Source organism: Somniosus microcephalus, chromosome 30, assembly GCF_052327205.1.
Source record: "Somniosus microcephalus isolate GS21.2 chromosome 30, FLI_Smic_1.0, whole genome shotgun sequence".
NCBI lineage: Eukaryota > Metazoa > Chordata > Chondrichthyes > Squaliformes > Somniosidae > Somniosus > Somniosus microcephalus.
Window position 1 is genome coordinate 29,378,844 of NC_141016.1, and position 144,179 is coordinate 29,523,022.

General features: G+C 50.1%; 2 protein-coding genes across 3 annotated transcripts; both read right to left on the minus strand.

Moving 5' to 3' along the window:
• Positions 1–3,490: 3,490 nt before the first annotated feature.
• LOC147098071 (inhibitor of nuclear factor kappa-B kinase subunit beta-like) lies at positions 3,491–43,739 on the minus strand. Of its 2 annotated transcripts, XM_085971305.1 has the most exons (14): positions 43,633–43,739; positions 38,941–39,070; positions 34,250–34,444; positions 33,731–33,845; positions 32,481–32,604; positions 30,856–31,007; positions 28,548–28,609; positions 27,633–27,742; positions 24,721–24,770; positions 23,994–24,093; positions 18,759–18,906; positions 14,884–15,014; positions 5,490–5,589; positions 3,491–4,204 (listed from the first exon to the last, which is right to left on the minus strand). In XM_085971305.1, the coding sequence occupies exons 1-14, from the start codon at positions 43,686–43,688 to the stop codon at positions 4,172–4,174; spliced, it is 1,506 nt and encodes a 501-aa protein (XP_085827431.1). In that variant the 5' UTR covers positions 43,689–43,739; the 3' UTR covers positions 3,491–4,171. The 2 variants fall into 2 exon arrangements, with proteins under 2 accessions (XP_085827431.1, XP_085827432.1); XM_085971306.1 differs by lacking the exon at positions 34,250–34,444.
• Positions 43,740–45,876: 2,137 nt separating this feature from the next.
• On the minus strand, positions 45,877–112,351 carry LOC147098072 (inhibitor of nuclear factor kappa-B kinase subunit beta-like). The gene is given in 9 exon segments (XM_085971307.1): positions 45,877–45,997; positions 46,575–46,664; positions 59,755–59,817; positions 59,820–59,843; positions 63,630–63,699; positions 66,671–66,788; positions 79,132–79,226; positions 86,739–86,855; positions 111,964–112,351. Coding segments are annotated over 7 exon segments (495 nt in total). The 5' UTR covers positions 86,844–86,855; positions 111,964–112,351; the 3' UTR covers positions 45,877–45,997; positions 46,575–46,644.
• Between the last annotated feature and the right edge of the window lie 31,828 nt (positions 112,352–144,179).

The window sequence follows — 144,179 nt, forward strand, 5'->3', positions numbered from 1 at the left end:
GATTTTCATTCAGCAGTCGGGAAGGAGGCGGGACTACAACTTTCGGGTTTTAGTCCCGCCTCCATCAAGGTCCGACCAATCCACGCGATTTTGCCTTGATTGACCTTGTTGAGCCCGCTGGGCAGGCTCAGCAGGCCAATTAAGGGCCACCCGGCAACAGGTGACGTCACAGACTGAAATTTCATCTGTCAAGATGTGCTGACAGATGAAATATCAGTGTTTCACAGTTGTTTGAAGCTGTCAAACACTGACAGTCTGACTTCTAACCTGAGTCCTTCTCCACAGACTCAGTTAGAACTCTCACCGGCACTGAAAGCTGAAGGCTGTCACTTTTGACAGATCGCAGCCGTTCTGCTTTCTGTGCCGGCTGAGTGATGGACTCCCGAAACCTAGAGGAAGGAAGGCTGTAAAGGTAAGTACAGGTAATTTAAACTTTTTTACACACTTTAGACACACCAAACACACTTACCTTTGCACTTATGCACCCATCACTCACCTGAACACCGACATCTCGACCCCTCCAAGTCCTTCAACCCGACGGCCCGCCTGCTCTAACCTGGCGTGGTTTGGAGCCGTCGGGAATCCCACACGACACCCCTCAAAATAGGGATTAGGCTAAAAACTGCCCGTTAACAGGCTGTTAATTGGCACTAATCCCTTCCCGCCTCGGGTCGGCGGGTCCCAGTGCAGGGCGGGTACCCGCCTCCTTTGAAACTTACATGGAGGCGGGTTTTGGGCGGGATGGTGTCGGGACCCCCGAATTCGGGATTTTTGCCCCCCGCACGCCTAAAAGCCCGCCTCACGGCACACTGAAAATCTAGGTCTAAGGCTTTAGATTGTGGTCACTGCAGCTTCAGTACTTGTACCAGTGTGAATTTTCCACAAACCAGCTATCCGTGTGGCCCCAAGTTGCAGTTTGGTGATGTGCTCATTTGATTTGAGTTGACTGCCCACATTCACACCATGTGGACCTGGCAACTGGTTGGCTGACCTAACCAGCTAATGGGGTATAAATCGAGATCGTGAGCTATTAACAACATTCAGTGCATTTTCCATGACAGTGTATCTTATTGTTTGCTTTGTATACTTGTATTAGAAAAAAAAATATCCCAATCCTTTTGCTGTAGGTGGTAGCGTAAAATGTCTGCTACATAATAACGGTCACTGCAACTCCTGGTATGATGAGCACACGGAGAAAGTGTCCGAGCTGTGATAAGCTGTCTATAAATGCAAGGCTTTCCACCTCTACCAGTACCACAGGGCACTTACTGTGAAATGGTGGTGAGCAGTGAAATCCTTGTCCAGGTAGACCCGGGCTCGGTTGTATTCTCTCATCTCTTTGCTGGAAAGAATATCGTCTACGAACGTGTCATTTTATGCAGTCTCAAGCTGTTCATGTTTAAAGAAGACCTACAGGGGGGAGGGGTCGCCAACCTTCCAAGATTGTCTTAGAGTCTGCAGGAATTGAAGATTAATCTCCCGGACACAGTTGGAGGAAAATCATAGGGGCATTAAAATAACAGGGTTTCTTTTTTCCATTTTCTTTGAACTCTTCTGTTTATTGTAAAAATATTGGAGATGGGAAAAAGGGCTGTTTGACTGACAGTCAAGCATCATCCTATTGGTTCTGAGGAAAAGTCATCGACCGAAACCGTTAACCCTTCCATCCCCTCGCCACAGAAGCTGCCTGACTGGCTCCAACAGTTGCCGTTTTCATTTCAGGATTCCAGCATCCGGAATATTTTGCTTGTGGTTTAACAAAGCGTTTGTTCACTTTCCAGTTGGAGCGGGAAGGCGAGGATGGGTGTGTCAGGTGACCAATGGAAGGACAGTAGGGCTGGGAGGTCATGTGATGAAACCTCCCGGAAACTGTCCATCCACAATGGACATGCAGTCCTGTCACCATACTAGGCAGGCGGGCACTGGGATTGTGGCTTTAGTTACTAAATTCACGTACTTGCTGATAGAAATTTCACTTCCAAATTTAATACTCTCAATAACCAATGCCCCCAAATTATGAGTCACATCAAGTAAGTGGGAAAAATTGTCTTTTAAAATTGACAGGTTTGATGTCTAATTTCTAGGCTCATCACATAAAAAGCAGACTGTGCCATCTAACACCAGGCAGGTAGCATTAAAGGAAGACCAATGCAACCTCTACATTGCCTGTTTGGATCCTGGGAACGTGAGCATTGAACAACAGCTGTGAGCTCTGGTCATTGCTAAACCCACTGTTACATTTTGAATTTTAATCTTTAATATGATTTTTTTCTTTGTTGACCATACCAATATGACTGGGTGGCAAATTCCTTATCTGATTATTGAGACTGAATTGGCTATGGGTGACTCCATAGTTCAGGCAACGGGACAGCATTAGCTGCAGAGGAACAGAATTGGTCTTGTACCATCTCAGGTCTCTCAAACTGATGGCCATCTCTTTAGCTCTACCAGTTACGAGTCTTAACTTACCCATGTTACATGGAGTTCAAAGAAAGAACTTGCATTTATTGTGTTTTAATGTCTTTAGTACATCCCAAAAGCACCAATGAAGTACTTTTGAAGCGTAGTCACTGTTGTAATGTAGGAAACAATTTGAACACAGCAAGCTCCCACAGACAGCAAGGTGATAATGAGAGCGTCTGTTTTTAGTGATGTTGGTTGAGGTATAAATGTTGGCCATGACACCAGGAGAACTCTCTTGCTCCTCTTCGGAATAGTGCCATGGGATCTTTTACATCCACCTGAGAGAGCAGATGGGGCCTCAGTTTAACGTCTCTTTCGAATTACGGCACCTCCAACAGTGCAGCGCTCCCTCAGTAACGCACTGGAGTGCCAGCCTGGATTTTGTGCTCAAGTCTCTGGAGTGGGACTTGACCATGACCTTCTGACTCAGAGATGAGAGTGCTACCCACTGAGCCACAGCTGACACCAATGAGGAAGCCATTGTAAATTTACCTGATGGATCAGTTAAGCATGGTCCCGAGCTGTACAGGTCAGGAAGCTTAAAGTGTGACACCCGATATTGCTGAGCTGGCTGATCTTAGTAGGGGCAACGATAGAGAATGGTTGTAAATTCCCGAGAGGGAGGAAAGAGAGAAAAGGAATCCAGCCACGGTTCCTGCTCCTGATCATTACTCGGTGATGGTAAGCGCACATTCGTGGATCACTAAGGAAAGGATTATGGTCAGCTGAGGTGCTTCCCCTTAGGTCCAAACACTCTGCCAGCATTCGCTGTCTGTGACCACGCAGAAAGAGCAGCCCCTTGGACAAGGTATCAGTAACCTGTGCCCCAGCAAGGTATCAGAGAGCTTTCAGTGTCCAGTAACCTGCACCTCAGCAAGGCATCAGCACCTTCAGGAGAGCTGGGGAACATTGGAAGTGGAACATTGGAAGGGGACTGCTTTTTAGAAAAAATATCACCTGGTTTCATTTGAACTTTGTTTTCCGTGACATCACACATGACAGCAAAACAACACACAGATAGACAGGATGGAGGCTGCACCAAATACAAGGCACTTTTATTTATTTTAAAAATAGCTTTTGCTGAGATCTCTGTGCAAATGATCTACATTGCTCTTTACATCCAGTTAGCCTGCGATTAGGATTTGCACTGCCAGGAACCAGCTCAAACAAAGCAGTTTTGTTTCTTATCTTGATACCTCCTAAGCAGTGAGAAATTAGCTTGAATCAGAAGTCTTCTCCCCTACCAGGAGCCCGAGTCCAGTGTAGCCCTCACCTCCCCCCACGCCCCTCCCCATCAGATGCAAGATGGAGCACTCCACAGCAGATGGTTCAACATCTCAGAGCAACAGGATCTGACCCACAGGTACATCCCCAGCCCTACCCGAGATGGCAAATTGGGAAGTGGGTAAGATTGTTCCTGAGAGCTGAACACTTTCATCCCATATGCATAGAGTCAGATAGAAATTTGAACCAGGGATTGTTGACCATGAAGAGGTTTGGTGGCAGGAGGCAACAATGGCCGATCTTTACCGGGTAAAAGTAGGCAAAGTGCTTTTTTTCCCCAAAAACAAGAGTCGCTGATGCAACCTGCATTCATACTTCCCTCTGCATCACCCAACTGACTTGAAGGTCCTTGTTTATGTAATAAGATATTCACAGCTGATTGAAGAGGAATTTCCACATCTATTATCCAATTCCAGCTGTTTCCTCATTGGCTGGAAAGCCAACTCCAATCCAGTGACTGAAACAAAGAACAAATAGGGATGAATGAGTTGATCTTGCTCATTTTTTTTTTTAGTAATTATTAGTAAATTTTGTGCTATTGAAGTGAGGGATGTCAGTGCTGGGCATGGAACAGCTTTCAATCCAGGCACCAAGTGTTGGCATCAAACAGTCGCAGTTCCAATGGACCTTGGGTTAAATACAAAGTAAAGCTCCCTCTACACTGTCCCATCAAACACTCCCAGGGCAGGTACAGCACGGGTTAGATACAGAGTAAAGTTCCCTCTACACTGTCCCATCAAACACTCCCAGGGTAGGCACAGCACGGGTTGGATACAGAGTAAAGCTCCCTCTACACTGTCCCATCAAACACTCCCAGGGTAGGTACAGCACGGGTTAGATACAGAGTAAAGCTCCCTCTACACTGTCCCCATCAAACACTCCCAGGGTAGGTACAGCACGGGTCAGATACAGAGTAAAGCTCCCTCAACACTGTCCCATCAAACACTCCCAGGGCAGGTACAGCATGGGTCAGATACAGAGTAAAGCTCCCTCTACACTGTCCCATCAAACAGTCCCAGGGCAGGTACAGCACGGGTCAGATACAGAGTAAAGCTCCCTCTACACTGTCCCATCAAACACTCACAGGGCAGGTACAGCACGGGTTAGATACAGAGTAAAGCTCCCTCCACATTGTCCCATCAAATACTCCCAGGGTAGGTACATCATGGGTTAGATACAGAGTAAAGTTCCCTCTACACTGTCCCATCAAACACTCCCAGGACAGGTACAACATGGGTTAGGTACAGAGTAAAGCTCCCTCTACACTGTCCCCATCAAACACTCCCAGGGCAGGTACAACATGGGTTAGGTACAGAGTAAAGCTCCCTCTACACTGTCCCATCAAACACTCCCAGGGCAGGTACAGCACAGGTTAGATACACAGTAAAGCTCCCTCTACACTGTCCCATCAAACAGTCCCAGGACAGGTACAGCACGGGTTAGATACAGAGTAAAGCTCCCTCTGCACTGTCCCATCAAACACTCCCAGGGCAGGTACAGCACTGGTTAGATACAGAGTAAAGCTCCCTCTACACTGTCCCATCAAACAGTCCCAGGGCAGGTACAGCACAGGTTAGATACAGAGTAAAGCTCCCTCTACACTGTCCCATCAAACACTCCCAGGGCAGGTACAGCATGGGTTAGATACAGAGTAAAGCTCCCTGAGAAGAGAAGAAAAATTGGCAAGTGTAAGTGTTGAAAGTAAATAGAAGCCGGGTAAGGTGCTGTAAACTCAACCTCACCTGCAAGGAGTTCTGATGATCCTGAATTGTCTCCTGCATGGCATTTAGAAGCTGGCTGCGGAAGTTCTGACTTTCTTCAATCACCACAAGTGACTCCTCACTGAAGGGAAAAGCAAGGAAACGCTCTTGAAAATCCTTGGATCCAACTCCCACCACCCATCAACCATTTGTCCTTCTCTACCCTTTACCAATAGACCTCCCGAACAAATGTACACGCACCACCCACTGTATACACTCATGCGCCATTCCCACCCACTGTGTGTAAGTCGTGGCTCAGCGAGTAGCATTCTTGCCTCTGAGTCAGAAGGTTGTGAGTTTAAGTTCCACTCCAGAGACTTGACGAATTGGCTGCGCAAATAGAGGTAAACGAATATGATTTGGTTGGGATTACGGAAACGTGGCTCAAGGATGGCCAAGACTGGGAACTCAACATCCAGGGGTATTCGATATTCAGGAAAGATAGGCAAAAAGGAAAGGGAGGTGGGGTAGCATTACTGGTTAAAGAAGGGATTAATACAATTGTAATGAAGGATATTAGCTCTGATGATGTGGAATCTGTATGGGTAGAATTGAGAAATACTAAGGGGAAAAAAACATTAGTGGGAGTGGTATATAGACCTCCAAACAGTAAGGCGGAGGTTGGGGATGGCATTAAAAGGGAAATTAAAGAAGCGTGCAATAAGGGCACAGCAGTCATCATGGGTGACTTTAATCTACATATAGATTGGGCCAACCAAATTAGTAACAATACTGTGGAGGAGGAAATCCTGGAGTGTTTACGGGATGGTTTCCTGGACCAATATGTCGAGGAACCAACCAGAGATCAGGCCATCTTAGACTGGGTATTATGTAACGACAAAGGATTAATTAGCAATCTTGTTGTACGAGGCCCCTTGGGTCTGAGCGATCATAATATGATCGAATTCTTCATTAAGATGGAGAATGAAGTAGTTGACTCAGAGACTAGGGTCCTCAATTTAAATAAAGGAAACTACGATGGTCTGAGGAGCGAGTTGGGTAGGATTGATTGGGGAATGGCACTCAAAGGGTTGATGGTGGATAGGCAATGGCAAACATTCAAAGACCGAATGGATGAGCTACAGAAATTGTTCATCCCAGTTTGGCATAAAAATAAAACAAAAAAGGTGACTCAACCGTGGCTAACAAGGGAAATTAGGGATAGCATAAGATCCAAGGAGACGACATATAAATTGGCCAGAAAAAGCAATAATCCTGAGGATTGGGAGCAGTTTAGGATTCAACAAAGGAGGACAAAGGGATTAATTAAGAAAGGGAAAATAGAATATGAGAGTAAGCTTGCAGGGAACATAAAAACTGACTGTAAAAGCTTTTATAGATATGTGAAGAGAAAAAGATTGGTGAAGTCAAGCGTAGGTCCCTTGCAGTCAGAATCAGGGGAATTTATAATGGGAAACAAAGAAATGGCAGACCAACTAAATTCATACTTTGGTTCTGTCTTCACAAAGGAGGACACAAATAACCTCCCAGAGATGCCGGGGAACATAGGGCCTGATGAAAGGGTGGAACTGAAATAAATCAGTATTTGTAGGGAAATGGTGTTAGGAAAATTGATGGGACTAAAGGCCGATAAATCCCCAGGGCCTGATAATCTACATCCCAGGGTACTTAAGGAAGTGGCCCTAGAGATAGTAGATGCATTGCTGGTCATCTTCCAGAACTCGATAGACTCTGGAACAGTACCCATGGATTGGAGGGTAGCTAAAGTTACCCCACTATTCAAAAAAGGTGGTCGAGAAAAAGCGGGGAATTATAAACCGGTAAGCCTGACATCGGTAGTGGGGAAAATGCTAGAATCTATTATAAAAGATGTAATAGCAGAGCACTTGGAAAGCAGTGACTGGATCGGACAAAGTCAACATGGATTTACAAAAGGTAAATCATGCTTGACTAATCTACTGGAATTTTTTGAGGATGTAACTGGTAAAATAGATAAGGGAGAACCAGTGGATGTGGTGTATTTGGACTTTCAGAAGGCTTTCGATAAGGTCCCACATAAGAGATTAGCGTGCAAAATTAAGGCACATGGGATTGGGGGCAAGGTATTGACTTGGATAGAGAACTGGTTGGCGGACAGAAAGCAAAGAGTTGGAATAAACGGGTCGTTTTCCGAGTGGCAGGCAGTGACTAGTGGGGTACCGCAAGGATCGGTCCTAGGACCCCAGCTGTTCACAATATATATTAATGATCTGGACGAGGGAATTGGATGTAATATCTCCAAGTTTGCAGACGACACAAAGCTGGGTGGGAGGGTAAGCTGTGAGGAGGATGTCGTGAAACTCCAGTACGATTTGGACAGATTGGGTGATTGGGCAGAAACATGGCAAATGCACTATAATGTGGATAAATGTGAGGTTATCCACTTTGGTGGCAAAAACAGGAAGGCAGATTATTATTTGAATGGCAATAGATTGGGAGAAGGGGAAGTGCAAAGAGACCTGGATGTTCTTGTGCACCAGTCGCTGAAGGTAAGCATGCAGGTGCAGCAGGCGGTTAAGGCGGCAAATGGTATGTTGGCCTTCGTAGCAAGAGGGTTCGAGTACAGGAACAAGGATGTCTTGCTACAGTTGTACAGGGCCTTGGTGAGACCGCACCTTGAGTATTGTGTGCAGTTTTGGTCGCCTTACCTAAGGAAGGACGTTCTTGCCATGGAAGGAGTGCAGCGAAGATTCACCAGACTGATACCTGGGATGGCAGGAATGATGTATGAGGAGAGATTGTGTCGATTGGGCTTATACTCACTGGAGTTTAGAAGATTGAGGGGGGATCTCATCGAAACTTATAAAATTCTGCCAGGCCTGGACAGACTAGATGCAGGAAGGATGTTTATGATGGCCGGGGAGTCCAGAACCAGGGGTCATAGTCTAAGGATAAGGGGTAAGCCATTTAGGACTGAAATGAGGAGGAATTTCTTCACCCAGAGAGTGGTGAACCTGTGGAATTCTCTGCCACAGAGGGCGGTGGAGGCCAGTTCATTAAATATATTCAAAAAAGAGTTGGATATATTTCTTAAGGCTAAAGGGATCAAGGGATATGGGGAGAAGGCAGGGACAGGGTCCTGAATTTGGATGATCAGCCATGATCTCATTGAATGGCGGAGCAGGCTCGAGGGGCCGAATGGCCTACTCCTGCTCCTATCTTCTATGTTTCAGCACAAAATTCCAGGCTGATGCTCCACTGCAGTACTGAGGGAGCACTGCACTGTCGGAGGGGCGGTACTGAGGGAGCACTGCACTGTCGGAGGGGCGGTACTGAGGGAGCACTGCACTGTCGGAGGTGCCGTCTTTTGGATGAGGCATTAAACCGAGGCCCTGTCTGCCCTCTCAGGTGGACATAAAAGATCCCATGGCATTATTCCTGGCCAATATTTATCCCTCAATCAACATCACTAAAAATCAGATGTGGTCATTATCACATTGCTGTGTATGTGCACAAATTGGCTGCCACGTTTCCTACATTACAACAATGACTACACTTCAAAACTACTTAACTGGCTATAAAGCGCTTTGGGACATCCTGAGGGTGTGAAAGGCGCTATATAAATGCAAGTCTTTCTTTCTTTCTTTCACTATTCAGACTCATCCTCCATTCCCACCCACTGTTCTCATTCAATCTCCATTCCTATCATCGTTCACACTCCTTCTACAGCAGTGGCTACAGTTTGGGAGGTGGGAGGCTGCTGAACATCCACCGAGGTCACTTCAGATGTCCATGGTGGGCGACTTCGAGGAGCTCTGGGCCTTGTGGGCCGGGGGCAGTCTGGCCCAGCTTGCTGTCTGGGCACCGGTTGAGAGACTGGCGGAGGAGCAAGTGAGCGGTCATTCGGAGAGGGGACAGCAGGTGCCTCTCTCATGGAGCCAGTGCCACTCAGGGGATCGAGTCTCAGCACTCCCGCAGCTCTGCATGAGAACAGCCCCGATCCAGCCTCTCCTTAAGCCTTGTAAACCAGAGAAGGATACAGGACCTCAGAGCCACGATGGCATTAGTCTGAGCTGTGACCAGAGGCTCCATCGAGAGTTGGCAATTGTGCGGAGAGTCGGCGACGGCGCGGAGAGTCGGCGAGAGCGCTCTCCAGAGAGAGTCAGGGTGCGAGCTGAACGCAGAACACTGAGAAAGGCATTCACTGATGTCACTGCAGCGGAGGGAGCGGATTGGTGGGTAACAGCTAATTCATTACATTGTTAGTTTTTTCACTGATGTTGCTAATTCACTTGATGGTAGTTTCCATCGTGTTTTAGATTGATATATCAATTCCAGTGTTTTTAGTTAACTTTTTTACTATTTTAGTATCTCAGTCTTTTAGAGGTCAGTCTCTTCGAGTTTCATAGGTCAATTTCTCAGTATCTTAGACATCAGTGTCTTAGGTTTTTAGAGTTCAGTGTCAAGTGCTTTAGTGGTCAGAGTCTCAGTGATTTGGAGGTCAGTGGATTGACTACCTTGGCAGGCCAGCAGGGTGCCGTTGCATGCGCATCCTGTTCTATGTGGGAACTCCAGGACACTTCATGCGTCCTGGATAACCACATGTGCAGGAAGTGCCGCCAGTTGCTCGTGCTCAAGCTCCAAGTTTCAGAGCTCGAGGAGCGGCTGGAGTCACTGTAGTGCATCTGGGAGTCTGAGAGCTTCCCGGATCGTACGTTCCAGGAGGTGGTCACCCCAATGCCACAGAAGGTGCAGGAGGTGAGGGAAGGGGTGACCCCCAGACAGGGTAGGAGTAAGACACAGGTACTGCAGGAATTCCCCAAGCCAGTGGCGCTCGCCAACCGTTTTTCAGTTTTGAATACCGGGGAGGGGGACGAATCCTTGGAGGAATGCAGTAAGAATCAAACCCCCGGCACCACGGGAGATTTGATTGTGCACAGGGGAAAAAGAAAGAGTAGAAATGCTGTAGTCATAGAGGATTCGACAGTTAGGGGCATAGACAGGCGTTGCTGTAACCGCAAACATGATTTCCCGAATGGTATGTTGCCTCCCTGGTACCAGGGTAAAGGAGATCACCGAGCGGGTGCAGGACATCCTGCGAGTGGAAGGGGAACTGCCAGAAGTCATGGTGCATGTTGGAACCAATGACATAGGTAGGAAAAGTGTTGAGGCCCTTCAGGATTTAAAAAGATTTAAAAATAGGACCTCAAAAGATAGTAATCTCCCAGTGCCATGTGCTAGTGAGTATAGAAACAGAAGATAGTGCAGGTAAATGCATGGCTGGAGAAGTGGTGCAGGAGGGAGGGTTTCTGATTCTTGGGGCACTGGGACTGGTTCTGGTGGAAGGGGCACCTGTACAAAATGGACGGGTTACACCTGAACAGAGCCGGAACCAACGTTCTTGCTGTAAGGTTGTTGGGGAGGGTTTAAACTAATCTTCCAGGGGGGAGGGGGAATCAGGAAATAGCAGAAAGGAGCAGCAATGAGATCAGAGGACAGAGATATAAACAGCAGTAAAATTAGAAATGCACCAAAAATTGCAGGGACCAGATCGAGGAAAACAGCAAAAGTGACGAAGTAGGTTTTGAATTGTATGTACATCAATGTCCACAGTGTAACTAATCAGGTTGGTGAGCTTCAGGCACAAACTACCACCTGGGATTATGATGTGGTTGCATTAACAAAGACATGGCTCAAACAAGGCCAGGAGTGGGTTCTTCTTATTCCTGGTTACCAAGTATTCAGGAATGATCGAGAAGGAAAAAGAGAAGGGGGTGTGGCAGTATTGATTAAGGATGATGTTACAGTTCTAAATAGAAAGGATATACTAGATGATTCTAGGACTGAATCTATTTAGCTTGAGTTGAGGAACAGAGGGTGACCGGTTACATTGTCGGGAGTTTTTTTTTTTTTTTTTAAAAAGAGAGCTCCAAACAGTGAGAAGGAGGTGGATGAGCAAATTTATAGGCAAATTTCAAAGGCGTGTAACAAAAAGTAGTAATATTAGGAGACTTTAATTACCCTAATCTAAGACTGGGAGAAACATAGTGCTGAGGGTAGGGAAGGAGAGGAATTTCTTATATATGTACAGGAGAACTTTCTTGATCAATATGTCGCCAGTCCAACAAGGAAGGAAGCAGTGTTGGATCTGCTTCTGGGAAATGAAGTAAGGCAAGTGGAGGGTGTTACAGTAGGAGATCATCTAGCTAACAGTGACCACAACATACAGGAAACTTTGTGATATCCGGCACCAACGGGACCGGCGTGTTGCCGATCTATCAAAACTGCCGGACATACAAAGTTAATGTTGAAGCATATGGAGGTTTTCATCTCCGTATCTGACAACAAACACTGTTGCTTAGCAACAGCTTCTAAAGAGTCGGCTGCAGCTGCAAGCGTCTCTAGCTGAAGCTGTTGCTATAGCTACAGACCTTGCAGTGCCTGACTGGGAAAAAAAAAGAACGAGAACTAAAAAAACTTATAGAAATCGGCTCCTGATTTTTGCCGTTAGATCGAGTATTCCGGACATACAACCTCCGGATAAACCAAAGTTTCCTGTAATTTGGTTTAGAGTAATTCTGGAAAGAGACCAGGAAATATCAGAGGTAAAAATGCTCACTGGGGAAGAGCTAATTTCAGTGGTTTAAGAAGGGACCTAGCACAGGTAGATTGGAAAAGGCGATCACAGAGTAAAGCAACAACGGAGCAATAGAGGGCGTTCAGGGAAGAGATCGTTCAGGTGCCAACTAGGCATTTTCCTTTGAAGGGAAAAGGTAGAGCATCCAAAGCTAGAGCTCCCTGGATGACAAAGGAGATAAAATTTAAAATAAAACAGAAGAAGGAGGCTTATGACAAATGTCAGGAGCAAGATTCAGTTAATAACCAGGAAGATTATGAAAATTACAGGAGGGAATTAAGGACATAAGAAATAGGAGCAGGAGTGGCCATACGGCCCCTCGAGCCTGCTCCACCATTCAATAAGATCATGGCTGAACTTCTACATCAACTCCACTTTCCCGCCCAATCCCCATAATCCCTTAGTGCCCAAAAATCTATCGATCTCAGTCTTGAATATCCTCATCGACTGAGCACCCACAGCCCTCTGGGGTAGAGAATTCCAAAATTTCACAACGCACGGTGAAAAGATTTCTCATCTCGGTCCTAAATGGCCGACCCCTTATCCTGAGAGTATGACCCCTAGTTCTAGACTCTCCAGCCAGGGGGAAACAACCTCTCAGCATCTACCCTGTCAATCCCTCTAAGACTTTTATACATTTCAATGAGATCACCTCTCATTCTTCTAAACTCCAGAGAGTATCGGCCCATTCTACACAATCTCTCCTCGTAGGACAGCCCTCTCATCCCAGAAATCAATCTAGTGAACCTTCGTTGCACCGCCTCCAAGGCAAGTATATCCTTCCTTAGATAAGGAGACCAAAACTCTGCACAGTACTCCAGGTGTGGTCTCACCAAAGCCCCATATAATTGTAGCAAGACTTCCTCACTCTTATACTGCAACCCCCTTGCAATAAAGGCCAACATACCAGTCCCCTTCCTAACCGCTTGCTGTGCCTGCATGTTAACTCTCTTGATTCGTGTACAAGAACACCTAAATCCCTCTGAATACCAACATTTACTAGTCTCTCACCTTTTAAAAAAATATTCTGCTTTTCCATTCTTCCTACCAAAATGAATAATTTCACACTTCCCCACATTGTACGCCATCTGCCACCTCATTGCCCACTCACCTAACCTGTCTATATCCGTTTGCAGCCTCTTTGTGTCCTCCTCACAGCTTACTTTCTCACCTAGCTTTGTATCATTAGCAATCTTGGATATATTACACTCGGTCCCTTCATCTAAGTCATTGATGTAGATTGTGAATAGCTGAGGCCCCAACACTGATCCTTGTGGCACCCCACTAGTTACAGCCTGCCATCCCGAAAATGTCCCGTTTATTCCTGCTTTGTGTTTTCTGTCCGTTAACCAAATCCTCAATCCATGCAAATATATTACCCCCAATCCCATGAGCCCCAATCTTGTGTAAAAACCTCTCGTGTGGCACCTTATCGAATGCCTTCTGAAAAACCAAATACACCACATCCACTGGTTCCAACTTAACTACCTTGCTAGTTACACCCTCAAAAAACTCTAACAGATTGGACAAACATGATAAAACCATGTTGACTCTGCCTAATCATATTGTGACTTTCCAAGTGCCCTGTTACCACGTCCTTAATAGTAGATTCGAGCATTTTCCCTACTACTGATGTCAGGCTAACTGGCCTGTAGTTCTCTGCTTTCTCTCTCCCTCCTTTATTAAATAGTGGGGTTACATTTGCTACCTTCAAATCCACGGTGACCGTTCTAGAATCTAGGGAATTCTGGAAGATCAAAACCAAGTTGGTTTAAAAAGTGTGTACCATCTACAAGATGCACGACAGTAATCCGCCAAGGCTTCTTCAACAGCACCTCCCAAACCCGCAACCTCTACCACCTAGAAGGACAAGTGCAGCGGGCGCATGGGAACACCACCACCATCTCCAAGTTCCCCTCCAAGTCACACACCATCCTGACTTGGAAATATATCGCCGATCCTTCATCGTCGCTGGGTCAAAATCCTGGAACTCCCTCCCTAACAGCACTGTGGGAGCACCTTCACCACACGGACTGCAGCGGTCCAAGAAGGAGGCTCACCACCACCTTCTCAAGGGCAATGAGGGATGGGCAATAAATGCTGGCCTTGCCAGCGACGCCCACATCCCAGGAACAAATTTTAAAAAAAGCATCTGGGTTACTTGGGATTATAAATAGAGGAATAGAATATAAAAGCAGAGAGATCAGGCTCGAACTTTATAAATCACAGTTAGGCCTCAGCTGGAGTATTGTGGGCAATTCTGGGCCCCACACTTCAGGAAAGATGTAAAGGCCTTAGAAATGGTACAGAGGAGGTTTACCAGGATGTTACCAGGGATGAGGGACTTCAGTTATGAGGAGAGGTTGGAAAAGTTCGGACTGTTCCCCTTGGAACAGAGAAGGTTAAGAGGTGACCGAATCAAGGTTTTCAAGATGATGAGAGGTTTTGATGGAGTAGATCGAGAAAAACTATTCCCTCTGGCGAGTGGGTCAATAACCAGAGGTCAGAGATTCAAAATCATTGGATAAAGATCTCGAGGGGAGAGGAGGAGAAATGTTTTCACCCAGAGTTGTGGGGATCAGGAACGCTCGACCTGAAAAGGTGGAGGAAGCTGATTCCATCAATAATTTTAAAAGGGAGTTGGACGGGTTCTTGAGGATGAGGAACTCACAGGGTTACGGACAGAAAACGGGGGTGTGGGACTAAACACGACTGATCTTTCAAAGAGCCAGCACGGGCCCGACGGGCCGAATGGCCTCCCTCTGTGCTGTAAGTTTCTATAATTCTATGATAACTTACGTATTTCTGGACTTCTCCGAGAGCAGCATGCTGGCCACGACACGGGGAGGAGAGATCGACTGGCTGGGGGCAGACAGGCGGTTGGCACTGACGTTCTCGGGACTTCCACTGACCGGCCCTCGCACTTTACTCTGAAAGGGGTAGAAAGAAAGATCAGCTTCGGCACAGATCCTGCTTTGCGGTGAGTGGACATGGTCATAAAACAGCCGTGAAGCAGTTCCGTATTACATAGGCTGCATGAATACAACGAATACTTCACAAAGCAGCCAGCCTGGAGCGACCCCACAATCAACTGATCAGATCAAAGCTCTGCAGTCCTGCCACATCCAGTCGTGAATGGTGGTGGACCGTTGAACAACTAACGGGAGGAGGAGGCTCCATGAATATCCTGATGCTCAATGATGGTGGAGCCCAGCACGTGAGTGCAAAAGACAAAGCTGAAGCATTTGCAACCATCTTCAGCCAGAAGTGCTGAGTGGATGATCCATATCAGCCTCCTCCTGAGGTCCCCACCACCACAGAAGCCAGTCTTCAGCCAATTCGATTCACTCCACGGCCTTCTGTTGCCTAGGCCCTAAGCTCTGGAATTCCCTGCCTAAACCTGTCCACCTCGCTACCTCTCTTTCCTCCTTTAAGACGCTCTTTAAAACCTACCTCTTCGACCAAGCTTTTGGTCACCTGCCCTAATTTATCCTTATGTGGATCAGTGTCAAATTTTTTGTCTTAAAATACTCCTGTGCAGCACCTTGGGACGTTTTACTACGTTAAAGGCGCTATATAAATACAAGTTGTTGTGATATCAAGAAACGGCTGAGCGCACTGTATACAGCAAAGGCTGTGGGCCCCGACAACATCCCGGCTGTCGTGCTGAAGACTTGTGCTCCAGAACGAGCCGTGCCTCTAGCCAAGCTGTTCCAGTACAGCTATAACACTGGCATCTATCCGACAATGTGGAAAACTGCCCAGGTATGCCCTGTCCACAAAAAGCAGGACAAATCCAACCTGGCCAATTACCGCCCCATCAGTCCACTCTCAATCATCAGCAAAGTGATGGAAGGTTTTGTCGACAGTGCTATAAAGCAGCACTTACTCGCCAATAACCTGCTCACTGATGCCCAGTTGGGGTTCCGCCGGGACCACTCGGCTCCAGACCTCATTACAGCCTTGGTCCAAACATGGACAAAGGAACTGAATTCCAGAGGTGAGTGAGAGTGACTGCCCTTGACATCAAGGCAGCATTTGACCGAGTCTGGCATCAAGGAGCCCCAGTAAAATTGAAGTCAATGGGAATCGGGGGGGAAACTCTGCACTGGCTGGAGTCATACCTAGCACAAAGGAAGATGGTTGTGGTGGTTGAAGGTCAATCATCACAGTCCCAGGACATCGTTGCAGGAGTTCCTCAGGGCAGTGTCGTAGGCCCAACCATCTTCAGTTGCTTCATTAATGACCGTCCCTCCAACATAAGATCAGAAATGGGGATGTTCGCTGATGACTGCACAGTGTTCAGCATCATTCACAACTCCTCAGATAATGAAGCAGTCCATGCCCGCATGCAACAAGACCTGGACGACATTCAGGTTTGGGCTGATAAGTGGCAGGTAACATTCGCGCCACAGAAGTGCCAGGCAATGACTATCTCCAACAAGCGAGCGTCTAACCATTGCCCCTTGACATTCAGTGGCATTACCATCACCAAATCCCCCACCATCAACATCCTGGGGGTCACCATTGACCAGAAACTTAACTGGGCCACCCACATAAATACTGTGGCAACAAGAGCAGGTCAGAGGCTGGATATACTGTGGCGAGTGTCTCACCCCCTGACTCCCCAAAGCCTTTCCACCATCTACAGGGCACAAGTCAGGAGTGTGATGGAATACTCTGCACTTGCCTGGATGAGTGCAGCTCCAACAACACTCAAGAAGCTCGACACCATCCAAGACAAAACAGCCCACTTGATTGGCACCCCATCCACCACCTTAAACATTCACTCCCTCCACCACCGGCGTACCGTGGCTGCAGTGTGTGCCATCTACAAGATGCACTGCAGCAACCTGCCAAGGCTTCTTCGGCAGCACCTCCCAAACCCGCGACCTGTACCACCTAGAAGGACAAGGGCAGCAGGCGCATGGGAACACCACCACCTCCACGTTCCCCTCCAAGTCACACACCATCCTGACTTGGAAGTATATCGCCGTTCCCTCACCATCGCTGGATCAAAATCCTGGAACTCCCTCCCTAACAGCACTGTGGGAGTACCTTCACCACGTGGACTGTAGCGGTTCAAGAAGGCGGCTCACCACCACCTTCTCAAGGGCAATTAGGGATGGGCAATAAATGCTGGCCATGCCAGCGATGACCACATTCCATGAACGAATTTTTAAAAAGAGCAGCCAGCCTGGAGTCTCTACAGGACACTTCAAAATACTCGTCCCGCTTTTATATATTCAAAAAATATTATCTTTAGTAAAGTACGTTTTCAGAGAATGATAAGCACAGGAGGCCATTCAGCCCATCGTGCCTGTGCCAGCTCTTTGAAAGAGCTATTCGATTAGTCCCACTCCTCTTTTCCCAACAGCCCTGAAAATTTTTCCTGTTCAAGTTTTTATCCAATTCCCTTTTGAAAGTTACTATTGAATCTGCTTCAGAAGTTTTGACTTGTGAAAAAACCTGCAGGTCCCGTGAGATTGGGTCCTCTCCCCAGCCCATTAATAATGTCACTAACAGGGAGCGCCCAAGAGCAGCTCCAGTCAATGAAATGCAGGCTGCATATGTGTCAGGGAGCAGGAGCTGGCTCAGAGTCACCCAACAGTGCAGAGACGCGGTGTTTAGAAAGAATCGTCCGTGGGACTTACATCCCGCTATGCCATTTTTATATCGCACCTCAGAACATCCCAAAGTGCTTTACAGCCAATGAAGTACTTTTGAAGTGTCGTCACTGTAGTAATGTAGGAAACGCGGCAGCAAATTTGAGCACTGCATGATCCCACAAACAGCAATGTGAAAATCAACGACCAGATGATCTGTTTTTTAGTGATGTTGGTTGAGAGATAAATATTAGTCAGGACACCAGGGAGAGCTCTCCTGCTCTTCTTCGAAATAGTGCCGTGGGATCTTTTACATCCACCTGAGCGGGCAGATGGGGCCTCGGTTTAACGTCTCATCCGAAAGATGGAACCTCCGACAGCGCAGCACTCCCTCAGTACTGCCCCTCCAAGTGTGGAGCGCTCCCTCAGTACAACCCCTCTGACAGGCAGTATAACTGAGGGCAGTACTCACACAGGCAGTATAACTGGGGGCCAGTACTCACACAGGCAGTATAACTGAGGGCAGTACTCGCACTGGCAGTAAACTGGGGGGAGTACTCACACAGGCAGTATAACTGAGGGCAGGTGCTCACACAGGCAGTATAATGGAGGGCAGTACTCACACAGGCAGTATAACTGGGGGCCAGTACTCACACAGGCAGTATAACTGGGGGCCAGTACTCACACAGGCAGTATAACTGGGGGCCGTACTCACACTGGCAGTATAACTGGGGGCTGTACTCACACTGGCAGTATAACCGGGGGCCAGTACTCACACAGGCAGTATAACTGGGGGGGGGGCAGTGCTCACACAGGCAGTATAACTGGGGGCCATACTCACACTGGCAGTATAACTGGGGGCTGTACTCACACTGGCAGTATAACCGGGGGCCAGTGCTCACACAGGCAGTATAACTGGGGGGGGGGGGGGGGGGCAGTGCTCACACAGGCAGTATAACTGGGGGCCAGTACTCACACAGGCAGTATAACTGGGGTCAGTACTCACACAGGCAGTATAACTGGGGGCCAGTACTCACACAGGCAGTATAACTGAGGGCCAGTACTCACACAGGCAATCTTCAGCAGGTGCCAGAGCTCCTTCTGCCGTTTCTCCTGCAGCTTCATCACCAGTTTCTCATCGTCGCCCATCTGTTGCAGCACCTGCTCCAGCTGTGGCAGCAGATCGATCACCTTCTGCTTACAGGCCAGGGTTTTACTGCACGAGAACACAACACGGCCAGAGATCAGGGGACAGCCCATTCCGTTTACAGCATCCATTCACAACATAATGTTACCATAGAATCATTGAAATTTACGGCACAGAAGGAGGCGGCCATTCGGCCCATCGTGTCCGTGCCGGCCGAGAAAGAGCTCTCCAGCCTAATCCCACTTTCCAGCTCTTGGTCCGTGGCCCTGTAGGTTACAGCACTTCAAGTGCATATCTAAGTACTTTTTAAATGTGATGAGGGTTTCTGCCTCTCCCACCCTTTCAGGCAGTGAGTTCCAGACCCCCACCGCCCTCTGGGTGAAAAAAGTTCTCCTCAACTCCCCTCTAATCCTTCTACCAATTACTTTAAATCTATGCCCCCTGGTTATTGACCTCTCCGTTAAGGGAAATAGGTCCTTCCTATCCACTCTATCCAGGCCCCTCATAATTTTATACACCTCAGTTAAATCTCCCCTCAGCCTCCTCTGTTCCAAAGAAAACAACCCCAGTCTGTCCCATCTCCAGCGCACAGCTGTCCTGTTCACCTATGTGGTCTACAGGTTTTACCAAATCACTACTACTTGACTCTGTTATTGCTGTCCCTTGTTGCCCTCGAGAAGGCGGCTCACCGCCATCGTCCCGAGGGCAACCAGGGAAAGGCAAGATGCCGGCCTTGCCGGCGACACCCACGTCCTGAGAATGAATATAAAAAACGCTCTTCTCATCCACGGTGCTGTCTCTCACTCTGTGCTTTGTTTCACTTCATTTCATTTTCCTAATGTCAGCGGTATTGAAGGTGAAGGATCACAGCATAAAATAGTAGAGAGCATGACGTCAGTGGAGACCAAGCCTGGGTTAGATACAGAGTAAAGCTCCCTCTACACTGTCCCATCAAACACTCCCAGGGCAGGTACAGCACGGATTAGATACAGAGTATAGCTCCCTCTACACTGTCCCATCAAACACTCCCAGGGCAGGTACAGCACGGGTTAGATACAGAGTAAAACTCCCTCTACACTGTCCCATCAAACACTCCCAGGGCAGGTACAGCATGGGTTAGATACAGAGTAAAGCTCCCTCTACACTGTCCCAGCAAACACTCCCAGGGCAGGTATAGCACGGGTTAGATACAGAGTAAAGCTCCTTCTGCACTGTCCCGTCAAACACTCTGGTGCAGGTACAGCATGGGTTAGATACAGAGTAAAGCTCCCTCTACACTGTCCCATCAAACGCTCCCAGGGCAGGTACTGCATGGGTCAGATACAGAGTAAAGCTCCCTCTGCACTGTCCCATCAAACACTGCCAGGGCAGGTACAGCACAGGTTAGATACAGAGTAAAGCTCCCTCTACACTGTCCCATCAAACACTCCCAGGGCAGGTACTGCATGGGTCAGATACAGAGTAAAGCTCCCTCTACACTGTCCCATCAAACACTCTGGTGCAGGTACAGCATGGGTTAGATACAGAGTAAAGCTCCCTCTACACTGTCCCATCAAACACTCTGGTGCAGGTACAGCATGGGTTAGATACAGAGTAAAGCTCCCTCTACACTGTCCCATCAAACACTCCCAGGGCAGGTACAGCATGGGTTAGATACAGAGTAAAGCTCCCTCTACACTGTCCCAGCAAACACTCCCAGGGCAGGTACAGCACGGGTTAGATACAGAGTAAAGCTCCCTCTGCACTGTCCCGTCAAACACTCTGGTGCAGGTACAGTACGGGTTAGATACAGAGTAAAGCTCCCTCTACACTGTCCCATCAAACACTCCCAGGGCAGGTACAGTACGGGTTAGATACAGAGTAAAGCTCCCTCTACACTATCCCATCAAACACTCCCAGGGCAGGTGCAGCACGGGTTAGATACAGAGTAAAGCTCTCTCTACACTGTCACATCAAACACTCCCCAGGGCAGGTACAGCACGGGTTAGGTACAGAGTAAAGCTCCCTCTACACTGTCCCAACAATGTGTCCTATCCGCACTGTGCCCTCTATGTTTGAGATTACCAAGTAATGTTGAATATTTTAAATTCTCTCACTTGTTCTCAAGCCAGGGTGTCGGCAGATATTCAGACATCGCTCAGTTGCTGGGTGGTGCAGGAATATCAGGGACCAGGCTACAGGGTAAGACCCTGTCCCTCCTCCCGCTGCTATGTAGAGATAGCTGGCCTCTGCACTGCAAGTCTGCCCTTGCTTTGTCACACAGGAGTCTGTGGGCACTGGGCTGAAATGCCACCCACCAGTTAAGGGGAAAGAGAAAGGTACCGTCTGTTATTTCTGCATGGGATGTGGGCAGTATTTTTGACCCATCCCTAATTATCCAGAGGGCAATGTGGGACTGGAGTCAATTGTGGGCCAGACCAGGTTTGAGCGGCAACTCCTTTACCTGAACGGCATCAGTGAACCAGTTGGTTTTTATGACAATCTGGAAGCTTCCACAGTTATTTTTTAGAGCCGGCCCACAAATGACCAATTTATCAAGTTCAATTTGATAACTCGCCACAGTGGGATTTGAACGCACAGGCCGGAATTTTGCCTACCTGGGCGGGTCCTGTGCCGGCGGTGGCGGTGTCCAAGGCAGGTCACGACCCCACTGCAGGCTCCACCCGCTGTTGAAAATTGAACTTACCTTGATGGGGCCTCTTAAGCCCGCCCAGCGCGTTACCCGGCCCAATGAGATGGAGCGGGTCTGGCGACGTCATTCATGACGGGTTTTCAGCCGGGATTGTTACATTTGGAGTTTAATCTAACATAGTGCATTGGAGTGCTGCAAACACTGACAATGACTGCACAGAGGCAGAGGGCTGCAACCTGGTTCTCCTTAAGCATAGGGAGGGAGTCAGAGCACGCAGGGAGGTCCTCTTCCCTTCCGATGGGAGAACCAAGACAGCCTGGTTGCAGACTGCAGAGGAGGTCACCAGCAGGGATGTGGTCAGGAGGACCTACATGCAGTGCCACAAACCTTTCAATGATCTCATTAGATCAGGAAACATTGGCCCAGAAATTCGGGTCTCCACGGGTGAGTACGCACGGGGTACTCACCCGTAGGCCCGATGGAAGTGCCAGTTTCTTGCACGCACTGCGCATGCGCGGGAAACCGGCACTTCCGTTCCTCTGAACGAAGAGGTTCAGAGGTCGAACGCGTGCGCAGGAGAGGCTGCGTGTGCGCATCAAACTTCATTTTTTTTTTTTTTATACAGGTTTTCCCGGGAGGGTAAGTCTCCAGAACTTAGAAATGTAAAAAGCAGGCGTAAGGCCTGCTTTTTACAAGGTAAGTGGTGAATTAATTAAAATTAAAACATTTTTTCCACAGGTTTATTATTTTTAAATACTTTAAAGCAAGGTAAGTTTATTTTTAGCCCCGTTAGAAAATAACATTATTTTTTTCAAAAATTTAAATTGTTTAAAATAGTTATTTCATGTAATTTATAGTTTATTTAAAAAAATGTGATTTAAAAAAAAACGTATTTGAAGATTTAGTGCTGTTTTGGGGCCGTAGTATTTATAAGTCTTGACAGCTCTTCCTGTACATCTTATGAATGAAGCATTCCCTGCTCCGATTGGCTCCCCATGGCCCACGTGATCCCAGGGGACGCATCGAACTAACGGCACCCCTGGGATTTGCAAGCACTGCGCGCCGGCAGCTGGACCAGGCCCCGGATCGGAATTCCACGGGGGCCCACAGCTCAACGGCCGACGCGCTAGGTAAGTGCAGGTCGGGTGCTTGCACCCGCAGGAAGCCCCCGACCCGAATTTCTGGGCCATTAGTACAAAGCCACACTCAACTGCACCCGCTGTAGCTCTCATCACATCCCCATCACTCTGCCTTCCCTACCCTACTCCTGCACATCTTTACTCACACCAACTTACCTTGCACCTCCACCCATCCCTCTCTATCTACGTTATCACATCCCCATCTCACTAGCCACCTCTCACACTCACCCTCATCCTCGTGTAATCATACCAACTAACAACACACAAGGGTAGGCACTTGGGTGTTTTATGCAATGTTCATGTAAAGTTTCTGTTAATGTGGTGTCAAACATAAAAAGTTATTTTCAACACTTTGCGTTCTTGGACAGATTTGTGTGCACCTTTGGAAGTGGCTTAGTGAGTTGCAGTGAATGGTGAGACATAACAGTGCCCCCCCGCAATGGTGATGAGTGTGAAAGGAATGGCTTGGGCATTGCAGGGATGCTTGAATGGTGTTGGTGTGGGGTGGTGCCAACCTGGTGTATCATGTGGCATCCAGGGTGTACAGCATCAAGTGAAGTAAATCTGGCCATGATGAGGCCATCCCTGGCCTCCCAGGCAGCAATGTGGTCGGGTGCTGATGCCCTCTGTTCTGTGCAGCATCAGCTGATTGCGGAGAAGGTTGGTGGTGGTGTTGTTGGTGCTGCTGGTGTTGGGGCTCATCGTGGTCGGATTCTGAGGACCAAGGTGAGAGAGTATAAATGGCACTCATGTTGATGGAATAGATGGCAGGTGAAGTAGAGATGACAGAAGCGATCTGTCACTGGTGAGAGAGGTTCTTACAATGAGGTGACACTTGATGGAGACTTTGCTTGAAAGACTTGCAGCCTGCAGAAAGCTCAATCTGTGCTGCAAATGCAGTGAGAAACAGCTTCTGCCTGAGGAAAGTGATCAGCTGTCAGGTGGGAGCTTTTATAGTATATTTCATGTTGTTGACTAATCAGCTGGAGCAATGGCCACTCAACTCCCGCCTCAGGTTTACAGACGTGGTTTCTGAGCAGCATGTTCCCCGTGGGCATCCAGTTAAATTTAAAAGGTAAGGTTAAAAACAAGCTAATAATTGTTTAAATTGGGTCGCCCGCCTCTGCCGGTCCGGTTGGGTCCGCGATGACAGACGCGCCTGGGGGAAAGGCGGGTGGGAACGAGAGGACAGCGGGTTCCCGATCTGCTGTCAAAAATAACAATTTTCCCACCCGACCCGCCACCGATCGCGCCCGCTACCACCCCAGAAAATTCCGGCCACAGGCTCTGGGCTTGTAGACCAAGACCAGACCGCTAGGCTACTGTACTCCATGCCGATGCACTTCACAGCAGTTCACTGTCCCCCCCACGCCCCCAGGTGGTACCTGAGGTGGGAGTAGATGTCCTTCACCTTCTTGTTGAAACTCTGCAGGGTTTGTAAGAGGATGCGCACCATCTCCTGACTGTCCCCGCTGGTCCGCTGATCTACAGAACCAAACACATCGCGTTAAGCCATGCAACCACCAGACCTCATCCTCCACAGACTTGATTTTCTCCCTTCTCCCTCAAGATGCTGCTTCCAGATGGAGGAGATCCCTCCTATACCCAGGGAGGGGCAAAGAAGGGAGGTCAGAATATGGGAGATCAGAATATGGGAGATGAAGGGTCCGGGGAGGAGATGAAGGGTCCGGGGGGGAGGAGAGGTCAGGAGAGGGTTGAGAGGTCAGGGGAGGGGGGGGGAAGAAGAGGTCAGGGGAGGGGGGAGAAGAGGTCAGGGGAGGGGGGAGAAGAGGTCAGGGGAGGGGGGAGAAGAGGTCAGGGGAGGGGGGAGAAGAGGTCAGGGGAGGGGGGAGAAGAGGAAGGGAGGTTAGGGAAGGGTAAAGTAAGTACAGAAATAAAACCATAAATAAAACCTGAAGTTCAGAGTTTGAGAAAGAAGAAACACGCCCATGTCAATTGTCGGTTTGTCACCAGGGGACGAAGCTCCCACTCTGAATGTTAACTTGTCTCCTCCCTTTACAGTGCCTGACTTGCCTGCTGGGTGTTTCCAGCACTTTCTATTCCTATTTTAGATTTCTGTTACTTGTTTTACAAATGAAGCCTTGTTCGTACCTCTTGGCCTTTCCCTGAGCTTGCGATACAACTCCATCGCAGCATCCTCCCTAGGAACAAAGCATCGGCACGGATTAGTAAAACCACACAGTAATCCCTGACGGTCTCCCAACAGGGAGTCTAGCTGTGAGCAAACTCGAACGTGCCCCTCACACAGTGCCTTGGTCCCATCACAAACCCAATCAGTAATTGGGACAGCCACAGATAATCAGCACCTTCTCCCTCACCGGCACCAATACACACACACACTGACTAGCCATTCATCTCATTGCTGTTTGTGGGACCTTGCTGTGTACAAATTGGCTGTTGCGTCTGCCTAAAAAAAACAGTAACTGCATTTCAAAGTAGCTCATTGGCTGTGAATTGCTTTGGGATGTTTCAACAACAACAACTTGCAGTGCGAACGGACTGGTTCAGCCTCAGACAGATGTTAGGGAGAGGGATGGAGTGGGTGGCGAGGGAACGGAGTTTGTGGCGGGGAACGAAGACAATGGCTTCGGTCTTCCCAATATTTAATTGGAGAAAATTTCTGCTCATCCAGAACTGGATGTCGGACAAGCAGTCTGACAAATTAGAGACAGTGGAGAGGTTGAAAGAAGAGGTAGTGAGGCAGGGCTGGGTGTCGTCAGCGTACGCGTGGAAACTGACGCTGTGTTTTCGGATGATGTCGCCAAGGGGCAGCATTTAGATGAGAAATAGGAGGGGGCCAAGGATAGATCCTTGGGGGACACCAGAGGTAACGATGCGGGAGCATGGAGAGAAGCCGTTGCAGGTGATTCCCTGGCGACAATTAGATAGATAAGAATGGAACCAGGCGAGTGCAGTCCCAGCCAGCTGGACGACAGTGGAGAGGCGCTGGAGGAGGATGGAGTGGTCAACCGTGTCAAAGGCTGCAGACCGGTCGAGAAGGACGGGGAGGGATAGTTTACCACAGTCGCAGTCACATAGGATGTCAGTTGTGACTCTGATAAGAGCCGTTTCGGTACTGTGGCAGGGGCGGAAACCTGATTGGAAGGATTCAAACACAGAGTTCCAGGAAAGATGGGCACGGATTTTGGAGGTGACAACACGTTCAAGGACTTTGGAGAGGAAAGGGAGGTTGGAGATGGGGACGGAGGCACTAAGGGTTGGTTTTTTGAGGAGAGGGGTGCTGACGGCAGATTTGAAGAGGGGGGACAGTACCTGGAGAGAGAGAACCGTTAACAATATCAACTAACATGGGAGCTTGGAAGGGAAGTTGGGTGGTCAGCAGTTTGGTGGGAATAGGGTCAAGGGAGCAGGAGGTGGGTCTCATCGACAAGGTGAGCACGGAGAGGTCATGAGGGGAGAGGGGAGAGAAACTGGAGAAAGATGTGAGTTCAGGGCTTGGGCAGGGGGAAACCTTAGAGGAAGTTTGGCCCGGTGGGCTAGGGGAAGGAAGGGAAGTGGCAGAGACAGCTGAATGGATGGTCTCAATCTTAGAGACAAAGAAGTCCATGAGCTCCTCACACTTGTTATCGGAGGTGAGGGTGGAGGAGACAGGGGAGAGGGGTTTAAGAAGACGGTTAGCAGTAGAGAATAGGAGCCGGGGTTTATCTTTGCATTCCAGAATGATTCTGGGACAGTGAGCAGTTTTAGCAGACGAGAGCAGGGCCCGATAATGCTTCATGTGGTCCAGCCAGATCTGGCGGTGAATGGCTAAACCAGTTGTCCGCCATATCCGTTCGAGTCTGCATCCCTTGGACTTAAAGTAGCAGAGATGAGGGCCGTACCGGGGGAGCAGCCAGGGTGAGAGAGAGTGATCGTTTCAGTAGGGACTGGGGCATCAACGGTAGTGGTGAGGGTGTGGGTGAGCAGATCGGTAGCTGCAGAAATGTTGTGGTGAATGGAGGGCCAGAGGCTGGACAGTTGGGATTTTGAAAGTGCGGTTGTAAGAGAGTTGGAAGAGAGTTTTTACCAGGGGTGGACACAGAAAGAAGTCGGGTTAGGCAGGGGGATGTGGGTGGAGAGCGATACAAGGAAGTGATCAGAGATGGCCTTATCTGCGATTGACCCGATGGGAGTAGCAGACAGACGCACAGCCAGACAGACGCACAGGCGCAGACAGACGCACAGCCAGACAGACGCACAGCCAGACAGACGCACAGGTGCAGACAGACGCACAGCCAGACAGACAGACGCACAGCCAGACAGACAGACGCACAGCCAGCCAGACAGACGCACAGCCAGACAGACAGACGCACAGCCAGACAGACAGACGCACAGCCAGACAGACAGACGCACAGCCAGACAGACAGACGCACAGCCAGACAGACAGACGCACAGCCAGCCAGACAGACGCACAGCCAGACAGACAGACGCACAGCCAGACAGACAGACGCACAGCCAGACAGACAGACGCACAGACAGACAGACAGACGCACAGCCAGACAGACGCACAGCCAGACAGACAGACGCACAGCCAGACAGACAGACGCACAGCCAGGCAGACAGACGCACAGCCAGGCAGACAGACGCACAGCCAGGCAGACAGACGCACAGCCAGGCAGACAGACGCACAGCCAGGCAGACAGACGCACAGCCAGGCAGACAGACGCACAGCCAGGCAGACAGACGCACAGACAGACAGACAGACGCACAGCCAGACAGACAGACGCACAGCCAGACAGACAGACGCACAGCCAGACAGACAGACGCACAGCCAGACAGACAGACGCACAGCCAGACAGACAGACGCACAGCCAGACAGACAGACGCACAGCCAGGTTTGGGGGAGTAATGTTGGTCAAGACTTTGCATATATTTGAACTCAGAAAGGTAACTGAACAGATAAAACCACAGAAGGAATGCTCTGACTGGAGAGATTAAAGACGAACGGATGGAGAAGAAGCAGAAACGGTAACCGATCTGAGAAAATCAGAGGCCCTTCTTACAGAAGTTCCAGAGCTTCTCCCTGTCGCCGTGCCGACGGGCTCCTCTGCAGGTCAACCAGGTCAGTTTGAAGGGCCATGGACAGCTCGTCCAGGCTGGTCACTTCATTCATCTAGAGAGAGCGGGGAGAAAGGCCGGAAGAAGTCAGAGAGGAACTATCGAAACAGACACTGTATGAAACGCAAGCTCGGGTCAGGAGGCTGCAGGAGTTTGCTGGAACCCTCACACTGAGTCAGGAGGGGAACCTCAGTCCCTCCCCTCGCTCCAAGTTCAGCTTCCACCTCCCGCCCCACTCTGTTACCACAACTAAACACTGTCCGTCTCTGGCCCACTGCCCCCTCTGCTGCTGAAACGCTGCTCCGTGACATCACTACCCAAAGGCTCCATTTCTCAAACACCTTCACTGTCCTTCTAGCCTGACATGGCCGACAGAATTCAACTCATCCCCCACCCTGCTCCCCCAACCCCCCCCCACCCCGCCCCCCCACCCAACCCCTACCCCACACCCCCACTACCCCGCACCCCGACACCCCCCCACCCCGCACACCCCCTACCTCCACACACCCCGCCCCCCCTACCCCACACCCCCACTACCCCGCACCCCCCCTACCCCCGTACCCCACCCTGCTCCCCCACCCCCCACTACCCCGACACCCCCCCACCACCTACCTCCACACACCCCCTACCGCACCTACGCCACCCCCCCCAACCCCCGCACCCCCCCACCCCCGTGCCCCACTCCCCCACCCCCCCACCCTACCTCCACACACCCCCTACCGCACCTACGCCACACCCCCCCAACCCCCCGCACCCCCCTCCGTGCCCCACCCCCCCACCCTGCTCCCCCACCCCACACACCCTACCCCACACCCACAGATGGATTGACAAACAGATGTACGGACAGAGGGTATACTCACCCTTCCGCAACCTTCTGCTTTCAGTTGCATTTCGTTCCAGGCGGCGATCATTTTCTCGGAGGCTGGAAGGTGACGGTGATGGGGTCAGCACAGGTCAGAACAATTCAAACAACATTTTGCAATGATGGATTCTGATGGTATTACATTTAATTAGAAGGCTTCCTCATGGAACCTTGTCAAAAGCTTTCTGAAAATCCAAGTGAACTAGATCACAGGGGACAGCACTATCTAACAATCCTTAAAGACCTCAATTCTCCTCCCCTTCTAAATCCCTGCTGCTGGTCATTTCTTTGTGAGTTGCTGTGGTGGAACGAGCCTCGAGATGGTCCCTTGGATCGAGGGTAACCGTGATTATTCCAAGATCTACAAGTGTAAACAGCGACAGCAAGAACCTGCATTCATATAGCGCCTTTCACCAACTCAGGACATCCCGAAGCGCTTCAGTCAGTGAAGAACTTTTGAAGTGTAGGAAACATTATCGATTAGTGTAGAAATAATCGAGGCCTCTGGTGGTTACCCTTCACAATGGACGCAGTGTAAGCCGGATACAGGCCGCAGTGATCCAGCTCTGACACACAGGCTGGGCTCGGTTATATATTAGGCCCACATACCAGGTTTGTTAGCACAATTGAAGCCCATGGGATAAAAGGGGCAGTAGCAGCACGGATACAAAACTGGCCAAGGGACAGAAAACAGAGAGTTGTGGTGAATGGCTGTTTTACGGACTGGAGGGAGGAATACTGTGGAGTTCCCCAGGGTTCAGTACTGGGACCACTGCTGTTTTTGATATACATTAATGACTCGGACTTGAGGGTACAGGGCACAAGTTCAAAATTTGCAGATGGCACAAAACTGTAGTAAACAATGGGGAAGATAGTAATAGATTTCAAGAAGACATAGACAGGCTGGTGGAATGGGCAGACACATGGCAGATGAAATTTAACGCAGGAAAGTGTGAGGTGATACATTTTAGTAGGAAGAATGAGCAGAGACAATACACACTAAATGGGACAATTCTAAAGGGGGTGCAAGAACAGAGAGACCTGGGAGTGTTTGTGCACAAATCTTTGAAGGTGGCCGGACAGGTTAACAAAGCAGTTAATGAAGCATATGGGATCCTGGGTTTTATAAATAGAGGCAGAGATTACAAAACCCAGGAAGTTCTGCTAAACCTTTATAAAACACTGGTTCGGCCCCAGCTGGAGTATTGTGTCCAATTCTGGGCCCCACACTTTAGGAAGGACGTGAAGGCTTTGGAGAGGGTGCAGGAGAGATTTACTGGAATGGTTCCAGGGATGAGGGATTACAGTTCCAGGGATAGACTGGAGAAGCTGGGGTTGTTCTCCTTGGAGCAGAGAAGGCTAAGAGGAGATTTGATAGAGGTGTTTAAAATCATGAAGGGTTTCGATAGAGTAAATAAAGAGAAACTGGCTGAAGGGTCGATAACCAGAGGGCCCAGATTTAAGGTGATTGGCAAAAGAACCAGAGGCGACAGGAGGAAAAACTGCTTCACAGAACCAGTGGTTAGGATTTGTAATGCGCTGCCTGATAGGGCGGTGGAGGCAGATTCAATAGTAGCCTTCAAAAGGGAATTGGATAAATACTTGAAGGAGAAAAATTGCAGGGATCTGGGGAAAGAGCGGGGGAGTGGGACTGACTGGATTGCTCTTCGAAAGAGCCGGCACAAACTCGATGGGCCGAATGGCCTCCTTCTGTGCTGTACTATTCTATGATTCTATGATGTGATATATCTCTCGCCCTCTGAGGAACACTGCAGTCTTGCTTACCGCACGCACACTGTTTTTAATCATCTTAAAGCACTCACTGGGATGTTAGTGAGCATGGTCCCGGGGATGATCTCTCTGCCCCTGCCCACAGAACCTTCACAGTCAGTGGCAACAGAGAGTGGAGACTTCACCCCACCGACTGGATTTGGGGTGTGTTTTCTACAGTAGATGCGAGTTATTGTTGGATTTGATCCCAGGTCCCAGAGGTGAAAGATCTCTGCACAGCCGGGCTGGGATTAACAACCGCGTTATTTCAAGGAAGTGAAAAAATAAACGGGAGAATGCTGGAGGCACGCAGGGACCACGAGAGAGAAAAAGTCGGAATCACGGGGTCTTACTGGAAGCCTTACTGCATCCTTTCTCTCCAGGTGTTGTGCTGTGAATTGCGGACAGTTTGTGTTACAGGGTGAACCCGAGACTGGGACAGCACTGGCTCTCGGGACCAGCAGCTCGTCCATGCATCGTGTTTGCTGGCTATGGGATGTCTGGGATTGCTCAGTGCCCGTCACCTGAATACTCACTGATCCCGAATGCCATCTGCTCGCTGTATTTCTCCAGGTCGATCTGGATACTGACTCGGAAGAAATCCAACTTGGCCTTCAGCTGCTGGCACATGGACATCATAGCAGTCTTGAGCTTGGACAGCGTGCTATTGTAGCGCAGCAAACTCATCCTGGAGAGAAGCAAGACACCAGTTCAAAGGTCAACTCTCCCGAGGTCACAGGGCATCCTGTTAGTTAAGCTAAGGCGGGCAAAGAGCCAGAACCGGATGGGACTCACCCAATGATGCTGGGGAATAAACAGCAGAGGCCATTATAGATTAAGGAGTGTGGATGTGTGTCAGAGACTGGGGAATGGCCAATATAAAACAATTTATAAAAGGAATACAGAGCTAACCCGGGTAATTACAGGCCGCTTACTTTAATATCTGTGGGAAGAGGAATTCTGGGATTTTTAATTAAAGATGAAATGATTAAATATCTAGATCCATCCCATGTTTCAATAAGTAGACACACCTTGGGCTGTGGATTGGAGTAAGGAAAGTGCAAGGTGCGATCCCAGCCTGCGCTGAGTTAGCAGATTCCAGCCAGGGTGGAGGTGGCAGCTACGATGGGTCTCATCGCCCTGGTCTGGGGAAGGTAAAAACCAGCGGGGATTCGTGATCCTCGGCACAATCCAGCGGCCTCTCTGAGTAGTGCTTGTGCGGATGTCGGGGGAACGATAGGATCAGGATTGGGCTCAGCTGTGATGCCCCTGTGGCTGAATAGCCTGCCAGTATTCACTGCCTGGACTTGCACCTGAAGAATGGATGATCAGAGCAGGAACCTTTTGTTGTTGTTGCAGTACCAGTTTTTCCCAGCAGGTAGCGACATTGTCCAGTGAATAGCAACATTATTTTCCACAGTGCAACCCATCCAACCCAGCCCACCCCACACTCACCCAGCCCATCCAACCCACCCACCCTGCCCACCTCGCCCTCCCTGCCCACCTCGCCCACCCTTTCCTCCCACCCTGCCCACCTCGGGACCCTGAGCTTGTGGTGCATCTCCCCGCGATCAGAGGGCATCAGCCAGTTAGTTAAGCTAAGAACCTGATGGGAGTCACCCGATGGTCCTGGGGGAATTGGGGCAAGGAATAGCCGAGGCCCTAGACACTTTATTTCAGGGTAATCTCAGCCTCCTAAGCCTAGGCGCCACCCACTGACACCAGTTTACCTTATAAATGGTCCCACTGCCTCGGGGTTATGGATGGGAATAGCAGAGTCCGCACTCCTGCTCCACGTCCAGTTCATATGCATCAATACTGGGCGAGGATAGGATCGGGTTGAGCTGTGATGCACTCCGTGGTTGAACAGCCCATTGACGCTCACTGGCTAGGCTCACACATGGAGCCTTGGGGGAGGGGTGGGTGCTATCAGGCTGTCAGCGTCTGCGGGACAGACCCCAGACTGAGTCAGCACCTTCAGGAGAGGAGGATAGAAAATTGAATGGGCACAGCATTTACAAAAAGGCTTTGAAACTCTGTCCAAATAAGGTGCAAGGGCTGATTAATTACAAGATGCAATGACCACAGCACTGACCGCGAGGTGGTTTGGGGATGGGCAGAGCTGGTATCCCATTCCTCCCCCCCCACCCCGTGGACTTACATGGCAGCTCTCTGCCCCTGCTGCAGCCTGGTGCAGTCCTCCTTCAGACTCCGGATCTCGTGCCAGCTCTGGCCCCAGGATCTCCGCAGCTGGTGATAGGGAAGCAGCTTCTTCGGGTCCTGCACTGTAAGCAAGAGGCACGGGGGCGGTAAGTGCGGGTCACCGAGTCTGGGCTAGCAGTTACCCGACGCCCCGCAATCAGCGATTCCCTGCTTCCCCCGACCGATGCAGCAACAGAAATAAAGCACAGCCAGCAGAGCCCAGCGACTCCGGGTGTGAGTGACAGGCTCGGTGTGCGAGTCAGGATACAGACCAGGCCCGGTAGGTAGTGGAGCAGTTCCGTTACTGGACCAGTAATCTGGAGAATGCAAGCTCAAATCCCACCAGGGCTGTGTGAGAATTCGGATTCAGCTTGAAATGAAAAATCTGGCGTCGGTAAAAGTGACCATAAAAACCCAACTGGATCACTAATGCCTTTAGGGAAGGAAACCCGCCGACCTTACCCGGTCTGGGCCTACACGTGACTCCAGTCCCGCACCAACGTGGTTGACTTTTAGCTGACTTCTGAAGTGTCCGAGCACGTCGCGCAGTTGTTATCAAAACCATCACAAACGATAGCGGTTCGAGAAGGCGGCGGCTCAACACCACCACCTTCTCAGGTCAATGAGGGATGGGCAGTAAATGCCGGCCTTGCCAGCGATGCCAGTCTGTGCGGAGTGCGCTGCGCTCTCCGAGGGCTGGGGTTTGGGGGCCACACTTGTCCTCAGAGCCCCTGGGGTAGGGGGAGGTCAAGCGGTCAGAGACCCTGGGGTAGGGGAGGTCAAGAGGTCAGAGCCCAGGTCAAGAGGTCAGAGCCCCTGGGGTAGGGGGAGGTCAAGCTGCTGCTGATTGGTAACCAGTGGCTCGTGGGGGAGGGGAGTCAGCTCAGGCTGGGGCGGGCTTCACGGGTTGAATAGCCTCCCGGCACTGGCTGCCCGGGGCAACAGAGAACGGCGCGAGCGGGGGGCGGGGCCCCGGGGAGGGGGCGGGGCCCGGGGAAAGCGGGGGGCGGGGCCCAGGGCGGGGTCCGGGGAGGGGGCAGGGCCCGGGAGAGCAGGGGGCGGGGCCCAGTCTCCCGGCTCGGGGAACCAGCAGCACCTGCTGGGATTCCCAGCTCCGAGACGCGATGTCTCCTAGCAACAGAACATAAGAAGCCGGAGCAGGAGGCCATTCGGCCCCTCGAGCCTGCTCCGAGAATTGCAGGGCCTTACGGATGAAATTAACGGCGTCTGGGTGTTTCTGGACCGTGACCTGCCCGTCATAGGTGCTGGTGCTTTTGTCAAAGAGATAAATGATCGTCAGCTCCGATTTCTTCCCGTCATTCTGCTGCAGAAAAATCACATCAAACGGCAAATTACAGCTTGCAGAAGCCAAAAGAAACCCATCTTCCCCCCTAACCTTCCATCTGGTATAGGACGTCACAGCACGGAGTACAGGACACTCTGGAATGAGATGTATGGTTGCATGGTACGGTGCAGTACGGTGTGATATAGTACGGTAGAATCCGACATGGCATGGAGCGGCAAGGGTTCGGCGTGGAGCGGCAAGGGTTCGGCGTGGAGCGGCAAGGGTTCGGCGTGGAATGGTAAAGCTTGGTATACTTTGGTAAAGTAGGGTTCAGCACAGTTAGGAAGACGGTCCCAATTCTGCTTCAGTTGGCTCTGATCTAATTTCACCTCCCTCAGCCTCTATTCGATCTCTTGCCCCAGTGATTCGGGCGGTGCCCTTACCCTGCTGTCCGGCACACACTGGCTCACAGGCTTGCGAGGGTCCAGGGCAGTTCCCGTCTCCAGCAGTAGCTCCTGGTTGAAGCCCTGCACGCTGGTTGTGGCCTCAATCCACTGCTGCAGAGACTGAACACTGGCCTCCGGGGTGACAGGATACGTGTGGACGAATCCCGACTTCATATCCAGAATTTGCACATACTGGAACAGTAAGCACGAGGAATACACCATCAGAAAGTGTCCCAACCTTGGGAGAAACAGAGTACATCAAACTATACAACACCTCGGGAGCCTACTGTCAACAAGGGCAGACGTTGACGACGAAGTCCAACACTGCCTTCAGTGTGCCAGTGCAGCCTTCGGTCGCCTGAGGAAGGGAGTGTTTGAAGACCAGGACCTCAAACCCGGCAGTAAGCTCATGGTCTACAGGGCAGCAGTGATACCCGCCCTGCTGTATGCCTCAGAGACATGGACCATGTACAGCAGGCACCTCAAAGCACTGGAGAGGTACCACCAACGCTGCCTCCACAAGATCCTGCAAATCCATTGGCAGGATAGGCGCACTAACGTCAGTGTTCTTGCTCAGGCCAACATCCCCAGCATCGAAGCTTTGACCACGCTCAATCAGCTCCGATGGACGGGTCACATTGTCCGAATGCCCGATATGAGACTCCCAAAACAAGCGCTCTATTCGGAGCTCCGACACGGCAACAGAACCCCAGATGGGCAGAGGAAACGCTTCAAGGACACCCTCAAAGCCTCCTTGAAAAAGTGTAACATCCCCACTGACACCTGGGAATCCCTGGCCCAAGACCGCACAAAGTGGAGGAGAAGCATCCGGGAAGGCGCCGAACACCTCGAGTCTCTTCGCCGGGAGCAAGCGGAAGCCAAGCGCAGGCAGCGCACGTCAACCCAAGCACCCCACCCACCCGCCCCTTCAACCACCGTCTGCCCCACCTGTGACAGAGACTGCAGGTCCCGCATTGGACTCATCAGTCACCTGAGAACTCATTTTTAATGTGGAAGCAAATCATCCTCGGTTCCGAGGGACTGCCTAAGGACAACACGTCAACTCCCACACTCAGTTTTAATATAAAAACAGAAAATGCTGGAAACACTCAGCAGGTCAGGCAGCATCTGTGGAGAGAGAAACAGAGTTAACGTTTCAGGTCGATGACCTTTCATCAGAACTGGAAAAAGTTGGAGATGGAACAGGTTTTTAAATAAAACAAAAAAGGTGACTCAACCGTGGCTAACAAGGGAAATTAGGGATAGCATAAGATCCAAGGAGAGGCCATATAAATTGGCTAGAAAAAGCAATAATCCTGAGGATTGGGAGCAGTTTAGGAGTCAACAAAGGAGGACAAAGGGATTAATTAAGAAAGGGAAAATAGAATATGAGAGTAAGCTTGCAGAGAACATAAAAACCGACTGTAAAAGCTTTTATAGATATGTGAAGAGAAAAAGATTAGTGAAGTCAAGCATAGGTCCCTTACAGTCAGAATCAGGGGAATTTATAATGGGGAACAAGGAAATGGCAGACCAACTAAATACATACTTTGGTTCTGTCTTCACAAAGGAGGACACAAATAACCTCCCAGAGATGCCGGGGATCATAGGGCCTAATGAAAGGGTGGAACTGAAAGAAATCAGTATTTGTAGGAAAATGGTGTTAGGAAAATTGATGGGACTGAAGGCCGATAAATCCCCAGGGCCTGATGGTCTACATCCCAGGGTACTTAAGGAAGTGGCCCTAGAAATAGTAGATGCATTACTGGTCATCTTCCAGAACTCGATAGACTCTGGAACGGTACCCATGGATTGGAGGGTAGCTAATGTTACCCCACTATTCAAAAAGGTGGTAGAGAAAAAGCGGGGAATTATAGACCGGTAAGCCTGACATCGGTAGTGGGGAAAATGCTAGAGTCTATTATAAAAGATGTAATAGCGGAGCACTTGGAAAGCAGTGACAGGATCGGACAAAGTCAACATGGATTTACAAAAGGTAAATCATGCTTGACTAATCTACTGGAATTTTTTGAGGATGTAACTGGTAAAATAGATAAGGGAGAACCAGTGGATGTGGTGTATTTGGACTTTCAGAAGGCTTTCGATAAGGTCCCACACAAGAGATTAGCATGCAAAATTAAGGCACATGGGATTGGGGGCAAGGTATTGACTTGGATAGAGAACTGGTTGGCGGACAGAAAGCAAAGAGTTGGAATAAACGGGTCGTTTTCCGAGTGGCAGGCAGTGACTAGTGGGGTACCGCAAGGATCGGTCCTAGGACCCCAGCTGTTCATAATATATATTAATGATCTGGACAAGGGAATTGGATGTAATATCTCCAAATTTGCAGACGACACAAAGCTGGGCGGGAGGGTAAGCTGTGAGGAGGATGTCGTGAAACTCCAGTACGATTTGGACAGATTGGGTGTTTGGGCAGAAACATGGCAAATGCACTATAATGTGGATAAATGTGAGGTTATCCACTTTGGTGGCAGAAACAGGTAGGCAGATTATTATTTGAATGGCAATAGATTGGGAGAAGGGGAAGTGCAAAGAGACCTGGGTGTCCTTGTGCACCAGTTGCTGAAGGTAAGCAAGCAGGTGCAACAGGCGGTTAAGAAGGCAAATGGTATGTTGGCCTTCGTAGCAAGAGGGTTCGAGTACAGGAACAAGGATGTCTTGCTACAGTTGTACAGGGCCTTGGTGAGACCGCACCTTGAGTATTGTGTGCAGTTTTGGTCACCTTACCTGAGGAAGGACGTTCTTGCCATGGAGGGAGTGCAGCGAAGATTCACCAGGCTGATACCTGGGATGGCAGGAATGACGTATGAGGAGAGATTGTGTCGATTGGGCTTATACTCACTGGAGTTTAGAAGATTGAGAGGGGATCTCATCGAAACCTATAAAATTCTGTCAGGTCTGGACAGACTAGATGCAGGAAGGATGTTTCTGATGGCCGGGGAGTCCAGAACCAGGGGTCATAGTCTAAGGATAAGGGGTAAGCCATTTAGGACTGAGATGAGGAGGAATTTCTTCACCCAGAGAGTGGTGAACCTGTGGAATTCTCTGCCACAGAAGGCAGTGGAGGCCAGTTCATTAAATATATTCAAGAAAAAGTTAGATATATTTCTTGAGGCAAAAGGGATCAAGGGATATGGGGAGAAGGCAGGGACCGGGTACTGAATTTGGATGATCAGCCATGATCTCATTGAATGGCGGAGCAGGCTCGAGGGGCCGAATGGCCTACTCCTGCTCCTATCTTCTATGTTTCTATGTTTAAGCAAGTGCAGGGGCAGGGAAAGGGGGGAGGGGAGGAAAGAACAAAAGGGAAGGTCTGTGATAGGCTGGAAGGCAGGAGAGATTAAATGACAAAAGGGATGATGGTGCAAGGTAAAAGGAGATGGTAATGGGACAAGTTAAGAAACAAAAGATGGCTCCAGATGAAGTGTAAATGGTGATGGCAGAATGATCAACAGCTGCCTTGAGAGAGAGAGAGAGAGAGAGAGAGAGGAAAAAAAAGATGGGGCCGAGGTTATGATCTGAAATAGTTGAACTCGATGTTGAGTTCAGAAGGCTGTAAAGTGTCCAATCGAAAGATGAGGTGCTGTTCCTCAAGCTTAATTGGAACAGTGCAAGAGCCCGAGGACGGAGTGGGAGTGGAGCGGAGAATTAAAGTGACAGGCGACCGGAAGGTCGGGGTCCCCCATATGGACTGAACGTTTTAAAACTTGCTTCAGCGCTGGTCTTTGACCTCAGCCGCCGCAGAAAATATTAGCATTATTAGTCCCGTTCCTGAAACCAGGGCCTGAAATAGGATGGGGAAACAGACACTCCTGCAGGCCGCCGGCCTGTGCACAAGCTCTCCTGCCCTCCCACTTCAGGATCGCACTCTCCCATTCCAGCATTTCCTTGCTGGAGAGCGAGTGAGAGGCGCTGTGTGTGGGGGGGGAGGGGTTTAGCCCAGCACGAATCCCAAGAGCGAAAGCCGCTTAACTCCCGACAGCCACCAGATGGCCCTGTAGGCCAGCCCAGCTTGTCCTGTCCTGTCCTGCCCCAGAGCGGGCCCAGCACCAAAGCCAGTCTCCCTCCCCCCAGCCCACAGCAGGCGGGGCTTCCAAATTCAGAAACCAAGCGTCCCTTCTTTTAAGAGGTTGGTGTTCCGGAGTTAAATCACTTACATTACAAACCACCAGGATTCTGCACAGCACGCAGAATGTTAATGCTAAACTCTTTGGCCCTAGACCAGTTTTAGGATGAGTTTTTGTGGCCGCACTGATTTATTAATCAATGGATAGGACTTTGGAATTGACGGCGCAGTGTCAAACCAGCAGTAAATTGGGGATGTGGCGAATCGCAACCCAGACTGCGGAAAGCTGCAGGAGGCCAGAGACGGGAAAACCAGGGGCGATGTGGAAAAGACGAGGGCGCAGGAAGTAAAAATATACAAAGGAAGGTTTTAAATGGGGGGGGGGGAGGGGGGTGGTGGGTAGGGGGGGGGCGAGGGTCCAAGTCATTCGCTCGCTCTAATCAAGGGGGCACTACCGGAAAACATGGAGGCCTGGACAGTGCTGTTTCCCCTCAGAGATTGCAAATTCAGCAGCTGCGATATCGCCACGTTGCAGAGCGCGCCGAGGACCCGTGGGGGGGGGGGGGGTCTCAGCGCATGTCCCTTCCCGCCGCTCACCCACCTTCCTGTTAATGATGTCGTCCAGCGCCTTGAAACAACCGTATGGTCCGTGCAAGGTGTCCATGCCCCTCTCCTTCGAGTTCCACCGCAGCATCAGCTGCAGCCAGTGCTCCACCAGAGTTGCCAGCTCGCTGTGACAGAGAGAAAGAAAGACTTTGCATTTCTATAGCGCCTTTCACGACCTCGGGGCGTCCCAAAGCGCTTTACAGCCAATGAAGCACTTTTTGAAATGGAGTCACTGTTGTAATGTGGGAAATGCAGCAGCCAATTTGCGCACAGCAAGCTCCCACAAACAGCAATGTGATAATGACCAGGCAGATGTTTTAATGATGTTGGTTGAGGGATAAATATTGGCCAGGACACCGGGGAGAACTTCGAAATAGTGCCGTGGGATCTTTTACCTCCACCTGAGAGGGCAGACAGGGCCTCGGTTTAACGTCTCATCCGAAAGCCCGAGAGAGACGAGAGCAGCAAGCCATGCCTGCCACAGGTATCCCCAGCCCCTGCTCACATGGACAGCGGGAGATGTAGCGACGCCTGGATCACCCACACACACAGCTCCTGATCTGATGACTGACGTTCTCTCCTCTCCCCGCCCCGCCCCTTCCAGCATCGGGAGCAGCCTGAGCTCACCTTCCCCTCCTCACTGTCCTGTCGACTGGGGGATGCGGGGGGACTGCGGGGGTGGATGTTGACGTTTGGGCAGCCCTGCCTCCAAGGGGTGGAGAGCCCCACCCCCCCAGTGAGGTGGCGGCTCCGGCCTCATTTACATTCACCGGTCGAGCGGCAGGCGGGAGACTAACCTGCATCTCGACCCGGCTTGCACTGAAGACAGGAAGCCGGGCTGGAGCTACAGACAGGGGGGGCCGCGATCGCGGGGGGGCACGATCGCGGGGGGTCGATCACGGGGGGTCGATCACGGGGGGTCGATCACGGGGGGGGGCGGGGGGCGCGATCACGGGGGCGAGGGATCGCGATCACGGGGGGGTCGCGATCACGGGGGCGAGGGGGGGTCGCGATCAGGGGGGGCGCGATCGCGGGGGGCGGGGGGGCACGATCGCGGGGGGTCGCGATCATGGGGGGGTCGCGATCACGGGGGCGGGGGGGTCGCGATCAGGGGGGGGCGCGATCAGGGGGGTCGCGATCAGGGGGCGGGGGGGCGCGATCACGGGGCGGGGGGTCGCAATCACGGGTCGCGATCACAGGGGGCGGGGGGGGCGCGATCGCAAGGGGGCGGGGGGGCGCGATCACGGGGGGGGCGGGGGGGCGCGATCACAGGGGGCGGGGGGGGCGGGATCACGGGGGCGCGATCACAGGGGGGGCGGGATCACGGGGGCGGGGGGGCGCGATCACAGGGGGGCGGGGGGGCGCGATCACAGGGGGGCGGGGGGCGCGATCACAGGGGGGCGGGGGGGCGCGATCACAGGGGGGCGGGGGGGCGCGATCACAGGGGGGCGGGGGGGCGCGATCACAGGGGGGGGCGGGGGGGCGCGATCACAGGGGGGCGGGGGGCGCGATCACAGGGGGGGCGCGATCACAGGGGGGCAGGGGGGGCGCGATCACAGGGGGGGCGGGGGGGCGCGATCACAAGGGGGGCGGGGGGGGCGCGATCACAGGGGGGCGGGGGGGCGCGATCACAGGGGGGCGGGGGGGCGCGATCACAGGGGGGCGGGGGGGCGCGATCACAGGGGGGCGGGGGGGCGCGATCACAGGGGGGCGGGATCACAGGGGGGCGGGGGGGCGGGATCACAGGGGGGCGGGGGGGCGGGATCACAGGGGGGCGGGGGGGCGGGATCACAGGGGGGCGGGGGGCGCGATCACAGGGGGGCGCGATCACAGGGGGGCGGGGGGCGCGATCACAGGGGGGCGGGGGGCGCGATCACAGGGGGGCGGGGGGCGCGATCACAGGGGGGCGGGGGGCGCGATCACAGGGGGGCGGGGGGCGCGATCACAGGGGGGGAGGGGGGGGCGCGATCACAGGGGGGAGGGGGGCGCGATCACAGGGGGGAGGGGGGCGCGATCACAGGGGGGCGCGATCACAGGGGGGCGGGGGGGGCGCGATCACAGGGGGCGGGGGGGCGCGATCACAGGGGGCGGGGGGGGCGCGATCACAGGGGGGCGGTGGGGGGCGCGATCACAGGGGGGCGGGGGGGCGCGTTCACAGGGGGGCGGGATCACAGGGGGGCGGGGGGCGCGATCACGGGGGGCGGGGGGCGCGATCACAGGGGGGCGGGATCACAGGGGGGCGGGGGGCGCGATCACAGGGGGGCGGGGGGCGCGATCACAGGGGGGCGGGGGGCGCGATCACAGGGGGGCGGGGGGCGCGATCACAGGGGGGCGGGGGGCGCGATCACAGGGGGGCGGGGGGCGCGATCACAGGGGGGCGGGGGGCGCGATCACAGGGGGGCGGGGGGCGCGATCACAGGGGGGGCGGGGGGCGCGATCACAGGGGGGCGGGGGGCGCGATCACAGGGGGGCGGGGGGCGCGATCACAGGGGGGCGGGGGGCGCGATCACAGGGGGGCGGGGGGCGCGATCACAGGGGGGCGGGGGGCGCGATCACAGGGGGGCGGGGGGCGCGATCACAGGGGGGCGGGGGGCGCGATCACAGGGGGGCGGGGGGCGCGATCACAGGGGGGGCGGGGGGCGCGATCACAGGGGGGCGGGGGGCGCGATCACAGGGGGGCGGGATCACGGGGGCGAGGGGGGCGCGATCACAGGGGGGCGCGATCACAGGGGGGCGCGATCACAGGGGGGCGGGGGGGGCGCGATCACAGGGGGCGGGGGGGCGCGATCACAGGGGGGCGGGATCACGGGGGCGCGATCACAGGGGGGCGGGGGGGCGCGATCACAGGGGGGCGGGATCACGGGGGCGGGGGGGCGCGATCACAGGGGGGCGGGGGGGGCGCGATCACAGGGGGGCGGGGGGGCGCGATCACAGGGGGGCGGGGGGGCGCGATCACAGGGGGGCGGGATCACGGGGGCGAGGGGGGCGCGATCACAGGGGGGCGCGATCACAGGGGGGGCGCGATCACAGGGGGGCGGGGGGGGCGCGATCACAGGGGGGCGGGGGGGCGCCATCACAGGGGGGCGCGATCACAGGGGGGGCGGGGGGGCGCGATCACAGGGGGGGCGGGGGGGCGCGATCACAGGGGGGCGGGGGCGCGATCACGGGGCGCGATCACGGGGCGCGATCACAGGGGGGCGGGGGGCGCGATCACAGGGGGGCGGGGGGCGCGATCACAGGGGGGCGGGGGGCGCGATCACAGGGGGGCGGGGGGCGCGATCACAGGGGGGCGGGGGGGCGCGATCACAGGGGGGCGGGGGGGGCGCGATCACAGGGGGGCGGGGGGGCGCGATCACAGGGGGGCGGGGGGGCGCGATCACAGGGGGGCGGGGGGGCGCGATCACAGGGGGCGGGGGGGGCGCGATCACAGGGGGGCGGGGGGGGCGCGATCAGCAGGGGGGGCGGGGGGGCGCGATCACAGGGGGGCGGGGGGGGCGCGATCACAGGGGGGCGGGGGGGGCGCGATCACAGGGGGGCGGGGGGGCGCGATCACAGGGGGGCGGGGGGGGCGCGATCACAGGGGGGCGGGGGGGCGCGATCACAGGGGGGCGCGATCACAGGGGGGCGCGATCACAGGGGGGCGCGATCACAGGGGGGGCGCGATCACAGGGGGGCGGGGGGCGCGATCACAGGGGGGCGGGGGGCGCGATCACAGGGGGGCGGGGGGCGCGATCACAGGGGGGCGGGGGGCGCGATCACAGGGGGGCGGGGGGGCGCGATCACAGGGGGGGCGCGATCACAGGGGGGCGGGGGGCGCGATCACAGGGGGGCGGGGGGCGCGATCACAGGGGGGCGGGGGGCGCGATCACAGGGGGGCGGGGGGCGCGATCACAGGGGGGCGGGGGGGCGCGATCACAGGGGGGCGGGGGGGCGCGATCACAGGGGGGGCGGGGGGGCGCGATCACAGGGGGGCGGGGGGGGCGCGATCACAGGGGGCGCGATCACAGGGGGGCGGGGGGGGCGCGATCACAGGGGGGCGGGGGGCGCGATCACAGGGGGGGCGGGGGGCGCGATCACAGGGGGGCGGGGGGGCGCGATCACAGGGGGGCGGGGGGGCGCGATCACAGGGGGGCGGGATCACGGGGGCGAGGGGGGGGCGCGATCACAGGGGGGCGCAATCACAGGGGGCGCGATCACAGGGGGGCGGGGGGGCGCGATCACAGGGGGGCGGGGGGGCGCGATCACAGGGGGGCGGGGGGGCGCGATCACAGGGGGGCGGGGGGGTCTCCCCGTGGCAACAGCTTATTTTGGTGGGCCCGCTCCTGCTCCTCCGGGGCCCACAACAATAACCGAGCAGCGACCTTCGGCCGAGGCTCTCCGCTTCCATCGCCCGTGCGACTGGGCACCGCGCAGGCTCCACCAAGGCCCCCACCTTAAATGGCAATCGGGGTCTTATTTGTGCCTCAGGACCCCGATTTCCACATTGAAAGGGGCCTTTCAGCTGAATCAGGCGGCCCCCTTTCTAAATGGCTCCAGCCGCCTTGCTGGTGTTAACGAGAGAGTGAGACAAGCGACTCCATTCTGGGGCCTCTGCCTCCAGGAGGGGGCGGTGGAAATTGAGCCCAAGGAGTCCACCCCCCACCCCCCCCCCCCCAATATACCCTGGGGCCGGCTCAGCGATCCTCACCTGTTGAGGTTGTTGGGTTCAGGAAGTTGGCTGGAAAACTTCACCTCCATGCTCATGTCTTCGACCACCACAATGTCCCTCTCCCTTTGTGCTTCACTTTGCTGTGCCTTACGGGACAAAGGAAGAGAGAGAGTGGAAACACAAGAGGAGTAAAGCAGCCAGCATCGCTTCTTCGCTTCTAGCTGCAGAATGTGATTTTTTTTTGCAGTTCTTGGAAAAGGAATTCCTCAGACCCCTCACTGCCCCGATATCAGTCTGACCTCTGGTTTGGGATCTCCCTGGAGGGAATCCACTGTCTGATGGGGTACTGTGGCATGCACTGTTTTGGAACAATACTTCGTTCCCTCGGAGTGGATTGAAATTGGTCCAAATAGTGAAGACTGATATCTGTAAGCTCTGACCTTTGTTACGAATCCTGGGGGTAAGGACATTTCCCTCTACTGGGCTCACACCTCCCAAGAACAGCTAGTTCCTGCTCCCTTCCTTTTGCATCTGTTCAAATTCCATTACAAACAAACCTTCAATTAGTGCTAATTAACAGAAATCCAACCAACCAACTTAACAACATCTCAACGATAATCAGGAGGCAGTTACGGCTGAATTACCGTCACACAACTGAACTTCCTTTGTCATCTCGGTTATTTATTTTGTCAATTAACCAATGTTTAAGTGCTGCTAAAGATAACTCTACGGTGAATAAACGATGGTTAGTTCATGACTTTATTGTCTCACCACTTCGTTGATAATTTGCGAGGAAGGGTTAGAACATAAGAAATAGGAGCAGGAGTCGGCCGTTCGGCCCTTCGAGCCTGCTCCGCCATTCAATAAGATCATGGCTGATCATCGGTCTCAACTCCACTTTCCCGCCCGATCCCTATATTCCTTGATTCCCTGAATATTCAAAGATCTATTGTTCTCTGTCTTGAATATACTCAACGACTGAGCCTCCACAGCCCTCTGGGGTAGAGAATTCCAAAGATTCACCACCCTCTGAGTGAAGAAATTTCTCCTCATCCAACCCCTTATTCTGAGACTGTGACCCCTGTTTCTAGACACCCCAGCCAGGGGAAACATCCTCCCTGCATCTACCCTGTCAAGCCCTCTAAGAATTTTATATGTTTCAATGAGATCGCCTCTCATTCTTCTAAATTCTAGAGAATATAGGCCTAGTCTACTCAATCTCTCCTCATAGGACAATCCCCCCCATCCCAGGAACCAGTCTGGTGAACCTTCATTGCACTCCCTCTATGGTAAGTATATCCTTCCTCAGGTAAGGAGACCAAAACTGTCCACAATACTCCAGGTGTGGTCTCACCAGGGCCCTATATAATTGCAGTAAGATGTCTTTACTCTTATACTCAAATCCTCTTGTAATAAAGGCCAACATACCATTTGCTTTCCTAATTGCTTGCTGTACCTGCATGTTAACTTTCAGTGATTCGTGTACAAGGACACCCAGGTCCCTCTGAACACCAACATTTCCCAATCTCTCACCATTTAAAAAATACTCTGCTTTTCTATTTTTCCTACCAAAGTGGATAACTTCACATTTCTCCACATTATACCCTATCTGCCATGTTCCTGCCTACTCACTTAACTGGTCTGTATCCCTTTGCAGTCTCTTTGTGTCTTACTTTCCCACCTAGCTTTGTATCATCAGCAAACTTGGATACGTTTGTCTGGTGCCATTGCTGACTATTCTAGTCAGGATATCGGTCTTACGAGGTTGTTGCTTGTTCGCCTACCACCACGACAGCATCAGAGGGAGTTTAAACGGGAAGCATGAAAGATAAATGGGGAAAAGGCCTGTGAACCCCTATCAGACATTCCTGAACTTGTCTGTGTCTCTTCTGTGGGCAGAACCCCCACGTTTTACAGCTGCTTGTTCTGGAGTTGCAGTCCCCCAGGGTCCTGCTGATACACCCTGACATAAGAAAGCTACTAGGCACTTGGTCAGAGTATTAAACAAGGCTTTAATCGACTGTTTCACGACATGGAAGTCTAGTTATCCTTCACTAGTTCCTGTTTACAAAATGTCCCTGAGCAAGCTGGACCCGTGCCCGAGTATTTATACTCTCCCTGGACAGCGCCACCAGCAGGCCGCCCAGTACATTTCAGTCATTTCTACATGAATGGCACAATTTATGACACACCCCATCCCCCACATCCAGTCCTCCGCACGAGTCGGACACTGATCCCTCGAGCAACCTCAGTCTAAACCCACAGCCTGTTGCACCTACCAGGCCACGGGCTGCCAGTTGGGTAGGAAGGGCCGGAATCCGGTGATGCATTCAAAGGCCAGCGTTCCCAAACTCCAGTAATCCACCGTCACCGTGTACTTCTTCTGTTCCAGGAGCTCTGGGGCCTGCAAGCATTCAACCCAACACTTTGAGCACAATGGGTAAACTGACCAAATGAGCCAGTTTCTCCCTTTCATTCACTGTAATCCATTGAATCCTGTCCCAGCCCCTCCCTCACTGACTGAGCAACAAAATGGGCTTTTTAAAAAAAAACATAGAATGTACAGCAGAGAAACAGGCCATTCGGCCCAACTGGTCCAAGGCCGGTGTTTATGCTCCACCCAAGCCTCCTCCCACCCCTCTTCATCTCACCCTATCAGCAACTTTCCTGCTAAGCTGTGCGGCTGCACAGCCGTCTGGAGGTCCCGCGCAGGCTGTTCAATGCGCGACTCAGAGCACGCGCAGAATCTTGAATGGGGCCGCGCGCCCAGTTAAAGGGACGGTGCACCCGAAAAAACATTCCGGGGAACACTGTCCATCAGAATAACATTTTATTCCCATCCGAGGCTGTCTCCTTTGCTTTCACGTCGAGCAGCAGCTTGTGGCCAGTCAACGTTCACCTGAGCATTTCCATTGCCTCCAGTGGACCAATAAAAGGTTCCTGCTCTGTGACGGGCGAGAACGTGATGAAGAGGCTCTTACCAGGTATTGTAAAGTCCCAACGAAGGAAGTACACAGGCTGCTCTGATCCAGCTCCTTGGCGTAGCCGAGGTCAATGATTTTGTGGATTAACTGTGTTGGGAACAAAACATAAAAAGAAAAATTAATGTAAACTTTTAACACACAAACACCGCGTTAAATATTGGGATCGGACCTTAAACTGGAGTAGCTGAGGGGAGGTGGGAGGAGAATTTAGCACAGCGGACTGCAGAGAAACAATGGGACTTGTATTTCTATAGCACCTTTCACGACCACCAGACGTCTCAAAGCGCTTTACAGCCAATGAAGTACTTTTGAAGTGTAGTCACTGTTGTAATGTAGGAAACGCAGCAGCCAATTTGCACACAGCAAGCTCCCACAAACAGCAATGTGAAAATGACCAGATAATCTGTTTTAGTGATGTTGATTGAGGGATAAATATTGGCCAGGACACTGGGGAGAACTCCCCTGCTCTTCTTCGAAATAGTGCCATGGGATCTTTTACCTGAGGGGGCAGACGGGGCCTCGGCTTAATGTCACATCCGAAAGACGGCACCTCCAACAGTGCAGCCCTCCCTCAGTACTGTACTGCGAGTGTCAGCCTAGATTTATGTGTTCAAGTCTCTGGAGTGGGGCTTGAACCCACGACCTTCTGACTCAGAGGCGAGGGTGCTGCCCACAGAGCCACAGTTTAAATAAGAGATTGCACGGGTACAGAATATATTCCATTCTAGTTAGTGTAGTCCAGTCTAGTTAGTGTAGTCCAGTCTAGTCTAGTTAGTGTAGTCCAGTCTAGTTAGTGTAGTCCAGTCTAGTTAGTGTAGTCCAGTCTAGTCTAGTTAGTGTAGTCCAGTCTAGTCTAGTTAGTGTAGTCCAGTCTAGTTAGTGTAGTCCAGTCTAGTTAGTGTAGTCCAGTCTAGTCTAGTTAGTGTAGTCCAGTCTAGTTAGTGTAGTCCAGTCTAGTCTAGTTAGTGTAGTCCAGTCTAGTCTAGTTAGTGTAGTCTGTCTAGTTAGTGTAGTCCAGTCTAGTTAGTGTAGTCCAGTCTAGTTAGTGTAGTCCAGTCTAGTTAGTGTAGTCCAGTCTAGTTAGTGTAGTCCAGTCTAGTTAGTGTAGTCCAGTCTAGTTAGTGTAGTCCAGTCTAGTCTAGTTAGTGTAGTCCAGTCTAGTCTAGTTAGTGTAGTCCAGTCTAGTTAGTGTAGTCCAGTCCAGTCTAGTTAGTGTAGTCCAGTCTAGTTAGTGTAGTGCAGTCCAGTCTAGTTAGTGTAGTCCAGTCCAGTCTAGTTAGTGTAGTCCAGTCTAGTTAGTGTAGTCCAGTCTAGTGAGTGTAGTGCAGTCCAGTCAAGTTAGTGTAGTCCAGTCTAGTTAGTGTAGTGTAGTCCAGTCTAGTGAGTGTAGTGCAGTCCAGTCTAGTTAGTGCAGTCCAGTCAAGTTAGTGTAGTCCAGTCTAGTTAGTGTAGTCCAGTCTAGTTAGTGTAGTCCAGTCTAGTCTAGTTAGTGTAGTCCAGTCTAGTCTAGTTAGTGTAGTCTGTCTAGTTAGTGTAGTCCAGTCTAGTTAGTGTAGTCCAGTCTAGTCTAGTTAGTGTAGTCCAGTCTAGTTAGTGTAGTCCAGTCTAGTTAGTGTAGTCCAGTCTAGTCTAGTTAGTGTAGTCCAGTCTAGTCTAGTTAGTGTAGTCTGTCTAGTTAGTGTAGTCCAGTCTAGTTAGTGTAGTCCAGTCTAGTTAGTGTAGTCCAGTCTAGTTAGTGTAGTCCAGTCTAGTTAGTGTAGTCCAGTCTAGTTAGTGTAGTCCAGTCTAGTTAGTGTAGTCCAGTCTAGTCTAGTTAGTGTAGTCCAGTCTAGTCTAGTTAGTGTAGTCTGTCTAGTTAGTGTAGTCCAGTCTAGTTAGTGTAGTCCAGTCTAGTTAGTGTAGTCCAGTCTAGTTAGTGTAGTCCAGTCTAGTTAGTGTAGTCCAGTCTAGTTAGTGTAGTCCAGTCTAGTCTAGTTAGTGTAGTCCAGTCTAGTCTAGTTAGTGTAGTCTGTCTAGTTAGTGTAGTCCAGTCTAGTTAGTGTAGTCCAGTCTAGTTAGTGTAGTCCAGTCTAGTTAGTGTAGTCCAGTCTACTTAGTGTAGTCCAGTCTAGTCTAGTTAGTGTAGTCCAGTCTAGTCTAGTTAGTGTAGTCCAGTCTAGTTAGTGTAGTGCAGTCTAGTCTAGTTAGAGTAGTCCAGTCTAGTCTAGTTAGTGTAGTGCAGTCTAGTCTAGTTAGTGTAGTCCAGTCTAGTTAGTGTAGTGCAGTCCAGTCTAGTTAGTGTAGTCCAGTCCAGTCTAGTTAGTGTAGTCCAGTCTAGTTAGTGTAGTCCAGTCTAGTGAGTGTAGTGCAGTCCAGTCAAGTTAGTGTAGTCCAGTCTAGTTAGTGTAGTGTAGTCCAGTCTAGTGAGTGTAGTGCAGTCCAGTCTAGTTAGTGCAGTCCAGTCAAGTTAGTGTAGTCCAGTCTAGTTAGTGTAGTCCAGTCTAGTTAGTGTAGTCCAGTCTAGTCTAGTTAGTGTAGTCCAGTCTAGTCTAGTTAGTGTAGTCTGTCTAGTTAGTGTAGTCCAGTCTAGTTAGTGTAGTCCAGTCTAGTCTAGTTAGTGTAGTCCAGTCTAGTTAGTGTAGTCCAGTCTAGTTAGTGTAGTCCAGTCTAGTCTAGTTAGTGTAGTCCAGTCTAGTCTAGTTAGTGTAGTCTGTCTAGTTAGTGTAGTCCAGTCTAGTTAGTGTAGTCCAGTCTAGTTAGTGTAGTCCAGTCTAGTTAGTGTAGTCCAGTCTAGTTAGTGTAGTCCAGTCTAGTCTAGTTAGTGTAGTCCAGTCTAGTCTAGTTAGTGTAGTCTGTCTAGTTAGTGTAGTCCAGTCTAGTTAGTGTAGTCCAGTCTAGTTAGTGTAGTCCAGTCTAGTTAGTGTAGTCCAGTCTACTTAGTGTAGTCCAGTCTAGTCTAGTTAGTGTAGTCCAGTCTAGTCTAGTTAGTGTAGTCCAGTCTAGTTAGTGTAGTGCAGTCTAGTCTAGTTAGAGTAGTCCAGTCTAGTCTAGTTAGTGTAGTGCAGTCTAGTCTAGTTAGTGTAGTCCAGTCTAGTCTAGTTAGTGTAGTCCAGTCTAGTTAGTGTAGTGCAGTCCAGTCTAGTTAGTGCAGTCTAGTCTAGTTAGTGTAGTCCAGTCTAGTGAGTGTAGTGCAGTCCAGTCTAGTTAGTGCAGTCTAGTCTAGTTAGTGTAGTCCAGTCTAGTTAGTGTAGTGCAGTCTAGTCTAGTCTAGTGTAGTCCAGTCCAGTCTAGTTAGTGTAGTCCAGTCTAGTTAGTGTAGTGCAGTCCAGTCTAGTTAGTGTAGTCCAGTCCAGTCTAGTTAGTGTAGTCCAGTCTAGTTAGTGTAGTCCAGTCTAGTGAGTGTAGTGCAGTCCAGTCAAGTTAGTGTAGTCCAGTCTAGTTAGTGTAGTGTAGTCCAGTCTAGTGAGTGTAGTGCAGTCCAGTCTAGTTAGTGCAGTCCAGTCAAGTTAGTGTAGTCCAGTCTAGTTAGTGTAGTGTAGTCCAGTCTAGTGAGTGTAGTGCAGTCCAGTCTAGTTAGTGTAGTCCAGTCTAGTTAGTGTAGTGCAGTCTAGTCTAGTCTAGTGTAGTCCAGTCCAGTCTAGTTAGTGTAGTCCAGTCTAGTTAGTGTAGTGCAGTCCAGTCTAGTTAGTGTAGTCCAGTCCAGTCTAGTTAGTGTAGTCCAGTCTAGTTAGTGTAGTCCAGTCTAGTGAGTGTAGTGCAGTCTAGTCTAGTCTAGTGTAGTCCAGTCCAGTCTAGTTAGTGTAGTCCAGTCTAGTCTAGTTAGTGTAGTCCAGTCTAGTTAGTGTAGTGCAGTCCAGTCTAGTTAGTGTAGTCCAGTCTAGTCTAGTTAGTGTAGTCCAGTCTAGTTAGTGTAGTGCAGTCTAGTCTAGTTAGAGTAGTCCAGTCTAGTCTAGTTAGTGTAGTGCAGTCTAGTCTAGTTAGTGTAGTGCAGTCTAGTCTAGTTAGTGTAGTCCAGTCTAGTCTAGTTAGTGTAGTGCAGTCTAGTCTAGTCTAGTGTAGTGCAGTCTAGTCTAGTTAGTGTAGTGCAGTCTAGTCTAGTCTAGTCTAGTGCAGTCCAGTCCAGTTAGTGTAGTCCAGTCTAGTTAGTGTAGTGCAGTCCAGTCTAGTTAGTGTAGTCCAGTCTAGTTAGTGTAGTCCAGTCTAGTTAGTGTAGTGCAGTCCAGTCTAGTTAGTGTAGTCCAGTCTAGTCTAGTGCAGTCTAGTCTAGTTAGTGTAGTGCAGTCTAGTCTAGTTAGTGTAGTGCAGTCTAGTCTAGTTAGTGTAGTGCAGTCTAGTCTAGTTAGTGCAGTGCAGTCATTTAGTGGTCTAGTCTAGTTAGTGTAGTGGTCTAGTCTAGTTAGTGTAGTGGTCTAGTCTAGTTAGTGCAGTCCCATCTAGTTAGTGCAGTCTTGTTAGTGCAGTGCAGTCTAGTTTAGTTAGTGTAGTCTAAAGGGGGTGCATGAACAGAGAGACCTGGGGGTATATGTGCACAAATTATTGAAGGTGGCAGGGCAGGTTGAGAAAACAGTTAAAAAAGCATATGGGAACCTGGGCTTTATAAATAGAGGCATAGAATACAAAAGCAAGGAAATTATGATGAACCTGTATAAAACACTGGTTCGGCATCAACAGGAGTATTGTGTTCAATTCTGGGCACCGCACTTTAGGAAGGATGTGAAGGCCTTAGAGAGGGTGCAGAAAAGATTTACGAGAATGATTCCAGGGATGAGAGACTTCAGTTACGTGGACAGACTGGAGGAGCTGGGGTTGTTCTCCTTGGAGCAGAGAAGGTTGAGAGGAGATTTGATCGAGGTGTTCAAAATCATGAGGGGTCTGGACAGAGTAGATAGAGAGAAACTGTTCCCATTGGCGGAAGGGTTGAGAACCAGAGGACACAGATTTAAGGTGATTGGCAAAAGAACCAAAGGCGACATGAGGAAAAACCTTTTTACGCAGCGAGTGGTTAGGATCTGGAATGCACTGCCTGAAAGGGTGGTGGAGGCAGATTCAATCGTGGCTTTCAAAAGGGAGTTGGATAAGTATCTGAAGGAAAAAAATGTGCAGGGCTACGGGGAAAGGGCGGGGGAGTGGGACTAGCTGAAGAGCTCTTGCAGAGAGCCGGCACGGGCTCGATGGGCCGAATGGCCTCCTACTGTGCTGTAACCATTCTAGTTAGTGAGGCCACAGTGGTTACAGATATTGCGGCTTCTGTGTCAGGTCAGTCTTTTTTCAGAATGCGTTTGTTTGAAGTCAGGATTCTCAGTCTGACGGGTAAAGTGCGACATGAGAAATGTAACAGATCATTTTTGATAATATTCAAAGATATATCTGTGATAAGTACAGGTAGACAATGAACTGATCACCTCCCAAACTTTCCTTCACATCTGCTGCCGACATCATCCTGTCTCCCTGACTAGATAATCGAGGGCAAAGGCCAGAACGTCAAAAACAAATCGCAAACTGCATTTCTTTAGCCTCCTTCACATAAGCAAAGGTCTCAGGGGGCAGAAAGGGCTGCGTGGTGGTGGGAGAGGTTGGGAAGGTGGATCGGCAAACGGGGAACAGCGTGATGGAGGCGCAAAGCAGCCAAGAGTAGGTGGACCACATGACCAGGGCACGGAGGGCAGGGTGTAGGGGCAGGGCAGGGCACGGAGGGCAGGGTGTAGGGGCAGGGCAGGGCACTGAGGGCAGGGCAGGGCACTGAGGGCAGGGTGTAGGGGCAGGGCACTGAGGGCAGGGCAGGGCACTGAGGGCAGGGTGTAGGGGCAGGGCACTGAGGGCAGGGCAGGGCACTGAGGGCAGGGCAGGGCAGGGCACTGGGGGCAGGGCGGGGCACTGGGGGCAGGGCGGGGCACTGAGGGCAGGGCGGGGCACTGAGGGCAGGGTGTAGGGACACTGAGGGCAGGGTGTAGGGACACTGAGGGCAGGGTGTAGGGACACTGAGGGCAGGGTGTAGGACACTGAAGGCAGGGTGTAGGGGCACTGAGGGCAGGGTGTAGGGACACTGAGGGCAGGGTGTAGGACACTGAAGGCAGGGTGTAGGGGCACTGAGGGCAGGGTGTAGGACACTGAAGGCAGGGTGTAGGGGCACTGAGGGCAGGGTGTAGGGACACTGAGGGCAGGGTGTAGGACACTGAAGGCAGGGTGTAGGGGCACTGAGGGCAGGGTGTAGGGCAGAGGCCAAGTGGGAGTTTGTGCTCGGAATTTCCCAGGCAGGCTGTGAAAAATACATTTGAGAAATTTGAGTCCGGAGGTCACGAAACTGTGGATAAGGGATTGGCAACAGAGATTAACTGGAATGATCTGATGTGTTTATCAAGGATGTGCGTCTTTGAGCCAATGAATGTCACAGATTACTGAAACCCACACCAGAACTTTTTATTTATGGTTTTACTCCTGGGAGCTGTGTGCTGAAGGAAGCTGCTTTACTGCTTCAATAACTGTGTCCAACAACTGATAAAATAGAAATGTCAGTTCTGGGTCGTAAAGACAAGAAACACAAAACTGGCATCTTCCAAAAAAAATTCAGCAAAGTCACACATCACTCCCCGAGCAACGGAACATTCTCCCCAAAGTCCTGCGCTCTGGGTTTAACCCCCTGACCGCTGGCTAGCAATGTTTGGAAGGTTGGAGCTCTTGCAGTCGTTTACAGATGTTGGGAGACCGCCTCCAGATGTTGAGGCTGTACCATCAGCTCACGGGTGTCGACCGTGGCTCAGTGGGCAGCACCCTCGCCTCCGAGTCAGGAGGTCGTGGGTTCGAGCCCCACTCCAGGGACTTGAGCACAGGCCGACGCTCCCAGTGCAGTGCTGAGGGAGTGCTGCACTGTCGGAGGTGCCGTCTGTCAGATGAGACGTTAAACCGCGGTTCTGTCTGCCCTCTCAGGTGGATGTAAAAGATCCCATGGCACACAGCAAGTAGTGTAGATGGAAGCATAAAATGACAAAGAGACATTGATAGCTTAACTGAGTGGGCAAAACTGTGGCAGATGGATTTCAACACAGGTAAGTGCGAGGTCATCCATTTGGGACCAAAAAAGGATAAATATGATTAATTTTTAAATGGTGAAAAGTTAGGAACAGTGAAGGTTCAAAGACATTTAGGGGTCCATGTACACAGATCACTAAAATATAGTAGTCAGGTACAAATATTAATCAAAAAGGCTAATGGAATGTTAGCCTTTATAACTGGAGGGCTAGAATATAAAGGGGAAGAGGAGGAGGATATATCGGCCACGGAATGAGTGCAGTGCAGACTCACCAGAATGCACCAAGGGTTACAGTATGAGGAGGCATTACACAAACTAGGCTTGCAATCCCTGGAATATAGAAGGTTAAGGGTAATTTGATTGAGGGTTTTATGAGTCATAACGGCACAGGAGGAGGCCATTCGGCCCATTGAGTCCGTGCCGGCTCTCTGTAGAGCAATCCAGTCAGTCCCATTCCCCCGCTCTATCCCCGTAGCCCTGCAAGTTTATTTCCCTCAAGTGCCTATCCAGTCTCCCCTTGAAAACATTGAGTGTCTCCGTTTCCACCACTTCCGTCGGCAGCGAGTTCCAGGTCATCACCACTCGCTGCGTAAAAAAGTTTTTCCTCACGTCCCCCCTGTATCTCTTGCCCAAATCCTTAAATCTGTGTCCCCTAGTCCTTGTACCATCAACTAGTGGGAACAGCCTTTCCCCGTCTACCCTATCCAAACCCGTCGTAATCTTGTACACCTCTATCAAATCACCCCTCAACCTCCTTTGCTCTAATGAAAACAAATCCAGCTTCTCCAACCTGTCCTTGTAGCTAAGATCCCACATCCCCGGAACCATTCTGGTAAATCTCCTCTGCACCCTCTCGAGGGCCTTCACATCCTTCCGAGAGTGTGGTGACCAGAACTGGACGCAATACTCCAGTTGTGGCCTAACCAGCGTTTTATAAAGATTCAGCATATCTTCTCTGCTTTTGTACTCAATACCTCTATTTATGAATCCCAAGATCCCATATGCTTTGTTAACCACTCTCTCAATATGTCCTGCCACCTTCAGGGACCTATGCACATTAACTCCCAGGTCCCTCTGTCCCTGCACACTCTTTAAAACTGTGCCATTAGTGTATATTGCCTCTCCATGTTCCTTCTGCCAAAATGCATCACCTCACACTTCTCTGTATTAAATTCCATCTGCCACCTGTCTGCCCAATCTGCGAGCCTTTCTATGTCCTGTTGCAGTCGATTGGTATCATCACTGTTTGCCACACCCCCAAGTTTGGGGTCATCGGCAAATTCTGTATTCCAATATCCAGGTCATTTATATATATAAAAAAAGCAGTGGCCCCAGCACTGACCCTTGGGGAACACCACTATCTACCATCCTCCAGTCTGAAAAACAGCCACTTACCACAACTTGCTGTTTTCTGTCCTTAAGTCAATTCCTTATCCAAGCTGCCACTGACCCACCTATTCCATGAGCCTCAATTTTGTTAACCAGCCTTCTATGTGGTATTTTGTCAAACGCCTTCCAAAAATCCATATAGACAACATCCATTGCATTCCCTTCATCAATCCTCTCTGTTACTTCATCAAAAAATTCAATTAGATTAGTCAAACACGATCTGCCTTTTACAAATCCGTGTTGGCTCTCCTTAATTAGCTTAAACCTCCCCAAGTGCCCGTTAATTTTTCCTTGATTATTGTTTCTAAAACTTTACCCACCACTGATGTTAAACTGACCGGCCTGTAGTTACTAGGATTGTCCTTACACCCTTTCTTGAACAATGGTGTCATATTTGCCACTTTCCAATCCTCAGGCACCTCCCCCGCATCTAGGGAAGATTAGAAAATTATGGCAAGCCCTTCCGCTATCTCCTCCCCCAATTCCCTTAGCAACCTGGGATGCAAGCCATCTGGACCAGGAGACTTATCCACTCTAAGCCTACCCAGCCTTTCTAGTACATCCTGTCTATCAATTTTCACCCCTTCCATTGCTTCTATCTTTTCCACTTCTACCAGTATTTTGTCAGCATCCACCTCCTTAGTAAACACTGATACAAAGTACTTATTGAGTATTCTAGCCTTGCCCTGCAACTCTAAGCATATATCACCTTCTTTGTCTCTAATAGGCCCCACCCTGCCTCTTACTACCCGCTTACTGTTTACATGCTGGTAGAAGATTTTTGGGTTCCCGTTTATGTTAACCGCCATTCTACTCTCATTCTCTCTTTGCCAGTCTTATTTTCATCTTCACTTCCCCTCTCAACTTATTGTATCTGGTCTGGTTCTCCCTTGAAGAATTCACCTGACATACACCATACACCCTCTTCTTTTTGTTTTATCATCTTCTCTATCTCCCTCGTCATCCAAGGAGCCCTTACTTTGGTTCCCTTACCCTTCTCTCTTGTTGGAATGTACCTAGCCTGTACTTGGAACATCTCCTCCTTAAAGATCACCCATTGTTCTGTTACAGTTTTTCCTGTCAGTCTTTGGTTCCATTTTACCCTGGCCAGATCCTTTTGCATCCCATTGAAGTTAGCCCTATTCCAGTTTAGAAGTTCCACTCTAGATTGTTCCTTGCTCCTCTCCATTGCTAATCTAAATCTTATGATACGACGATCACTCGTACCCAAGTGTTCTCCCACAGACACTTGGTCGACCTGGCCCACCTCATTCCCCAGCGCCAGATCCAGCAATGCTTCCTTCCTAGTTGGGTTAAGAACATATTGGTCAAGGAAATTCTCCTGAACACATTTCAGAAATTCCTCCCCCTCCTTTCCCTTTACCCCAGCATTATCCCAATCGATATTTGGGTAATTAAAGTCCCCCAATATCACCACTCTATAGCTCTTGCATATCTCTGCGATTTCCCTGCAGATTTGCTCCTCTACCTCCCTCTCACTATTTGGAGGCCTGTAGAATACCCCCAATAGTGTGATCAGACCCTTTTTGCTCCTCAACTCTAACCAAATGGATTCTGTCCTTGTCCCCCCAAGAACATCCTCCCTTTCCAACACTACAATGTCTTCCTTAATCAGCACTGCCACCCACCTCCCTTTTTTCCTTCCCTATCTTTTCTGAACACCTTGTACCCTTGAATATTAAGTGCCCAGTCCTCACCGTTTTTAATTTTTCGTTTCCGTTATTGCCACAACATATTGCCATATGGCAAATTGTGCTTGTAACTCACCAACCTTATTAACCACATTTTGTGCGTTTACTTACATGCATTCTAAACCCATTTTTGAATTTTTCCTAGTCTTTCTTAGTCTGCTCCTATCTAATATGGTACCAATTCCGCCTCAAGTACTATTTTCTCTAGTACTATCCAACACACTCACTATTTTCTGCACCTTATTCCTCTTTTCTACTCCTATATGCTGGTGCCCATCCCCCTGCCAAGCTAGTTTAAACCTGCCCCAACAGCACGAACAAACCTCCCCGCGAGAATATTGGTCCCGGCTCTGTTGAGGTGTAACCCGTCCCGCTTGTACAGGTCCCACCTTCCATGATTTTGAAAGGAATTGATGGGGTCGAGAGAGAGAAACATTTTTCTACGAGTGGGCGAGTCTAGGACAAGGGGACATATCCTTAAAATCAGAGCCAGGCCATTCAGGAGAGAAGTTAGGAAACACTTCTTCACACAAAGGGTGGTAGAAGTGTGGAACTCCCTCACAACAAGCAGTAGATGCCAGCTCAGTTACTCATTTTAAATCCGAGATCGATAGATTTTTCCTAGCCAAGGGTATAAAGAGATATGGAGCCGAGGCGAGTGGATGGAGTTAGGGTACAGATCAGCCATGATCTCACTGAATGGCGGAACAGGCCCGAGCAGCTGAATGGCCTCTTCCTGTTCCTAATGGTAAGAGGTCGAGAGAACAACAGAGCAAGTCAAACACTGTTGCTAACTTTTACTGAAAATCATAACATTTCTGCAGAGGGCAATGGTAATGAAGTTCCCAGCGTGTCCGGCGGTGCAGTGGTTATATTACTCAAACTAGTAATCCAGAGGCCTGCACCAATAATCCAGAGAACGCAAGTTCAAATCCCACTTTGAGCATTTGAATTCAGTTAGAATGAAGCGGCCAGGTTGTTGTAAAACCCAACTGGTTCTCGAATGTCCTTTAGGGAAGGAAACCTGCCGCCCTTACCCGCTCTGGGCCTGTACGTGACTCCAGTCCCACACCGTTGAGGTTGTAGGACAGGTTGGGTGATTGGGCAGAAGCATGGCAGATGCAATATAATGTGGATAAATGCGAGGTTATCCACTTTGGTGTCAAAAACAGGAAGACAGATTATCTGAATGGCAATAGATTGGGAAAAGGGGAAGTGCAACGAGACCTGGGTGTCCTTGTGCACCAGTCGTTGAAGGTAAGCATGCAGGTGCAGCAGGCGGTTAAGAAGGCAAATGGTATGTTGGCCTTTGTAGCGAGAGGGTTTGAGTACAGGAACAAGGATGTCTTGCTGCAGTTGTACAGGGCCTTGGTGAGACCACACCTTGAGTATTGTGTGCAGTTTTGGTCGCCTTATCTGAGGAAGGATGTTCTTGCCACGGAAGGAGTGCAGCAAAGATTCACCAGACTGATACCTGGGATGGCAGGAATGACGTATGAGGAGAGATTGGGTCGATTGGGCTTATACTCACTGGAGTTTAGAAGAATGAGAGGGGATCGCATTGAAACTTATAAAATTCTAACAGGACTAGACAGACTAGATGCAGGAAGGATGTTCCTGATGGCGGGGGAGTCCAGAACCAGGGGTCACAGTCTAAGGATAAGGGGTAAGCCATTTAGGACAGAGATGAGGAGGAATTTCTTCACCCAGAGAGTGGTGAACCTGTGGAATTCTCTACCACAGAAGGCAGTAGAGGCCAATTCATTAAATATATTCAAGAAAGAGTTAGATATATTTCTTAAGGCTAAAGGGATCAAGGGACATGGGGAGAAAGCAGGGATAGGGTACTGAGATTGGATGATCAGCCATGATCGCATTGAATGGCGGAGCAGGCTCGAGGGGCAGAATGGCCTACTCCTGCTCCTATCTTCTATGTTTCTATGACTCTTAATTGTCCTCTGAGGTGGCCAAGCGATACACACAGTTGTATCAAGAAGGCGGCGGCGGCTCACCACCACCTTTTCAGGGCAACTCGGGATTGGCAAGAAATACCAGCCTTGCCAGCGACGGCCTCATCCCGAGAATGCATGTTATAGAAAGCAGTATAACTGAATTGTAGAACGCTGCAGCCAGGTTCAATCAATATATGAAGATTTCTCGTCATGAGCCAGAATAGACAACAACAACTTATATTTATATAGCGCCTTTAACATAGCAAAACGTCCCAAGGTGTCTCACAGGAGCGTCCTCAAACAAAATTTGACACCGAGCCTCATAAGGAGATATTAAAGAAGATGACCAAAAGCTTGGTCAAAGAGGTAGGTTTTAAGCAGCGTCTTAAAGGAAGAGAGAGAGGAGGAGAGGTTTAGGGAGGGAATTCCAGAGCTTAGGGTCTCGGCAGCTGAAGGCACGGCCGTCAATGGTGGAGCGATTAAAATCGGGGATGCTCAAGAGGCCAGAATTGGAGGGGCGCAGATATCTCAGAGGTCTGTGGGGCTGGAGGAGATTACAGAGATAGGGAGGGGCGAGACCATGGAAGGATATAAAAACCAAGGATGGGTATTTTTAAATCGTGCCGTTGCTTAACTGGGAGCCAATGTAGGTCAGCGAGCACAGGGGTGATGGGTGAACAGGACTTGGTGCGAGTTAGGACACGGGCAGCAGAGTTTTGGATGGCCTCAAGTTTACGTAGGGTAGAATGTGGGAGGCCAGCCAGGAATGCGTTGGAATAGTCAAGTCTAGAGATAACAAAGGCATGGATGAGGGTTTCAGCAGCGAATGAGCGGAGGTAGGGGCGGAGACGGGCGATGTTACAGAGGTGGAATTAGTGATGGCGCGGATATGTGGTCGGAAGTTCATTTCAGGGTCAAATATTACACCAAGGTTGCGAACAGAATGGTTCAGCCTCAAACAGTAGACAGGTGGCTGCAGTTTGATATCCAACAGTTAAGAAAATATCTCCCTTAAAACCAGCAACGCCCCCACTTCTCGAAACATTGGTGAAACTAAACCGCTGTCCCAGAAGAACGATCTGCTCCCGATAGAGCTGCCCTGGGTGTGGCTCACTCACCCGCTGTTCCCCTTGCTGCAGGACGATGTTCTCTGGCTTCAGATCGCGATGGATGATTCTGTTTTCATGCAGGTACCGGAGGGCAGAGGCTGAAACACAAAGAGGCCAATAGTCAGAACAGCAAGCATGCAGCTCACAGACACCGCCCCCAGACACAACCTCCCTCATGGTGTTGGAACCAAGTCTCATCCCACCACCTCCTACTCCAACTCGTTGCATCCAGGATCTCAAACTGTGGAAATCTTTACTCTCTGTTTCCTTCCTCTTACAGAATGATAGGATAGTACAGCACAGAAGGAGGCCATTCGGCCCATCAAATCTGCACCGGCTCTTTCGAAGAGCAACCCAGTTAGTCCCACTCCCCCGCTCTTTCCCCATATCCCTGCAAGTTTTAACTTCTTCATGTATTTATCCAATTTCCTTTTGAAGGCTACTATTGAATCTGTATCCACTGCCCTATCAGGCAGCGCATTCCAAATCCTAACACTCGTTACGTAAAAAGGTTTCCCTAAAATCTTCAGCACGAGTATTCAAACCACCTCCCACGGCCACGTGCCGGCCACGAGCAGTGACAAGCCCGGGGAACTCTGCACTACTTGTGCTTTCATTTCTGATTGGCCAGTTCGCCATGTCTGAATGTCAAGGGCCCGGAGGTTTGCAAAGGGCTGCTCTTCATGCTCACACCTCATTGGTGGCCGAATACTGGGCCTGAACACCGAGACCGAGTATCAGCGACGTGGGATGTCTGGAAATTAACGGCACCAGGGATGCAAACTCTACATGTGGCTGACAAGTTGCGAGGCTCTCACTAACGTGGTGCAATACGACAAAAGACTTGGACACTCCTGATCTACAGCCCTTTAAAACCTAACCGCTTCATATCGCTTAAAAACAACTTCCTGATTGACCTTGTCCCTGTCCATGGCTGGAGCACCCGTCTTATTCGGTCCTTCCCTTCCTAACTCCTTGACCGCTCGTTCTCTCTTTCTATCTCTGTAACCTCCTCCAGCTCTACAACCGTCCGAGATATCTGCACTCCTCCAATTCCGGCCTCTTGCGCATCTCCCCGATTTTAATCCATCCACCATTGGTGGCTGTGCCTTCAGCTGCCTGGGCCCTAAACCCTGGAATTTCCTTCCTAAACCGCTCCACCTCTCTCTAACTCCTTTAAGACGCTTATCAAAACCTACCTCTTTGACCAATATCACCTTATGTGGCTCGGTGTCAAATTTTGTTCAATAACGCTCCTGTGAAGCGCCTTGGGATGTTAAAGGTGCTATATAAATACAAGCTGTTGCTGTTGGTTACCACCCCGGTGTGGGGAGATGGTGGGGGGGAGAGAGGCACAGAGCCTACAGAAGAGATTGGGCCATGGTGGTCTTTAGGGGGAAACCCCTGGGCAGCGGGATTGGAAATCCCGCTGGCGGATAGGGGGTGGGAAAGGGCGTTGCCACGCATAGGATTTGTAGTCCTGGGGACTCAAAGGAAACAAACCGACCCGAATTTATCCTGGTGGGTCTCTGGCGTGAAGCGAGCCCAGAGCCTGGGATCTTCAGCTGGGGTTCACGCTGCGTGTGAGGGGATCGTCGGCAGCACCAGTTTTGTGGGTCAGTCTGTGATTTTTCGGCGTTTGTTACCTGCCACATTTTGGGTTTTTTTTGGGGGGGGGGGGGGGGGAAAAGAGAGGGGGATGGCAGGAATGACTTATGAGGAGAGATTGGGTCGATTGGGCTTGTACTCGCTGGAGTTTAGAAGAATGAGAGGGGATCTCATTGAAACTTATAAAATTCTAACAGGACTGGACAGACTAGATGCAGGAAGGATGTTCCCGATGGTCGGGGAGTCCAGAACCAGGGGTCACAGTCTAAGGATAAGGGGTAAGCCTTTTAGGACAGAAATGAGGAGGAATTTCTTCACCCAGAGAGTGGTGAACCTGTGGAATTCTCTACCACAGAAGGCAGTTGAGGCCAATTCATTAAATATATTCAAGAAGGAGTTGGATATATTTCTTAAGGCTAAAGGGATCAAGGGGTATGGGGAGAAGGCAGGGACAGGGTACTGAACTTGGATGATCAGCCATGATCGCATTGAATGGCGGAGCAGGCTCGAGGGGCCGAATGGCCTACTCCTGCTCCTATCTTCTATGTTTCTATGAGAGGGTCGGTGAGGAACTGGCCGCTAGATCTCAGAGAAGGTTTCTTGCTGCAGTGCGATTGGATGGAATTTATTCCTGGGGGGGGGGGGGGGGGGGGTGTGTGGGGTGGTAGTAACGTGTTTGGGGAGAAGAAAGACATTGGAGAAAAAGAAAAAGTTTTACACACTGTGTTTGGTGAATACTGAAAGTGGAACATAACGAACTGGAGAGCAGATAAAAACAGCGGCTAAAATCCGGGCCGTGAGTTGCAGCAGGTTTAGCCGACAGCACAGCTAGTTGCCTGGTTGGTGATCAATCAGCAAGTACCAGCCCCAGTGAGTAACGGTGAGTGGCAACTTCAGTTCATCAATCTGATGCAGGAAGAAGGAAATGAGACAACAGACACAACCTCCTTCCTCTCATTAATAATCGCCCCCCCCCCCCCGCCTCCTCCCGTCCCCACTCTCCTACAATTAGAGTCAAATTAAAATCTCTGACACATGAACCGGTGCTTGACTGACTGATGGTGACCAAGAGGAAACTGAGTTCTGTATCAGGGAGCGAGCACAGTGCCGATCCATTTAACAAGAGCTGGCACCTGGAGTAAGGACAATGAGGAGTACAGTCACTTCTACAGATTAACACTGGTGACTTTGCAGAAAACTAGAAGGAGGAAGGTCGGACTGTTAGTGTGGGGTGTGATAGTTATGCGTCTGTGCGGGAGCCCGCACTGTGACCGCTGGGCTGGGCTGGCAATATCCAGGAAATGTGTGGTGTACGATTCATTGAAGTGGGTCGTATTTTTAAACTAAGACACGCAGGAGTCTCGCCCCCAGTGAGCGAGGGAGCTGACGACTCCGTGTTGCACTTTCTTCGATCAGGAACTCAGTCAGCCCGACGCCTCCTCGTTCCCATGGCAACCATTAACACAGGGCGAGGCAAAAACGGAACCTTAAGCACAAGCTAGAATCACAGCAATTGCAATAGAGAGAGAGAGAGAGAGAGAGAGAGAGAGAGACCGGCCATTTGGCCCCTGGGGCCTGTCATAGTGCTATCTCTTTAGCTGGCGCTAGCCACTCTAACCCCACTCCTCCTCAGGTGCTCCTACAGTCTCACTACGCTTTCTGTTGCCGAGGAGGTTTTTTCATCAGCTGGCATGGCATAGGAACAGGAGGAGGCCATTCAGCCCCTCGAGCCTGTTCCGCCATACAACGAGATCGTGGATGATCTGTATCTTAACTCCATCTACCCGTCTTGGTTCCCCAACCCTTAATACCTCTGCCTAACAAAAATCTATCAATCTCAGTTTTGAAATTTTCAATTGACCCCCAGTCTCAACGGCTTTTTGGAGGAGAGAGTTGCAGATTTCCACCACCCTTTGTGTGAAGAAGTGCTTCCTGACATCACCCCTGAACGGCCTGGCTCCAATTTTAAGGTTACGCCCCCCCTTGTTCTGGACTCCCCCCACCAGAGGAAATAGTTTCTCTCTGTCTACCCTATCTACTTCTTTAATCATCTTAAACATCTCGATTAGATCACCCCTTAGTCTTCTATACTCGAGGGAACACAAGCCTAGTCTATGTAACCCTTTCAGCCCCGGTACCGAGCTCTATTGGCTGTGCCTTTCTGAGATCAATGACTGGTCGGGATAATGCAGAGCCATTGACGAGCTTCCTATCTCCTTTCTAAGAGTGAGATGATGAAAGGGGAGCGTGTCTCGTGCGACACCTGTTGTACTTACCGATGTCCGTGAGCAGGGTGAGCACTGGACTCTCGCGCATCCCACAACAATTGTCAAATTTATTCAGGAACTAGAACAACAACAGAGGAAACAAAGTCAGAATCGGCACAATGTACAGGGTGATGGGAAGCAAAGCTGGTTCTGAGGGCAGCGAGATGGTTAGCTGGTTGCGGGTCAGCTCAGCCGAGCTGCGATGTGACTTAAGATGGTCGTAAGACTACGAGGTGTTTTGATAGCTGAATGACTTGGCCGAGAGAGTTCACAGAGAAAGTTCCAAATGAAGCAAGAATCAAAATTACACACATCAAAGGCACTGAACAAAACAGTCATATCTGAGGACATGGCTGAACGCACTCAAATCTCCAGCTCACAGACTCAGTGTTATCAGGGAGGGAGCCCACAGACATGAATGATATCACACAACTGGCAATGAAATCGCCGTGCAAACACGCTGTCCAACCTCCGCAGTATCACACGCTCACGTCAGATCGGAAATCCACTCTCCTTTAATCCCCTTCAACGGATCCGAGGACTACACACAATCTGGCTCACTTTCCGCAATGTCCCGTGACCTGCTCCTCACCATGGGGTTTTTTCCACTCTCTCATTCTTCCGCTGCGCTTGTCAAACGAGGAAAATTAGTGCTGGGAAATTCCACTGGCTTCACCGAGCACCGAGACAAAGTAAAGCTTCTTCCCTCTGCCCTGTGCCCTTAGAGGATGGGACCGGGAAACTAGTGGTGGGGAACATGGAGATGGCAAAGACGCGAAACAAATATTTTGTATCAGTCTTTACAGTAGAGGGCACTAAAAATATCCCAACACTGGACAAACAGGGGGCTATGGGGGATAGGAGCTAAACACGATTAAAATCACTAAGGAGATGGTACTCGGTAAAATAATGGGACTTAAGACAAATAAATCCCCTGGACCTGATGGCCTACATCCTAGGGTCTTGAGAGAAGTGGCGGTAGGGATTGTGGATGCATTGGTGATTATTTTTCAAAACTCCCTGGACTCAGGAAAGGTCCCGGCAGATTGGAAAACTGCTAATGTAACACCCTTATTTAAGAAGGGAAGTAGACAAAAAGCCGGAAACTATAGACCAGTTAGCCTAGCATCTGTGGTTGGCAAAATGTTGGAGTCCATTATTAAGGAAACAGTAACAGAGCATTTGGATAAACATAATTTAATAGGACAGAGTCAGCATGGTTTTATGAAGGGGAAGTCATGTTTGACAAATTTGCTTGAATTCTTTGAGGACGTAACATACAGGGTGGATAAAAGGGAACCAGTGGATGTGGTGTATTTGGACTTCCAAAAGGCATTTGACAAGGTTCCACACAAAAGATAACTGCACAAGATAAAAAATCACGGGATTGGGGGTAATATACTGGCATGGGTGGAAGATTGGCTATCTAACAGAAAACAAAGAGTTGGGATAAATGGTTCGTTCTCGGGCTGGCAATCAGTAACCAGTGGTGTTCCGCAGGGGTCAGTGCTGGGACCCCAACTCTTTACAATCTATATTAACGATTTGGAGGAAGGGACCGAGTGCAACATATCCAAGTTTGCCGATGATACAAAGATAGGAGGGAAAGCAGTGAGTGAGGAGGACATAAAAAACCTGCAAAAGGACATAGACAGGCTAAGTGAGTGGGCAGAGATTTGGCAGATGCAATATAATGTTGGAAAGTGTGAGGTTATGCACTTTGGCAGAAAAAATCAAAGAGCAAGTTATTATCTAAATGGAGAGAAACTGCAAAGTGCTACAGTACAAAGGGATCTGGGGGTCCTGGTGCATGAAACACAAAAAGTTAGTATGCAGGTACAGCAGGTGATCAGGAAGGCCAATGGAATCTTGGATTTTATTGCAAGGGGGATAGAGTATAAAAACAGGGAAGTCTTGCTGCAGTTATACAGGGTATTGGTGAGGCCACACCTGGAATACTGCGTGCAGTTTTGGTTTCCATATTTAAGAAAATATATACTTACTCTCGAGGCGGTTCAGAGAAGGTTCACTCGGTTGATTCCGGAGATGAGGGGGTTGACGTATGAGGAAAGGTTGAGTAGGTTGGGACTCTACTCATTGGAGTTCAGAAGAATGAGAGGCGATCTTATCGAAACATATAAGATGGTGAGGGGGCTTGATCGGGTGCATGCGGTGAGGATGTTTCCACTGATGGGTGAGACTAGAACTAGGGGGCATAATCTTAGAATAAGGGGCTGCCCTTTCAAAACTGAGATGAGGAGAAACTTCTTCACTCAGAGGGTAGTAAATCTATGGAATTTGCTACCCCAGAGAGCTGTGGAAGCTGCAACATTAAATAAATTTAAAATGGAGATAGACAGTTTCCTAGCTGATAAGGGAATTAGGGGTTACGGGGAGCGGGCAGGGAAGTGGACGCAAGTCTAGATTCGGATCAGCCATGATCCTATTGAATGGCGGAGCAAGCCCGAGGGGCCGTATGGCCTAGTCCTGCTCCTACTTCTTATGTTCTTATGTCCCATCAGCCCCAACCTCAGAATACTAGAGAAAAGAAAGGGAGCAAGAGGAGGAGGAAAAAGAGAGAGAGCGCGCGAGGGAGAGCGAGAAGATAAGAGATGCTGGGAGAAAGAAAGACGGAGTGGGAGGCAAGGAGAGGAAGGAGAAGGAGGGAAGGAGGGAAGGAGGGAAGGAGGGAAAGAGGGAAAGAGGGAAAGAGGGAAGGAGGGAAAGAGGGAAGGAGGGAAAGAGGGAAGGAGGGAAAGAGGGAAGGAGGGAAAGAGGGAAGGAGGGAAAGAGGGAAAGAGGGAAAGAGAGGGAGGGAAGGAGGGAAAGAGGGAGGGAGGGAGGGAAAGAGAGGGAGGGAGGAAGAGAGTGAAAGACAGAGAAAGAGAGGGGGTGAGGAGAAGAGAAGCATAGTGAGGAGGAATGAAAGGAGGAAAGAACTGATAGAGAGCCACAGATTTGCCAACTCACCATATCTGTCACAATGACACGGCAAGCGTTAGCAGCAGTTGTCAAAGGCAGACCAGCCCCTCCTGGAGCCGAGTACTAACCTTGCGAAGATCTCCTCCTTCACAGTATTCCATTCCCAGCAGGGGCAGGTCATTGAGGGCAAGTTTCTGCATTCCCTCAGGAACATCCCGTGCCGCCACCACATTCACATGGTTCAACCTGCACTCGTGGGAAAAATAAAAATAAATGAACCCAATCTGTGGGGAGATCCATCACTTTATAAATCACAGTTAGGCCCCAGCTGGAGTATTGTGGGCAATTCTGGGCCCCACACTTCAAGAAAGATGTAAAGGCCTTAGAAAGGGGACAGAGGAGGTTTACCAGGATGTTCCCAGGGATGAGGGACTTCAGTTATGAGGAGAGGTTGGAAAAGTTCGGACTGTTCTCCTTGGAACAGAGAAGGTTAAGAGGTGACCTAATCGAGGTTTTCAAGATGATGAGGGGTTTTGATGGAGTAGATCGAGAAAAACTATTCCCTCTGGCGAGTGGGTCAATAACCAGAGGTCAGAGATTCAAAATCATTGGATAAAGATCTCGGGGGGAGATGAGGAGAAATGTTTTCACTCAGAGTTGTGGGGATCGGGAACGCTCGACCTGAAAAGGTGGTGGAAGCTGATTCCATCAATAATTTTAAAAGGGAGTTGGACGGGTTCTTGAGGATGAGGAACTCACAGGGTTACGGACAAAAAGCGGGGGGTGTGGGACTCAGCACGACGGCTCCTTCAAAGAGCCGGCACAGGCCCGATGGGCCGAATGGCCTCCCTCTGTGCTGTAAGTGTCTAGGGCCTAGAAATTGAGTTGGCGCCGCGCCAGGGCTTTAGCGCCGGAAATTTAGCGCCGGCGCTAAGTCCCCCTGCGCGCGCCAAAAATTCAGTAGCGCCGCGCCCAGACGGCTGCCGGCGCTACTGGAGGGTGTCAGCGCCTCGCAATGGGCGCTGACTGCCGCATTGCGGCGCTAATCCGCCGCTGCGGCAGGCTGGGGAAGTGCAGGCCTCCTCCTTCCGTTAAGGAGGAGCTGCCTGCCCCCGACCGCTGGCCGTTGATCTGTGGAGAAAAATGAGCCCGGCACCTCGGAGAAGTGCCGGGCTCGCGGCCCACACGCATCTGTGCCGCGGGGGGGTGTTGGAGGAGTCCGGGGAGGGAGGTGCGGGCAGGCGGCCGCCGGGAAAGCGGCCGGCCGCCGCGCGACCTTAATGCGCCGGCGCTAAGACCCGTAGCGAACTTTTGAAAAATCGTTGGTTGCGGCTGCCACGGGCGAGGCGGCCGCAACTCAATTTCGGCGTTCGGGCGCGTTGCCATGGCAACCGGGACGCTGCGCACACCGATGACGTCATCGGTGCCGGCGCAGCGCAACCGGCTAACGCCGATGGCAGCGCCCAAGTGAAGTTCTCAATCGGCTGTACTTGCGGCGCTAGGCCCTCTAGCGCCTCAAAATGGGCGCTAACCCCACTCAATTTCTAGGCCTAGGAGTCTATGATTAATTGTAATCCTGCACTGGTACTTGTCACCTGTAGAGGGAGCTCTTGAATGGCGGTGTTGTAAGGTGCAAGACCCTAAAATGTGTCATTAAAGAGGGCAACTATATCACTTTCAACACAGGGATAACTAATCCCACATTCCCGCCCTGTTCCCACATCCCTTTCCTATTCTTAAATGTTGACGTGGCCTCTGCTTCAAATGCTAATTAGAATCATAGAAATTTACAGCACGGAAGGAGGCCATTCGGCCCATCGTGTCCGCGCCGGTCGGCAAAGAGCTCTCCAGCCTAATCCCACCTGCCAGCTCTTGGTCTGGAGCCCTGTAGGCCACGGCACCTCAAGTGCACATCCAAGTACTTTTTGAATGTGGCGAGAGTTTCTGCCTCTACCACGCTTTCAGGCAGTGAGTTCCAGACCCCCACCACCCGCTGGGTGAAAAAAATTCCCCTCAAATCCCCTCTAAACCTCCTACCATTTACTTTAAATCTATGCCCCCTGGTTGTTGACCCCTCTGCTAAGGGAAACAGTTCCTTCCTGTCCACTCTATTCATTTTACAGTCTCCCAAGCCTCCGAGTAAAAGAGTTCCCCCTACTCTCTGTCTAAATCTCTTACATTTAATCTTATTGCTGTCTGTTTCTATCCATTCTGCCCCTTCCCTTCATCATTCTAATCACCTCTGTCAAATCACCCCACGATCAATGTTCCTGACAAGCTTCGTCCCCGCACAGGCCGCTCAACCGCGTTATAATGGCAGAAACCGCGCACGCACGGTAATTTGAATGGGCCGCGCACCGAAAAAGAAATTAGCGGGAACACTGCCCACAATCTCCTCTGTTCTAATGAAAGCAGCCCCAATTGTTCAAGTCTTTCTTCATGTTTGTATTTCCTCACACCAACCAGCATCCCAGTGAATCTGAGCTGCATCCTCTCTATTGCCTCAACATCCTTCCCATCGTGTGGAGCCCAGGATTGTGCCAACTGTGGGTCTGAGCGAGGTTTTATAGACATTCACTATTAAATCTTGACTTCTACATCTTATACCACTTGCCGTAAAACCCAGTATTCCGTTAGTTTTTTTTAATAGCCTTCTGCGGAAGGGTTCATGCCTGGGGCACTAGCTGTGAACTTCCAGCGCTCGCTGTTTGCATTTCACACACACACACTTTCTGCTAAACACGAGCATGCCAGTTGCTTTTTTTTTTGGCTGGGCAATGTTACATTCTTATCAAAGATGTGTTATAAATAAAAGTATGGTATTAATAACAGTCTGGTATAAACAGGATGCAGCCCTGAGGTGCTCATTGTTACTATACACGAAAACCGCAGACCAGGGACAATCCAAAAGGTCTCCCCATCTGGGAGTCAGCACACAGTCACTGTCCAGGATCTGGGGCTCAGGATCTGGGGAAGTATTGCCAAACCTCTAGGATTGGCCTGGAGTTTCCAGGAATCGAAGATTAATCTGCAAGTCACCGTTGTGAGCAAAACTCGAGAGAAAAATCTTCAGAGCGTTAAAAAAGGTGTTTTTTTAAATTTTCTTTGAATACTTCTGTTTGTTGGTTATAAAAATAGTGGAGATTTGGAAAACAGTCTGTTTAACCTGACAGTCAAGAATTATCCAATAGGGTAACAAAGAGTCTTTTCACCTTGCCATTGGCTGGCAAGGTGGTGTCCTGTGAGCCGACCAATGGGGAAGCCTGGTTAGAGGCAGGAGATCATCTGAAGATAAGCTCCAAGAATACAATTTAACCAGAGTTGGCTACCGATTCTGGGGCCGGGCACACATTGATTACCAGGCCTTTCTGGGCCTGGGATCCAGAATTCTGTCAGAACCGGAGTTGCCGTTCTACCAGCCCGAAGCCGGCAGCGGGAGAGACCCGAACCATTCCCCGGGGTACGGTGCCTCGTGGAAATGCCAGCAGCGGGTTGCGGGCGGTCAGCGGGCACTCACTGCCGCTCGACTGATGTGGAAAGGCACAGAACAACACATCCTCCCCAACGCCCTTTAACTTCGGTCTTGGATGGTTATCCGTGAAGGTTGAACGTATGAGTTTCTCTGCCACAAAGGACTGGGCTGAGACGTGCAAACTCACCTCCTGTCGGTCACCCAGACACTGTCAGCCCATTGGTCTAGACTGTATTTGAACCCTAACCCTGGGGTGAAAGGTCAAGGCCACCTTGAGCAGGCAGCACCGTAACTCAGTAAAGATCCAGTGCGCTCTGCAATGATTGGAAAACAGCAATGGTTTTTCAGAGAAAGCGTAAAGGCGATGATCTGAGTGCACGCGATTCAGCAGATCCCTGGCTTCAATATTAGAGCTTGTTTTGTGAGCTGCTTTCTATCGGAGTCACACAGAACCTCGCCAATGTTCCCCCTAAATTTTTTGTTTTTGGGTGCGCGGTCCCTTTAACGTGTACGATAGCAAAATACTGCAGATGCTGGAAATCCGAAACAACAACAGAAAATGCTGGAAAAACTCAGCAGGCCAGGCAACATCCGTGGAGAGAAAACAGAGTCAACGTTTCCGGTCAAAACCCTTTGTCAAGACTGGAAAGGCACAGGAAATGAAATAGATTGAAAGGCCGGGCTGGGAGAGAACAAAAGAGAAGTGAAGAGACATTAAGAGGTATTCAAAACGAGACAAGGTGGTGATAGGACTAGTGGAGACAAAAGACAGCTGTAGATTAGGTGTGAAATGCACTGGCAGAATGGGAGACAGCTGCCATGTGGGAGAGAGAAAAAGGGGGGGGGGGCCAAAACAAAGGTGTGGATAAAAAATAAGTAAAAATGTAATAGGGGCCGAGGTTATGATCTGAAATTGTTGAACTCGATATCGAGTCCGGAAGGCTGTAAAGTGCCTAATCGGAAGATGAGGTGCTGTTCCTTTAACGTGTGCCCAGCCCCAGAATCGGTGGCCAACTCTGGTTGAATTGTATTCTTGGAGCTTATGATCTTCTGCCTCTAACCAGGCTTCCCCATTGGTCGGCTCACAGGACACCACCTTGCCAGCCAATGGCAAAGCGAAAAGACTCTCTGTTACCCTATTGGATAATTCAAAATCTCCCGCTCGGATGCCGGTAACTGGCCCACGCGCATCGAGGGTAACGGCGTCAGCACAGCTCGAGAGAGAGAGAGTCCCCGCGCCACCCAGCTTCAGCGAGTGCACTGACCCTCACAGACATGAGCGGCCGCAATGAGAAAGCGAGCCAGTAGCACAATACTGCGGGTGCTGGAAATCTGAAACAACATGCTGGAAACGGTCGGGCAGCGTCCCTTTGGAGAGAGAGAGAAACAAGAGCCAACACGTTTTCAGGTCGATGACCCCCTTCATCCGAAAGTGCGTCAGGTTCAGCGAGCTCAAAGCCGAGAGCCCGCCGGCCGGCCGCAACTCGCTGCTGGCGTTTCCACGAGGCACCGAACCCCCAGGGAATGGTTCGGGTCTCCCCCCCCCCCGACTTCGGGCAGGTGGAACAGCAACTCCGCCAACTTCACACCCGGTTCTGACCGACTTCTGGATCCCCAGAACCCCGGGCCCACTCTGGTTGTCTTGGAGCTGTCTTCACATGACCTCTGGCCTCTAACCGCCCTGCTCCCCCATTGGTCTGCTCACAGGACGCCACCTTGCCAGCCAATGGCAAAGCAAAAAGACTCTTTGTTACCCGTTTGGGTGATTCTTGACAGCCAGGTCAAACAGACTGCTTTCCAAATCTCCACTATTTTTTTTATAAGCAACAAAAAGAAGTGTTCAAAGAATTTTTTTAAAAACGCACACTTTTTAACACTCCCGATGATTTTCTCTCCTGGGTTTTCGGTGTCCGAGAGATTAATCTTCGATTCCTGGAAATTCCAGGCCAATCGCAGAGGGCTGGCAACACTTGCCCAGATTCAGAGCCGAAGCGCACTCGCACAGCGGCCTGCTTATCCTCCGCACGCACACTGCGGGACCGAGCGGACACTCGGCCTCCCGTAGCGCTCCTCTGTCGAGAGCGCACGAGCCAGGTTTCCTGCACGTGTCAAAAGATCCAAACTCCACCGAATTATTTGTGCTGAGTCCAGCCCGATTGCAGCCACGGCATTTCCAAGATTCCCCCTCGGCACGAGGAGAACGGAGAGCGCGTTCTGGGGGAATTCCAGCAGTGGCCCTTCCAGTTACAAACACTGATTTCAGGGCTAACAGACTCACGGCCACCCCCATACAGCGTGAGGCAGGGCAGCCAACTCATCCGATCAAACTCAGACTTTCCCCCAAGATTAACAGAAAACCCCGCACATGCTAGAAATCCGAAATGGACAGACAATGCTGCAAATATTCAGCAGATCAGCGTCTACTGGTTGAGAATCAGCTGGTGAAAGGTAGGTCGGTCCGTTCCCTTTCAGATGCTGACCGATCTGCTGTTTATTTCCAATATTTCCTATTTTACTTCTCAGAGTTAATTGAGCAGGACCGCTCCCCCGACAGAGTCGCACATTCCTGCAGCCAGGTTATAGACAGAACTTAACATTCAAGGCCAACTCTACAACCCATGCTTCCATCCCCTGTAACACTCACACTGACCCCGAGCATTCTGTCCCCTTTAACACAATGACACCTAGTGTTCTGTCCCCTTTAACACACTGACCCCTAGCGTTCTGTCCCCTAGCATTCTGTCCCCTTTAACACTCACACTGACCCCTAGCGTTCTGTTCCTTTTAACACTCACACTGACCCCTAGCGTTCTGTCCCTTTAACACACTGACCCCTAGCGTTCTGTCCCCATTAACACACTGACCCCCTAGCGTTCTGTCCCCTTTACACACTCACTGACCTCTAGCGTTGTCCCCTTTAACACGCTGACCCTAGCGTTCTGTCCCCTTTAACACACTAACTGACCCCTAGCGTTCTGTCCCTTTAACACGCTGACCCTAGCGTTCTGTCCCCTTTATCACACACACTGACCCCTAGTGTTTGGATACATTGGATACGAGTGCCTCGACGGCACTGACCAATCGGAAGGGCAGGTGGCTCACTGGGGGAGAGCCGTGTTGTGGTTTGGATCCATGATCCTTCTTGTTGTCACATTTTGCCTGCAGTCAGCGCTATTGGATGGCAGGAAACAGGAAGATGGGAGGTCAGAGGGACTGCCCGTCTCACAGGCCCCTGTTTCACTGAGGTTGCGGAAATGAATGAAAATGGAAAGGATGACAGGACTTCGTCACCAGATTTCCTAACTTCAGAACTTTTACAAACTCTACATTTAGGTCCAAACAGCACTCTGGTTAAAATATTGTTAGAAGCTTCGCCAAACGGTGACATACTATTTGTGACTCAACAGATGGAGAGTTTGAAGCAGAGATAAGATAGCGAGACAGGAAGGCCAGAGGTCCAGTCACTCACCCCCTGCACACCAGGGCTGTACCTGTCACCAACAGTACATCGTCCTGCCCAAGAGTGACGGAATGGTTTTTAAACAAAGTAAGTCCTTACACGCAGAGCGAGCCCACTCATTCTCCCTTAGGAGTTGTTTTTCCAGGGAAATTTGGTGGAAAGTTGTTGAGGATTTTTCCAAGCTGGCATTTATGGGAGGGCGAGTTTGAGCCGGTGAGGTCATTCACTGATAGAAATATTGAGCAGCCAGTCTCCTGCCCTTCAGACTATTAATCTCCATCCGGAACTATTCCGTGGAGTTCTCGGCTGACGCTCTTTGACTTCCTATGAGTAGCACCTTCTATTTGTGTTAAATTTCATTGGCCAGTGTTAAGAACATAAGAAATAGGAGCGGGACTAGGCCATTTGGCCCTTCGAGCCTGCTCCGCCATTCAGTGAGATCATTTTTAAAAATTCATTGATGGGATGTGGGCGTCGCTGGCTGGCTAGGCCTGCATTTAGTGCCCATCCCTAATTGCCCTTGAGAAGATGGTGGTGAGCCGCCTTCTTGAACCGCTGCAGTCCATATGGTGTAGGTACACCCACAATGCTGTTAGGAAGGGAGTTCCAGGATTTTGGCCCAGCGACAGTGAAGGAACGGCGATACAGGTCCAAGTCAGGATGGTGTGTGGCTTGGAGGGGAACTTGTAGGTGGTGATGTTCCCATGCGTCTGCTGCCCTTGTCCTTCTAAGTGGTAGAGGTCGCCGGTTTGGAAGGTGCTGTTGAAGGAGCTTTGGCGAGCTGCTGCAGTGCATCTTGTAGATGGTACACACTGCAGCCACAGTGCGCTGGTGGTGGAGGGAGTGAATGTTGAAGGTGGTGGATGGAGTGCCAATCAAGCGGGCTGCTTTATCCTGAATGGTGTCGAGCTTCTTGAGTGTTGTTGGAGCTGCACTCATCCAGGCAAGTGGAGAGTATTCCATCACACTCCTGACTTGTGCCTTGTAGAATGTGGAAAGGCTTTGAGGAGTCAGGAGGTGAGACACTCGCCGCAGAATTCCCAGCCTCTGGCCTGCTCTTGTAGCCACAGTATTTATATGGCTGGTCCAGTTCAGTTTCTGATCAATGGTAACCCCCAGGATGTTGATAGTGGGGGATTCAGCGATGGTAATGCTATTGAATGTCAAGGGGAGATGGTTAGGGTCTCGCTTGTTGGAGATGGTCATTGCCTGGCACTTGTGTGGTGCGAATGTTACTTGCCACTCGTCAGCCCAAGTCTAAATGTTGTCCAGATCTTGCTGTATATGGACACGGACTGCGTCAGTATCTGACGAGTCTCGAATGGTGCTGAACAGTGTGCAATCATCAGCGAACATCCCCACTTCTGACCTTATGATGGAGGGAAGGTCATTGATGAAACAGCTGAAGATGGTTGGGCCTAGGACACTGCCCTGAGGAACTCCTGCAGTGATGTCATGTGATTGAGATGAATGACCTCCAACAACCACAGCCAACTTCCTTTGTGCTAGGTATGATTCCAACCAATGGAGAGTTTTCCCCTTGATTCCCATTGACTTCAGTTTTGCTAGGGCTCCTTGATGCCACACTCGATCAAATGTTGCCTTGATGTCTCACCTCACCTCTTGAGTTCAACTCTTTGTCCTCACGGCTGGTCTTCTGCCTGAACTCCATTCACCGGCCCTATCGCCATATCCCTTGATGCCCTTACTAGTCAGAAATCTGTCGACTTCTGTTTTGAATACACCCAATGACTGAGCCTCCACAGCCCTCTGGGGTAGAGAATTCCAAAGATTCCAAAGTGTGAAGAAATTTCTGCTCATCTCAGTCCTGAATGGCCTACCCTTTATCCTGAGGCTGTGGCCCCTGGTTCTAGACTCCCCAGCCAAGGGAAACATTCTCCCAGTATCCACCCTATCAAGCCCTGTAATAATTTTGAGTGCTTCAATGAGATCCCCTCTCATTCTTCTGAATTCAAGAGAATACAGGCCTAGTTTACTCAATCTCTTCTCATACGACAGTCCCGCCATCCCAGGAATCAGTCTCGTGAACCTTTGTTGCACTCCCTCTATGGCAAGTATATCCTTCCTTAGGTAAGGAGACCAAAGCTGTACACGGTACTGCTCTCTCGCATGTTTTGCCCAACTCAGTTTGAAATTTCTGACCTGCCTGATGCACCTCCTAAATTGGCCCCACCTTCAAATTCTGATTTCCCACCCAACTGGACAATGCCGCCCTCATTGTGCAGCTCACTGGCCTCGGTGTGAAGCAGTTTGTGTTAAAGGACGGGCCACAGTAACCACTCCCCCTGGGCCATCTATCCTCTTATTCCTCTCCACACACTGTCCAACATTGCTCTATAACCCCTGTGCTGGAGCACGGTGAGCAGTTCTGGACACCACACCTTAGGAAGGATAGATTGGCCTTGGAGGGAGTGCAGCGTAGGTTTACCAGAATGATACCCGGACTCCAGCGGTTAAATTACGAGGAGAGATTAAGGGGTGATTGTATTGAAGTTTTCAAGATATTAAGGGGAACAGATAGTGTAGATAGAGAGAAACTATTTCCGCTGGTTGGGGAGTCTAGGACTAGGGGGCATAGCCTAAAAATTAGAGCCAGACCTTTCAGGAGTGAAATTGGGAAACACTTCTACACACAAAGGGTGGTAGAAGTTTGGAACTCTCTTCCGTAAACGACAATTGATGCTAGATCAATTGTTAATTTTAAATCGGAGATTGATAGATTTTTGTAACCAAAGGTATTAAATCGATATGGAGTTAGGTCGCGGATCAGCCATGATCTCATTGAATGGCGGAACAGGCTCGAGGGGCTGAACGGCCGCCTCCTGTTCCTGTGTTCTCCACTCGGAGTCCAACACTGCTCTAGAACCCCAGTGGGGGAATGACCCGTGCCTGGTAGAATGGATTGGCTCAATCCGCACATCACTGCATTGATGAGATTGTGATCGCTATCTACACTTCATGAAGTGACAGCTGCAGGTTATTTTCCCCTCCTCCACATCGCTCCTCCCCAGGATCCAGGGACAGATGATCTGCTCCCAAGGCTTTTCTGAAGCTGCACTGAAATCAGGACCCATCGCACCATTTCCGACTCAAACTCCCACCCTTCAGAGCTGTGGAACATCTCACCTCCCTGCTCCTACAATATCTTGAAGCAAAGCATCCCTGCACCACTGCCAATTTATTTAATCTGCTCACTTGCTCTTTCCAACCATTGCTGGTGACCCTTCACCTGTTTGTGGGGGCGGGGTGTTCTCCGTAGAAGGATGAGCTACGAGCTGACCAGGGCTGTCTGGGTACGTATTATGGGGTGACCATACTCTGGAATTTATGGTAAACATTCCTCATTGTCCCCGTTAAGACCAGATCTTGGCGACCACAATGTTGGTGTTGAGGTTCTGGTCTGGAATTCAGTCCCAGGACCATTTATCTGACTAATGCTGTTTCTGTGCCAGGTCCCGATCGAGGTTCTTTTTCCATGCCAAATCCCCCCCAAAAGTGCAGAATCCTTGGGGAAGGACGGTCCCATATTTCCCCAGGTGACATCCGTCATGTGCGAGTGTCAGCAAGCTCTTTGATGGAGGGGTCCAGGGGGGGTTCAGGAATGTGGGGGGTCAGGGGGTGCAGCCGGGGGGGGGGGGGGGGGGGGTCAGGGGTGCCGGGGGGGTCAGGGGTGCCGGGGGTGCGGTGATTACTCTGCCCTCTCTGACTCTGGCACTGGGACCCGCTGCAGTCCGCCAGTTGCTGCTGCCCTGGCTGCGATGCCTAACCCAGTGATGGCACCGGCCCCTCCTGCTCCACACGGGTTAGCCGCTCACTGCGGAATCCAGCAGGATTGCAAAGGAAAAGAAAAAGACAACTGTGGGTCTGTGAGTAAACTTGGCATAGGCAGACTCCGAAAAACAGGAGAAAATATCCAAACAAGCTGTGCTAGTTTACAGCCAATGTGGTCTGGACATGGCGCCACATCGAGAATTCATTTCCGTCTTCGTGTATATCCTTATAGGAAACAGCCGTGTTTAGATTCTATCGCACTGTGGTAAACACTCAAACTTCAAATGCAATTCCGGGTAGGAGTCGTGCAGATGGGACAGTCCCAGCTCTCCCCAGTGAGGCCAGGGACTTCTTACCCACCCCCCACCCCCGTTCCTCACTCCCTGCCCCTCGCTCCCCCCCACACCCCCACCCCCGCCCCTCACTCCCTGCCCCTCGCTCCCACCACCCCGCCACCCGCACTCCCCCCTCTCCCTCGCAGCCCCCTCACGCTCCCCCCCACACCCCCACCCCCGCCCCTCGCTCCCACCACCCCGCCATCCGCACTCCCCCCTCTCCCTCCCCTCGCTCCCCCGCCCCCCTCACTCCCCGCCCCTCGCTCCCCCGCCCCCCCCCTCACTCCCCCGCCCCTCGCTCCCCCTCCCCTACCACCCCGCCACCCGCACTCCCCCCTCTCCCTCCCCTCGCTCCCCCGCCCCCCCCCCCACTCCCCCCTCTCGCTCCCCCCCACACCCCCACCCCCGCCCCTCACTCCCCCGGCCCAGCCGCCCCTTACGTGCAACATTCCACCAACAAGTGCCAGAAATTGACCGTTAACATCAAGAACCTCAGCCTCTTCCAGCTGCCAATTATGATTTAAGGAATATCATAAAAGTGGTGTTTTTGTGTCCCCGGTAATTTAACGCTGGTGTTTATCAAGTGCAGGTCACACAGCAGCTGGTGGGCAATGCGAGGAGCAGCAGCACTGATGTGGTGAGATTGATTGTCTCCGAGAGTTACTCTGGCATTCTGCCCCTAACAGAACCTTACTCTCACCCCTGGAAAATCAACACAGAAATACACCCTCCTCCTCAACCATGCCGCCACATCCGAACCCTGCATCTTCACAGCTGTGTTAATGTTTGCGGAAAGGCGTCACTTAAATTTTCCTTTATCACTCACCATTTTATCTCTTCCAACATCCGATCCAGTTCTTCCGGAGTCATTCTCCCCACCCTGTCTGTTCAGGCAGTGTGCCTCATGCCCGAGCTCAGATTTCACACTATCTCCATCTCTCTGGCCACCTCCTGGCTCTAACCCCACACTCGGGTCCTGCTCACTCCCTCTCACACATTCCAGTGCGTGTCTTTTTGGTACAGCCTGTCTTTTATTCTCTCTCCGATTATGGCCCCCTTTCTCTCTCCCCCACTCCGTCCTCTGTCCCTCCCCCTAGGAAACACAGCAAGTGGTCAGCACTGGGCAGCGGACATCAAGCTATCCCTGGTACTGTTTACAGTGGGTGTACCGCACCGACGGTCAGGCCCCTCACTCTGGCCGCACCGAGGGCCAGGCCCCTCACTCTGGCCGCACCGACGGTCAGGCCCCTCACTCTGGCCGCACCGAGGGCCAGGCCCCTCACTCTGGCCGCACCGAGGGTCAGGCCCCTCACTCTGGCCGCACCGAGGGCCAGGCCCCTCACTCTGGCCGCACCGAGGGCCAGGCCCCTCACTCTGGCCGCACCGAGGGTCAGGCCCCTCACTCTGGCCGCACCGAGGGTCAGGCCCCTCACTCTGGCCGCACCGAGGGTCAGGCCCCTCACTCTGGCCGCACCGAGGGTCAGGCCCCTCACTCTGGCCGCACCGAGGGTCAGATCCCAGGGACCTCACCTTTTCATGATCTGAATCTCCAGACACCAGCGCTCGCGGTTCCTGGGGCTCAGCTCCTGACGACATTGCTTGATGGCGATCTGCTCCCCGGTGTCCTGAAAAGAAAATATCAATAAATATCCACATAATGAACTTGGTAGCAAAATTAAAGCCCATTGGATTAAAGGGACAGCGGCAGCAAGGATACAAAATTGGCTAAGGCACAGAAAGCAGTGAGTAGTGGTGAACGGTTGTTTTTCAGACTGGAGGGAAGTATACAGTGGTGTTTCAGGGGTCGGTGTTGGGACCACTGCTCTTTTTGATATAAATTAATGACCTGGACTTGCGTATAAATGGCATCATTTCCGAGGGCTCGGAGGGAGTGACGTGCGACTCTCCCAGCAAGCTGTGCCATCACGTCCGTCCGCAGTCTCCCGATGGGCAAGTTCCTGTTTCGAGGCACGCCCGTGTCAGGTGCCCACCGCCAAAAAAAATATATTCCACTGAGAAGAAAAGGGTGTAAAAGAAAAGACAGCCATCCGTGGCTAGGTAAAGAAATTAAGGATAGTATTCGACTAAAAACAAGGGCATATAAGGTAGCCAAATCTAGTGGGAGGATAGAGGATTGGGAAAACTTTAAAAGACAGCAAAAAATAACAAAAAGATTGATTAAGAAAGGGAAGATAGATTATGAAAGTAAATTAGCAAAAAATATAAAAACAGATAGTAAGAGTTTTTATAGTTATATAAAAAGAAAAAGGGTGGCTAAAGTAAATGTTGGTCCCTTAGAGGATGAGACCGGGAAATTAATGGTGGGAAATATGGAGATGGCAAAAACATTGAATATTTTGTATCAGTCTTTACAGTAGAGGACACTAAGAATATCCCAACACTGGACAAACAGGGGGCTATAGGGGGGGAGGAGCTAAACACGATCAAAATCACTAAGGAAGTGGTACTCGGTAAAATAATGGGACTCAAGGCGGATAAATCACCTGGACCTGATGGCTTACATCCTAGGGTCTTGAGGGAAGTGGCGGTAGGGATTGTGGATGCATTGGTAATAATTTTCCAAAACTCCCTGGACTCGGCAATGGTCCCGGCAGACTGGAAAACTGCTAATGTAACACCCTTATTTAAAAAGGGCAGTAGACAGAAGGCTGGAAACTATAGACCGGTTAGCCTAACATCTGTGGTAGGTAAAATTTTGGAGTCCATTATTAAGGAGACAGTAACAGGACATTTGGATAATCATAATTTAATAGGACAAAGTCAGCATGGTTTTATGAAGGGGAAGTCATGTTTGACAAATTTGCTGGAGTTCTTTGAGGAGGTAACATATAGGGTGGATAAAGGGGAACCAGTGGACGTAGTGTATTTAGACTTCCAAAAGGCATTTGACAAGGTGCCACACAAAAGATTATTGCTTAAGATAAAAATCACGGGATTGGGGGTAACATTCTGGCATGGATAGAGGATTGGCTATCTAACAGAAGGCAGAGAGTTGGGATAAATGGTTCATTCTCAGACTGGCAATCAGTAACTAGTGGTGTTCCGCAGGGGTCAGTGCTGGGTCCCCAACTCTTTACAATCTATATTAACGATTTGGAGGAGGGGACCGAGTGTAACATATCAAAGTTTGCAGATGATACTAAGATGGGGGGGAAAGTAGTGAGTGAGGAGGACATAAAAAACCTTCAAGGGGACATAGACAGGCTAAGTAAGTGGGCAGAGATTTGGCAGATGGAATACAATACTGGAAAGTGTGAGGTTATGCACTTTGGCAGGAAAAATCGTAGAGCAAGTTATTATCTTAATGGCAAGAAACTGGAAAGTACTGAAGAACAAAGGGATCTGGGGGTCCTGGTGCACGGAACTCAAAAGGTTAGTATGCAGGTGCAGCAAGTGATTAAGAAGGCCGATGGAATGTTGGCTTTCATTGCTAGGGGGATAGAATATAAAAATAGGGAGGTATTGCTTCAGTTGTACAAGGTATTGGTGAGACCGCACCTGGAATACTGCGTACAGTTTTGGTGTCCATACTTAAGAAAGGACATACTTGCTCTCGAGTCAGTACAAAGAAGGTTCACTCGGTTAATCCCGGGGATGAGGGGATGGACATATGAGGAGAGGTTGAGTAGATTGGGACTCTACTCATTGGAGTTCAGAAGAATGAGAGGCGATCTTATTGAAACATATAAGATTGTGAAGGGGTTGGATCGGGTGGATGCAGGGAAGATGTTCCCGATGATGGGTGAAACTAGAACTAGGGGGCATAGTCTTAGAATAAGGGGCTGCTCTTTCAAAACTGAGATGAGGAGGAACTACTTCACTCAGAGGGTGGTAGGTCCATGGAATATGCTGCCCCAAAAAGCTGTAGAAGCTACATCATTACATAAATTTAAAACAGAAATAGACAGTTTCCTAGAGGTAAAGGGAATTAAGGGTTATGGGGAGCGGGCAGGAATTTGGACATGAGTCTAGGTTCGGATCGGTCATGGCCCTGTGGGTAGCGGAGCGGGCCCAGGGGCCGTGTAGCCTGATCCTGCTCCTATTTCGTGTGTCTAATTCTGTTAGATGCAGGAGATGGTTCTGTGATAGTGGATTGGCGGTTAGGATCAGATCAGCCATGATCTTATTGAATGGCGGAGCAGGCTCAAGGGGCCGATTGGCCTACTCCTGCTCCTATTTCTTATGTTCTTATGTTATGTTTCCAGGGGAAGGGAGACTGAAATTATGTTTTTATTTTGATTATCAGAGGGCGAGTGAACCAGCGGTCACACACTCCTACAGGCTGAAGGCGAGTACTAGGGAGGGTCTGGGAGCAGGAAGGCATCGTTCAGCCCAGCCTGGCGAGGACAGATCAAACCACAGGTAAAAAAGACAATGTCAGGAGCAGGAACCCTGGCGGGCTTGACCCTTCCCAGCACACAGGGCGCTGCTGCTGTTTGTAGTAACCCTCTTGCACTGCCCAACTAAAACCAGCTAACTGAGGCCTGGGACCTGCTGGTTCTGCATGGCCTGAATATTCGCTGAGCCAGAAACTGAAGCAGAAAACTAAAATGGTGCTGGTCAGCTCCTTCGGTTTGATGTCTATTTTTGGTCAGCTGACTATTTGGCACACACAGCCGTTCCCCCCCAACTGCCATGTTTAAGAAGGTGTTGAACCGTTTATACACGCCCAGTCCAGTGTCAGCCGTGGCTCAGTGGGCAGCACACTCGCCTCTGAGTCAGAAGGTTGTGGGTTCAGGTCCCACTCCAGGGACTTGAGCACAAAAATCTAGGCGGACACTCCAGTGCAGTGCTGAGGGAGCGCTGCACTGTCGGAGGTGCCGTCTTTTGGATGAGACGCTAAACCGAGGCCCCGTCTGCTCTCTCAGGTGGACGTAAAAGATCCCATGGCACTATTTCGAAGAAGAGCAGGGGGAGTTATCCCCGGTGTCCTGGCCAATATTTATCCCTCAATCAACATCACTAAAACAGATTATCTAGTCATTATCACATTGCTGTTTGTGGGAGCTTGCTGTGCAGAAATTGGCTGCCGTATTTCCCACATTATAACAGTGACTACACTGCAAAAAGTACTTCTTTGAGACGTCCGGTGGTCGTGAAAGGAGCTATATAAATGCAAGTCTTTCTGTTTGCCCAATATGGGCTGAACACCCTCTCCCCAGAAGGACACCTTAAACCCAGGTCAGCAGTGCCAAGTGTGCATGTAGGTACTGCCGGAACTGAACCAGGGAGCACTTTCCTGCTCCTTACCCAGCCTGTGTTACCCAACCTCTCAGGACATTGGCTTGCAGAGTGACCAGGGGCTGAGTGGGAGGAATGGCAGCCCCCAGCGATTGGGGTGGTGATGCCTCATCAAAGCACTGCCGAGCTGCCAGGTTCAGATAGAATGACACAGCACAGCGGGAGGCCATTCGGCCCATCGTTTGGCAGAGCTATTCAATTAGTCCCACTCCCCTGCTCTCTCCCCTTAGCCCTGCTAATTTTTCCCTTTCTGGAGGACTTATCCAATTCCCCTTCTGAAAGTTATTATTGACTCTACTTCCCACCGCCCTTTCAGGCAGTGACCCATTTACCTTCCTCCCAAACAGGACAGTCACTAGTTGGTCACTGGACAATTGACGTGAGGATTTGAGCCCTCACTGAGGGACAGCAGGCTCTGGGAACTCCCCATCTTCCTCCTGGCTGCAAGCACGGGACCCCACAGCGGACACCACCGGCTGGGGTCCGTCAGAGGGAGGGGGGGCAGAGCCTCAGCTGCAGATCATCAAGCTGGGATCATTCTGTGCAACTGTGGACCCTTTAAAACGAACAGAACCTCCCTCGTGACCCGCCTGGTATCACGTCACTGCCTCAGAATCTAGCTCTTGATCGCTCCAGAGTTCGGGCTACCATTTCAAAGACTTTGGGTTAACAGCTCTCCCTCCCTATCCAAGCACCGTAACGGGAGCCGGGCGTTCCAGCTTCAGTTTGTTTATACTTGCTGTAACTCTTCCCCCCACCCGGTTGGGTTGAGTGACGTTCAATGATGCTGTGCAGCCATCTATTCTAATCTGTTAGCATTTATGACAATTTTTTTTTTTTTTTTTTTTTTAGGAAAGAATCGCTTCCAGGAAATTCTAAATAGATTTTTTTTTTAAGGATCGGTTGCATCACGAGCCCTTCACCCAGGTACCTTGGCTGAAACCCAGCCCAGAGCGATGGGGTAACCGTCTCCCTTCCCTCTTCATCGCTGCTGTCCTGCGTAGAATGAGTTCCGGCAGCGCCGACCTGGCAGCGCCAACCTGGTAGTCACACAGAAAGGGCAGAGGGAGGGGGGCCAGAAAGGGAAATGATATCCTGCTGGATTTCAATACATTCGGCCCAGACTGGGGCCACAGCGTATTGTTTAAGAAAAATACGCACAATCCTCCTTTGGGCTTTCTTTGAATGAATTTCTCCCTCGACAGTAATGCCTGTCAAAACATGGAGCAGATTACATTCATCCAATGAAGTGAGAATGATACATTTTTTAGCTTAGCAGGCCAAGAAAGAGTTGGACTGAACTTGAAGTTAACAGGATCAAAAGCAAACAATTCCACTTGGTTAGCATGGTGGCTCAGTGGGCAGCACTCTCGCTTCTGAGTCAGAGGGTTGTAGGTTCAAGTCCCACTCCAGAGACTTGAGCACAAAATCCAGGCTGACATTCCCAGGGCTGAGGGAGCGCAGCACTGTCGGAGATGTAGTACTGAGGGAGAGCCGCACTGTCGGAGGGGCAGTACTGAGGGAGAGCCGCACTGTCGGAGGGGCAGTACTGAGGGCGAGCCGCACTGTCGGAGGGGCAGTACTGAGGGCGAGCCGCACTGTCGGAGGGGCAGTACTGAGGGCGAGCCGCACTGTCGGAGGGGCAGTACTGAGGGCGAGCCGCACTGTCGGAGGGGCAGTACTGAGGGCGAGCCGCACTGTCGGAGGGGCAGTACTGAGGGCGAGCCGCACTGTCGGAGGGGCAGTACTGAGGGCGAGCCGCACTGTCGGAGGGGCAGTACTGAGGGAGTGCCGCACTGTCGGAGGGGCAGTGCTGAGGGAGTGCCGCACTGTCGGAGGGGCAGTAGAGGGAGTGCTGCACTGTCGGATAGGCAGTACTGACAGAGCGCAGCACTGTCGGAGGTGCCATCTTTCGGATGAGACGTTAAACCGAGGCCCCGTCTGTCCTCACAGGTGGACGTAAAAGATCCCACGGCACTATTAGAAGAGGAGCAGGGGCGTTCTCCCTGGTGTCCCAGCCAATATTTATCCCTCAACCAACATCACTAAAACAGATTATTATCTCAATGCTGTTTGTGGGAGCTTGCTGTGCGTAAAATGCCGTGTTTCCTACATGACAACACTTCAAAAGTACTTCATTGGGTGTAAAGCACTTTGGGACAGTGAAAGGCCATAAAAGGTGCTATATAAATGCAAGTTCTTCCTTGATATAACCTATCAGACTAACAGGGGAATTTACAGTAAGGGTACACAAAGATACATAACATTTTAAATTGGGTACTGAGAGATTCTGCAGGATTAGAAATAAACAAAAGTAGAGGCTAGATTAAAAAAGGGAAAGACACTGGGGCCCATCAGCCCATGTCGATGCCAGCAGTAATGCTAACTACCCTGCGGAGGAAGCCGAGAATCTGTACTGTATAAAAGGTCAGCAATGATTCAAGGGGAATTACATAGAATTACACTGAATGTACGGCACAGAAACAGGCCATTCGGCCCAACTGGTCCATGCCGGGGTTTATGCTCCACTCGAGCCTCCTCCCACCCTTCATCTCACCCCATCAGCAGATCCTTCTAGTCCTTTCTCCCTCGTGTATTTATCAAGCCTCCCCTTAAATGTATCTATACTATTCGCCTCAACCACTCCCTGTGGAGCGAGTTCCACATTCTCACCACTCTCAGGGTAAAGAAGTTTCTCCTGAATTCCCTCTTGGATTTATTGGTGACTATCTTCTATTTATGGCCCCCAGTTTTCGACTCCTGACAAGTGGAAACCTCTTCTCTATGTCTACCCTATCAAACCCCTTCATAATTTTGAAGAGCTGTATCAGCTCACCCCTCAGATCTGTATTTTAATCCATTTACCCACCTTGGTTCCGTAGCCCTCAATACCCATTCCTAACAAAACTCCATCTATAATAACAGAAAACGCTGGAGATACTCAGCAGGCCAGGCAGCATCCGTGGAGAGAGAAACACAGTTAACGTTTCACGTCTGGGACCCTTCATCAGAACTGGAAAAAGTTGGAGACGGAAGAGGTTTGAAGCAGGTACAAAGACAGGGAAAGGGGGGAAAAGGAGGAAAGAATAAATGAGAAAGCTCTGCGATAGGGTGGAAGGTGGGAGAGATTAAATGACAAAAGGGATGGTGGGGCGAGGCAAAAGGAGATGGTAATGGGACAGGTAAAGAGACAAAAGGTGGGTCTAGAAAAGGTGTAAATGGGAATATTAGAATCATTAACAGCTGCCATCCAAAAAAAATGGGGGCAGAGGTTATGATCTGAAATTGTTGAACTCAATGTTGAGTCCGGAAGGCTGTAAAGTGCCTAAATCGAAAGATGAGGTGCTGTTCCTTGCGCTTACGTTGAACTTCATTGGAACAGTGAAAGAGGCCGAGGTCAGAGTGGGAGTGAAGCAGAGAATTAAAGTGACAGGCGACCGGAAGCTGTGGGTCACGCTTGTGGACTGAATGAAGGTGTTCCGTAAAGTGGTTCCCCAATCTGCCTTTGGTCTCCCCATTGTATGGAACTTGCCTGATTTTTATTCCATTGCAATCCATGGAACGAAAATCAGGCAGATTCTATAAGGGTGAAGATTCGCTCCGGCAGATGACCACCCAGGCCATGAAGGCGAAAATAGACCCCATTGTGTTGCCTCTATTCCACATCGGTTTGTCCTTGCGGGATCCACTTAATATTTATTCACCCCCAATAGGATCCAACGCTAGAGTGAATAAAGGTTGGAGCAAGTTAGAACTCTGATCCAAATTGGCTTTCGTCCAATGAAATTCTACAACTGGAGAGCGACAAAAAAAAGGTGAGAATTGAAAGTTTTCCCACCTACAATCCGCTGCAGCAAACTGGAACTTGACACTACCTTGTTATTCCATCGGTTGACGTTTCCAAAACCGCCTGTGCCCAGGCGCTCCTTCATCTCCCACGCCCCGCAGGTCTGGTTCTGCGAGGATGGAGGTCGGTTCATCCTTGTTCACTCCTACAGACAACCAAAGGAAAAGAGTCAAACCTACACTCGCAACACAAAACCAGGATCTCTCACAAACACTCTCAGCCATCCGGAGTATGAGTATCTTGCCGAGCCAGCAGGGACACATTCCCACTTGTCTTCCCGTGCTTTAAAGAGGCGAGAGGTTTGTGGTGACTGGGCTTCTGACCTTCCATCCCTCTTTATCCCTCACACAAGTAACCGCTGGCATATGCCAGTACTGCGTGCCACGGCACACTATTCCACCATGTCCATCACTCGAGGGTTGAAGAAACTGCTCCCATCACACAATGTCTACGCTGGCTTCACTTTTTTTTAATTATTCGTTCATGGGATGTGGACATCGCTGGCATGGCCAGCATTTATTGCCCATCCCTAGTTGCCCTCGAGTAGGTGGTGGTGAGCCGCCTTCTTGATCCATGTGGTGAAGGTACTCCCACAGTGCTGTTAGGGAGTTCCAGGATTTTGACCCAGCGATGATGAAGGAACAGCGATATATTTCCAAGTCAGGATGGTGTGTGACTTGGAGGGAACTTGGAGGTGGTGGTGTTCCCATGCGCCTGCTGCCCTTGTCCTTCTAGGTGGGACAGGTTGCGGGTTTGGGAGGTGCTGCCAAACAAGCCTCAGCAGGTTGGTGCAGTGCATCTTGTAGATGGTACACACTGCAGCCACGGTACGCCAGTGGTGGAGGGAGTGAATGTTTGTGGTGGTGGATGGGGTGCTAATCAAGCGGGCTGCTTTGTCCTGGATGGTGTCGAGCTTCTTAAGTGTTGTTGGCGCTGCACTCATCCAGGCAAGGGGAGAGTATTCCATCATTCTACTTGTGCCTTGTAGATGGTGGAAAGGCTTTGGAGAGTCAGGAGGTGAGACACACGCCGCAGAATACCCAGCCTCTGACCTGCTCTTGTAGCTACAGTATTTATGAAGCTGGTCCAGTTAAGTTTCTGGTCAATGATGACCCCCAGGATGTTGATGGTGGGGGATTCGGCGATGGTAATGCCGTTGAATATCAAGGGAAGGTGGTTAGGCTCTCGCTTGTTGGATAGTCATTGCCCGGCACTTGTGTGGCGCGAATGTTACTTGTCACTCATCAGCACAAGCCTGAATGTTGTCCAGGTCTTGCTGCATGCGGGCAAGGACTGCTTCATTATCTGAGGAGTTGCGAATGGAACTGAACACTGTGCAATCATCAGCGAACATCCCCACTTCTGACCTTATGTTGAGGGGAAGGTCATTGATGAAGCAGCGGAAGATGGTTGGGTCTAGGACCCTGCCCTGAGGAACTCCTGCAGCAATGTCCTAGGGCTGAGATGTTTGGCCTCTAACAACCACAACCATCTTCCTTTGTGCTAGGTATGACTCCAGCCAGTGGAGAGTTTCACCCTGATTCCCATTGACTTCACTGGACCAGTGCAATGGAGCAGGCCCACAACAGCAACGTTTTGACTTGTTTTTGTTCCTGGTTATGTTTTGTTCAGGAAACAGCTGGATAGTGACTAATGGAATAAATCTTATGCCAACACAGATCTGTCCTCGACCGTACTCTCGTGGGAAAGTGTTGCCCAGATGTGCCATTACCTTGGGCCGCCCTTTGCCTCATTGCTATATTCTCTTACTTACACATTGCTGTCTTTCCTCTCCTCCCTGTAAAGTCAGTTATACATCCCTCTTTTATTCCCATGGGGAATTGCTTACACATCCATGTCCTTCCTCCACTCCCATGAGGAGTTGGTAACTCAAGCCTGCCGTTCCTCTATACTCGTGATCAACTTGTCAATCTGTAAGGAGTTCCACAGCCCTGCCCTGCCCTTCCCTGTATAACTAGGGCTTTTACACCAAAGGACCAAGAGGAAAAAAGGATCGAATCATCTTTCATTCATTCTCGAAAAGTGGGCATCACTGCCCAGCCCGAATACAAAAGCAAAATACTGCGGATGCTGGAAATCTGAAATAAAAACAGAAAGTGCTGGAAATACTCAGCAGGTCAGGCAGCATCTGTGGAGAGAGAAACAGAGTTAATGTTTCAGTTCGATGACCTTTCGTCAGAACCGGAAGAAATTAGAGACGTAACAGGTCTTTAAGCAAGTGCAGGGGCAGGGAAAGGGGGGGAGGGGAGGAAAGAACAAAGGGAAGGTCTGTGATAGGCTGGAAGGCAGGAGAGATTAAATGACAAAAGGGATGATGGTGCAAGGCAAAAGGGGATGGCAATGGGACAGGTAAAGAGACAAAAGATGGGTCGAGAATAAGTGTAAATGGGAATAGCAAATCAGCATCTCCTGTCTGGAAAAAAATGGGAGCAGTGGTTATGGTCTGAAATTGTTGAACTCAATGTTGAGTCCAGCGGGCTGTAAAGTGCCTAATCGAAAGATGAGGTGCTGTTCCTCGTGCTTCATTGGAACCGTGTAGGGGGCCGAAGACAGAGAGGTTAGAGTGGGAGTGGGGCGGAGGATTAAGCTCGAGGAACAGCACCTCGTCTTTTGATTTGTACCTGCCTCACCGTGTGATCACATGTGCAGCGGTTTATCAACTATCACACCGCCATTTTTTCTTGACTTTTCATTTAATGATGCTCCCTTAATCAGGTTTACTATACATGTATCTGCAAGCTTAGACATTCTTCTGTTAATACCTTCAGCCCAATCTACCAGAACATTAGTAAAAATCATTCTACATGTCTGTAATACTGCAGTCAGCTTCTAAGGTCGTTGATTGGTCTATGCTAACCATGTGACATTACAAACCAATCAGATCCACAGAAGAATACATCAATGGTACCATTTTATTTTCTAATTTCTTTTGCTTTCTAATTATTTTTTTAAATTATTTTTAGCATTCGCAACTGTTTTGAGAAACATTTCTCCAACGGGACCAGGTCCCAAGCCACACAATCTCTCTGCTCTGCCTAACCTGATCACCCCGTCCCATCAAAGCCCAGCCACGCGCCAATGCCCTGACCGCCTGGCTGTCCGTGTCCGACCAACCCAGTGCCCGCTCCAGTCCCCACTTCCTCTCGCACAAATACACTGAGATTGCACACAATCCGTCCCACCGATCACAGCCTCAAGTCGAATTCCAGGTCGCCATGGCTGGTTAGAGGGAAAGGACCTACTGGGAAGAGAAACACAGAGCAGCGGCGTGTGAGGTGCATGGAGATTGTAACAGAGAAACAGCTGGGAAGAGAAACAGTAAAGACTTACACAAGAAGAGAGCGACAAAAGGCGCCACAGACATCCACAAAGATACACAAGGTCACAAGAGATAGTGAGAATGCCATAAAAATAGAGAAAGAGGCAGACAGAAAGGGCAGACGACAAACAGAAAGATAGAGACCAAGTCAGGAAATTAGAAACAAGCAGAGAGACAAGTACATAAATAACCGTGTCTTCTTTATTTTTGTCTGTGAACAATTTCATGGGGGTTGGGGGGGGGGGGGGGGGATGTTCGCTGTAAGCTGCGCTTTGTTCTGCGTGGTTTGTTTCTTTTAATGCGCGGTCCCTTTAAATTTCTGTGCATGCGCAAGATTCACAATCGAAAAGCCGGTGAGCGGCTCGCGCGGGACCTTTCCCATTACTGCGCGGCTTAGAGGGAACATTGGGGAGGGGTCATTTCTAAATATTCAGAAAATTGATCACAGGATCGACCTCCATGCCCCACCCCCATCCTGCCAAGCCCCACCCCACCACTATCCGAGTGGACCTGCTGCCTTTCTTTCCTACTATTAGTTACAATTTATTATCCAATTGTTGAAGATCTTTCCACATCCCAAGAGCTATTGCTTTAGTGAGGAGCTTTTACCAGGCGTGGAGTTTAACACTCACATCTCCACCAGCCCTCCAATCTGACACTGCCTCAAAGATTCGCGCCACACAAGTGCCAGGCATTGACTGTCTCCAACAAGAGAGAGTCTAACCACCACCCCTTGGCATTACCATCAACATCCTGGGGTTTGCCATGGTCCAGAAACTCAACTAGACCAGCCACATAAAAGCCGTGACTACAAGAGCAGGTCAGAGGCTGGGTATTCTGTGGCGAGTGTCTCACCTCCTGACTCCCCAAAGCTTTTCCACCATCTACAAGGCACAAGTCAGGAGTGTGATAGAATACTCTCCACTTGCCTGGATGGGTGCCGCTGCTTCAACACTCAAGAAGCTCGACGCTATCCAGGAACATAGGAACAGGTGTGGGCCATTTAGCCCCTCGAGCCTGTTCCGCCATTCAATGAGATCATGGCTGATCTGTGACCTAACTCCATATACCCGCCTTTGCCCCATATTCCTTAATACTTTTGGTTAACAGAAAGCTATCAATTTCTGATTTAAAATTAACAATTGATCCAGCATCAATTGCTGTTTGTGGAAGAAAGTTCCAAACTTCTACCACCCTTTGTGTGTAGAAGTGTTTCCTAACTTCACTCCTGAAAGGTCTGGCTCTAATTTTTAGACTATGTCCCCTAGTCCTAGAATCCCCAACCAGCGGAAATAGTTTCTCTCTATCCACCCTATCAGTTCCCCTTAATATTTTGAAAACTTCAATCAAATCCCTCCTTAGCCTTCTAAATTCCAGGAAATACAACCCTAGTTTGTGTGAGGACAAAACAGCCCGCCACCCCAAACATTCTCTCCCTCCACCACTGGCGTACCGTGGCTGCAGTGTGGACCATCTACAAGATGCACTGCAGCAACTCGCCAAGGCTTCTTCATCAGCACCTCCCAAACCCGCGATCTCTTCCACCTAGAAGGACAAGGGCAGCAGGCGCATGGGAACATCACCACCTCCAAGTTGCAGGAAAGTTACCATGACTTGTTTTTTCAGAAACCCCAGTTTGCTTTTGAGTCGCCGCCAAGTTAAATGCTTTCCAATTGTTTCCTTCAATAAAAGACTCCAGCACTCATTGTGCTCCAAATGTTAAATCAACAGTCGCAGATCCCATGATTCTGACCTTTATAAAACCGAATGTTACCTTGTGCTTCCGGCTCTCACTGAAACATTCCCGCCACAGGTCCCACTGCTCATTGAGAAGATAGTCCTCATTTTTCTGCACTACTGAGAATCCAAGGTCCACAGGACAGAACATCACCAAGGACGAACAGGGTAGGAGAAAAGACAAGGTAAATCCGGAAGTAGCGATTGGATGACACCAAGCTTGAGGAAGGGAGGTGGTGAGGGATTCATCCAATATGCTGGTGTTCCCCAGGGGTCGGTATTGGGACCACTGATCTCTTTGATATACATTAATGACCTGGACTTGGGTATACAGGACATAATTTCAAAACTTGTAGATGACACAAAACTCGGAAATGTAGAAAACAATGAGGATAGTAACAGACTTCAGGAGGACATAGAATGCATTGCCTGAAAGGGCGGTGGCAGCAGATTCAATAGGAACATTTAAAAGAGAATTGCATAAATACTTGAAGATAAAACATTTGCAGGGCTATGGGGAAAGAGCAGGGGAGTGGGATTAATTGGAGAGCTCCTTCAACGAGCCAGCACAGGCACGATGGGCCGAATGGCCTCCTTTTGTGCTGTATCCTGGGAAACAGTGGATTTGAGGAGGAGATGGAACAGTAAGTCTCAATGTGAGGATGCCAGAAGATAAGGAGTGCGGTGGGACTTAACTGAAGCTTCAAAGGAACTAGAGGAAGATTCGGAGCAGCGCTGACCCAGTAATCAAGTACCTGCCATGGCAGGGCGGGACAAAGATAAAGGCTAGAACACAAGGTGAGAGGGTTGCCTCTTGCTTAAACCTGTCCACGTGCGCTGTGTGTGACATCCCATCCCCACTGCACGTTTAAGGTGTCTGTGAGGCTTCACACAGCTTCTATCCAATGTTCCGATGAGTTGGGTGGACACTTTAGCCCCGGTGCAGAGGCTGGCCACTCATAGACTCATAGAATGGTTACAGCACAGAAGGCAGCCATTCGGCCCGTCGAGCCCGTGTTGGCTCTCTGCAAGAGCTCTTCATCTAATCCCACTCCCCTGCCCTTTCCCCACAGCCCTGCACATTTTTTTCCTTCAGGTACTTATCCACTTCCCTTTTGAAAGGCATGATTGAATCTGCCTCCACCACCCTTTCAGGCAGTGCATTCCAGATCCTAACAAAAAGTTTTTCCTCATGTCGCCTTTGGTTCTTTTGCCAATCACCTTAAATCTGTGTCCCCTGGTTCTCGACCCTTCCACCAATGGGAACAGTTTCTCTCTCTCTACTCTGTCTAGATCCCTCATGATTTTGAACACCTCTATCAAATCTCCTCTCAACCTTCTCTGCTCTAAGGAGAACAACCCCAGCTTCACCGGTCTATCCACGTAACCGAAATTCCTCATCCCTGGAACCATTCTTGTAAATCTAGACTACACTACACTGTTCATGCACCCACTTTAGGATTGTACCCTTTAGTTTATATTGCCTTTCCTCATTCTTCCTACCAAAATGTATCACTTTGCACTTTTCTGCGTTAAATTTCATCTGCCACGTGTCGCCCATTCCACCAGCCTGTCTACGTCTTCTTGAAGTCTATCACTATCCTTCTCACTGTTCACTATATTTCCCAGTTTTGTGGCATCTGCAAGTTTTGAAATTGTGCCCTGTACACCCACCTCCAAGTCATTAATATATATCAAGAAAAGCAGTGGCCTGCTTCAATTGAGGACTAAAGTAACCGAGATCCGGGGAAGTTTGGGATGGGCACGAGTTCCGAGATTGGTGCTGTAGAAGGAGGAGGAGGAAGAGGAGGAGGAGGAGGAGGAGGAGGAAGAGGAAGAGTGGCTGATTTTGCTCAACCTTTCCCAGGGACGAGGCTCAAGACCCATCTGCCCTCTCAAGTGGACATGTAAAAGATCCCATGGCACTATTTTGAAGAGTTATCCCCGGTGTCCTGGCCAATATTTATCCCTCAATCAACATCACTAAAACAGATTATCTGGTCATTATCACATTGCTGTTTGTGGGAGCTTGTTGTGCACAAATTGATTGCCGCGTTTCCTACATTACGACAGTGACTGTAAAGCGCTTTGGGATGCCCTGAGGCCATGAATGGCGCTGTATAAATGCAAGTCTTTCTATCTTTTCTTTTAATTGGTGCCATGTATTTAAATGGGTCCCGTTCACCCATCACCCCTGTGCTCGCTGACCTACATTGGATTTGGGTTAAGCAGCGCCTCAATTTTAAAATTCTCATCCTTCCATGACCTCACCCCTCCCTATCTCTGTAATCTCCTTCAGCCCCACACCCCCTCCCGAGATCTCCACGCTCCTCCAATTCTGGCCTCGAGCATCCCCGATTTTCATCGCTCCACCATTGGCGGCCGTGCCTTCAGCTGCCAAGGCCCTAAGCTCTGGAATTCCCTCCCTAAACTTCTCCACCTCTACCTCCTTTAATACGCTCAACCAGCTCAATGAGCACAGGCCAGGGATGGAAGCTGAGGCTATCCCAGTTTGTACCACTCAGGTTCGCAGCACAGTCACCAGCAGCAGGTACTTTTAAGATGATAACAGATTGGTAGCTTATGGGGCTGAATATAAAGCGACATGTAACCAGCTTGGTGCAGATCTCCAATATGAAGTTCAGCTTATGTCAGGCATCCAACATGGCCTGATACCAGATTAATGCTGAGAAGGAGCTCAGTATAAACTGGCCCGAGCCAATCTCAATAGTTACATGCTGCCATCTCCTGACCAATTAGTGTCCAGGCGCTTACAGCAGCAGCAAGGTGACTGGTATTTTGTCAACCAGTATCACCGCACTGCTTGGCAACATACCCTCAACCAACATAACAAAAGCAGATTATCTGGTCATTATCACATAGCTGTTTGTGGGAGCTTGCTGTGCACAAATTGGCTGCCGCATTGCCTGCATTACAACAATGACTCCGCTTCAAAAGTACTTCATTGGCTGTAAAGCGCTTTGAACAAATACACTCAGGAAAGCCTTTCAGTGACATCGTGGACTATCAGAGCATTCTGCCGTTGATTAACTGAGAGCAGTTTTTCCGCGGCACTGCCTCTTACTGTGTTACTGAAGGACCCATCACTGGCTGGTACAGAGAAGAAAACACTCAACGTGAAAAGAAAGTAATTGCATTTCTATAGCGCCTTTCACGACCCCAGGACGTCCCAAAGCGCTTTACAGCCAATGAAGCACTTGTGAAGTGGAGTCACTCTTGCAGCAGAAAGCTGGACACCTGCGATGATGGAACATCTTTCTGCAATTGCGAGATTTCCGCAGTTTGGCGGTTCCAGTCTTGGTTTAGCTCTGTAACCAGAAGCAATCTGTGTACAAGTTCAGTGAGCAGGGTTAATACGGGGGGGGAAGTTTCCAGCTGGGAGCCTTGCCTGGCAGGAACATCTCCCTGGAAATCTGGCACGGCTCCAGGCCAGGACGGCACACGTGGAAATCTCACCCCGTGCTTCACATCAGGAAGGTAAGAAAATCACCAACCCACAGGACATCCTGCAACTCACACCGCCCACTTACAGGATAAGGTCACAAGGATGTTTCGGAGCCAGACAAGCCCATTAGGACCAATGAGCACATCCCTCTTTGACTTGTGTGACCCCCCCCACTGTTTCAGCATGGCCCTCAATCGCAGCTCTCTCCAGATACACCTCTCACTGTCTCGTTCTCCCACTGGCATGCTCCGATTGAAGGTTCTTCCCGGGGAACTTAAGCTACAACAGCTATTTGTGTGAAAAAGTTGGCAGAGATGAAGGCGAGGGCACAAAAAAACTTCAAAAGTATTACATAGAATTTACAGCACAGAAACAGGCCTTTCGGCCCAGCTGGTCCAGGCTGGTGTCCATGCTCCACACGAGCCCCCTCGCACCCCTCTTCATCTCACCCCATCAACATATCCTTCGATTCCTTTCTCCCTCGTGTGTTAATCTAGCTTCCCCTTAAATGCATCTATACTAGTCGCCTCAACCTGTGGTAGTGAGTTCCACATTCTAACCACTCTCTGGGTGAAGTTTCTCCTGAAATTCTCAATGAATTTCAAAGAAAAAGAAGCTTTTAACAAAATGGTCTTAGAAATATGCAAATATATGAATATGGGGTGTGTGATCTTAATGACTGAACTCGCCTTCCCCATCGGACGGACACAGTTGTGTCATTAAGAGCTCATTTCCAATCATAGAATAATACAGCACAGAAGGAGGCCATTCGGCCCATCGAGTCTGCGCCGGCTCTATCGAAGAGCTCTCCAATTAGTCCCACTCCCCTGCTCTTTCCCCATATCCCTGCAATTTTTTCTTCAAGTATTTATCCAATTCCCTTTTGAAGTCTACTATTGAATCTGCCTCCACCGCCCTATCAGGCAGCGCATTCCAAATCCTAACCACTCGTTGTGTAAAAAAGTTTTTCCTCATGTCGCCTCTGGTTCTTTTGCCAGTCACCTTAAATCTGGGCCCTCTGGTTATTGACCCTTCAGCCATTGGAAACAGTTTCTCTTTATCTACTCTATCTAAACCCTTCATGATTTTAAACACCTCGATCAAATCTCCTCTTAGCCTTCTCTGCTCCAGAGGGGACTGGGATCAGATGGGGTCGCAAAGCTCCGGGCTGCCACACTCACATTGGTCGTCGCAAAAAATCCAACCCAAGCAACCTGTTAATTTATTTCCCCGTCTTGTTTGGGCTTGTAGCTTGTGCAGCAACATGTCTGGTGGAAGCTACGGCCAAAGATTAAGGCTCTGACAGGCACATGTCAAATTCCAAAATACAGGAGCTTGAGAGAGGAGATGGAAGGTATATTCCATTTCATTTAACTTTACCGACAAACTGACCCGTAGTTTGCTACACAATAGCTTCTATTTTTATTCAAGTGTTAGTTTTAGCTTTGCCTTATTCCCAGAGGACGTCACTAGCAGTAATCATTTCTCACACTTAAACGTGACGTTCGAACAATTTCAGAGCTCAAATGCTTTCTCATAATGGTGATTTTGCATGAACCCAAAACTTAACCTTGCTTGATCTCCCGCAGTTTGCAAACCCTTTGTGTTCCAGCTCATCAGCAACCTCTGACTGTTTTAACATTCCACCTGCATTTTACTGTTCAAATACTCGGAGCCGAGTTCTGCGGTAACCGAGCTGTTTGGCGATGATTCTCTCTCACCGCTGATGGATCAGTTACAATAGTTACAATGGCAGCACGGTGGCATAGTGGTTAGCACTGTTGCCTCACAGCACCAGAGACCCGGGTTCGAATCCGGCCTCGGGCGACTGTCTGTGTGGAGTTTGCACATTCTCCCCGTGTTTGCGTGGGTTTTCTCCGGGTGCTCCGGTTTCCTCCCACAGTCCAAAGATGTGTGGGTTAGGTTGATTGGCTATGATAAATTGACCCTTAGTGTTAGGGGGATTAAATACGTGGGGTTACGGGGATCGGGTGGGATATGTGTCAGTGCAGGCTCGATGGGCCGAAATGGCCTCTATCTGCACTGTGGGGTTTCTGTGATTTCTGTGAATAGATGAGTAAGCAGGGAAATGACGGAACAATAAAAGATTAATTAGTCACTGCTCTTCAATGAAATCACTAACCCATTACTACAGCACACCCCACCACACAGGATGACGTGCCCTTCTGCAGTTACCAAAGGAAAGATGAAGCAGGTTAAAGAATCACTGGAAGATGCTTCTCTTTGCTCCTGTTTTGTACGGAGATCTGGTTCTGATGGTGCGGCTTGGCTCCCAGATTCCGCTGATGTTAAGGGAAGCAAGGGATATGGGGATCAGGCAGGAAAGTGGAGATGAGGTAGAAGGTCAGCCATGATCTTATTGAACGGCGGAGCAGGCTCGAAGGGGCCAAATGGCTGACTCCTGCTCCTATTTCTTATGTTCTTATGACCTGGAATCCCTCCATGAATCCCATCGTGCTTAGTCAGGCAGATAATGAGACCAGACACTGCAGTCACCCTTGGTGAGGAGGGACCCTGTTAGACCAAGCTCGCCATCATTGAAACACGAGCAGAGTTGGAGATTCAGCAGGAAATAGAAGGGATGTTCATTACTAACTTTTGCCTCTATTAAATTTTCATGTAAAAGTTGCTGAAAAATGTGAATTTGGGACACAATGTTCAAATCAGAGGCAGCCTTGGTAATAGCAGTGACAGGTAGTCCTGGGGTCGGAGCCTGTCGACACCGCCCCTCCCTCAGTCTCCCCGCCTACCTACAATCTATCGGCTTTTAAACACCTAGCTTGAAGTCCCCTAATCTCCACTTCTTGATCTATCGTGTTTATCCCCTTGCCTTTTTAACCTTTACAGGATTCCTTGGTGAATAATAAAGAAGATCAAGAAGTAGCGAAGTGAGGAAAGCAACAATGAAAGAAAGACTTGCATTTATATAGCGCCTTTCACAACCACCTGACGTCTCAAAGCGCTTTACAGCCAATGAAGTTCTTTTTGAAGTGTAGTCACTGTTGTAATGTAGGAAATGTGACAGCCTATTTGCACTCAGCAATCTCCCACTAACAGCAATGTGGTAACGACCAGATCATCTGTTTTATTGATGTTGGTTGAGGGATAAATATTGGCCCCAGGACACTGGGGAGAACTCCCCTGTTCTTCTTCAAATAGTGCCATGGGATCTTTTACGTCCACTTGAGAGCAGACGGGGCCTCGCTTTAACGTTTCATCCGAAAGACGGCACCTCCGACAGTGCAGCACTCCCTCAGCACTGCACTGAAGTGTCAGCCTAGATTTTTGTGCTCAAGTGTCTGGAGTGGGACTTGAACCCACAACCTTCTGACTCAAAGGCGAGAGCACGACCACTGAGCCATGGCTGACACAGGAGTGGAGTTCGGTTAGGGAACATGGAAACAGGAGGAGGCCATTGAGCCCCTCAAGCCTGTTCTGCCATTCAATGAAGATCATGGCTGATCTGTGACCAAACTCCATATACCTGCCTTTGGCCCATATCCCTTAATACCACTGGTTAACAAAACTCTATCAATCTCAGATTTAAAATTAACAATTGATCTAGCATCAGTTGTCGTTTGCGGAAGAGAGTTCCAAACTTCTACCACCCTTTGTGTGTAGAAGTGTTTCCTAACTTCACTCCTGAAAGGACTGGCTCTAATTTTTACACTATGCCCCCTAGTCCTAGACTCCCCAACCAGCAGAAATAGTTTCTCTCTATCAACTCCCCTTAATATCTTGAAAACTTCGCTTAAATCACCCCTTAGCCTTCTAAATTCCAGGGAATACAACCCTAGTTTGTGTGGTCTCGCCTCGCCTCGTAACTTAACCCCTGGAGTCCAGGTATCATAGAATGGTTACAGCACGGAAGAAGGCCATTGGGCCCGTGTTGGCTCTTTGCAAGAGCATTTCAGCCAGCCCCACTCCCTCGCCCTTTCCCCGTAGCCTTGCTAATTTATTTCCTTCAGATACTTATCTAACTCCCTTTTGAAAGCCACGATTGAATCTGCCGCCACCACCCTCTCAGGCAGTGCATTCCACATTCTAACCACTCGCTGAGTAAAAAAGTTTTCCCTCACGTCGCCTTTGGTTCTTTTGCCAATCACCTTAAATCGTTGTCCTCTGGTTCTCGACCCTTCCGCCAACGGGAACAGTTTCTCTCTATCTACTCTGTCCAGACCCTTCATGATTTTGAACACCTCTATCAAATCTCCTCTCAATCTTCTCTGCTCTAAGGAAAACAACCCCAGCTTCTCCAGTCTATCCACGTAACTGAAGTCCCTCATCCCTGGAATCATTCTTGTAAAGCTTTGCTGCACCCTCTCTAAGGCCTTCACATCCTTCCTAAAGTGTGGTGCCCAGAACTGAACACAGTGTGTGAACCAGGTGTAGTCCAACCAGGGCTTTGTAGAGCTGCTGCTTGACTTCTACCCCCTTGTATTCTAGTTCCCTAGATATAAAGCCCAGCATCCCATTAGCCTTTTTGATTATTTATTGTACCCGTCCATTACATTTTAATGACCTATGTATATTGGACCTCCACTGCTTCTAGCTTTTCACCATATTGAAATCCATTTGCCACAGTTTTGCTCATTCACAAACTATTAATATCTCTTTGTAATTTTATGCTTCCATCTACACTGCTTACAATGCCACCTATCTTTGTGTCATCGGCAAACGTGGCTTTCTATCCCATCAACGAAGTCGTTAATAAATACGGTGAATAGTCGAGGCCCCAACACAGATCCCTGGGGGACAGCACTAGTCACATCCTGCCAATTATCCCTACGCTCTGTCTCCTGCTGCTCAAACAATTTCCTAAACAGGTCAATAATTTGCCTTCAATTCCATGAGTTTCAACTTTAGCTAAAAGTCTCTTGTAAGGAACTTTGTCGAATGCCTTCTCAAGTCTGTTGTGTCGGTACCTTTCTACCTAGACACAATTAGAACTCAGAACCCAGAGATTCAAACATGAAGTGCTTTATTCAGGAAGGAAAGGGAAGTTCTGGAGAGTTCCGAACAAAGAGAGCTAAACTTAACCAAGAGAACACCCAACCATTTATCTGCTGTGACAGCGCCACCACAGGTGGGAGGAGAACACCCAATACATAACAAAGTCCATATAAATAACATCCATAGACAGTCCCCCGTCCACTACTTTAGTCACCTCTTCAAAAAATTCAGTCAGGTTTGTCAGGGATGACCTACCTTTCACAAATCCACACTGGCACTCTCTGATCAATTGAAAATTTTTCAGGTGTTCAGTCACTTTATCCTTAATTATAGACTCTGGTAATTTCCCGACAACAGATGTTAGGTGAACTGGTCTATAATTCCCTGGTTTCCCTCTCTCACCTTTCTTATGCGCAATTTTCCAATTTAAAGAAACGTTCCTGAATCGAGAGAACTTTGAAGATTATAGTTCGGGCATCTGCAATGTGCTCACCACTGCCTTTAAAACCCTGGGATGGAAACCACCTGTTCCTGGGGATCTGTCACTCTTTAGTGCCATTATTTTCTTCATTAAGTTCGGTTTGGGACCGGAGTGTGGAGGGTAATGAAGAGAGGCATCAGTTCAAACCTTGCACCTGCAGGCGAAGGGTTAAACTCACCACTTCCTGCCCAAATATCCGCTGCACAATCACCTCAGTCAACAAGCAATGTCCTGTTTCCTGGTTGTACCGGTGAGTGGGTGTGGTCTGTGTATCAGTCACCTGTACTACATCTACAGGAGGGAGAGAGAGAGACAGAGAGAGAGAGAGACAGAAAGAGACAGAGACAGAGAGAGAGAGAGCCAGAGAGAGAGAGAGCCAGACAGAGAGAGAGAGAGAGAGAGAGAGAGAGACAGCGAGAGAGAGAGAGCCAGAGAGACAATCCACAAGATAAATGCCAGCATAGCACGAGATGACATAACATGAATGTTTTCCGATGCTTTGGCAACATAAGATGTAACTTGTCATGCCAATAAAGCGATTTGAATTGAATTGAATTGACTTGATTGTGAATTAAAACAAAACGTGCACCTGGCCCAACATCCCACCCTCAATGTGGAATGTCTTCGCGACCACGTCCATCTCTACAAGGAGCTAGTGCCGGTCTTTGTTAAGGCCCTGAAGGACGTCGCTCTTAACCGGGTCCACACCCGGACTTCAAGAGGACACCCCCCCGGCCATCAGAGACCAGCGAGGTACAGCCCAGGACCACTACGGAGACCACCACCACACCAACCAGGACCAGAGAGGATCCCCACGTACACGCCATCAGAGCACAACACCAATGTCCGACCTGCACCACTCCTGCCCCACAGGAGAGCAGGACCACCCCAGCCCGGCAGAGGGACATGGGCTCAGGATGTAAGCAATACTACAGGCAGAGACAATCCATTGAGAGACATAAAGCAGATGCTCAGCATCATCTGCTCCCGCCTTATGGATCAGGAAGCATAATGACTAGCCCTTTTCACAACTGAAAAAAAAAAGGGGTAGGATTGTTAGAAAGAGTTGCAGCTATATATTCTCAGCATTTATAGACACTTGAAATGTTCTTTTTTCCTCATTTAACACGACAAACACACACACACCTATCACAGTAAAAGACCAATCTTAGCATGAAATCCTTGTGCATCTCAACCTGGAATATCCAAGGCCTACGCTCTTCTGTGCTTGGCCTGAAGAGCAGGACCTCAGAGTTCCTAGATGAAATCAAAGATCTAGACATTATCTTTTTGCAAGAAACCTGGTGTAGAGGAGAAGGGCACACTGGCTGTCCCCTGGGTACACAGAGCTGGTGGTCCCCTCCAATAAACTGCCAGGAGTAACCCAGGGCAGAGACTCTGGAGGCATACTGATTTGGTTTAAAGCAGAGCTTAGGAAGTACATTGAATTTATAAAAAAAAGGGCGAAAACCACATATGGCTCAAGATTAAGAAAGACATCATTTCTAGCATGCAAAATGTTTTCATTTGCGCAATCTACATCCCCCCTATAGAATCCCCGTACTTCAAAGAGGACACCTTCTCCAACATTGAGAGGGAGATTAACCATTTCCAGGCCCAGGGGAACGTGTTGATCTGTGGTGACCTCAACTCAAGAACTGGTGAAGAACCAAACTTTATCAGTACTCAGGGGAATAATTACATATTTGGGAATAACCATTTTGATCTCCCTTTTCATTCACACAGGAATAACTACGACAAACAGACAAATGCAAACGGAAAGCAGCTCCTGCAGCTCTGTCGAAGCCTGGGTCTGTACATTGTCAATGGTAGGTTCAGAGGAGACTCCCTAGGAAGATCGACCTACTCTTCCCCTCTTGGCATCAGCACCATTGACTATATGATTACAGATCTGGACCCATCCCCTTTCAGAGCATTCACAGTCAAACCACTAACACCACTGTCAGATCACAGCCAAATCACTGCATATCTTAAAAGGACAGAAACACAAGCTGTACAACATTAAAAAATCCTACAGATGGGCCCAAAACAGCATGGAAAAATACCAGAAAGCAATTAGCAGTCAATCAACTCAATCTCTCTTGGACACCCTTCTGGAAAACACATACACTCACAATAAAGGCGTAAACCTGGCAGTGAATAACCTAAATAATATTTTTGATAATTTGGCATCAATGTCGAACTTGAAATCTCGCAAGAGTAAACCCAAAACCACGAAAAATGGTTTGATTCAGACTGTCATAACATGAGGAGAAAACTCAGAAAAATATCAAACCAAAAACACAGACAACCAGAAAACGAGGAATTACGCCTTGCTTATTGTCAAGCACTAACACAATACAAAAACACACTCAGAACCAAGAAAGAACAGTATATTAAGAATAAACTCAGCTCCATTGAGGAATCCATTGATACTAATTGTTTCTGGGACAACTGGAATACATTACACAAAAAGCAACACGACGAATTACCCATTCAAAATGGAGACACATGGGAAAACCATTTCGAAAAATTATACCAGAAAAACACAAAGCCCAGAGCAAGATCAAATATGTAAAAAATTGGAAAAGCTAGAACTGGCCATAAAAGATTACCAAAACCCGTTGGACTCCACAATTACTGAAAAAGAGCTATTTGAAAAATTCAAGGACCTGCGACCAAGAAAAGCTTGTGGTGCAGATGGCATCCTAAACGAGATGATTAAACACGCTGACGATAAAATGAAATTGGCTATCCTAAAACTCTTCAACTTGGTTCCGAGTGTCAGTTACTTCCCTGATATCTGGAACAAAGGACTCATAATGCCCATATACAAAAGTGGAGACAAAGTTGACCCAAATAACTATCGAGGCATCTGTGTGAACAGTAACCTAGGGAAGGTATTCTGTAGTATCATAAACCAAAGACTTATAAACTTCCTTAAGGAGCACATTGTCTTGAGTAAAAGCCAAATTGGATTCTTACCAAATTATAGTACATCGGATCATATTTTCACCCTACACATCCTAATTGACAAACATGTTCACCAAAACAAAAGCAAAATTTTTGCCTGCTTTATAGATTTCCAGAAGGCTTTCGATTCTATTTGGCACGACGGTCTATTCTTAAAACTTATTGAAAGTGGTGTAGGGGGAAAAACATATGACGTAATTAAATCAATGTATACAAACAATAAATGTGCAGTTAAAATTGGAGACAAACAAACAAAATATTTCTCACAGGGGCGTGGCGTGGCGCAGGGCTCGCCTATCTCACCGACACTCTTTAATATTTACATAAATGAATTGGCAAAACTACTTGAACAATCTACAGCACCTGGCCTCGCCCTATATGACGCCAAGGTTAAATTCCTCCTCTATGTAGATGACCTGGTTCTGCTCTCACCAACTGAGGAGGGTCTACAGCAGAACCTGGATCTGCTAGCGTCGTTCTGTCAGACCTGGGCCCTGACAATAAGCCCCCAAAAAACCAAAGTTCTTGTGTTCCAGCAAAGATCCAGACATCAGGGACCCAGAATAAACTTCACATTAGGAGCAACTAAAATTGAACAAACTACAAATTACACATACTTAGGCTTAAAAATCAGTTCTACGGGAAATTTTCATTTGGCTGTGAATGAACTGAAAGAGAAAGCAAAAAGGGCTTTCTATGCTATTAAAAAGTCAATCCAAATAGAAATTCCAATTGGCATTTGGCTCAAAATTTTTAAATCAGTAATTGAACCAATTGCACTCCATGGCAGTGAGGTGTGGGGTCCACTAACACAACAAGAATTTGCAAAATGGGACAAACATCCAATAGAGATCCTACATGCAGAATTATGTAAAAGTATCCTCCAGACTCAGAGGAAAACCGCAAACAATGCATGCAGGGCAGAACTAGGCCAATATCCACTAATTAATATCCAAAAAAGAGCAATCAAATTTTGGAAACACCTAAAAATGAGCAACCCCCACTGCTATCATTACAAAGCCCTGAAATGCCAAGAGATGATCATAGAGAAGAGTCCCCTCAGTCAACTGGTCCTGGGACTCAGTGAAGTAACTACTAACACTACTAATAATAATCAGCCCCAGGACAGTGACATCCTAGCACAGAGAATTCGACCCAACACAATTGTCACTAAACAAAAAGAAAAATATTTGACCTATTGTACAGAAACGACAAAAACCCAAAACAAACTTGTAGTGTATGTGCCTTTAAGAGCCCCCTGTGTACTGTAATGCCGGTAATGGCCACTCGGGCTATATAAGCCTGTATATTGTGTTGTATCAGTTAGTTCCCCTCCAGACTTTGTTCAGTAAACACCTGTGAAACCAACTCCTGTCTTCAGTGTCTCTATTAACACACGGACACAACAGTGGCGACGAATTGGAAACGGACTTACCTGCAATTCGGCAGCACCTCAAGGACATCAATTCCTCTGACGTCCAAAGTCGAAGAAAAGCAAGAAAAAGAAAAAGCTGTGGTTTCACCAGCTAGCCAAGCTGGTGGCAGGTACTGCAATAATTCTTCCTGGGCGTCGGGCTGGGGCTCTAGCGGCTGGCTCTGCAGCGAGGCCAAGCAGCGAAGGCGGAGGCAAGCAGTAACAGACGGGGAGGGAGCACTCGGGAGACGGCCAGCGCTGCAAGCAGGTTGGCGTTCAGACCTAGCAGAGAGAGTCCGGCGGGAACGAGTCTCCACCTGTAAATAAATTTTAAAAATTTTAAAACGCGGAAAACAGCGTTGTCATCGGCAGCAGCGGCGGGGAAGCGCAGGAAGCGCCATATCTTTTCTGCAGAAAAGAAAGAAAAGCGCGGGAAGCGCCATTTTTTTTTCCAGGATGCCCAAGGCTGGCAATATTGATGCTTTTGATAACGATATAGAGGATTGGACCACATATGTGGAAAGAGTGGAGGTATATTGCACCACAAATGGAATAGAAAATGATAAAAAAAAGCGTCAGTACTTCTAAATCTAATGGGCGTAAAGACATACGGGCTGTTACGAAACTTAATCACTCCAGCCAAACCAAAGGACAAGAATTTTAAAGAAATTGTTGATACCCTACAGGAGCACTTAAACCTAACACCGCAGCTGATAGCGGAACGATTCAAATTCTTCAAGAGGAATCAACACAAGAATGAAAGTAACGCTGATTACCTCACCGAATTAAGAAAGCTATCAAAGCACTGCCAATTCGGGGCAGGACTAGCAGATTATCTTCGCAGACGAATTTGTCTCGGTCTCCTAAGTGAAGGAACACAGAAAAGGCTGCTTGCTGAGAAAGATTTAACACTGGACAAGGCTTTCAGTATGGCTGTATCATACGAAGCAGCCGCAAGAGGAGCTGCAGAGATACAACAAAAGACAAAGGACTTCGGCACCCATGAAATGACACAGGGGTGAGAGAGATGTTATCGCTGCGGCAGATCCACCCATGACCAGAGGGACTGCTGGTTCAAGGACAAAGCATGCAGGCAATGCGGAAAGATTGGACACATTGCACGGGTATGCCGATCTGGACAAAAAAAGTCCACGGACAGGAAAAAAAAACCAATAAAGAAAAGTACAGAAAGGTACAAATGATGACTGACAGTAGCTCCGAAGACCAGAAGAGCGATAGCGACTCCGAAAACAAGAGAGTAAGCTGTCTCAAATTACATAATGTAATTGCCAAAGAAGATTACCAGACCATTTGGGTTACCCTCATGATAGCAGGGTCCCCAGTTAAAATGGAGCTAGATACAGGATCAGCTCTGACCCTCATAAATCGACGGGATTACGAGCGGCTATTTCCGCATATACCTTTAAAAGACACATCCATTATCTTGAAAACATATACGGGGCAGAAAGTATACCCCAAAGGAAAAATAAGGGTGCCTGTTGTATACAACGGCAAGGAAATACAAAAGTTGTATTTATACGTTCTACAAGATGGTGGTCCACCGCTGTTGGGACGTGAATGGATCAGGAAAATACGTTTAGACTGGCACTCCATTCAGGCACTGACGGTGACCAGTAAGGAAAAAAATGATGATGACGTCATACCACTCGGGCTATATAAGCCTGTATATTGTGTTGTATCAGTTAGTTCCCCTCCAGACTTTGTTCAGTAGACACCTGTGAAACCAACTCCTGTCTTCAGTATCTCTATTAAAACACGGACACAACAAAACTCGATTGCTATTTGGCCCTAAACAGACAATACACCATGCTGAATACCTGACCATGGTAAAAGATAGCAAACTGAGAAAAACCTTGACAATGTACAGACTTAGTGAGCATAGCCTGGCCATCGAAAAAGGCAGACACAGGCAGACCTGGCTGCCGAGAGAGGACAGGATATGCTCTCACTGCAGTCAGGGAGTGGTGGAGACAGAGATGCACTTCCTCAACTTGTGGAAACTATCAGGACATAAGGGGGAATTTCTACACAAAATTCATAAAAATATGCCCCGAATTCAAAAATTTGAATGACCACCAAAAACTCCCATATCTATTAGGGGGACAGAGAAAATGCATAACTTTAGCGGCAAACTATGTTACAGCTTGCCATAAGCAGAGGGACAACCAGTGACCATTAAATCTAAGAAAAGATTATATGTATAGTATTTGTGTGTATATTTATGTATACATGGGTATATTTGTCTATACACTGTATGTCTAGATCTGCGTTTACGTGTTCAATCATACATGTTTTTCTGTGCTTTGGCAACATAAGATGTATCTTGTCATGCCAATAAAGCAATTTGAATTGAATTGAATTGAGAGCCAGAGCGAGACAGAGAGCGAGCGAGAGCCAGACAGCGAGCGACAGAGAGCGAGCGAGAGCCAGACAGCGAGGGAGAGAGACAAAGAAGCCGACAGGCAGGCAGAGAGAGAGACACAGACAGCAGAAATCGTTGAACACATCACATTAAAACTGTGCCAGTCGAAAAAGAGCTATCCAGCCTAATCCCACTTTCCAGCTCTTGGTCCGTAGCCCTGTAGGTTACGGCACTTCAAGCGCATATCCAAGTACTTTTTAAATGTGATGAGGGTTCCTGCCTCTACCACCCTTTCAGGCAGTGAGTTCCAGACCCCCACCACCCTGTGGGTGAAAAAAGTTCTTCTCAACTCCCCTCTAGTCCTTCTACCAATTACTTTAAATCTATGCTCCCTGGTTATTGACCTCTCTGCTAAGGGAAACAGGTCCTTCCTATCCACTCTATCCAGGCCCCTCATAATTTTATACACCTCAAATAAGTCTCCCCTCAGCCTCCTCTGTTCCAAAGAAAACAACCCCAGTCTATCCATTACCCTTTCGCAAGGAAAATGAAGGAAGTTTTCCACAAATATTGGTCCCACGGGAGAGCCAATGGGTCACGATGGATGTCACTGGCATAACCTTGCTTCATCACAACAAGATAGTGCCTTAATTGGCATGAATCGGAAGAAATAACTTGAGACAAAAAAGTCTCTTCAGACTGATGTTAGAATAACTGGATGGACACTTAGAACTCGTTGATGTTCTCGGTTCCCTGCGGATGTTATAACATTCTGCACCGTGACGCTGACCTTGTTTCCAGACCAGCTGTCTGTTGTTTGTGTACTGGAAAAGTTATTGACTGCATTTTTGATAATCTACCCTCAGCCCACACCTAAAAAGAGTAGAAGAGATATCTGAAGAGCTTTTAGCACAGACGGTGAAGGGAAGGGAAGAGCTGTTGGCGCACGCCAGCCGACTGTCCGATCGGGTCCGATCCCAGCTGCTTGTCGCGGTCGTATGTCTACTGTGTCTATCTTGATTGCATGTTGTACTTAACTTAAACTGCCACTCCTTAATAAAAAGCCTTACAACTCCGAAGACCCTCTGTGTGTGACCCGTGATCAAAATCTTACAGCGGGGAAAGAGAGCAGCTGGATATCAGAGTCCAGCAACACCCCCCGTGCACTGGGTGGCAACGTGACTCCGCACTCTGCCAGGCCAGGATCGCAACATCACCCTGTTCTCTCCACAGACAGTGCCTGGCCTGCCGAGTGCCTCGAGTATTTACTGCACTAGGTTCAGATTTCAGCATCTGTAGAGGACACACTGGGACACACTCTGGGAGACTTCGACACTGAGGCACACTCTGGGAGACTTCGACACTGGGACACACTCTGGGAGACTTCGACACTGGGACACACTCTGGGAGACTTCGACACTGGGACACACTCTGGGAGACTTCGACACTGGGACACACTCTGGGAGACTGAGACACACTCTGGGAGACCGAGACACTGGGACACACTCTGGGAGACCGAGACACTGGGACACACTCTGGGAGACCGAGACACACTCTGGGAGACCGAGACACTGGGGCACACTCTGGGAGACTTCGACACTGGGACACACTCTGGGAGACTGAGACACACTCTGGGAGACTGAGACACTGGGACACACTCTGGGAGACCGAGACACTGGGACACACTCTGGGAGACCGAGACACACTCTGGGAGACCGGGGCACACTCTGGGAGACTGAGACACTGGGACACACTCTGGGAGACCGAGACACTGGGACACACTCTGGGAGACCGAGACACACTCTGGGAGACCGAGACACTGGGGCACACTCTGGGAGACTTCGACACTGGGACACACTCTGGGAGACTGAGACACACTCTGGGAGACTGAGACACTGGGACACACTCTGGGAGACCGAGACACTGGGACACACTCTGGGAGACCGAGACACACTCTGGGAGACCGGGGCACACTCTGGGAGACTGAGACACTGGGACACACTCTGGGAGACCGAGACACTGGGACACACTCTGGGAGACTGGGACACACTCTGGGAGACCGAGACACACTCTGGGAGACCGAGACACCGGGGCACACTCTGGGAGACTGAGACACTGGGACACACTCTGGGAGACCGAGACACTGGGACACACTCTGGGAGACCGAGACGAGACCGAGACACTGGGACACACTCTGGGAGACCGAGGCACCGGGGCACACTCCGGGAGACTGGGACACACTCTGGGAGACCGAGGCACCGGGGCACACTCCGGGAGACTGGGACACACTCTGGGAGACCGAGACACACTCTGGGAGACCGAGACACCGGGGCACACTCTGGGAGACTGAGACACTGGGACACACTCTGGGAGACGGAGACACTGGGACACACTCTGGGAGACCGAGACGAGACCGAGACACTGGGACACACTCTGGGAGACCGAGGCACCGGGGCACACTCCGGGAGACCGGGGCACACTCTGGGAGACTGAGACACTGGGACACACTCTGGGGGACGGAGACACTGGGACACACTCTGGGAGACTGAGACACTGGGACACACTCGGGGAGACTGAGACACTGGGACACACTCGGGGAGACTGAGACACTGGGACACACTCGGGGAGACTGAGACACTGGGACACACTCGGGGAGACCGGGACACACTCTGGGAGACCGAGGCACTGGGACAGACTCTGGGAGACCGAGACACTGGGACACACTCTGGGAGACTGAGGCACCGGGACACACTCTGGGAGACGGAGACACTGGGACACACTCGGGGAGACTGAGACACTGGGACACACTCGGGGAGACTGAGACACTGGGACACACTCGGGGAGACCGAGGCACTGGGACAGACTCTGGGAGACCGAGACACTGGGACACACTCTGGGAGACTGAGGCACCGGGACACACTCTGGGAGACTGAGACACCGGGACACACTCGGGGAGACCGGGACACCGGGACACACTCGGGGAGACCGAGACACCGGGACACACTCTGGGAGACGGAGACACTGGGACACACTCTGGGAGACTGGGACACTGGGACACACTCTGGGAGACTGAGACACTGGGACACACTCCGGGAGACTGGGACTCTGGGACACACTCTGGGAGACGGAGACACTGGGACACACTCTGGGAGACGGAGACACTGGGACACACTCTGGGAGACGGAGACACTGGGACACACTCTGGGAGACGGAGACACTGGGACACACTCGGGGAGACTGAGACACTGGGACACACTCTGGGAGACGGAGACACTGGGACACACTCGGGGAGACCGGGACACAGGGACACACTCTGGGAGACGGAGACACCGGGACACACTCTGGGAGACCGAGACACTGGGAGACCGAGACACCGGGAGACCGAGACACCGGGACACACTCCGGGAGACTGAGACTCTGGGACACACTCTGGGAGACTGAGACACTGGGACACACTCTGGGAGACTGGGACACACTCCGGGAGACTGAGACTCTGGGACACACTCTGGGAGACTGAGCCACTGGGACACACTCTGGGAGACGGAGACACTGGGACACACTCTGGGAGACTGAGACTCTGGGACACACTCCGGGAGACTGAGACTCTGGGACACACTCCGGGAGACTGAGACACTGGGACACACTCTGGGAGACTGGGACACACTCCGGGAGACTGAGACTCTGGGACACACTCTGGGAGACTGAGCCACTGGGACACACTCCGGGAGACGGAGACACTGGGACACACTCCGGGAGACTGAGACTCTGGGACACACTCTGGGAGACTGAGACTCTGGGACACACTCTGGGAGACGGAGACACTGGGACACACTCCGGGAGACGGAGACACTGGGACACACTCCGGGAGACTGAGACTCTGGGACACACTCTGGGAGACTGAGACACTGGGACACACTCTGGGAGATTGAGCCACTGGGACACACTCTGGGAGACGGAGACACTGGGACACACTCTGGGAGACTGAGACTCTGGGACACACTCTGGGAGATTGAGCCACTGGGACACACTCTGGGAGACGGAGACACTGGGACACACTCTGGGAGACTGAGACTCTGGGACACACTCCGGGAGACTGAGACTCTGGGACACACTCCGGGAGACTGAGACACTGGGACACACTCTGGGAGACTGGGACACACTCCGGGAGACTGAGACACTGGGACACACTCTGGGAGACTGAGCCACTGGGACACACTCTGGGAGACTGAGCCACTGGGACACACTCTGGGAGACGGAGACACTGGGACACACTCTGGGGGACTGGGACACACTGCGACAGTCTGACACCGCTCACCATAACTTCCTGCTGCGCCTCCTCCCCTGGATCTGCTGAATGTGAAATCAAGTCAACAAACCAGGGGCTTGGAGCCGTTTCCCCGGGGATATAACGCGGGAGATGCAGCGAAGTTTGGGGCTTGAGCCGATCGGGGAGAGCGAGGCCGGGAACGGGAAGGAGCCGCTTACCGGGGCCTGGCTGCGGGTCCGGGTGCGGGCTGGGATCCTGCTGTGCCTCTTTCTCTCTCCCCCGGGGCTCAGGCTCTGGGGCTCCTGCCCTTCACAGGAGGGTCTCCGAGCGCCGCCGAGCCGCCCCCCCCGGTCGCATTGCCCCGCCAGTCCGGAAGTGTCTGCCGCTCTCTCCAAGCTTCCGGGTTCCTGGTCTGAGAAATCTCATCACACGGCCCGGGCCCAGCCAGACTAACCCGGGTTAACAAACCAACCCGGCCCGAGACCAGCCCGTGCCTGAAATTAACCCGGGCTAACTACACTAACTCGGGCTATCTAACCTAACCTGGACCGGACTGAACTTATACCATAGCAAAATACTGCGGATGCTGGAAATCCGAAATAACAGAAAACGCTGGAAAAACTCAGCAGGTCAGGCAACATCCGTGGAGAGAAATAGAGTCAATGTTTCGGGTGGAAACGTCGACTCTAATTTCTCTCCACGGATGTTGCCTGGCCTGCTGAGTTTTTCCAGCATTTTCTGTTGTTATTCCAGACTGAACTTACCCGGGCTAATTAATCTAACCCTGGGCTAACTAAATTAACCTGGGCTAACTAAATTAACCTGGGCCAGACTGAACTAACCCGGGTTAACTACACTAACTCGGACTAACTAAATTAACCTGGGCCGGACTGAACTAACCCGGGTTAACAACACTAACTCAGGCTAACTAATCTAACCTGGGCTGAACTAAATTAACCTGGGCTGGACTGAACTAATCCGGGTTAACTATACTAATCTGGGTTAAATAGACTAACCCAGGCCAACTAATCTAACTCGGGTTAACTAATCTAACCTGGGCTAACTAGACTATCCCAGGTTAACTAATTTAAACTGGGCCCAACTAGACTAACCTGGGCTAACTAAACTAACCCGGGCCGGACTGAACTAACCCGGGCCCGCTGTCCCAGCCGTACCTGCACAGTGCTGGACGGTCCGAGCCAGGACTCCGCCTGTGTTGACGGGGCTGTTGGACGGACGCAGGCAGTCTCTGTGAGAGAGAATGAAATGTATTTGATGCAAGTGGTGCCATCATTGCCACGGGCCTCTCGTTAATTCTAAACTCCCAGACAGAGATTGCTTGATGTTGTTGCTGCTGGGAACAGGGGGCAGATCCAATGCAAAGCCCTTCAACACAAGGAACACCTAGCTGGCTCCATAGGTTACTTCAGCCCCCACAAACCACAGTGTGGTTCACCAGCTCAGTGCCCTGATTAGGTTGCTGTGCCTGTCACAGCGGGTGCTGTTCCTGTCACGGCGGGTGCTGTTCCTGTCACGGTGGGTGCTGTTCCTGTCACGCTGCGTGCTGTTCCTGTCACAGTGGGTGCTGTTCCTGTCACGGTGGGTGCTGTGCCTGTCACGGTGGGTGCTGTACGTGTCATGGTGGGTGCTGTACGTGTCACAGTGGGTGCTGTTCCTGTCACGGTGGGTGCTGTACGTGTCACGGTGGTGCTGTACCTGTCACGGTGGTGCTGTACCTGTCACGGTGGGTGCTGTACTTGTCACGGTGGGTGCTGTGCCTGTCACGGTGGGTGCTGTACGTGTCACGGTGGTGCTGTACCTGTCACGGTGGTGCTGTACCTGTCACGGTGGGTGCTGTACTTGTCACGGTGGGTGCTGTGCCTGTCACGGTGTGTGCTGTGCCTGTCACGGTGGGTGCTGTACGTGTCACGGTGGGTGCTGTGCCTGTCACGGTGGGTGCTGCACGTGTCACGGTGGGTGCTGTTCCTGTCACGGTGGGTGCTGTGCCTGTCACGGTGGGTGCTGTTCCTGTCACGGTGGGTGCTGTACGTGTCACGGTGGGCGCTGTGCCTGTCACGGTGGGTGCTGCTCCTGTCACGGTGGGTGCTGTACCTTTAACGGTGGGTGCTGTACCTGTCACGGTTGGTGCTGTACGTGTCACAGTGGGTGCTGTTCCTGTCACGGTGGGTGCTGTACGTGTCACGGTGGGTGCTGTTCCTGTCCCGGTGGGTGCTGTGCCTGTCACGGGGGCTGCTGTTCCTGTCACGGCGGGTGCTGTTCCTGTCACGGCGGGTGCTGTTCCTGTCACGGCGGGTGCTGTTCCTGTCACGGCGGGTGCTGTGCCTGTCACGGCGGGTGCTGTGCCTGTCACGGCGGGTGCTGTGCCTGTCACGGCGGGTGCTGTGCCTGTCACGGCGGGTGCTGTACGTGTCACGGCGGGTGCTGTACCTGTCACGGTGGGTGCTGTTCCTGTCACGGCGGGTGCTGTGCCTGTCACGGCGGGTGCTGTGCCTGTCACGGCGGGTGCTGTGCCTGTCACGGCGGGTGCTGTGCGTGTCACACTGAGTATAGTTCACCTGTGTGGGGGGATATTCAGCAGGAGTTTCTGCTGTTAATTGCTGCAAAGCCTGTTATAAGGTGAACGAGGACAGGGTCAGCTTTGGTTGTGATGCCCTCCTGTGTTGAATAGCCCGCCCACACTGCAGTCCTCCAGGATAAAGCATTACTGTTTGTCCAGCTGGGATCAGCCCAACATCCAGCGCAGAGAGTCAGTGAGGACTTCAACACCACAAACTGCGCAGACGTGGCTAACAGGCATTATTGGAGGACTGAGGGAGAGGCAAGTGAAGAGAGCAGAAATAAGAGAGCCGAGAGGAAAGAGAAGGGGGAAGTGAGCAGTGAGGAGATAGCATCAAGCTTCAAGAGGTAATACCTTCTTGCTCTGGCCATGTGATTTCCGCCTGCACCGTCTGTGAGAACGACCGTCGCTCGCGAACTGCACTCTTCAGCCGTTCACCATGTTCCAACTCAGCCCTTAAACCATTGTATTCCGAGATGGATGGTTCCTTATATACCTGGGAGCAGTGAACCGAACGAGGGAGAGAAATACAGGAACTTTAATAAACTCATTCATCACCCTGAGCCCCTCAACTTCCAACACCTCGTCCTTAATCAATCTCCTGTCATACTTCGGGATGTGGCAGCTAAAGACGTGGCCATTGGCATATTTAATCCACCATTCTTTCCTCCTTTAAGACGCTCTGTCAAACCTACCTCTTTGATCAAGCTTTTGGTCACCTGCTATAAATATCTCCTAATGTGGCTCGGTGTCAAATTTTGTTTGCTAACGCTCCTGTGAAGCACCTTGGGATGTTTTACTGCGTTAAGGGCGCTATAGAAATGCGTGTTGTTATTGTTTTGGGCTGAAGCTAGCCAGAGTGGGAGCAATGTTCCCTCGCATTTTGTTTGACTGCGCGGCCCATTCAAATTTCCGCGCCCGCGCGTTTTTTTTTCCATTGTAAAGCCGTTGAGCGGCCCGCGCGGGACCTCCAGACCGCTGCGCGGCCGTATAGCTCAACGGGGACATTGAGCGAGAGTAATTTCCCCGGGCAATCCCCTGCTGGGTTGTCCATCCAGAGACGGAGGAAGGGCGATTTCACTGCGCGACGGGCGGTTGTTTTTGCACAGATGCTGATCAGTGGCCCGTGTGTTAGCAGTGACCGGCCATTCAGGACACAAATGTCTGCGATCTCTGCGAGGCGTTGTAGGGAGGGTTCCTTGAGAATCAGCACAGACGCGTGATTCAGTCGCTCACTCAAGGCGGCAGTAAGTGGCCAGCCTCAGCAAGACTCGGGAGAGTCTCCTGATGTTAAGTAAAGGGCACACAGCAGTGGGCTAGCAGAGCGTGTTCGTTAGTTTGGTACGTCAACAACAACCTGTATTTCTATAGCGCCTTTAACGTACTAAAACGTCCCAAGGTGCTTCACAGCAGTGTTAACAGTTAAAATTTAACACCGAGTCGCATGAGCTATTGGGACAGGTGACCAAAAGCTTGGTCAAAGAGGTAGGTTTTAAGCAGCGTCTTAAAGGAGGAAAGAGAGGCGGAGAGGTTTAGGGAGGGAATTCCAGAGTTTAGGTTCAAGGCAGCTGAAGGCACGGCCGCCAATGGTGGAGTGAAGGGAGTGGGGGATGAACAGAAATTGAAGTGCTTGTGGCAAGTGACTTCCATCAGATTCAGTGTTCTACTTCCTGTGGAACCAAGCAGCTTACTAACTGAAGCACCCACCCTCTGGACCAGTGCTAACTCGGTCTGTCTTCGCACAGGTTACAGGGGGACACCTGCTGAGCACGCGGAGTTCCCCTTCGCTTCACAAGGGGCTTTCAGTGTTTCATTTTCCCACTCCCAGCCCCCACTAACAAGACAACTTCTGCCAGAGGGCAGGCAACCAGACCACTGCAGGGAGTGACTGACAGCACGAGTACATATCACAGCCACACTTTAACACATCACCTGCCCCCTCACCGACCCCCCCCCCCCATCTCATTCCTGCTGGTTGTTAAGAGAAGCAGAATAAGTGAAGGATTATGACTTGTTTAAGTTCCTTTTAATGCCAGTGCAGTGAGTCACTGGGGCTGCTCATGAATACGACCTTCATGTACGAACTTTTCCGCCTCCCTCCACTTCTCCCCACTGCCCATGTTACCCTGGCAACCATCTCAGCGAACAACGATAGTGCTGCAGTAAGAGTGAGAGAACAAAATGGGGGAGCAGAGAGAGGGGGTCCGGGTGGGGAGGGACAGTGGGTCCAAGTGGGAGGGAGAGGGCATCCGAGTGGGGGTGCGAGTGGGGGGGGGGCGGTAAAGGGGGTCTGGGGGAGAGGGTGTGAAGGAATAAGCCATATAACCTATTCAGAAAAATACACTATCTTATGAAAGAATTCTGGCCTTTTTAAACATGACAAACTGGGTCTGGAAATTTAGAAACCGAACTATGAAATAGCTATGAAAGAATTCTGGCTATTGAGATAAGACAGTTGTTGACTCTAAATAAATAACCTTATTGAAACAGAAGGTGAAGGGCTCCGACAGGCTGACCTTTGGGAACAAAAGCAATGGTTCACCCTGGATAAGGTGTTCTAATTTAAACTTCGTAAAGATGGCACATAAGATAAGGAACATCCACCCTCGTAAAGATGACATAAGATAAGGAACACCCACCCTTCACACCGTTGTATATGGTGACCCTAAGAACACCTGGCGATGAGACAAGATTTTGGCTGACGTAGCAGTAAGAATTGCAAAGGTCGGCAGAAAGATGAATAGGGATCATTGACTAGCATCAGCAGGAACTTTAAAGGAAATACCACTGGAAAAGGGTATAAATATTGAAGTTTCAAATTGGGCAAAGCAATTTTTGGCTTCAGAGGCGGCTCTGTAGTCTCCAACTCTTTGCACCCCGGGGATCAAAGGTATTTGATATTGATGGATATCCTGTATAGAAACCTTTAAGAACTGTAATACTGTAGCGAAGTTAAGATTTAAAAGTAAGATTCTCTGTTAAAAAGATAGTAATTTTTCTCTCTTTAGAACTGTTAACGTTGCGATTGACTGATTCACCAATTGTAAATTGCATGTCGGTTCTTTTAATAAATCTCTATATATTTTTACAATTGTCTCACATAAGTCTTCTGTATCAATAACTCATGAACTCAATTTCTGTACACGCTTTGGTGAAGAGTTACAGAATTCTGAGGGAGTTTACCGGACCCTCATAATATCCGGGACGTTATAGTCTGGCTAAACTTATTAAAAGCACTATCTGGAGGACGGTAGCATTCTCGGGTTGTTCCTTTCCTTTAGGAAGAGATAGCCTAGACCTTTAGACCCAGTTAAGCATCTTTAGGATTCAGCTACCTCAAAATTTAGTTGAAAGTGAACGTCTGTGAAATACACCTGATCCAGGGTAGCCCTAAAGGGGCTAGGACTAGTAAATATCTCTTCAAGGGTGTCCGAGTTGCGGACCCAGAATGAGGTCAGTGACTGTCGAGGCCTCAGGACATGAGTATAGCCCTTGTGTGGCTCAGTGGGTAGCACCCTCGCCTCTGAGTCAGAAGGTCATGGGTTCAAGTCTCACTCCAGAGACTTGAGCACAAAAATCTAGGCAGACACTCCAGTGCAGTACTGAGGGAGTGTTGCACTGTCGGAGGGGCAGTACCGAGGCCCCGCTGCACTGTCAGAGGGGCAGTACTGAGGGAGCGCTGCACTGTCGGAGGGGCAGTACTGAGGGAGCGCTGCACTGTCGGAGGGGCAGTACTGAGGGAGCGCTGCACTGTCGGGGAGTCAGTACTGAGAGAGCGCTGCACTGTCGGAGGGGCAGTACTGAGGGAGCGCTGCTCTGTCGGGGGGCAGTACTGAGGGAGCGCTGCACTGTCGGGGGGTCAGTACTGGGAGCGCTGCACTGTCGGGGGGTCAGTACTGAGGGAGCGCTGCACTGTCGGAGGGGCAGTACTGAGGGAGCGCTGCACTGTCGGAGGGGCAGTACTGAGGGAGTGCTGCACTGTCGGGGGGTCAGTACTGAGGGAGCGCTGCACTGTCGGAGGGGCAGTACTGAGGGAGCGCTGCTCTGTCGGAGGGGCAGTACTGAGGGAGCGCTGCACTGTCGGAGGGGCAGTACTGAGGGAGCGCTGCACTGTCGGAGGGGCAGTACTGAGGGAGCGCTGCTCTGTCGGAGGGTCAGTACTGAGGGAGTGCTGCACTGTCGGAGAGGCAGTACTGAAGGAGCGCCGCACTGCGCGACGGGCAGTTGTTTTGCACAGTTGCTGATCAGTGGCCCGTGTGTTAGCAGTGACCGGTCATTCAGGACACATCCCGCACCTTCGTGCTCACAAATGTCTGCGATCTCTGCGAGGCTTTGTAGGGAGGCTTCTTTGGGAATCAGCACAGATGAGTGATTCAGTCGCTCAGTCAAGGCAGCAGGCGGCTACCTCAGCCCGACTCAGGAGAGTCTCCTGATGTTAAGTAAAGGGTGCACAGCAGTGGGCTAGCAGAGCATGTTCGTTAGTTTGGTAATGGTACGTCAACAACAACCTGTATTTCTATAGCGCCTTTAATGTACTAAAACGTCCCAAGGTGCTTCACAGCAGCATTAACAGGTAAAAATTGACACCGAGCCGCATGAGCTATTGGGACAGGTGACCAAAAGTTTGGTCAAAGAAGTAGGTTTTAAGCAGCGTCTTAAAGGAGGAAAGAGAGGCGGAGAGGTTTAGGGAGGGAATTCCAGAGCTTCGGTTCAAGGCAGCTGAAGGCACGGCCGCCAATGGTGGAGTGAAGGGAGTGGGGGATGAACAGAAATTGAAGTGCTTGTGGCAAGTGACTTCCATCAGATTCAGTGTTCTACTTCCTGTGGAACCAAGCAGCTTACTAACTGAAGCACCCACCCTCTGGACCAGTGCTAACTCGGTCTGTCTTCGCACAGGTTACAGGGGGACACCTGCTGAGCACGCGGAGTTCCCCTTCGCTTCACAAGGGGCTTTCAGTGTTTCATTTTCCCACTCCCAGCCCCCACTAACAAGACAACTTCTGCCAGAGAGCAGGCAACCAGACCATTGCAGGGAGTGACTGACAGCACGAGTACATATCACAGCCACACTTTAACACATCACCTGCCCCCTCACCGACCCCCCCCCCCCCATCTCATTCCTGCTGGTTGTTAAGAGAAGCAGAATAAGTGAAGGATTATGACTTGTTTAAGTTCCTTTTAATGCCAGTGCAGTGAGTCACTGGGGCTGCTCATGAATACGACCTTCATGTACGAACTTTTCCGCCTCCCTCCACTTCTCCCCACTGCCCATGTTACCCTGGCAACCATCTCAGCGAACAACGATAGTGCTGCAGTAAGAGTGAGAGAACAAAATGGGGGAGCGGAGAGAGGGGGTCCAAGTGGGAGGGAGAGGGCATCCGAGTGGGGGGGGGGGGGCGGTAAAGGGGGTCTGGGGGAGAGGGTGTGAAGGAATAAGCCATATAACCTATTCAGAAAAATACACTATCTTATGAAAGAATTTTGGCCTTATTTAAACATGACAAACTGGGTTAGGAAATTTAGAAACCTAACGATGAAATAGCTATGAAAGAATTCTGGCTATTGAGATAAGACAGTTGTTGACTCTAAATAAATAACCTTATTGAAACAGAAGGTGAAGGGCTCCGACAGGCTGACCTTTGGGAACAAAAACAATGGTTCACCCTGGATAAGGTGTTCTAATTTAAACTTCGTAAAGATGGCACATAAGATAAGGAACATCTGCCCTCGTAAAGATGACATAAGATAAGGAACACCCACCTTTCACACCGTTGTATATGGTGACCCTAGAGCTGGCACTCCAGTGCAGTACTGAGGGAGTGCTGCACTGTCGGAGGTGCTGTCTTTTGGATGAGACGTTAAACCGAGGCCCTGTCTGCCCTCTCAGGTGGATGTAAAAGATCCCACGACACTATTCGAAGAAGAGCAGGTGAGTTATCCCCGGTGTTCTAGCCAATATTTGTCCCGCAATCAACATCATTAAAATAGATTATCTGGTAATTTATCTCATTGCTGTTTGTGGGAGCTTGCTGTGCACAAATTGGCTTCCATGTTTCCTACATTACAACAGTGACTACACTTCAAAAAGTACTTCATTGGTTGTAAAGCGCTTTGGGACGTCCTGAGATGGTGAAAGGCGCAACAGAAATGCGAGTCTTTCTTGTGTAAGGACGAGAAAATAGTTCAATACGACTGAAAGCAAACGTCATTATTTCACCCCAAATCTTTCACTTCCTTTAAAGATTATTGGCATGAGCAGGAGTCAGCAGGGATTGCAAACCACTGCCAGCGAGCGACACCCCGTGTAACTGTGGCCTTGGTGCCAGTTGGTCAGGTGACATTGCTTCTCCACTCCCTTGACCAGACTACTTTGTACAATAAGAACATAAGAATTAGGAGCAGGAGCCGACCATACGGCCCCTCGAGCCTGCTCCGCCATTCAAGAAGATCGTGGCTGATCATCGACCTCAACTCCACTTTCCTGCCTGATCTCCATATCCCTTGATTCCCCTAGAGACAAAAATCTATCGGTCTCGGCCTTGAATATACTCAATCACTCAGCATCCACAGCCCTTTGAGGCAGAGAATTCCAAAGATTCACAACCCTCTGAGTGAAGAAATTCCTCCTCATCTCAGTCCTAACTGGCCGACCCCTTATCCTGAGACTATGCCCCCTAGTTCTAGACTCTCCAGCCAGGGGGAAACAACTTCTCAGAATCTACCCTGTCAATGCCCTCAGAATCTTATATGTTTCAATGAGATCACCTCTCATTCTTCTAAATTCCAGAGAGTATTGGCCCAATCTACACAATTTCTCATTCTGCAGATGCCAATCTATTTACACCCACACCCTGCAGCAGGAGAACAAAGAGCGATTCACAGCCACCGACCCATCTCCCTGCATCTTTCACAGCTTAATGATCCTACTGGGGGAGGAGAGAAGCTGTGTAACACTGGCGGCACACTATGTTACAGCTTGCCATGAACAGAGGGACAACCAGTAAACTAAGACAAGAGTATATATAAACAAGGCGAAAATATATTTATAAACTCAGGGATATACCTGTTTATACACTGTATGAATGGAACCACGTTTATGTGTTCAACCATAAATGTATTTTGATGCTTTGGCAACATAAGATGTACCTTATCATGCCAATAAAGCGATTTGTATTGTATTGTATTGTAATGATCAACTCATTTACTGAGCTGTATGTTTGAATAAAGGATGAGGCTTTGCTACGAGTGCCTGTAATTCAGTAAATGCTGCTCAATATTCAGTGCTGAAAAATGCCAGGAATTTGGTCGTGACTGAACGAGGTGCAGCTGTTACATCCACCAGGGTTAGACTGGGAACAGGGCTGAGCGGAACAGCGCGTCACGCTTATATCCCAGTCAGAGGGGAAGTGCTCCACCCAGTCCCTTACCCAGAGTTTGGGACCACAGGCCCCAAGTTCTAACAACAAAAACAACCTTAGACATCCCCTTCAGCCTAGCAAAACACCCCAAGGAGCTCCACGGGAGCGCAATCAGAAAATGGACGCCAAGCACAAAGGAGGCATTAGGACAGGTGACCAAAAGCTTGGTCGAACGGGCAGGTTGTAAGGAGGGTGCTAAAGAAGGAGAGGGAGGTGGAGAGGTTTAGGGAGGGAATTCCAGAGTGTGGGGCCGAGACAGCTGAAGGCGCGGCCGCCAATGGTGGGGCGAAGGGTGAGGGATATGCACGAGAGGCCAGATTCAGAGGCGTGCAGCGATCTGGGGCTGGAGGAGGTTACAGAGATAAGGATGAGCGAGGCCATGGAGGGATTTCAGCACAAGGAGCAGAATTTTAAACTGATAGTGGACCGGGTGCCAATGCATGCCGACGAGCACAGAGGTGATGGGTGAATGGGACTTTGGGTGAGCTGAAGTTTACAGAGGGAGGCCGACCAGGAGAATGGTGGAATAGTTGAGTCTGGAGGTAACCAAAGCAATGTGATACCAGTTAGGTATCTTCCGATTAGGCACTTTACAGCCTTCCGGACTCAATATCGAGTTCAACAATTTCAGATCATAACCTCGGCCCCTATTACATTTTTATTTATATTTTTTATCCACCCCTTTGTTTTGGTTTCCCCCCCCCCCCCTTTCCTTTTTTTTCTCTCTCCCACATGGCAGCTGTCTCCCATTCTGCCAGCGCATTTCACACCTAATCTAGAGCCGTCTTTTGTCTCCACTAGTCCTATCACCATCTCGTCTCGTTTTGAATACCTCTTAATGCCTCTTCACTTCTCTTTTGTTCTCTCCCAGCCTGGCCTCTTAATCTATTTCATTCCCTGTGCCTCTTTAGTCTTGATAAAGGGTTCACCCAAAACGTTGACTCTAATTTCTCTCCACGGATGTTGCCTGGCCTGCTGAGTTTTTCCAGCATTTTCTGTTGTTATTAAGGTGATACCAGTCCCTGGTCCAGGTTACAGGCATTGGTGGAAAGGTGGCAGCCCAACCTATCGGGCTCCAGTGAGGCGAGCCGGTCCGAGAATAGTAACACTAGTGATGTCAGCACAGCGGGTTTATCACACCGGCGATTTGAAGTGATGAGTAGGAAGTTGGATAAGTGGGTGTGACACTGGATGAAATCAGAGAAACCTGACGCTGCAATGAGGCTGTTCCTGGCTGCAGTGACTGATCTAAATCTGGTAACAGACCCATGAAATGACACAGCTTGCACTGTGCAGGAACTGGCAGACTCAGTTTCTGCGTAACTCGCTTTTTTCCTCCCCTGGGTTCCCTATTCACAAACATCAAGTACTGGAACTCCACACGCCCACTGTGCACTTCCAGCATTTTCTGTTTTCATTTCAAATGACCAGAATTTCTGTTTTATTTATTTTCATTACCAACAATTCCATCTCCTCCTCTTGTTTATGTGAGAGGCCCAGTTACAATGGGGAGGGGGGGGAGTCTGATTCCCCCTATCGTGTTCGTAAATATTACTCCCTTACGTTATTTTCTCCTGCTCCCCTCTCCACCCCCATCTCAGCTACCCAACTAAAGCAGGCCTGGAGTTAGCTCGTAACTGGGTTATAATTATGTCATACCTTATCTGGACCTGTGGAGGACCCTTTGTTAGAGAGAGTTTGAGGCGTTTGGGACTAAACGAGTGACCCAGCCAGCCTGGGTACCCATGTTTCAGTGGTTTGGAGGTCTTCAGAGGGCATTTATGTGGCTGTTTGAATTGACTGGCACCCAAAAAACGCCCCAGAATCAGCACCATCATTCCCAGGATAAGGCCAATAGCCCGTTCAACCAGGCAACTCATAAGGACAAGCTCGGGAAACCTCTCTAACCACCAGCACAGAGACTCTGGTCAATCCAATAAACTGGCTCAATCAATCTCTACCATTCACATCAGTCTCACACACCGATGCTGACTGTAACAACAACTTGCATTTATATAGCGCCTTTAACATCGTCAAACGGCCCAAGGCACTTCACAGGAGTGTTACCAGACAAATATTGACACCGAGCCACTTAAAAAGACATTAGGACAAGTGACCAAAAGCTTGGTCAAAGAGGTAGGTTTTAAGGAGCGTCTTAAAGGAGGAAAGAGAGGTGGTGAGGTTTAGGCAGGGAATTCAGAACTTAGGGCCCAGGCAGCTGAAGGCACGGCCGCCAATGGTGGAGCAATTAAAAGCGGGGGATGCGCAAGAGGCCAGAATTTGAGGAGTGCAGAGATCTCAGAGGATTGTAGGGCTGGAGGAGGTTACAGAGATAGGGAGGGGCGAGAGGCTGTGGAGAGATTTGAACACAAGGGTGAGAATTTTTAAATTGAACATGCTCTGTAAACATTGCTAACCACCAACACATCGACTAATCTATCCAATAGGCTGGCTACCTAATGCTCTTAACCCGTCAGGTAGCTAAAGAGTTTAATTCTAAGCGAATCTCACCAATTTATATCAGTCTCACACACTGATGTTGACTATATTCAATTCAATTCAATTCAAATCGCTTTATTGGCATGACAAGTTACATCTTATGTTGCCAAAGCATCGAAAAACATTCATGTTTGTTCACAAAAATACAGATCTATCCATACAGTGTATAAACAGATATATCCCTGAGTGTATAAATATACTTTCATATAATTTATATATACTCTTTTCTTATATTTAGTGGTTGTCCCTCTGTTTATGGCAAGCTGTAACATAGTGTGCCGCTAGTGTTACACAATTTCTCTCTTCCCCTAGTAGGTAGACAATGGCAAGCATTCAAAGATAGAATGGAAGAATTCCAGAACATGTTTATACCGGTTTGGCATAAAAATAAACCTAAAAGGGTGACTCAACCGTGGATAACGAGGGAAATTAGGGACAGCATAAAATCAAAAAAAAGGGCATATCAACTGGCAAAAAAAAGCACCAGACCGGAAGATTGGGGGCAGTACAGGATACAGCAAAAGAGGACAAAGGGATTAATCAGGAAGGGGAAAATAGAATACGAAAGTAAACTTGCAGCAAACATAAAGACAGACTGCAAAAGCTTTTATCGGTATATCAGGAGGAAAAGACTGGTAAAATCCCAAGTCGGTCCCTTGCAGTCCGATTCGGGAGAATATATAATGGAGAATAAGGAAATGGCAGACCAATTAAACTCATACTTTGGTTCTGTATTCACAAAGGAGGACACAAATAACCTCCCAGGAATATCGGCAAACATAGGGACTAATGAGAGGGAGGAGCTGACAGAAATTAGTATCTCTAGGGATATGGTGTTGGGTAAGTTGAGGGGACTGAAGGCCGACAAATCCCCGGGGCCTGATAAACTACATCCTAGGGTACTTAAGGAGGTGGCCCTGGAGATAGCAGATGCTCTAAGGATCATCTTCCGGAACTCCATTGACTCGGGAACAGTACCCGTGGATTGGAGGGTAGCTAATGTTACCCCAATATTTAAAAAGGGGGGTAGAGAGAAAGCAGGGAATTATAGACCAGTAAGCCTTACATCGGTTGTGGGCAAAATGCTAGAGTCCATTATTAAGGATAAAATAGCGGAGCACTTGACAAATGGGGAAAGGATCGGACAGAGTCAACATGGATTTACAAAGGGTAAATCGTGTTTGACTAATCTGCTGGAATTTTTTGAGGAAGTAACTGGTAAAATAGATGGGGGAGAGCCAGTGGATGTGGTGTACCTTGACTTCCAGAAAGCCTTCGATAAGGTTCCACACAAAAGATTATCATGCAAAATTAAGGCTCATGGGATTGGGGGCAAAGTATTAACGTGGATAGAGAACTGGCTGGCGGATAGAAAACAGAGAGTTGGAATAAACGGCTCGTTTTCGGAGTGGCAGGCAGTGACCAGCGGGGTGCCGCAAGGATCTGTCCTGGGACCCCAGCTGTTCACAATATATATAAATGATCTGGATCAGGGAATTGGATGCAATATTTCCAAATTCGCTGACGACACTAAACTAGGAGGAGGGGTGGGCTCTGATGAGGATGTCAGGAGGCTACAGTGCGATTTGGACAGGTTGGGGGAATGGGCGGATACGTGGCAGATGCACTATAATGTGGATAAATGCGAGGTTATCCACTTTGGGGGTAAAAACAGGAGGGTGGATTATTATCTAAATGGCAATAGATTGGGAGATGGGGAAGTGCAGAGGGACCTGGGTGTTCTTGTGCACCAGTCACTGAAGGAGAGCATGCAGGTGCAACAGGCGATTAAGAAGGCAAATGGTATGTTGGCCTTCATATCAAGGGGGTTCGAGTATAGGAATAGGGATACCTTACTACAGCTGTACAAGGTGCTGGTGAGACCGCATCTGGAGTATTGTGTACAGTTTTGGTCGCCCCATCTGCGGAAGGATGTTCTTGCCATGGAAAGAGTGCAACGGCGATTCACCAGGCTGATACCTGGAATGGCGGGAATGACCTACGAAGAGAGATTAAATAGTTTGGGCTTGTACTCACTGGAGTTTAGAAGATTGAGAGGGGATCTCATCGAAACATATAAAATTATGGCAGGCCTGGACAGGCTGAATTCAGAGAGAATGTTTCCAATGGCCGGGGAGCACAGAACCAGGGGCCACAGTCTAAAAATAGCGGGCAAATCATTTAAAACAGAGATGAGGAAGAATTTCTTCACTCAAAGAGTGGTGAGCCTGTGGAATTCCCTGCCACAGAGGGCTGTGAAGGCTAATTCAATAAATATTTTCAAGAGAGAATTGGATATATTTCTGAAGGCTAAGGGGATTAAGGGTTACGGAGAAAAGGCGGGGACGGGGTACTGAACTGGTAAGATCAGCTATGATCTCAGACGAAGATCAGCCATGATCTCATTGAATGGCGGAGCAGGCTCGAAGGGCCGAATGGCCTACTCCTGTTCCTATCTCTATGTTTCTATGTATGGGAGTTTTTGGTCGTCATTCAAATTTCTGAATTCCGGGCATAAATTGATAATCAGCAATCCAGTTAATACTGAATTACTGGGAATCACTGAGTTGCCTCTATAACCTTTGTTATTCATTTTGTTAATTAACTCTATCTGCCAATTATTTGAATACTCAATGTTAAGTTGCTCATCATGTTGTTGAAGTTAATGTTAGTGCAGGATGAGTTGTCTGACTTCTTTGATGATTCAGCAAGAAGGTTTAATTCCTTCACTCAGTAGCTTGTCTGTGTGCTAAGTAGAGATTGGTAAACTGAACGCAAAATCAATCCAGACTGGGTGTGTTTTTCAGTACATAGCGGGGTTTTGCTTAGAGCTGGTGTACTGAGTCACTGCCCTTGCCCCTTGACCAGCTCCCCAGACAGCAGCAGGTGCTCTGGACCTCCCAGGACCCGATGGGCGAGAGCTTGTTGTAACGGGCTAGCCAAGAAGCTTTGAAAATATCGTTCACAACAACATCTTGCATTTATACCGCGCCTTTAACGTAGCACAACGTCCCAAGGCCCTTCACAGGAGCAACGTCAATGAAATTGTTGACACCGTGCCACATGAGATATCAGGACAGATGACCAAAAACTTGGTCAAAAAGGTAGGTTTTAAGCAGCGTCTTAAAGGAGGAGAGAGAGGTGGCGAGGCGGAGAGGTGTCGGGAGAGCTTAGGTCCTTGGTACCTGAAAGCGCGGCCGCCAATAGTGGGGCGGTTAAAATCGGGGAGGCGCAAGAGGCCAGAATTGGAGGAGCGCAGAGATCTCAGAGCGTTGTAGGGCTGGAAGAGATTACAGAGATAGGAAGGGGGCGAGGTCAGGGAGGGATTTGAAAACAAGGATGAGAATTTTTAAATCGAGGCGTTGCCGGACCGGGAGCCAGTGTAGGTCAGCGAGCACGGGGTGATGGGTGAACGGGACTTGGTACAAGTTAGGATATGGGCAGCACGGATCTCTCTGTCCCACAGGCTGTCCTCTCCTGTGGGCACTGGCTCGTGCTCACAGTCCTGGGGCACCAACCGCCATCTGATACTTAGTCCCAGCACCCATTCTTCATGTGTGAGCCTATACAGCTCCGCACGCTATTGGACCATGTGTCCAGCAGCCTCGGCGATCTCCAGTAGGAGCAGGAGCCCTGATCTTCCTCTCCGGATTGAACCATAACCCCTGCCTGGTAGAGATCGGCTAATTCAGCACAGCGTAGGCTGGAACCTGGGATCTTCCCTGTCTGTGCAGCTGGGCCTTGCTGAATCTAATCAGCAAGCTCGCTCCCTTGCTAGTTAAGCCGACCTAGTCTATAGGCCCGGTGTACTGATAATCTGGAGCCTCACACCGGTGCGGTGATTCCCTCTGTGTACAAAGAGCAAACTGCACTGAGTGATTGGACTGAAGGCTCGTGACAGGCCCCAGAGGGGAAACTAAAAGGAGGAGCTGAGCAGGGATGCTATGCGGGGGCTGGAACCTGAGGAATGTGCGTGAGCGAGAGGCCACATTCTGCTTCTCCTCAGGCCAAGGTGGCAGACAATGGGCTCCGACACTGATTCCGGCAATAAACCCATAGCAACAACAGTTCTGTGCAGAGATGAATCGTGCTCACGATGCATGTAGAAAGAAGGCGGTGAATCATTACAAACACTGACCGACGTCAATGGCAAAGCAGATTGAGTAACAGCGTACAGTGTGTACTGTACTGAACAAAGGAGCTGAGGGCGAGTCTGCTGTCCCTCACTCTCTGCTACTACTGGATGGCGAAGGGCACTGGTACCGGATGGGGAGGGGCAGTGGTACAGGATGGCGAGGGGCACCGGTACAGGATGGTGAGGGGCACTGGTACCGGATGGGGAGGGACACAGGTACAGGATGGCGAGGGGCACTGGTACCGGATGGTGAGGGGCACTGGTACAGGATGGCGAGGGGCACTGGTACCGGATGGCGAGGGGCACTGGTACAGGATGGCGAGGGGCAGTGGTACAGGATGGTGAGGGGCACTAGTACAGGATGGCGAGGGGCACTGGTACAGGATGGCGAGGGGCACTGGTACAGGATGGTGAGGGGCACTGGTACCGGATGGAGAGGGGCACTGGTACAGGATGGCGAGGGGCACTGGTACAGGATGGCGAGGGGCACTGGTACCGGATGGCGAGGGGCACTGGTACAGGATGGTGAGGGGCACTGGTACAGGATGGTGAGGGGCACTGGTACAGGATGGCGAGGGGCACTGGTACCGGATAGCGAAGGGCACTGGTACCAGATGGCGAGGGGCACTGGTACCGGATGGCGAGGGGCACTGGTACAGGATGGCGAGGGGCACTGGTACAGGATGGTGAGGGGCACTGGTACAGGATGGCGAGGGGCACTGGTACCGGATGGGGAGGGACACAGGTACAGGATGGTGAGGGGCACTGGTACCGGATGACGAGGGGCACTGGTACAGGATGGCGAGGGGCACTGGTACAGGATGGCGAGGGGCACTGGTACAGGATAGCGAGGGGCACTGGTACAGGATGGGGAGGGGCACTGGTACAGGATGACGAGGGGCACTGGTACAGGATGGCGAGGGGCACTGGTACCGGATGGCGAGGGGCCCCTACAGCGAGTCTCAGAGACCCCAGCCCAGGGCTCAGGCAGATTTCCGCACCCTAGCCGCTCCTCGGAGTCTCTTGCTGAGGATGTCAGTTCAGCACAGGAGAAGGCCCCCCACAGGTGAATAGCCTGTTTATATTCAATGTCCAGGGCCACTTGGTACCAGAGGGTTACCAGACACTGTGGAAATACACCGCAGTGAGTCAGCAATGCCAGGAGAGCAGGGAGAAAAATGGCAAAATAAGTGTTATAAATCTCATAATTCATCAAGAAACTACTCGTGCAATAACACTGGACGGCCAGCTGGTGGCGCCATCCAAGGAGTATAAATACTCGGGCGTGGGCCCAGCTTGTCAGGGACATTTTGTAAGACAAGGAATTAGTGAAGTACAACTAGACCTCCATGTTCTGAAACAAGTTGATTAAAGCCTTGCTTGATGCTCAAACCAAGTGTGTAGTGAGTTTTATTACGTCAATAAGCATAATAAGAGGTTCAGTATCCTGAGAGACCGGGGGGGGGGGCAGAATGGGACTCAGTGACAGTGTTCAGGGCCCCCCGGTGCCAGACACTGGCCCATTAAATCATTGGCTATCTTTACATTTGGCCAATGCGTAAATGGCTGCTGCAGACGTACTATAAACAGGACAAAGCACAATCGATGTCAGAAGGAAAAGAATGGTTCAAAAGGACAGGAATTCCCTGGACGAGGCAGCATAACAAGAATTGCCAGCGCAAGCACTTCTAATAATTATTTCAGTGTATGACCTTCTGCTTCTCTCTTTGAGCTAGGCAGAAAGCCAAGAGCAGACCATCCCATAATACCACGTAACAACCTCAGAGAAGACAAAAGCAAAATACTGCGGATGCTGGAAATCTAAAATAAAAACAGACATTGCTGGAAACACTCAGCAGGTCAGGCAGCGTCTGTGGGGAGAGAAACAGAGTTAACGTTCAGGTCGATGACCCTTTGTCAGAACTGGAAAATGTTAGAGATGTCACAGGTTTTAAGCAAGTGTAGGGGCAGTGAAAGGGGAGGGGAGGAAAGAACAAAGGGAAGGTCTGTGATCGGGTGGAAGGCAGGAGAGATTAAATGACAAAAGGTATGATGGTGCGAGGCAAAAGGGGATGGTAATGGGACAGTAAAAAAACAAAAGATGGGCCTAGAGGAGGCATAAATAGAAATTGCAGAATCATTACTGTCCGAAAAAATGGGTGCAGTGGTTATGATCCGAAATTGTTGAACTCTGTGTTGTAAAGTGCCCAATCGAAAGACGAGGTGCTGTTCACAGAATTCACAGAATCCCCACAGTGCAGATAGAGGCCATTTCAGCCCATCGAGCCTGCACCGACACATATCCCACCCGATCCCCGTAACCCCTACACCAACACATATCCCACCCTATCCTCGTAACCCCACGTATTTAATCCCCCTAACACTAAGGGTCAATTTATCATAGCCAATCAACCTAACCCGCACATCTTTGGGCTGTGGGAGGAAACCGGAGCACCCGGAGGAAACCCACGCAAACACGGGGAGAATGTGCAAACTCCACACACCCAAGGCCGGATTCGAACCCGGGTCCCTGGCGCTGTGAGGCAACAGTGCTAACCACTATGCCACCGTGCTGCCCTGTTTGAAAAGACCATTCGCCCCATCGAAGCACATCCCGCCAGTAGCCCATCGCCCAACATGCACCAGGGCTCGCAGGATATGAATCAGGAGCGGAGGCCATGGCTGACGAATCCCCTCCCCCTACAACCACCCTAAGCAGTTAACTCAGCAAAGACCAGGACTCAATCCTGGGAGTAAGTCATTAGGAGAGTAAGTTGGGGCTATATAATGCAGTGAGCATAGTCTCTGCATTTTAATATTACGGCATGTAGGGCGAACTGAATCGCACCAGATCCCTCTTGTGGCACTGAAGGGTTAGAGACCTGAGCTGCAACAACTAGCCAAACCAGAATCACGGGAAAATACTGGCTCCAACTCAAATTGGCACCAGATCCCATATCACTGACTCATCGGTACAATATAATCCCGGAAGTGAGAGGGTGTTAACAGAAACTTTCTCCTCTTGTTCCTGGATCTGAATCCAGCCAAGAATGCCTAGGGGACATCTCCATTCCCACACAGCTGCTACGGGGCCCACCTTAGCCCAGTGGCCACGACTTCAGGCAGACACAACCAGCCATAATCCATTTTCTAATTGGCTGCCTCAGTGAGAGGCACCGGAAGGATGGGTGGGGTGGGAACCTGGATGTCAACACTGGTCCAGGAAGGGGCAGGGGAAGACACTTATTGCTGCACAGGGGTGGGTGGCTGATCCCCCAAATGAAAGAGAGGAGAGTTGAGAACAGCACTGATCATGGAGAGAGAGAAGAAAGGCTGTGATGGAGAGAGAGAAGAAAGGCTGTGATGGAGAGAGTTTGGAGACGAAAGATGAAAAGAAAGACTTGCATTTCTATAGCGCCTTTCACGACCGCCGGATGTCCCAAAGCGCTTTACAGCCAATGAAGTACTTTTTGAAGGGTAGTCTCTGTTGTAATGTAGGAAACGCGGCAGCCAATCTGCGCACAGCAAGCTCCCACAAACAGCAATGCGATCAAGACCAGATAGTCTGTTTAGTGATGTTGATTGAGGGATAAATATTGGCCAGGACACCGGGGATAACTCCCCTGCTCTGCTCCGAATTAGTGCCGTGGGAATCTTTCACATCCACCTGAGAGGGCAGACGGGGCCTCGGTTTAACATCTCAGCCGAAAAAACAGCACCTCCGACAGTGCAGCACTCCCTCAGCCTAGATTTTTGTGCTCAAGTCTCTGGAGTGGGGCTTGAACCCACTACCTTCTTGTAATATCAGAAGCGAGAGTGCTGCCCACTGAGCCACAGCTGACACTACAGAGAGAGCAAGCAACACATCTGCTGTGCTTATCCAGTGGTGGAGCTGAGCAAGCATTTGGAGATGACTCAGTGACTTGCAAGAACAAACTTGCATTAATGGAGGAAACATGCTGAGTTACTGGGAGAAGCAAGAAAGGAACAGGTACTGAACCACGGTGGGAGAGTCAAGGGTGCTGACAAAAAGATGGCTTTTGCAAAGGCTGCTGTGGGGCAGGGGGGCGAGAATGAAAAGGAGGAGGTGTTTGGGGAAGAGACTCCCAGAGCAGGACCAAGGCAGCTGAAGGCACGGCCACCAAGTGTTGGGCTGAGAGAGGGGGGATGCAGATAGGGCCAGACTCGGAGCTGGCTGCGGCCATGAGGTGAGGTGAAGCGATTTGAATCCAAGGGTGAGGAGCGTAAACCAGGACCAGTGGGGCCTAAAGCGGGATGAGAGACAGGCGGGTGTGCATTGAAGGATGGTTGGATGAAAGGGGGAGAAATGACGTGCGTCATGGCTTACACAAAAGCGAAATACTGCGGCTGCTAGAAATCTGAAATAAAAGCAGAAAATGCTGGAGATACTCAGCAGGTCAGGCAGCACCTGTGGAGAGAGAAACAGAGTTAACGCTTCAGGTCAATGACCCTTCGTCAGAACTGGAAAAAGCTGGAGATGGAACAGGCTTTAAGCAAGTGTAGGGGCAGGGAAAAGGGGGGAGGGGATGAAAGAACAAAAGGAAAGGTCTGTGATAGGGTGGAAGGCAGGAGAGATTAAATGATAAAAGGGATGATGGTACAAGCCTGTTCCATCTCCAGCCTTTTCCAGTTCTGACGAAGGGCCATCGACCTGAAACGTTAACTCTGTTTCTCTCTCCACTGCCCAACCTGCTGAGTATTTCCAGCATTATCTGTTTTTGTGTCATGGCTTTCCTGGGGGAGGTGTTGGGACTAACAGGGGAGCGGTTTTCATTCCCCAATAAAGCCGCTCCCGGGAATAAACGAGTCAGCGCCGACGCTGCACGGAGGCAGCTCCTCCCCCAGGCCAAGCCCACCCGTAAGTTGGAAAAAATTGTTCTCCACGGCTGAGAAAACCATGACACCTCGGTGATTAACACCCTTTACAGCTCCGCATCACCAGCTAAGTGCTGAGATCAGAATCGCTGCATCCTCCGTGATGCTATTTCAGTCCAGCTGAGCTAAGTGCCTTTCTATTTGGAAAAACTCACCTCACTTCCCATCTTTTGACCATTCCATTTGTGTCTGTAATTGCACTTTCCTGCTTCAGCCCGGCAATATTTACGAGCCAGATATCCTGCACCGTCCCTGTTACATGCGTTCACTGTCCTGGCGCTCCTTGGAGGCTGGGATTGCCGCTGACTCTCACTGTGGTAGTTTTGCAGATCATGGAATCACAGACTCACACAGCACAGGAGGAAGCCATTCGGCCCATCGTGCCCATGCCGGCTCTTTGAAAGAGCGATCCAATTTAGCCCCATTCCCCCACTCTTTCCCCATAGCCTTGCAAATTTTTTCCCTATTCAGGTATTTATCCAATTCCTTTTTGAAAGTTACTGTTGAATCGGCGCATTCCAGATCACAACTCGCTGCGTGAAATAAATTCTCCTCATCTCCCCTCTTTTTTTTGCCAATTCCCTTAAATCTGTGTCCTCTGGTTACCGACCCTCCTGCCAGTGGAAACAGTTTCTCCTTATTTACTCTGTCCAAAACCTTCAACACCTCGATTAATTTTTGTTTATTCGTTCTCGGGATGTGGGCGTCGCTGGCAGGGCCAGCATTTATTGCTCATCCCTAGTTGCCCTTGAGAAGGTGGTGGTGAGCCGCCTTCTTGAACTGCTGCAGTCCCTGAGGTGAAGGTGCTCCCACAGCGCTGTTCGGGAGGCAGTTCCAGGATTTTGACTCCTTAAGCTTCTCTGCTCTAAGGAGCACAATCCCAGCTTCTCCAATCACTCCATATAACTGAAGTCCCTCATCGCTGGTACCATTCCAGTAAAGCTCTTCTCCATCCTCTCTAAGGCCTTGACATCCTTCCTAAAGTGTAGTGCCCAGAATTTGAGGCAATGCAGCAGCTGACGATTGCACCAGCCACACGGGGCAGCTCCCTCTCCAACACGGAAACCTCTTTTTACCGGGTTCCACACGCACTCACACACACAGCACAACCAGTCTGCAATATCCCCTGAGAGATCTGCGCAGTGCCATCTCAACCAGCTGTGACACAGGGAGCTGGAACTGAACTCACGCCGAGTGATTTCAGGAGGGGACAGGCAACCTTTCACTGATGTCTACGGCACTGCTCTTAAATCAAAACAGTTACTTGTTCAAAATCCCACCATGAAATGCAGCGAGTGCACCCCCAGTTACCCGGTGAAAGCCAGTACCTGCTCTTCACTTTATACAATTTGCTCATTGCCTCAAAGATCTTGCAAGTGGGCAGCGTGCGCGCGCGCGCATTGGGCGAGGGCAGGGGTTTGCGGTCGGCTGTGATGCCTCCACAGCCGATGAGCTTGCTGATGCTTGAAGGACGGCCAACTGTAGCCCAGAAAGAATCAACAGCTACAGGAAACGAGGGGGGACATTGGAATGAAACAGGAAATGTAGGCACCAGTTACCAGGGGTGGTCGGGCCGGACTCGTGAGGTGAGACGACTGCCCTTTTGAAAAGATGATTGTTTATCATTGGGTATCCGAATCGACAGTTTATATTGGGACTGCAATGCGAAAGAGCCGTTATAAACGTGGCTCAGTGGAATTCCTGTACAGTTCCTGTACCAGGAACTACTAACTACCAACCAGGCTCACCGGGCTGGCAGGGGGTGAAGTACTAACGACACTTCCATTACAACCATTACCCATCAACCTGTACAAACCAGATTCGAACTATCAGCTCATTATAAACCAGCGCCACCCATTGTGATTGTGATTTGGTGCGGAGCTATTTGAGATGGTTAGATCACAGGTTCGATCCTGAGCTCACTGATCTCAGCATCACAATGGCCCTCAGGAGAGCAACTTCTCCTTTAACTCCACTCATTTCCTCCAAATCAAAGGTGTTGCTATGGGTACCCGCATGGGTCCTAGCTATGCCTGCCTTTTCGTGGGATATGTGGAACATTATTTGTTCCAGTCCTACTCAGGTCCCCTCCCCACCTCTTTTTCCGGTACATTGATGACTGTATCGGTGCCATTTCCTGTTCTCGCCCTGAACTAGAAAAGTTCATTCACTTTGCTTCCAATTTCCACCCTTCCCTCACCTTCACATGGTCCATCTCTGACTCTTCCCTTCCCTTCCTCGACTTCTCCGTCTCCATCTCTGGGGATAGGTTATTGACCAACATTCACTACAAGCCCACTGACTCCCACAGCTACCTGGACTACACTTCCTCCCACCCCGCCTCCTGTAAGGACTCTATTCCATTCTCCCAGTTTCTCCGTCTCCGCTGCATCTGCTCCGACGATGCCACCTTCCATACCAGTGCTTCCGACATGTCTTCCTTTTTCCTCAACCGAGGATTCCCCTCTACTGTGGTTGACATGGCCTCCGTTCTATTTCCCGCACTTCTGCCCTCACCCCTGCCCCTCCCTCCCGGAACCACGATAGGGTTCCCTTTGTCCTCACCTTTCACCCCACCAGCCTCCACATTCAACGGATCATCCTCCGCCATTTCCGCCACCTCCAACGTGATCCCACCACCAAACGCATCTTCCCCTCACCTCCCCTTTCAGCATTCCTTAGGGACCGCTCCCTCCGCGACACCCTAGTCCACTCCTCTAGCACCCCCAGCACCCCTTCCCCTTCGCCCGGCACCTTCCCGTGCAAGCGCAGGAGATGCAACACCTGCCCTTATACCTCCCCCCCTTCCCACTGTCCAGGGCCCCAAACACCCCTTCCAGGTGAAACAGCGATTTACTTGTACTTCTTGCAATCTAGTATACTGTATTCGCTGCTCACGATGTGGTCTCCTCTACATTGGGGAGACTAAACGCAGATTGGGTGACCGCTTTGCGGAACACCTCCGCTCAGTCCGTAAGGGTGACCCCGAGCTTCCGGTGGCCTGTCACTTTAATTCACCGCTCCACTCCCACTCTGACCTCACCGTCCTCGGCCTCTTGCACTGTTCCACTGAAGCTCAGCGTAAACTGGAGGAACAGCACGTCATCTTCCGATCAGGCACTTTACAGCCCTCTGGACTCAACACAGAGTTCAACAATTTCAGATCATAACCTCGGCCCCTATTCTCTCTTTTTTTTAATCCACACTTTCATCTGGGTTTTTTTCTTCCTCCCGCAAGCTGTCCTTCATTCTGCCAGGGCCATTCACACTTCATCTAGAGCCATCCTTTATTCCTTGAATATCTCTCAATGTCTCTCAATCTCTCCTGCTTTCTATCCTATCTCTGACCTTCCCTTTTGTTCTTTCACCCCTCCCCCTTTTCCCAGCCCCCACTTGCTTTAAAATCTATCCCTTTTCCTGCTTTTTTTCCAGTTCTGACAAAGGGTCTTCGACCTGAAATGGTAACTCCGTTTCTCTCTCCATGAATGCTGCCCTGGCCGGCTGAGTTTTTCCAGCGTTTTCTGTTGCTATCTCAGGAGCGGAGAATCGCCCTTGGGTTCCTTGCTCCTGTTCACCGTTCAGTCAGTGAGCCCCGCTGGAAAGACAGCTGAGGACAGGACAGGAGCGTGCTGGGCTGTGGTCTCTGCCCCAACCCCACACAGTCATATAACCTGCCGCCTCCCACTGTCCAGGCTCACCTGAGGAGCGGGCAGCTGGATGAGGTACCAGTCGGCAGCTGTGGACCAGGGCACCAGGAAAGGGCAGCGCCTCGAGGAAAGGGACCAATTAGCAAACTTACAAAAACATAATATAATAGGAGAAAGAATAAAAGCCCTTCAAGAAAATAAGGGGCCAATTTGGGCATTTAATAAAAAAACCTTACCTGTCCAAACCACTATCTCTCAATATCTGTAACTTTTTGCCAGACATTAATTAGCATCAATGGGAGAGTGAGGGGACTAGAGGGATGGGCTTCGATGGGAGAGTGAGGGTGCTGGAGGGGTGAGAATGGAAGTGAAGAGTGAGGATACTAGAGGGATGGGCTTCGATTGGAGAGTTAGGGTACTAGAGGGATGGGCTTCAATGGGAGAGTTAAGGTACTAGAGGGATGGGCTTCGATGGGAGAGTTAGGGTACTAGAGGCATGGGCTTCGATGGGAGAGTTAGGGGACTAGAGGGATGGGCTTCGATGGGAGAGTTAGGGGACTAGAGGGATGGGCTTCGATGGGAGAGTTAGGGGACTAGAGGGATGGGCTTCGATGGGAGAGTTAGGGGACTAGAGGGATGGGCTTCGATGGGAGAGTTAGGGGACTAGAGGGATGGGCTTCGATGGGAGAGTTAGGGGACTAGAGGGATGGGCTTCGATGGGAGAGTTAGGGGACTAGAGGGATGGGCTTCGATGGGAGAGTTAGGGGACTAGAGGGATGGGCTTCGATGGGAGAGTTAGGGTACTAGAGGGATGGGCTTCGATGGGAGAGTTAGGGGACTAGAGGGATGGGCTTCGATGGGAGAGTTAGGGGACTAGAGGGAAGGGCTTCGATGGGAGAGTTAGGGGACTGGAGGGGTGGGCTTCGATGGGAGAGTTAGGGGACTAGAGGGATGGGCTTCGATGGGAGAGTTAGGGGACTAGAGGGATGGGCTTCGATGGGAGAGTTAGGGTACTAGAGGGATGGGCTTCGATGGGAGAGTTAGGGGACTAGAGGGATGGGCTTCGATGGGAGAGTTAGGGTACTAGAGGGATGGGCTTCGATGGGAGAGTTAGGATACTAGAGGGATGGGCTTCGATGGGAGAGTTAGGGGACTAGAGGGATGGGCTTCGATGGGAGAGTTAGGGGACTAGAGGGACAGGCTTTGATGGGAGAGTTAGGGTACTAGAGGGATGGGCTTCGATGGGAGAGGTAGGGGACTAGAGGGATGGGCTTCGATGGGAGAGTTAGGATACTAGAGGAATGGGCTTCGATGGGAGAGTTAGGGGACTAGAGGGATGGGCTTCGATGGGAGAGTTAGGGTACTAGAGGGATGGGCTTCGATGGGAGAGTTAGGGTACTAGAGGGATGGGCTTCAATGGGAGAGTTAGGATACTAAGGGGATGGGCTTCAATGGGAGAGTTAGGGTACTAAAGGGATGAGCTTCGATGGGAGAGTTAGTGGACTAGAGGAATGGGAGTGGAAGTGAAGAGTTGAATCTTGTCTGAGCTTGGAGCTTAAGCCTTATGCCTGTCCCTTCCTCATAGAGTTAATCAACGGAGAGGCCACTACAGAATGCCTTATCTATGGTAATTCCCTCTGACTCTGACATTCCTAACATTTGTTTTATAAATAAATGCTGCTGAGGGTGAAACACGCTCTGACATCACTGGGTGAAGAAATAACTGCAGTGTTTGGGAGTCTGGACTGAGACATCCCAGGGTCACCACACAAGACTAAACATCCCACCAGAAAGGTGACAGTAACCTTCAATTGCACTACATCCAAGGCAATTATTTCCCTTTCCTCACCTCCAATGCTCCCTCGTTTCCCACATGGCATCCCATCCTCACCAGTTCAGCATCCTCCTCCCAGCTCCAGGGCAGCGTCATTTTAGCTCCAGCTCCCGAGAACGGCGCACTGTGATCCAAACTTGGGTGTTTTTCTCTATTCAGTGTCAGCCGTGGCTCAGTGGGTACCATGAGCACCTGAGTCAGAAGGTTGTGGGTTCAAGTCCCACTCCAGAGACTTGAGCACAAAATCCAGGCTGACACTCCAGTGCAGTGCTGAGGGAGTGCTGCACTGTCGGAGGTGCCGTCTTTCGGATGAGGCATTAAACCGAGGCCCCATCTGCTCTCTCGGGTGGACGTAAAAGGCCACTATTCAAAGGAGGGCAGGGGGTTCTCCCGGTGTTCTGGCCAAATGTTTATCCCACAACTGTAATGTTATCTTAATAACGTCATTACGAGTCTCCCAAGCAGTTGTAGTGGAGTGCCATTTATTCAGTCCTGACTCTGTGTCTCCTGATACAGTACCTCAAACATGGCCAAGATGGCGTTGGATCCCGCCCCCGGATATGACGTCAGCCGTCAACCAGCTGTCAATCAAACCCCGCTGTCTTTACGACAGCTACGGTTATCCGTACATCTTCCCCCCTTCAATGAAGACATAACACAGTAACAACATAACATAACATAACACATAGAACACTTGTTAACACCATATAGAAACAGTCAGTGTAACTACACCGTTGAACTAACTGCAGGTAGGTATAAACCTTACCCACACCCAGGAGTCCATTAACTGTTTACAGTCTTATCAATCCCTGTCTACATGTCAAGTTTAACTACAGGCTTTCTGGTGCACTGTGACCTGCGTGGCTGAACGGGTGTTTGCTGAACCACCCCAGTTGTATCCCTTAAGTTCATGTCTGTACCATACAGGTCCCTTGTCACATTATCACTACTGTGTCCTTCGTCACTTTGTGGCATTTCCCTCATCTCGTCTCTTTGTGGCATTTCCCTCATCTCGTCATCCTCTCTGTCCTCCTGAGGCTGAAAGGTCTCTGTGGTTTTCAGTAGGTGCCTCCTGTTTCTGCAAAACACATTGCCGTTCTCTGTCATGACACTGTATGACCTGGGGGCGACCTGTTGTAGAACGGTGGCTCTTTTAGGCCATGACTCAGGCCCTTCAATGCGAACTATATCCTTCTCCTCTAAAGGCACTAGTGTAGTGGCTGTGCGGTCATGAAGTGTTTTTTGTTTCTGTTGTAGTTTCCGAGCCTTGTCTGCCCGCACCTCATCTCTCTGGTCAGGTGTGACATAACTGGGAAGTCGTGTACGGATTTTCCGACCCAGTAAGAGCTCAGCTGGAGACTTGCCACTTGCTAGCGGGCCCGCCCTGTACGACATCAGGGCCAGATATGGGTCAGTGTTGCTGTGTGCTGCTTTCTTTAATAGTCTTTTCACAATCTGTACCCCCTTCTCCACTTTTCCATTAGCCTGAGGATAGAGTAGACTGGAGGTTATATGATTAAACTCATACTCTGAAGCAAATGACTGAAACTCATGACTGGCATAGGGAGGGCCATTATCAGAGACCAGGGTTAGAGGGATGCCCTGCCTGGCAAAGATTGACTTCAGGTGAGTTATCACAGCTCTTGATGTGGTACTGGACAAGAGAGCCATCTCCGGATAATTGGAATAATAATCAATAACTAACAAATAGTCTTTTCCTTCATAGTGAAATATATCAGTTCCGACCTTTTCCCAAGGTTGTGATGGGAGCTCAGTGGTAATGAGGGGCTCTTTTGTTTGCTTGTAGTGATACTCCTGACATGTAGCACACTCGCTGATCAACTGGTCAATATCAGAGTTCATGTTTGGCCAGTAGAGTGCCTCACGTACTCTCCTTTTTGACTTTTCTGCACCCAGGTGCCCTTCATGTATCCTGTTGAGCATTTCTCGTCGCATAGAGATGGGCACTACTATCCTGTCACACTTAAGCAGTAGTCCATTGACCACAGAGAGCTCAGACTGAATGTAATAATATTGTTTACATGACCCTTTCTTCCAGCCCTCTTGAAGATTTCTCATTACTTTACTCAGGACTGGGTCCTTTGATGTCTCTGTGACTATCACTGATAGTTGTTCCTGTGTGGCGGGCAATGCTGCGTAGACCATATCCACATGAAGAGCCATATCCTCTTCTGATTCACTGTTTTGTGCGGCGTAAGGCACAGCACTGGATAGTGTGTCTGCAATGAACATGTGTGTCCCTGGCACATATGTTAGCTCAAAATCGTAACGTTGAAGTCTCATCATTAGGCGTTGTATCTGTGGTGACATGTCACACAGATTCTTCTTTGCGATCCCTAGCAGTGGCTTATGGTTCGTTTCTAGGATAACCTTGGGAAGACCATAGATGTAGGTATGACATTTTTCACACCCAAATGCCAAGCCAAGGCACTTCTTCTCGATTTGCGCGTACCGGCACTCTGTAGCCGTCATGGCGCGTGATGCATACGCCACTGGTCGCCATTCTCCTTCATCTTCCTGTAGAAGGACAGCCCCTAATCCATTCTTAGAGGCATCTGTGGACACTTTCGTCCTCTTTTTAGGGCAGAAGAACTTCAGTAGGGGTTCACTTGCTAGAATGTGTAGCAGCCCCTTCCATTCTCTCTCATGTTCATGTCCCCATTGGAACTCTGTCTCTTGGTGCAGCAGTTTTCTCAGATGAACAGTTTTCACTGCTAGATTTGGAATGAATTTTCCTAGGTAGTTAACCATGCCAAGGGCCCGCTGAACCCCTTTCTTGTCCTTTGGTTTCTCCATGTCATGTATAGCCTTTACCTTTGACTTGTCTGGCTGAATCCCCTCTGTAGAGATCTTGTCTCCGAGGAATGTGATTTCATTGACAGCGAAATGACATTTGTCTTTATTTAGTTTGAGTCAATACTGCTGTATTCTCTGAAGTGTTTTTTCCAGTCTGGTGTCGTGCTCCCCCTGAGTGGAGCCCCATACTACCAGATCATCCACGTACACCCGCACTCCCTCCAGGCCCTCGATGATTTGCTCCATTGCTCTGTGAAAGATTTCTGGGGCGGAGCTAATACCAAAGGGCAGCCGCTAGTAGGAGTATCGACCAAACGGGGTGTTAAAAGTGCACAGCTTAGCACTTTCTTCATCAAGTTTCAACTGCCAGAAACCGTGCGAGGCTTCCATCTTGGAGAAGACTTTCGCTTCTGTCATTTCGCTGACTATTTCCTCTCTCTTTGGAATTTGGTAGTGCTCTCTTTTGATATTGGCGTTAAGGTCCTTGGGATCCATGCAGACATGCAATTTATCAGTTTTCTTTGAATTGATGCAGACCATGGAATTTACCCAGTCAGTCGGTTCCTCAATCTTCTTTATGACAGCTAGTCCCTCCATGCGGTCTAGCTCTTTCCTCAGTTTTTCACGGAGAGCCACTGGAACTCTCCTGGGTGCGTGAATCACAGGTTGTGCATCCTCTCAGTTTGATGGAGTATGTAAAGGGCAGTGCTCCGAAACCCTGAAATACATCTGCATATTTGTGCGCTATAGTCTCATGAGTCAGATTTGTAATATCTTGGGGGGGCACTCTGCACACAGTTCAGTTCATTGATAGTATAGACTCGTTTTACCAAGCCCAAATCCACACAGGCCTTATCCCCCTGTTGCGTTTTCAAAGATAATCCAGAGACCGTCAGCAGAGTTCAGTTCATGGTGCTTTTATAATGGCTGCCACACACACACACCTCCAGGCACAAGCAATCGAATACCTATACACAATACAATGATAACAGCACTATCAAACTCCATGTGCTCAGGCCAAGGTAATCGAGTACCTATCACCAATCTCAGACATAACATTTCCTCCCCCCTCACAGAATTTCAAACATGAAATGTAGTGACAAAGTCCTGTAGGTGGCCAGGGCGAGAACGTGTACGAACAGGCCGAGTTGCGGACTGGTGAAGAGCAGGCCGAAGTGGGGACTGGTGAGGAGCAGGCTGAGGCACAACATCTGCTTGGGGGTTGGCTGGCTGAGTCACATGTGCATCCCGCCACTCTGGGGGTAAGGCTCGGGGGTTAGGTCCATATAATCCCGCATCGGGGGTGCTGGCACCTTCCGAAGGCGGCTGGCATGCCACCGAGAGCCATCAGTGAGGCAGAAAGTGGCTGGTCCAAGTTGGCGGCTGATTTGGAGAGGGGAGGACCAGAATTGTTAGATCCGTGATTCTGAGAGTATGATGTTTTTCAATAACCACACGGATGCTGTAACTTAACAATCAACAGGTATTTACTGGAGTAGGGTAATCTCAAGACTGGGGTACAGAGGCATGCTCAAGGCTTATATACAGGTGTGGTCATTGCCGGTACTAAAGTATACAGGAGCTGTAAAAGTAGTTCTCTCTTAAAGGTATATACACTACAATTCCTCCCCTTTTAGATTAGTAGTACCCATAATATTCAAATAACAATTCACACTTTAACATGTACATTAAACAACAATAGTCCATTTATAGATTCAGTCTTTGGGGCGGCTTCCTGATCCTTTCGGGATAGCGCCTTTCCTGAGGTTCTTGTTCTTGGTGCGGAGGCGATTCTGGCCCCTTTTCGTCGGTTATTTCATCCGTTTCCACTGCTACTGTTTCTGAGGTAGATGCTACCGGTATGTCGGGTTTATTTCCAGGGACGCGAGACATGGGGTTGACTCGTTCCTGTGACGCTAAGATCTGATCGACGTGGCGTCTCACAATGTTCTCCCCGACATCCACTGTGTACATTAACGGCCCCTGCCTTGTGCATATCGTTCCGGGTTGCCATTTCTCTGTTCGGTAGTCACGGGCCAAGACTGGTTGTCCTATGTTGAAGCCCCTTGTCGGCTTCTCATTGATGTGCTGGAATTGTTTATCTTCAACATTTCTTCGCACATTTGGTCTGAGCAAGTCCAGACGAGATCTCAACCTTTGGTTAAAGAACATCATGGCCGGGGTCTGGTTGGTAACTGCATGTGTCGCGTTTTGGTAGGCTAATAAGAAATTGTCCACCTTATGCTGTAGTGGAATTTCATCGTCGCACATGGCCTTTATCGCCTTCTTAAAGGTTTGTACGAACCTCTCAGCCAATCCATTGGTGGCTGGATGATACGGGGCGGATGTGTAATGCCTTACCCCATTCCTTCTCATAAATTTTCGAAACTCTTCGGACACAAACTGTGGTCCATTATCAGAGCAAATCTGCTCTGGCAAGCCGTTCCTGGCAAATATGGTCCGTAGGACTGCAATCGTCTTCTCTGTAGTGGTTGAGGACATTTTTATCACCTCAGGCCATTTCGAATGAGCATCCACTGCTATTAAGAACATTGAGTCCATGAATGGACCAGCGAAATCAATATGCACCCGTTGCCATGGAGAGGAGGG

Excerpts from the sequence above, each read along its gene's own strand:
- LOC147098071 (XM_085971305.1), bottom strand. The coding sequence starts at position 43,688 with ATGAGCATGGAGGTGAAGTTTTCCAGCCAACTTCCTGAACCCAACAAC. Across the intron at positions 34,445-38,940 it reads ACGACATCATTAACAGGAAG|TATGTGCAAATTCTGGATAT; the intron begins GTGGGTGAGCGG and ends TTACTGTTCCAG. Across the intron at positions 4,205-5,489 it reads ATCATCAGAACTCCTTGCAG|TCACTGGATTGGAGTTGGCT; the intron begins GTGAGGTTGAGT and ends TCTTTGTTTCAG.